This window comes from Sphaeramia orbicularis, chromosome 20, assembly GCF_902148855.1.
Source record: "Sphaeramia orbicularis chromosome 20, fSphaOr1.1, whole genome shotgun sequence".
Taxonomy (NCBI): Eukaryota; Metazoa; Chordata; class Actinopteri; order Kurtiformes; family Apogonidae; genus Sphaeramia; species Sphaeramia orbicularis.
This window is the reverse complement of record NC_043976.1, coordinates 19958835-20080730: the sequence shown is the minus strand read 5'-3', so window position 1 is coordinate 20080730 and position 121896 is coordinate 19958835. Positions and strand designations below refer to the sequence as shown.

Here is a 121896-nt window from a genome sequence, read left to right as displayed (position 1 = left end):
GTGCCCTCATGGGCTGCAAATCACAATCCAGTGATACTTTATGAGAGATTTGTCGGGTAATTTATACATTTTATCTGTTAACTTTACTTCAAAAACTCTCAATCATTTATGAGTGCAACTGGAAAGTGTTTTGTGAGAGATGTACTCAGGATGTAAGATGATTTCAAGTCATCCATATTTTACAGGTTGTTTAATTCAATTGTACTGATGAATGTTTTGCATTTTCCCATTTTTTCTCCCTAATTCTGGACTGTTTGTTGAATCATGAGTATGTGTCCGGTGGTACTTGCTTATGTCTGTGTGCATTTGCAGCAGGTGGCATGCCTGCAGTGTTTGCATGCATGCTTTGTATGATGTATTCAGCACAGATCTCGGCTTGCTGACTCGGTTGAGATTCCAACAAACACTCCGGGGAATAGTGACTTTGTTCTTGCTCCATTCAACAGGAGTGATTCTTCCTGGATCAGTCGATGTTGCTGAATGAGTCAGAGGAGCAGTGCTCATTAGCAAAAGGGCAGAAGTCACCTTGCTCGACTCCTGCTTGGGGCCTCTGTCACTTATCGCTCACAGAGTGTCAGTGTGTCAGCGGCATGCTAAATATCTGTGACTGACCAGATTTATGTCGCTGCTGCTGAGAGACAAAGGTGCTTCTAAACAGTCCTCCTGCTGCCATGTCCCCCAAAGTGACTCCTGTCAGCCGGTTTGCTTTGTTCTCCCCAACTTGTCTCCAACTGTCTGATCAATGCTGTGATTAAATGTTGGTCACGCATCATGCAACCCTTTGGCCTTACATGATGCAACATTCACTAATTGCAAGCTACATTCACCCAACTGCCCTCTGCTGTGGCATGACAGACGCCGAACAGCATCAGAATCCCAGGGGGACGATCCTGAGCTATAAATAATATGGATCACATACATCTATGCAGAGACCCTCAAGCATTGGTGTGCTCACTTTGAAATGTAAATGTAATCCCAGCTTTTTTTCTCATGCCCTAAAGTTTGTGGAAGTAAAACAATTTCAAAGAATTTCACAAGGGATCTCATATTTAGAATAATTGTGTTGTTTGTGTGTCATTTCTGTTGATCTGATCATTATTACAGCTTTAGCTGGTATGTCCTGGTTAATAATTAGGGCTTCACTGCAATAAGAGCTCATCCTATTTGTTTTAACAGGATGGACACAAATCTGGAGAAAATAAGTGACCTTTAGTTCAAGTTTGTGGGAACAAAAAGGAGCAATGAGTCATGTTATTACACATTCATGCGCTAAAGGATCAATATGTAAATTTCCCATGTGCTTGTGTGCTCAGGTGGAGCTAAAGGATGCTATGTTGCACAGTACTGCAGCAGTAAGGAGCAAAAGAGAAGCACTGAAGAACTGAACTGAGTGAAAATAAGGAGTTTCACAGAAAATCCGACTTGTCAGAGGTCAAAGTACATTATTTGTTTGTTTGTTTATTTGTTTGTTTGTTTGTTTGTTTGTTTACTTTTTTTTTTGGTCTTGTCCAGCATCATAACAGCAGAATGGTAGTATGGCTGCTTTTGTGCTGAACAAATTGGGAAACATCATAAAATATGAGGCTCCACTTGATATTGTACTGTCTTTTGAGTTTCGTTGAACCCCATTTTGATGTTGCACCTGACATGAAATGAAAGTACTTTAGTTGTTATATCAGTACTTTTCATTTTTCACATTTTCATCAGGCAACAGACTCGATAAATTCATTTTAATGCATTTTTGAGCAAAAATTTCAGGTATTTTTTTTGTTAGTTATTATTTTGTATCATTTCAAGCCTTTCCAACCTCTAGACTGATTTCAACCAAATGGACGGATCAATAACACATAGAATATACGATCCCTGAGTGCTTGTGTATCCCAGATTTAGTTTTTAATAAGAAGAAAAAAGACATGAGAAAACTAAATCGCCATGAAATAGAGAATGGACTGCAGAGACGGACTTCTGCTGCTGCGTTTTACTTCTTTTGTGTGTGTGTGTGTGTAGATGTGTGTGTGTGTGTGTGTGTGTGTACTTAATTGCACGTGAATTTTTTTTTTTTTCTCAAACAGCTGAGAGCTTTCATACAAGATGTACAGTGAAAAAGGATTTTATTTTTTCACAAGATTTTCATTTGTAAGAATTTGACATCGTATGACAACAACAATGATGGAGCTGGACCTGTAGTTTTCTAGCCACACTTTACAGTTAATAGAAAGAAAAAAATGATGAAGATAATGAAGTGACGTACAATGTGTGGAGCAGCATCAACAAACACTTCAGCTCTCTGAATAGTGAGGAGTTTGTGTAACATGAGCATCACATGAATCAAATACAGTTCACACCGTGTGAGTCTTTTTACCTGAACATTGGACATAAACCCAGGGGACCAGGGGACCAGGGGACCAGGGGACCAGGGGACCCGGGATCAGACACCCATGCTGCAGATGAGACTCCAGGTGATGATGAATCCTTTACTATTCCTGTCAAAGGGCCTGACGTAAAAATATTCAAAAATTTTATTGCAAGTGTCATAACTGTCACAAAAACACATCACTGTTGGAGTGAATAGTTTTGATGCAAACTATTCAGGGGGGAGTATGTCACACTTTCATGTTGTTTTTTCGTCAAGCCCCTGGTGCGTCAAAAAACTTTTACCTGTGTAAAGAAGGTACACAATGAGGAAGTTATGTCTACTTATTTTGTACTTTTACCAGAAATGTGTGCACACTTGCCACTTCTGACAAACATTAACAAAAGATCATCTACCACCACAACACGTACACATAATCGTGCACAAACGTACGTGAGCATGGGCAGATTCTACATATTTAACATTTAATTGCCTGTTAGTTGTATGTTTAAAGAGACGCTGACATATTACATTACCACAGTACAGAAATAGTCACAAATGACACTTCAAAGTGGTTAGGTTGCAAATACTGTGTTAGCACTAAATTGAATCAGAACTTCTGTCATTCATTCTTGACAGAACAGGAGGCTGTGACCCTCTATACCAGTGTTTTTCAACCTTGGGGTCGGGACCCCACATGGGGTCACCTGGAATTCGAAAGGGGTCGCCTGAAATTTATAATAATTGATAAAAAATAATTTTAAAAAATTACTAATAAAAAATATATGGTGAGTTGGGAGAGGCAATCACAATACATAAAAGACATGGCAAACTGTGAAGCTGAAACTGAAACACTGTGGTACTGTTTATCTTTCAAATGTTCATTGTGGTCGGTTTCAGATGCTGCAGCCCTTTCATAATTCATAGGTTGAGTTATTGTTACCTCCGCCAAGGAGGTTATGTTTTTGCCAGGGTTTGTTTGTTTGTCTGTTTGTTTGTTTGTTTGTTTGTTTGTCTGTCCGTTAGTGTGCAACATAACTCAAAAAGTTATGGACAGATTTGGATGAAATTTTCAGGGTTTGTTGGAAATGGGATAAGGAAGAAATGATTAAATTTTGGTGGTGATTGGGGGTGGGGGGGCCCACGGGGGGGCCACTGATCAGCCTTGGAGGAGGTCTGCACTCTCCGAGTGCTTCTAGTTTGTTCTGTATTAATTGTCAGCCTTGTAAATCCAAGCTTGACTGACTGTACATATCCTGACCAAGGACAATAAAATTCTCACTTTGTGCAATAATCTACACCTGGCTTTTCTGCCTCCGTCCATAATAATATACATTATATAGAATAAATGTCGTCTAAAATTAACATTTATTTGCAACATAGTATAGCAAACTATTACATGATCAAAAACAAATTAATTTTAGCAAAAAAAAAGAAGTCTCTGTTTTGAATGACAGAAATTTGTGATGTTAAAATGGGGTCACGAGCCAGAAAAGGTTGGAAACCACTGCTCTATACAAAGCTTTAATGTATGTCAAGGCTGCCTTTTCAGAAACCACTTTAATGTAATACCGGAGTACAAAGACGCAGAACCTGATGTAAAGAGCGCTAAACCTTTACCCCTGAGAAATGAAAAGACCTGTACATCAATGAACCTTAGCAGGGAGTTTTGGATCTCCACACACAAGGCAGATTTCCACCTCCTTCAACCTTCAAAGAAGGATTTTTATTCAGTAAACACAGTTTCAGACTGTGACAGCTTCTGAAGAATCTTTTTTTTTTTCCCAGGCAAAGTGTGATACTACTCCCTCTTAGGTTCTTGATATGATATGGTGTTTCTGTTATTTTGTCCACACCTGCTCTGGCTCTGAAGCTAGAAGAGGAGGGGGTTTTCACACAAGGATCACACGCTGTTCTCTTATTATTTTGGACTCAACAGGAAATGAAGAGAGCTGTTAAACTGGGCTGCTATCAAAATGGAAAATGTCACTGATTCCTGTGGGGGGGAAAAAACACATAAATTTGTGAATAAGTCCTTAATTTCCATTATATGCAGCCTGTGAGAGCATCACAAGGCCTCTCATGGGAATACCTCTCACATGCTCACACGTGCACTTTTCACTCTCCACTTTCCTCTAGCACCTGACAGTGAAAGCAAACATCAGCAATGCTGCGCTCGTTCTCAGGTTTATTTTGAGGTTATTTAGACATTTCTCTAAAGCACAGATTTACGGATGATTTACACTCATGGCTCTCATTTGATCGTTGCCTGCATAAATGGTGTCAATGGCAAGTAATGCAGAGTGACAGCCGCTAGGCCTCAACTGCATATGTACAAATAAAACAGGATGATTCAGTGCCACAGATGATTAAGAACAGATAGCGGATGTTGGATTCATTTTTGATTCTTTACATGCAGTTACAGGCAGGCAGAGGGGTGCAACAAAGCAGGATCTTGGTTGTAATTGTGTGAGTCGCCTCAGGGTATGTACAACCTACTTGTGGTTAGTTAGGCTCCTGTTCCTTCTGCCCTGTTTGAAAGTCATTGCCAACCCAACTCAAACTAAACTGCATCCACCCCAGGGCTCAGTGTTATATCACAGCTCAATCAGGCAGATGGCTGTTTGTGCTTAGTCTGATCTCTCAGAGGTTTATTTGTGTAAAGTATGCATTGTCGTGAGTATGATCAAGACACGTACCCATATACATACGTACACATGTAGTGGCATATTAAACAAACTTGTGCGCAGTGGATAGTAATGGGTTCCAGCTCGATGCAGGGCAAGAGATTGGTCCAAATCCCTTATCTAATTACTGTTTACATAACTGTGGCTAATGTAATTCATGCTCACCCATGTTGAGAGGGGTCAAGGAGCTTGGGGAAGCCCACCTGAGTTGACAACCGTCTGTGTGGGGGCTGGATGCACAGCCCACTGAACTGGACACATCAGGGGGATTTGGAGGAGGAAGAAAAAACACTCTAATTACAAAACGCACCTTGCAAACCTTGGTCACAGAGCAATTCAGTAATCAAATTGAAAGTTCCTCCATGGAAAACTTGTTGAGTGTTGCCTTTTAGCCATTTGCTCCCCAAAGTGACGTAGGATTAAAGTTTTATACATGTGATGATAAAACCTCTTTTCATTGAGATCAGTCTGTTCAAACTCATTATTTAAAGAGCGAAGCAAATGAATTAAAGAAACACTAATTGGATGTAAAAGCAGAGGTAACAATCACTAATATAAATGCAGGTACTGAACTTAATTTTCTTTATTTACAGTATTCTGCAGCAGAAACTCTAAAGTAATCACAACCTGCTGCCATTAGAGAGCACTCAGCGAATCTTAAAAGGAGCAGTGATTTACTTTCAAGGAATCTAAATTGGTCGGTCTCAACAGTGTAAGAGGCGACATGCGATGAGTAATTATTTTAATTTCAAGGAATAAAAGGATGATTTTCTCTATTAGTAGCAGAGAATACTGAAGTTTTATATAGAGCTATGAATAATGCACATGTTTGTTGTACGTTTTCACAATGTCAAGATTAACCGTGTAGTGACAATGACACATTTAATGGTATTATAATTAAATCTCTAAGAATAACCTATTCTGCTTTTCAACAGTTTTGTCTGTTACACATCACTGTGTTTTAACAGCTGAAGATGCACAGGGATAAAGTTGATATTATGATGATGTTTATCTTTATAAAGAGATCTTACTTAAATACTATTTAACTGTTCAGTCACTATTAAAATTCTCATTTATTATTATATTATGTTTTGTGATTTATTGGTTTTGTTTTTGTGTGTGTTTTTTTTTTTTTAAGACTGTACATTGACAATCAAGGCATTCTATTCTATTCTATTCTATTCTATTCTATTCTAGAGATTCTATTCTAGAGAGTCCATTCTAGAGATTTCATGGATTACAACATGTATTGTTGAAGGTGAAGTGTAAGATGGAAAACACACTGTATTGTGTGTTTGCAGATGCTTTTTTTGAACATGACAATGTGAAGCTTATAACAAAGAGGATTTCAGAGCTGAGGTAGGATGTGGTAAATAGCTTGAACTGTATACAGAGTTCATTTTGTTCAATGAACTAAACAGGTCAACTGTAAAATCAAATGTTATTCAGAAAAACAGAGTCAAAACCTGAGCTCTAAGACGCAGCATGTGTTCAAAATAAAACACACCATGGCTGCAGGTCATGACACATACGAGCCTGTACGGAACAAAACTGGACACTGATAATAGACTCGGTGCATCACCAGGAGGATATGGTCTGCCAAAGCAGACAGAGGATAAACTGCCGCACAATAAAGGAAGAAAAAGACAGATTTACTCTGAACCATATGTTGGCATCCAACAATGTGCCGCCATCATCTCAGAATCGGAGGCTGTGTGAAGACCACGCATATCCTCTGGGCTCCGACACAGCAGAGCTTAAACATTTCAGGATGCAAAGTCTTTCACAAGGTCAATATGCTTGGCAGCATAACAAGAGCTTGGCAGCTGTGATTGAGAGGATGTAACACAAACAAATTTTTTACCCTTTTGCAGAAAGAAACTGAGGGAAACTAACTACAGAGACAAAGGAGTGAAAGAGTCTTTACTTGAGTGGGAACGAAAAACTGGGGAGTAAAAGCAGTTACTTATGAATGATGGAGGCTGCAATATAAAATGAAGATTATGGTCCACTGTATTTTGTGTGTTCCACGTCTTTCATGCACAGACCTTTGTGTCCAGGTCTTTGATATATTAGGTATTATTTTTAACCTGCTCAGTCAAAACTTAGGCTCCTTATCAGTGTTCAGAAAGCTAAAGGTCACACAATACATGCCCAGGAATGTAATTTGCTATTTATTTCCATCAGACAGTCCAAATGAGTAACTATTTTTAAATACTTTGGATTAGATCAATGTTATTTATTCATGTAAGACTGTGAATGACTGTGACATTCACACATTACTGCCTCTTAAAGTAGAATGAACACAGGAGTCACTCTGAATGTATGTTAGCACTTGCTGTAGAGATGTAAGCTGTAAGTGTGGAAACACAAAAGCATTGTGATGTTTTGCCAAAGAAAAAGGACTAAGACACAATTTTTCCTTGACCTTTTATTTTCCACAGCATCAAGTTACAGCAAAGACCTGTAAATGACACTGAAAATCAAACTTTATGCATTTACAGATCATAGAACATTTTTGTTTTCACTGTTTGCTGCAACTAATCCTCTTAAAATGATAAAACAATAAAAGAAAAAAAGGAAAAAAAAGCCCCCCCAAAATGAAGTCTTTATTTCCCACTTTTCTAGTTATTCACATCATGAAACAGCTAAAAAAAAAAAAAAAAAAAAAGCTAGAAATAGAGCATAAACCAGCTGAACATGCTGATTGTCAACTCATCTTCTATGTGGCACATACTCTTTAGTTTTATTATACACAATTTTTACAAACATTTTACCATTAGTGTTAAATGAGGTAACTATAACAATGTATGCAGATGATTCTACCGTTTATTTGACAGCACCTGCATGTCTGGAGTTAAATATATCCCAACAGCAGGAATTGCAATCTGTGATTGAATGGATATGGAAAAATAAGTTGGTTCTTAATGTATCCAAAACAAATAGTATTATATTTGGCTCAACTCATTCTCTACTTCATCAACCTGAATTGAATCTCATCATAAACAAAATATCTGTGAAACAAGTTTAAGAAACAAAATTACTGGGAGTTATGCTAGATAACAAATAGTCTTGGACTAAACAGACTGATAATATGACAACCAAGATGGGAAATGCTGTTTCTGTGCTAAAAAGGTGTGCAGCTTTTATGTCACCTAGTTTTACTAAACTGGTGATTCAATCCTTAGTATTGTCAGTTTGGATTACTGTCCAGCAGTCTGGTCAAATACAACACTAGAAAATATTGAAAAGTTGCAAACTGCACAAAATAGAGCCGCTCGCACTGCATTGCAGTGTGGCTACAGAACAAATGTTACTGCAATGCATAACCACTTGAACTGGCTCTCTGTTAAAAAAAAGATTACTTTATTCAGTACTGGTTTTCTTTAGAAATAGTATTAGAACAAAAAAAAAACAAACATCCATCTTGTACAAAAATGTTTGTTTTAATTCAGATAGCTATGGAACCAGGCAGGCAACCAGAGATAATTTTACACTACCCAAATCAAGAACAAATGCAATGAAAAGAATGGTAATATACAAAGCTATGCAAGAATGGAACAAACCACCAGAACACATCACACAAGAAAACTGTAAAAGGAAATTTAAGAAATCAGTCAAGAAACGTCTATTGACCATAAATGATTGATACCTGGGTTAATTGAATATATGTACTATACATACTATACCGCTGCTGACCTAAAGGAGCTATCATGTCTGTATTTTTGTCTGTTGTTTATTTTTTGTATATTATGTAGTATGTGAAAATTGTTTTGTATGATTATACTGTATGTTATTCACACTGACTAGTTGTAAAGATTATTGTAAGGACCCCAGGAAGAATAGCTGCAGCTATGGTACAGCTAATGAGGATCCTAAATAAATAAATAATAAATAAAGAAATAAAGAAAGAAAGAAAGAAAGAAAGAAAGAAAGAAAGAAAGAAAGAAAGAAAGAAAGAAAGTACTTTATTTTCAGGGAATCATGTTGTGCCTTTTGCACTTTACACACAAAAACTAATCCATCATATACTGTCATTGTAATCCATGGATTTAAAGAATGAAACTGATTTCTGACAACCTATTTCAACTGTAACTAAATACATTGACTCACATATTGTTACCTAAACATGTATTAAATGGCTGATATTATAAGCACAGCGAAGAGCAGGAAATAACTGATTCAGCTGAAAAAAGATATTGTAAGAAACTATCTCTAACCAAAGAAACTTGGTAAATATTGAGATGAATATCTATGGGAAAAAAAAGAATACATTTGGATCAATATATTTAAATCTTGCAGTAATTAATCAGTAAATATATGATGTTTTTATTTGACCTAACCTGAGTAAAGCATAATGCCCCTTGAGAGAAAAATCTCAATAAATGAGGTAAACCTTTACATAAACAAAAACATTAAATCAAGTGTGACAAAACTGAACAAATATATCACATTAAACCCTGAGCCAAAGTCTTAGGAATCACAATAACACTCGGTAGTTTATTTAGTCTTGAATTCACCCAGTGAGTCAAAAGCATTAATTTATAGATTAATTCTTGGAACAAAATGTGAAAAACTAAGTGTGAGTTTCATATTTTAACCATTACTTTCCCCTAAAGTGAGCACTTCCAATTGAGATACCTGATAGTATCCATTAGTGCCAAATAAAGCAAAGTTCTGTCTTTTCACCTAATTTATAAAATATCCATATGGTCAAATAAGTGGTCCAACTAATACCATGTACATCAGAGGTGTGAAACTCATTTTAGTTCAGGGGCCACATGCAGCCCAATCTGATATCAATCGGGCCAGACCAGTAAAATAATAGCATAATAACCTAAAAATAATTAGAACTCCAACATTTTCTCTTTGTTTTAGTTCTATGAAATATAATAAAATCATGAAAATGTTTACATTTACAAACTATCCTTTCACAAAAAAGTGTGAATAACCTGAACAACCTGAAATTTCTTAAGAAAAATAAATGCAATTTTAACAATATTATGCTTCAAGTTATCATTTATACATGTGAATTTCAGATCCAAGTGGATCTACAAAGGCACAAAACATTTACTAACAGTCATTTTGTTGAACTGTTGGAGTTTTTAACTAAAATGAGTTTGACTGTTATTGCCTTCAGCGTAATTTTCGCACTTTGCATATTCTTGCAGGACCAGAGTGGAATCTTTGGCCTGTGTATTTGACATCCCTGATACATATTCTTCTCAACTGTTCCTAAAGGTGTTGTTGATCACATAAATATGACAAAGAAAGGAGAAACAGATGAGCAAAGACATCTACTGTGGTTAATTCTTCCACCTTGAGCAAAACATCAGAGTGCAGTGTCGACACCAACACTAGCAATGGCGGCTTCATTAGGTCCTCTGTTACGCTAAATGTTTGGACGACCTCCCCATCATCGCTGGATGAGGACGGTAAAGGACAGTGCAGTTCCTGGCACCTCTTCCCTTCTCCTCTCTGTCTGACAGCTGCCTCGCTACCATGTTCATCCCAACAAACGATGTCAGTCTTCAGTCGTCCAATCACTCATACTGATGAATTTACTAGATGACACCAGGAAGATCTTCCTCCTCTCAGTATCCCCACTCATGTATCTCTAATCAGGAGCGTCCCTTCTGTATATTCACACTCTACTTCTCTCTGGAGGGCTAAAGGCTGATAGTGAAAGGCTTCTGACACAAGAGTGCTCCAGATTAATGTGTGTATCTCTGTTGATTGATTCATTACATTAGTTTTATTTGACTGGGTCAATTGATTGATGCCAAGCTCTGGAAGCTTTTAAATTAAAGCCACTCAATTGAATTAATCACAAAGACCAAAGTTCAGCCTAGAGATGATTCTCTGAAGAAATTAATGCTTTAAACACACAACATATTTATTAAAGACATATCATTCATCCAAACAAGTCTAAACCTACTCTTTTTTTTCTGATTTGTGATTTCTACTTCTGTTGTTAAAAAAGTTTACCGTACTTGTGTGTATTCCTTTTTTTGTAGCCAACTCTCTAACAGTGTGAAACAGACTGTGGTGTTCTTGTCTATCTGAGATTTTTCCTGATGCTGCTGCTTTCTGACATCATTGTTTCAGGTTTTAATTTGGCCCTGTGCCACTGTATGATCTTTGCCTATGAGTGTTTTTTTTAGCCATCAGAGAAAAATTAAAGAGATGTGTTGGGCACCTCAGAACTTAGGAAACACTCATCTTCAGACCTTAACTAGAAGGAAAAACAAAACAAGAGATGAGTCATTCATTGTACTCAGGGGTAAAAAAAAAAAAAAAAAAAAAAAAGGGGGAGGAGGAGGAGGGGATCAGCTATGGGCAGAATATTTTAATTAGAAACTCTGTATCCTCATTATCTCCTATTGTGACAGAAACAAAAATCAATGCTTTTATATTCTCAGAAATTGCCCAAAAACATTTTGGTTGACATTATTTGCTGTTCCTAACACTATATGTAGCATGTCCCAGCCTACATGCATTGTCTGCTCATTAAACTATTTTAAGTACGTGCATCTTATCCTGTGAAACACAACTGATTTCACTGCATATTCACTGGTTTGCATTCTGATTAATGTGGTGTTGGACATCCATTATAATGGCTATGGGGCAAATGCCCAGCTCGGTCATCTGAAAGAGTTCTGGCTGTGTGTCCATGGCTTTAAGAGGGTGCAAGAAGCCCCTTGTTTGTACATACAGTCACACGGCATGGCATTCTTGGAAAATGGCAACGATCAGTCAATTCAATGAAGCCGTCACCTCTCGTAATGAGGATATCACGGCTCTGATAATGTATAGACAAAGGCTAGGAAGTGAAATAATTGATGTCAAACGTGCCTTTTTGAGAGTGGTGACTAAACCAGCAACTGTTGTGCTATGATGGATGTGCATTTCTGTTGCGATGCCATCTTTGCTATACTTGCACTGAATCATAACCTTCTCTGACTACTTTTATCTTAAAAAAAAGTTTGTAGCAGACATGCTTGGATGAAGGAGAAAAAAAGGCCCTTTCTCCACTACACTGACAGTTTTCTCTCATTAGCCCTGTACTTGACAGTAAATGCATCTTACATCTTCCAAAACTGACTCTATCTGTCCTTCAAAACAAAAGGGATCGAAGAGGAAGGTTGTCAAGATCTTTTCTGTAAGTTTTTACAATACTGTATGAAGAAAAAACAGGGTTATATAAGAGCAGGCATAACCATTCTAAATTGTATACTAGCAGCTCACTTGGTACGTTTAACTTGTTTTGAATCTTGCAGATAAAGAAACAAAGAGCCCTCGTATAAGTAAGTAACTGATAGCTGTGAGAGAGCGCAAAGTGACAGACATCTAGAGAGACAGGAAGAAAGCTGTTCAACCATTTGAGCCTTTATGCTTCTGATTGTTAGATGAAATGAGGGTAGCCATGTTGAAAGCCACGAGGAATTTTTAAGGTCATTGAAGCTCAGAGAGGGGCCAAAATAAAGACATGTTTCTGTTCTCCGGCTGTCTTCTGTCATGTTGTTTAACCACCTTCAGTGTCGATGCATATGATGCCCATCAATCATTTTGCACTGACTTCTGCAGTTGTCACTCATCACAGTTTACTGCAGCAAAAACAATAAAACATATTTATAGATTCATAGATATAAAACATACACTTCATATTGATAAATGTTAGATGTTATAAGTCCTTAAAACATTAGCTGTGAGACTTTGTGAGGAAGACACAATGAGTGTTATGTGTTCAGATTAAGAGTCCCCTATGAGCCAATTATGTTGTGAGTGTGTTATCAGAGAGCAAAGAAAACTGGGCTACAATTTTGGTGGAATGGCTCTGACCTAGATGTTTCTTGAGACTGCAATTTTTGTCACATTATGAACTGCTTAAATCTAACAGTCAAAGAGTGAGCACTGGCTGCCTTGTGCATTTCATAAAAAAAACAGTTTCTTGTCTGTCATGCATCTCTGAAATGAATTCAGTGCATATAGTAAATATTGTATAAAAAGTTTATTTTATAAAGTGTTTTCTATTCATGAAAAAACTCTAATGAAGGTCTGAATATGTTTACTATAGTAGTTTCTAAACCTGGACTTCACAATCTGCCCATTGCTGTGAACAATCACTAAAGGGAATGTAAATTGTAGCAGATTAAATATTGGCCTTCCTTCCACAACCTCCTGTGTGAGGAAATTGGCATCTACAGTAGAATGAGAACAGGCATTAAAGAAGACCCTGGTTTAACACCTTCAGTGCTACACATGCAAGATCCATATAGACAGAAAGACCCCTGGGGTTTTAGCTGCATTATGGACAGATTTACTTAGGCTAACACATTCTCATGCAGGCTTGCATGCAATCCATAAGGGAAGCTCAGGAGAGCCAGCTGTCTCACATTGAATTCTTAAATATGACATTTTCAAGAGCTTCAGATGAAGGTTACAGTTGATCATTTCCGTTATGAGGAGCTGAAACACGCATGAAAAGAAATTCAGCTTCCGCTCCCTTTTCAAAGCAGCTGAGCTGCACTGAAGAATGCTTAAACGTCAAGAAAACCAGGGGGGATACTGGCCAGCAGCTTCCTTCCTGCATAATTTATATATCGTTTTAGAATTACCTGCCCTGACTTAACACTACTAAATATTTATTTTTTTATATATCGAGTGGGGTGACTGTATGAATTCTTATCCAATTTTGTGGTCAACTGTGAAGCAGGAAAAGCTATTTCTGTAAAGTTTTCCATGTGCTCTCTCTAAAGATGAAAGGCCAAGCTGTCTGTTCGATCAGAGAGGTGTTTTTATAACAGGTTATATCACAGTACTATAAACCAGAAGGACACCTGAGCTGCAGCACTGAGGTCAGGCGGTGGTCTGGGTCAGGAGCCCTGGGTTCTGCAGTCCCCACAAGCAGTACCAGAATATCTGGTAATAGTTAATTAAACAGCCAGAGCACCTTTGTTTATTAAGATTAGTTGCTCAAAGTCGAGTAGAACACAGAAGTATTGAGTATAGATTCAATGCGCTGGGGAAAGCTGTCCAATAATTTAGCAAGGGACAGTTTGGAGAGAAGCACTTGTCCCTACAATTATAGCAGATCATTATCAGAAAGGCAAATGATCAATTAAAAGAATCAGTTACCATGGGGGATTTGTTTGCCGGTTGGTGCTTCTGTGATAAATTTTCACAGAAGCAGTTTGGAAACATCTGGTAAAATTAAATTTTAGTCTCAGTTCATGTACAAACATGTCTTCTTTGCTTGTCTACCTGTAGAAAGAGGTCAGAGTCACGGGTGTCAACATACAATTTCCTCAACCTAATCATTAAAGTTTTATCCAATCTAATCATCCAAGGGATTAAGTCTAATTGAGGAAACAGAGGGATAATAATTTTAGCCTGAATCTCTTCCGGTGTGGCGTCACAGGAGAGGATTTCTCTCCCAGTGATCCATTCAGGGACAGTGATTTGAAAATGAGGTGACATGAGTTGACCACAAGCAGTCACTTTCTCATCTGGCGGTGTTTTCTATTTGTGTCAGACAACATGTGTTTCTCATGATGGGACCTGACAACCTCCCCTGGAGCAGCACGGAGCATGAGGAGCAACAAAGTGAGGAGGTTAAGGGAAAAACAACTGCTCTGATGCTGTGATTCGCTGAAATCTGTTAAGGTGATAACATGTAAAGTTCTAGCTGGTACTCTGTGAGTACATCTGCAAAATTCAATTTCTGTGTCTCCTATCTCACAAATTGGCTGCTTCTTACTTGAGTGCACAGTATGTGTTAAGTCACTTTGACCTCTGCAAATATTGTATATGTGGAAATCATTTTTTGCAGGCTGCATGTCTGAATGAAATGGGTTTATTATTAAGGATTAATGGAACAGGTTTCACCACACTTTGAGTGGTGGCACCAAAAATGGGAAATCAATGCTTAACTGGAAAAGTTTCATAATCAGTTTCTAACTGTATTACACACACAGTCATTCATCTGTTATTTTATTGGATTGCACAAACGTTATGGTAAGTGATAAATGGAAAAAAGAAGTTACTTTTTGTCATCATCAGACTGCTTAGGATTCTAAAGGTTTGTCTCATGTTGGAGTGGCTTGGTGGTGGGCCCTGTGGAGTGAGGTGGCCAAGGCGCCCGGTAGCAGAGGTTGTGACGTATGTACATGCAGCAGCAATGAATCACTAGGAGACAATGCCCCTCTCTCAGCCTGAGCTGTTTGCAGATGCCCATTTACCAATGCACCACAGGTCAGCTGGGGAACTGCTCTGAAAACATTAGTATGGTGCATAATCCAGAGACAAAACAGGCCTGCAGATTGCATAAAAATGTACCTGTTCTCTCCATTTGAATCATCAAAACAATCTAATTTCCAGTATTTAAATTGCAAATTTAGTGAGAGCATCATAGCACTTTGATTGCATAATTATGTTAATTATTTAAACCTGAATATTAGTTTATTTTATAACTTTATTTGTATTCTGTAGACTCAAACATATTTCAGTCTGGTTCTGGAGACATTATTACAAGATTTTATTTAAAAGTAGAAGAAACAGCCGACATCTTCTTTCATGAGTTTACTCTTCTTTTTTTTTCTTATCAAACTCATAAACATCTGCAATCACTTTTACCAACTCAATGAAGTGAAAATGTCAGGTGTGGCACCTATAGGCCTATTCTGAAAGCACAGAGGTAGACACGCGTGCACAGGCGCGCACACTCACATATGACTCATCTCATCTAAACTAAAGCACTTTGTCAGAGGCGTCCATTCACATTACACCCCAGCAAGAACGCGCAGACTCAATCTCACTTTGGAGCGCGACATTTATAGTGAGGTTGGCTATATAAGTCCATTCAGCGTCTACTCTTTAAGTAACTATAGCTTATACTTGTTTCTTAACGGAGCGAAGGAGGGTGGCATCTCGCCAAACACCTGGTAACCCAAGCGGCAGTACTGGACCTCCTCTAAAGATTTAAGGTACGAAGCTTCTTGTCTTTTGTGCAGAATTTTCTTTATTTCTGAACGCCCTTTTTGGGCATGTTTCTTTTTTTTTTATGTTTCTCTGCGCGCCTTAAATCACTCCAAATGCGTCTCTCAAAACACATCTTGCATCATCCAGCGGAGTTTTTCCTCTAAGAAATTTTATTGCACATCTAAGCCTGATATTTTGTGCAAGTATTGCAAACGAGTGTAAGATAAGGAGGCTGCAAAACTTTCACACTCCAAAACAAAATCTCTTTTTACGCGCAAACATTCCACTTCATGGATACAAGACACACACGATTCCCTACTATTAATACTGCATGTGAAGATGTATCTAATGGTCTTTTGTAATAATAAATAAATTCTAACACTTTTACTTATAGTTTACAGTTTGTTACACTGTCTTCTGCTTCTTTCATGTGCGTAAAATCCTCATTGCGCAGCCGAATTTGCACCAGATTTAAGGAAAAATGAAAATGCAACGTGAAAATATTGAAGGTATTTGTTTTCTTTCCTCAGATTCCTGTTGAAATCCTGACATGAAGCTCAATTTATTTGGTACCACCGTGATTCTGCTAGTTGCCTTCTTACCGCGCTACGAATGTCGGGCTATTGAGAGCCCTGGCGGTGCCCTGCGCGTCCCAGCTCCCCAAACCCAGAACTCCCAGCAGCAGCAGGAGCAGCAGTCTGGTCCCATCTTGGAGCGGCTTGGAGAGGAGTATTTCATCCGACTGGGCAACGGGGACTCTAACTCTTTCCCATCATCGTCAATGTATCCCGGCGGATCACCTGCAATCTTCAACAGAGCACTGCAACTCCAGCTGACGAGGCGTCTTTTACAGGGGAAAGTTGGAAACATCAGGGCGCTCATAAGCGGCTTCGGTGACCGTGGGGACGAGTCGATGGAGAGGGGAAGGAGGTCCGAGGACCCGCCGATATCCCTGGATCTGACCTTCCACCTGCTCCGGGAGATGATGGAGATGTCCAGGGCGGAACAGCTGGCCCAACAAGCGCAAAATAACAGAAGAATGATGGAGCTCTTCGGGAAATGAAGACCTCAATCCAGTCCGCCAAAGATCTCCCTTTCATCTTTTTTCTTATTTCTCATTTTTACCATCAGCACAAAACATGCTCTGTACAATATAGTGCTGCTTTATCACTCTATTATTTATAGCTTTAACCTCAAACTATGGAGCGTAAACGGGCTTGGCTCATAATGATCCGATTGTACCTTACCATTTTAATGTTTGTGTCAAATCTGTAGAATCTCACCGTTCTTCATATTTGAGATGAAATACTTTTGGTTAAGTCATGAAATACTGCATTGAAAAAATTTAATTTTGTTATAGATTATGACTCACTGTATTTATGATATTTATGTTTGTTAATAAACTTATGTGCAACCAGTCATTTTTTGTTGTGCAAGAGAACGTCTTATATCTATATTTTTTAATAAAAAATTAAAAGCAATGCTTACACTTCTCTGTGGAAATCCTTACATATGGATTAATAAACCAACTAATCCCATTTAACTATTCCCCAATTTCTAATTTTGACCAATATGCTCCTCTACTAACAAATATGTGAAATCTCACAAAGGAGACTGATATGTTTTAGAGGTAAAGGTGGTTGGAGAGAACATAAATGGCCACTGTATCTTCAGTCTTGCCTACACAGATATTGATTCATAGGCAGTAGATGTCTTTCTGAATACAAATATGTTGTATGGTGTAACCATGGCATTGCTCTAGAGCCAAGTCGTGGGTTAACACTATGCCTTTTTTTCTCACATCCCCTCTGAAAAAGCCTTAATCCTCAAGAAGCTGGTCTCATTATACCAACAAGAGGAAACCACAGACAACTGAGAGATGCACCACTGATAGCTAATGAGTGTGAAAGACACTCTGTGCATTTGTTTGTATGTGCGTGCTTTGCTGATCCTTGACCCACGGTGTCAGGGTAAACTAAACAAGAGCTGTGGGTGTGAGTCATCCTATTCTGTTTAGCCCACTTAGCAACTTGGGGCTTAGAGCAGTATTGAGCACATTTGTAAAGGATCCAACTCACTGAAAGATGGTGCACAATAATGACCGTGGATGGGTCTCAGTGGTGGACTGCTTCAATAGTGGAACACAGCAAGGTGAGACCATCACAGGGCAGACTGTGGAAAAGTGGTGTTCCGAGGCTCGCTGCAGTCTCTGTTCAGTGAGTTGCATTCAGGAACAGAGGAATAACCAAACACAAGGGCTGAGAGCAACCGTGTGAATAAAGAGCACTAATGTTCTCTTCATTTGATTTTCATTTTATTTGAGATAAAAAATATGCAAAAAGGGAAAAAAGTGATAAATTTTTCCTGTGTATTTCATTTCAGACAGACATGAATAACAGTGACATCAGTAGTAATAGGAATAAACTAACACCTGCTAAGAGAAATGGCCAAGAAAGAGATCTAATGCCGGCTTCTTTTAAAAGAAAAATCAGAAAAAAATAAGTAAATTCCCTTTTCACATTCACTTCAGAAAACATATAAAACAGCAACATCTGTAACATTAAACTATCACATGTAAGTTTAGGTGTGTTATTCTGGTAACAACCATTATATTGTTGAAATTCTATTTTAACAACAGATTACTATACAATATAGCAAAAATCAGACTAAAATGCTTTTTTCATAATAGGAAAATACACTTCTTATGCAACAAAGTGTCTGACACATAATCCAGGATGCCTCTTAATGAAATTCCAAAATGTCGCAGCACCAGTTTTTAGTCTGCTACTCAACTAATAAAGTTGTATCAGTCATAAAAACATATACGATGGGGAGGACAACCTGAGGCCCTCTTGCCGTGTGTCCTAATGATGCTGTGAGCACTGACTTGATAAAGGTCAGCGACATAAAAAAATACATGAACAATTCAGACTATTGGGAATCATCAATAGACACGTATAGTCTGTCTGTCACTTAGTATGTCCAAAAACCGCACAATGATACATGTATTTAATCCAAAACAGAAGCAATAGGATTGGTTAGTATGCAGTGATGCATTCTAACACAATACAGTAAAACTGACAGAGTTGAACTGAAACTTTGCCTCCTTTAGATCTAACCCTGCAACTCTAGCTTTCCCTACAGCGCAGATCTAATTCTGGCTCACAGTTCCCTGATTTCAGAAAAAAGGTATTACAACTGACCTGAAATTAACATCTAGGAGCGTCACTCATACTGTTTCTGACGGCTAGGTTGAGGCAGCGCTCTTGGCTGTGCTGGTGGAGGCGTTGACTGCGGCCTGAGGCGGCGTCGCATGTACAGAGGAAGCTGTAACGGCGGCGCCTGCAGAACCAGTCTGGGCTCCCTCTGCCTCCTCGGCGTCTGCCTCTCCATCCTCATTGTCTTCATCATCATCATCATTGTCTGCACATAGAAGTAACAAAATAAAATTGAGGCAATTACAGGAGTCAAAAAAGAAGCAGAACAGAACAGAAAATGAGTGCCACTGTCTTCACCTTGGATGAAATCGATGGAGCGCAGGGCCTTGCTCTCTTTCCTGAAGTCCACTTTAAAATGATCCATGTTCTCGTAGCCACGTTCAACTTTATCCAAGTGCGCTGTACTGGATGCCTCTGCAATCCTGAGTGCAAAACACGTAGTTAGGATAAGAAATCAACTTCTACAGAGTTTAAATACTAACCAGTGACATTCAGCACATTCCATTACTAATTTTAGGAATAACTGCTCTTTTCCAAACTGACATCAACATGTATCTTAGGTGATCCAATTACAAGTACACGCCTCTAAGTATGTCAGCTCTATATATCCTGCTCTATTTACAAATAATCACATCCATAATTTACATGTGCAAGGGACAGATTTATTAAGCAGATCAAATTACCCTGAATCAAGAGTGCAGAAAACTGTGTACAGGCGCACATGATGAGGGAGTAAATATTCTACAATCGCAAAGGTACAACCTCTAATCTGGGGCATAGGTTTTATGCGTGTGTTTCTGTCTCTCTTAGGGAACAGCATACAAACCAAAGACAGTCAATGGAGGGATGTGTTTTCTGTGGAAGAACTGTAGTGGAGGAATGCAACCACTTATGATGCCAAAGAAGAAAGACTCAAAATTGTACATTTCTTTGTGGGTTTTTTGTATACACACCCATTAATGAACGGGACCATATGTGATCCAGACAAACTCTAAATGAGGTCTGAGTGACTGAATCTCAGCGTAGTGCTGGGGCCTCTCAAGTGTGTTCACACCTCTGTGATCGGATCACCCGAGACACATGTTAATGACGTGTGAACCGGGCTCATGATATTTATTTGTTATAATTAACACAATTACTTTCGACAACTCCCACGGAGATGGCATGATCATGCTGTACTGACAGTAACAGTAATTAACAAAAAGGCACAAAAATGTGTTTTAGTAGTGTTACATTTGTTAGTGTATCTGAAGATGCAAAAACGCTTCCAAAATCACAAGCACTTACTTTTGGAGGAGGGGCTTTGAGTTCTTTGAGAGACAAAGGAAAAAGAACTAAATTCCCATTCGATGAAAAAAAAAAAACACTGATACTCGTTTAAGCCTATATCTTGAAATCTGATTGGTTTTAACTCTGACCTGCAGGAAGACAGCCATCTCCTGCTCCTCCATGGTTTGGATCCCCATCTCCACTGTCTTACAGCTCTCCTCCAGGTGGTCTCCATACTTCCTGGTTAGTCCCCTGATGTAGTTAACCTTCTCTTCCTGTTCGGCTGTCACCTTCTGACTCAACTCCCTCTTCTTCTCCTCCAGAATTGTGTACAGCTGGTCGAACTTCTCACACACCACCGTCTTCTGCCTCCGACTATTCTCCTATATACGCATGAGAGAGAAAGAGTTCATAAATTGTGAAAGTAAATGCAAATTTATAATTTATCAGAATCATATGTGTGACCCATGTACATATACTGCACAGAGATGTACTGAAAAGGGACAGTTTAGAATATTCAAGACTGAAGATAACGCTCGTGTAAATGAGGTACTGTAGTGTGCTGTTACTTAGTGTTTACAGTCATGTGAATACTACAAACTACAAATGGTCCAGCTGGTTAGCCTGTCTTCCGCCCCTGTGGTAGTGCCATATGTGAGAGGGAGAACAGCAAAGCTCATTCAGCATGTCCATCCTGAGTGACGCCACTTAGGGTAATACATGGGGGATTGGACCCACTCCAGTTTCCTCTCTGCTACCTCCAACTGGGGCACGTGAACCATAGAAGAGCTGTCTGTTCTCTCCCCATCAATTACACTGCTTGTTTTGGATGTGACTGGGCCAGAGGAATAACAAAGTACGCTGCTAAGTGCACGTAGAAGCAACAGAAGAAAACAGACAAAAGAGAATAAGGACCGAGGCATCCAAAGCATTAATGGTCCTCTCTAAACCTCTCAGACAGATAAAAGCAAAGAGAGCGGCACTGGCAAGGACACGTTACATTTGTATGTCTGTGCAGGTGAGTGCAGGTGTACCAGTGTGTGCACGGAGCGAGGCTTGCTGCGTGAGTGAGCGGCCAAGCAGCGCAGCAGTCGGACACTGACCTCTATGGCACGACAGGCTTCCTCTAGCTGACTAATGATGCCTTGCATCCGGTCGTTGGTACCAACCATCATGGCAATCCCGTCACTCAGCTCCGTCTGGATGGCACAATAAATAAGATCATATGTACAAAAAATATCTATCTATCTATCTATCTATCTATCTATCTATCTATCTATCTATCTATCTATCTATCTATCTATCTATCTATCGATCGATCGATCGATCGATCGATCGATCGATCGATCGATCGATCGATCGATCGATCTATCTATCTATCTATCTATATGTCTGTCTGTCTGTCTGTCTGTCTATACAGCTTTAATGCTTCAATATGTATCCAACTATATGAACACAAAATGTACTGCAAAGGACATTTTATGCATCCCTCTTAGTGAAAGCTATAATTTTATCACACAACCATGAATTACCCCCAGTTTACTGTCTTTGTAACACTTCAAATGCAGTAACAATTCACATGTGCAACCACTGGTGAAAACTTTACCTTGAAAAACAAGTCAGTGTTTAAGTTGTTGATGCATATATAGTCGCAGAAAAAATTATTAGAGCACCCTTGTTTTCTTCAATTTCTTGTTCAGTTTAATGCCTGGTGCAACTAAAGGTACATTTGTTTGGACAAATACGATGATAACAACAAAAATAGCTCATAAGAGTTTAATTTTAGAGCTGATCTCTAGCCATTTTTCATGGTTTTCTTGATAATATCCAAAATCACTTATGCTCTTACATCAAAAGCTATGGCATTGTACTGCCAAAAATAGTGCTTTTAGACATTCCATGTTTTCTTTTCTGTCTGTTTTAGTCACATGATACACACAGGAGTTAGTACTTGATTACATAACCATTGTTTTTGATGACTTTTGATGGTCTAATAGTTTTTTCCATGACTATATTTATAATTAAATTCTGTTTTCCCAATGTTGCGGCTTGCAGAGTGAAATTGTTGCAGTTCTCATGCATACTTTTGACCACACATATTGTATGATTTTATTGCATGGGGAAATTAAAGTGTTTTTATATTCTATGCATGTACTCCTCATTGTGGAATAAGCCACAAACGTTTATAATGATCCAATCTACTGGAAATTCCCAGAGTCTTAAAAAATACTGATACAAATTCGGTCATAAATTTGGAATATTTCTATCTTAATTGAACTGTTCTAAATGTTATATTTTAAGATTTTTTCAGTCTTTTAAGGACAGTTTTCTCACCTTCTTGGTCTGATAAATGCTGCTGATAGGTGCCACTTCGCAGTCTTTGTGATCTCCAAATACCTTACACATAGAGCATGTGGGCACACCGTGGGTCACACAGTAAATATTGATCTTTTCTTCCTCATGGACTTCACACATTGGCGTTTCTTCCTTCTTCACCGGTTCAGGCTTTGTGCTGTGCAAAGAAAGCAGCAGTACTTTAGTGTCAGGACATACGCACCTGTCAGTGCTTGTTAATGTGACATGTGATGTCACTCTGATAATGTCACAGGTACACATCTCAGTAGATTATTGATGATCCATCAGCCTGGCCTTGACATGTGCATAGACTGCCAGAAAAGTAATCAATGTGTCACCATTATACAGTGTAGTATACAGGTGTGGGTGTACATTGGGTTTATTTTACTGGCAGGTCAACATATCCCACAGGAGTCATCAAACATTTTAATGAGTTGTCTAAAATATTCTAAATAAGCCCACATTCTACTACTCTATTATTGATCCTGGATGTCTATTTTTTTGTTTTGTGAATTACTACATAATTTAAATTAAAGCTGAGCATCCTGCAAGTATGAGCTGATGGGTAGTGGATCTTATGTCATACAGGCCTTTGGGTAATACAGTCAGCTACTCAGTGAAATAATCTGTATAGATGGATAACCATGACCATTTAACAACCAGTCATTCACTCCAGCTCTGACTCAACAGCCACTGGCAACAAGGCGGTTTCAGCAACTGCATCACTTGCTTAGCCCTTTCCCTTGTACGGCCTCTATTCACCACATTAAATGTTGAATCCAGTTTTCCTTTCTGAAGTATAAAAGTAAAGCTGTGGTGAAGTGTGACATTTTAGTTGAATTTTATTTTCTTTCACATGATATTGAATCGAGCAGCGTCACAGTCGAATAGTCTTTTTTGCTTAGGAAGGTTCCTTACTGAGAGAAATGACCTGAAAACTTCAAAGTGGCAGCCATGATAAGGGCCGGTCAAATTTAGTAAATGCTAAGAAAAGGTGATTCAGTGCTTCCTTTAGTATCTCCCTTGGTGTGGAATAGATAGACCATCCTTTTTGAAAGTAAAAGAGAAAATGCACACAATTCCTTGTGGCGGCAATACTGGTGCACCCAACCATTCATGAAAGCCAACAATTAACATTACAGAGAGGACGCTTTTTGCATCTTCTGCCACAACTCACTAATATGGTAATAGGTTTTGAACTCTCAACATTGTGTTAAACACTAAACACTGAAATGATCAAAGTGAATTAATTTGCATTCAATATTTCCTCATTGTGAATGCTGATGTATTACCGGCTTTTAAGAACATCGGTAATTAATTTTTGTAGCTACTTCAATCACAGACGCCTTATTAAAATAGTCAAAATGTTTCATTTCTTCAGCTGCATAAGAAATGCAACCAAAGTCAGCTAGTGGTGAACGGAATATGTTAAATTCACCATGGAAACTTAAAGTAGTAAATGCATAGGTCTGTAATACAGTTTTCCTGTGTTGCGTGGATTTATTTTTATACGGTAAGACCATTTGGAATTCTTCTAACTAGTATGAACTGACAGGAGGATGATGTTGGGTGACTGGTAACCTGAATTATTCTTTAAATTTTAACTCAAACCCTGATAATGAAGTCACGGTTTTCAACAGGTTGCCCACATTTAAAACCTGAAACACAGTAATGACACTTAGACTAAAAGTATCCAAGATGTACTTTCCATCCTGAGAACATTTTGCGTTCATCACAGCAGACCCATATAACATCCATTTAACGTGAGTGCAGTTGAATTCTCTCAGTGATGTTACTTTGCTTTTCTTAAGTCCTTCATGCTTCTCTATCTCAGCTTTCCTTTAACCCATGTTTTCCATCAAGTGTTTTTTTTTTTTTTTATTAGACCACAGTGCATGCACTTGTCTGATGTGCCTTACCTGCTCGACTCCTGCTGCTTGAACATATCAATAATATTCTCCACCAGCAGATTCCTCTGCAGCCCGTAAACGCCATGTCTGTCTAGCACAACCTCGTGCCTGCAGGAGGGACATCTGAAGCGGCCACCAGACGTCAAGGAGCCGCCCCTTGTTGGAAGATATGGGTTTGAAGCCTAAAAACAACAATCCAAATCCAATATTTCAGAAAGATGGAATGAGATTTTAGTCTGGGGATAAATCTTAGTATAATTATGTTATACTCAGAATTACATGACAAAACTATTAGAGAATGTTTGGATGACATTAACTCAACCAGAATCTATTATAAGAAAATTGTGAAACACCAACTGAGTGACATGTTTTGATGTAGGGACAGGAACACTTAAAAATAACTTCCAACTCTCATCAGTTCATTACAATAACAGTATCTCAAAGCATAGCAATAAAAAAGCAGATAAGAATGACAATCAGTCTGTTCAATTAAAAATGTCAATATTCTGTTTATGTTTGGTCCAAAAATTACTTGTGCTTTTAATGTCAAAATGTAGGTCAAGTAGCCTAAATACAAATATCAATGGTTTAAAATGACGTGGTAAAAACTGTAGATGCCACACTAAGCCAATACATTTCCCATAACACTGAAACAAAATGCGTCGATTATCAGATTCTTACCGTAAAAATATCATTTGCACATTTTCGGCAGAGGTTATGCTGGCAAGGAAGGATGACCACAGGCTTTGTAAACATTTCCAGGCATATAGGACATATCAGCTGTTTTTCCAAGTCTTCCATGGTGTTCATTTTGACGAACACCACTAGAGAACTGTTAAAATCTGAGAGGACAAAACAATTAAAGCTGGTAAAGTTGTTAAAAGATCCGTTCTGAATGCTAGCTGTACTGTATCCCCTGAGTCAGGCTGGAAAATGGGCCCTCTGCTCTTGTCCTAGTGGGTGTGGGCGCCTATCTTGTTGGTGTCAGTTCTGTTTTTAGCAGCAATTGCTGTCATGTCAAAGGGTGCCATTTTTACCTTGCCCATATTTGAAACTGAGCAGGGCAGAGTGTGCTGGACAGCTGTCTACCAGCCTCCACACCATCCACTCCTACCACACTGACTGTACTGTTTGTTTAAAGGGGGAATGGCCTATGGTGTTTACATCCCATCTGCATTAATTACCACAGGGTTGCCGAGCATTACATATTATGGGTGACAAAAAATCTGTTTCACTTCCGTATTTTCACTAACGACCGTGGTACCTCATGCACCACCATGCTTGATAATAATTACAATGTAGACAAAGAAAAACACACAGTATATAGCTAAATTATAAAGTAAATTACATCACATTAGGTGCTAGCTAATCATCCCGTGCTTTATGGTACAATTTAAAACAGTTAAGTTTTAAGTTCTTTTCCTATATAGTTCATATATTTTTAATTTTTTTTATTAAGGTCTTGCCTTGCGTCTCTAATGGTGGTTGTCTGTTGGGATGGGTCAGTGTGTTTTTTTGTTGTTACTGCTGTCATAACCAAATAATTTCCTACAAAGGATCAATAAAGTATCTATCTATCTATCTATCTATCTATCTATCTATCTATCTATCTATCTATCTATCTATCTATCTATCTATCTATCTATCTATCTATCATTTTAATTCAGTGTCTAATTAATTAGTAAGTGAGCATTTTTTCTACTTTTCTGCTTTATACTGTACTTGCTAACTATTTACACGGATTATTTTTGCCTATAGCTATCTACTTTGTCCATCTAAACAATTAGCCTTTTAATTAGTCACTGCTGCCACTAGCTAGCTATTGTGAACTGGTTTGCTAAACTGCTTAACAAATGCGTCAGTTTTTGAACTTGCACCCTCTGATTAACATTGTCGGTTACACTTTCATTAAGCAAATTTAAAATAACTGACTGCAACATACAAACTAATGAAAAAGAGTTCACTGGAGGATGCGGGCATCGAACCCGCTACCTCTCAAATAGTAATTAATTAAATAAATAAATAAATAAATAACTGAGGCGTCTGTCATGATGTCACCTTATTTTTAGATGAAAAAGGGAAGACAAATTATTAATTATTTTCAATATACTACATGCAAAGTAAATGTGTCTGTTGAATTATTACACACACATACACACATATACTTCTAAGGGTTAAGGCTTAAGGGAAAAGGAGCTCAGTGTCATTTAGTGGAAATACTACTTTTATCATCTCCATTTGTCGAATATGATAAAATGGCTGCCTTGTGGACAGCAGTAAAAACACTAATTCCAAGGCAAAAGCTCAGATTAACAGTCACATATAATACAATGTATGTAGTACAGTATAACTGAAGTGAGATCAAAAACTCTACTATCAAGGAAAAACGTATTTTGGAGGATGCGGGCATCGATCCCGCTACCTCTCGCATGCTAAGCGAGCGCTCTACCATTTGAGCTAATCCCCCGTACTCCAACGTAAAAGAAGACGTCGTCCTATGAAACGAAAGTAAAAGACTCACTTCTACAAGTTTAACATAATCATCTGTTAATATTTATGCCGATACTTGAGCATTGTTTTACCTTTGCATTCTGGTTGTACGTATCCTGAGTGCGAACAGCGTTAGCATACACACCCACAGACCATTAAAGAGCTCATTTTGGTCGATTCACTTCTGGGCTCTGCTACAAAAAAATCGAGTTTCTTAACCCTGAAATGAAGTAAAGTGGAAGTTTTTCTGTTTTACAAACCAGTTTAGATTAACGCGCTAACCTGTCTGCGACTCCGCTCCCTGCTGTAGTGATGGGAATTCCGGCTCTTTTTAGAGAACCGGCTCTTTTGGCTTGGCTCACTAAAAAGAGCCGGTTCTTTCGGTTCCCAAGTGGCTCTTAAGATTTTTTAGTGCTTAAAATAATTTATTACCAACAATAATGTAAAGTTATGCGCAATATGAATTACTAACGTAAAAAAAACATGCACTATATCAAATGTTTGTGTAAATGTAAGTACACCTTTAATTATACACTCTACAGAGTGATTAAAAATAAATTAGAAAGTACAATAAGAAACACTTAACTATTTACAAATGACCTTCACTAACTTTTCACTATTTTAAACTTTTAGCTTTCACAGCCATGCTGTAGATACTGCAGTAGCAGCAGCAGTCGTAGCAGACTCACTGGTACCTTCATTAATATCACGCTCACTTGCTTGTGTTTTTTCTTCCAGTTTCACTGATGGATGAACAGTTACCATGTGTCTGTGCAGGTTTGTTAGTGGAGCCAGCTCTAAATGAGATTTTTGTCTTGCACACTCTACATTCTGCCTTAGTTTGGTCAGTGTCGTTGAAATGTGTCAGGATTTTGCTGCGTTTCCTGTTGTCACTCATTTTCTCAACTTTTTTTTTTTTTTTACCTTTCCAGTCCGTTTGCGTTGAGGTCCCTGCTGTCTCTCTGTCTCTCTCTCTTGTCTCCCCCCTGTTCGTGCGCTTGCTGTGTGTATAACTCCGCCCCTCTCCCCTCTGGTGGGGGGTGGGGGACGAACGAACGAACGGGACAAAGCGGCTCCCAACCAGGATCCGGCTCCCGTCGTTCACGTCAAAGAGCCGGGTCTCAGACCGTTTCGTTCGACCGACACATCACTATCCTGCTGTTTGAAGGAGCTCTCTGATTGTCTGGTTCATTTCTTCATTAATCATAATCATATTATTTATAATCTTCATTAATAATATATTTATTTATGGATGATTCATGATCCACTCGGATTAGGGGAAGAAAAAGGTAAATAAAGTATCTAAGCAATTACCAAATTGCTGGCAGTATCTAATTATATAAATAAGGGCACAGCGATGAATTGCTCTTGCTTTAACACTTTATTTACACTCAGTGATGACAAAATCAGTCCATTTTCATTCTTATTGACGAGTGGACATATTCATAGCATAAATATTTGATATGTTTATTCACACAGCTGTCCGGTGATAGGAAATCTACAGGGTGTCCCATAAGTCTCCATACATAGGAAAAATAAACGTTTCTTGACATAAACCATTTTTATTCATATAATATGCTCTCTATGACTGCCATTTTGTCGGGAACACATTTCAATGCGTGTCCTCCACTGCTGAAGAACTATAAAGAAGAAATATAAAGAAATACATGTTAGAACCATATATGTATGGAATGTATTATGTCTCCTATGTATGGAGACTTATGGGACACCCTGTACATTTCAAGACGCATCCTGTAAACAAGAAAGGCTTGGAGGATGGGGGCATCGATCCCCCTACCTTTCTGTCTCCCGCCAACTTCGCTAAAGTAAAGTAAGCCCAAAGTAAGCACACACTGACCAGAAAGTAAGCCCACATTAGCCAATCACGTTTCTCCCGTGGGCGGAGCGTTCTACCATTTCAACTGATTCCCCTTCGCTCTCTCTCTGAACACCACTTATTTATAAACTTTAGCTATTCATAATAAAGAAGTTCCAATACTCTAAGAAGTGAATATTAATCGTGGGATTTTTTACTAGTCTTAGAAAAGAATAGCTAAAACACTGACGCACCAATCGATTCGTATTCTTGCTAGCTATCGCATTAGCCAGAACTAGCTTATGAGCGATACAATAACACATTTTAAGTCTTAATTACTGCTTTTCCCGAAGTGATTGAGCTTCATACTAAGACCTCTAACACTGCGTTAGCTAATTAACACAAATAAATAAATTTAAATCGGCTTGACGGTACTCTAATTAAAAGTATCGCTTAAATAACCACAAGAATGCTAATGCTAAGCTAAATTACGTAAGATACAACGCGACTCCAACTACTAGACCAAATCCTTCCAGGTTTGTGTACAACTTTACAAAATAGAGAAACTGTATTCTTAACAAAATGAATTGTTTGCTCGTGGACTTTCAGCTCCCTTCGATAGCTCAGTTGGTAGAGCGGAGGACTGTAGTGGTTGTCACAGACATCCTTAGGTCGCTGGTTCGAATCCGGCTCGAAGGAGAGATATTTTTGCGCTATACGCATCGTGGAAGGGAGTTAAAATACATCAGATGTTGATGTTATCGCAACATGTTATTGTTGCTTGAAAAAGACTTGGATTTTCTTAAGACTAAATACACCAATCTTTATTTTAGTGATTTATTTTCTTCAATGTAATCTACATCATTGTTGGCCACTGTAAAATGCAATTACTATTGGTTTAAAAAAAAAAGACAAAAGTTGTATGAAAACTGCTAAATACCTTTGCTGCTTTGCTTGCAGGATTTCAACTTCCTTTTATTTTGATATGACCAAAAACTGTTGGTATATTTCAGTATATGAGGTAAAAATTCTGACATTTAACACCTGTCCCCTTAAAAAGCAACAAATTAAGCATGTATTTTACTGACACAATTTCATGCTTTGAAAATATTGCAGTTTTATTGTCTAAACTATATTTTATATCGTTTAGTACTCTCTTCATTAAAGTTTTTTTGTTAATGAACAGACATTTTCTATTTGCGTGTCAAATGATAAGTGATCACACCTGCAGCCACTCAGGTGTTTAAAACTGATATTAAAGGTGATTGCATGCTTTCCGAATTATTGAAGTAGTGATGAAAACAAAAATTATCATGTGCTTTGACTAGGAAATGGCTCACGACTGTACTGCTAACACATTTGGATGGATGATGACTCAGAAAACATAATTACAAGTTCTGTGGATGACTGCAGCTTTTTTTTTTTTTTTTTTTTTTTTTTTGTGGATACATTTTAATGTATTCACCCTAAATGACATTTTGCTCTCGTTTTAATGCTCTTGGTAAATATTTTTCAATTAAATGTAAAGCACATACAGTGCATTCATGGTTAGTGTGCTAAATTGCATAGTTTTAATTCATTGCAACACCATATGTAGCTTCCAGTTTAATGAAAATAGATGTAGAGTCACTCATGTAGAAGCAAAGGTTTATGAATATAGACAGCCTTGTTTGGGTTCTTGTCAGGTAGAAAGCTTGGTTTCATGGGGGAAATAAGTCAAAGATTAACTTATTTTAACTCTAACCCTAACCCTTACACTGATCAGGAACAATTTCGTGTCAAGTGTCTTGCACAAGGACAATTCAATGTACAGTATAGACATAAGAAGCCAAAGATATTTTTTCTATATGGGTGCTTCTATGAAACTGGTCCCTAAAAACAGGACATGGGGACTAAAAATTCAAACCAGATGTAGACTAATGTTATGAGGCAAGTTTGGAAGCACTTTCAGTCTGTTTTAAAAATAAATATTTACTGAGATAAAAGATAAAATACTATTAAAAACTATTTTTCAGATGAAAGTTTTTTTTCTCTATATTTTTTTAATGCAAAAATCCACATGTAACACGGTAAAAAGGACATGAAAATTATGAGCTACTATTTTTTTTAATATCTCTTTATTCTCTCACAGGTACATTTTGTGAATCAAACTAATTATGCAAGGTGTTTCACAAAAATTACCGCTGTTGCAAAATCACTCATGATATATTTGTGTTTAAATGGGCAGGTTCTGCATGTAACACAAGTGGACACAATGGGTTACACGCAACACCAGGAATGAGACTGCCGATTCATGAAAAACCTGCATGTCTGGATTAGAAAAACCACTAGGATTGACAAATTTAACACAGTGTCTTTATTTATAGTGCTATATAAGACCATTTCAAGCCATGTTTTTCAAATAAAATGCACCTAGGTAGCTTTTCATGTCCTAATTTTGGTCCTATTTTTTGCCTCAATATTTTATTAAAAATTCATTAATTTTTGGATGGCTCAGAGCAAGAGCATAATTTTTTTGCATTTATCTGAGGTCATCATTAGGTACATCTTGGATGGAAATACATCTAAATTTCTCTTTTATTGCGCCAGGTACTAAAATGAACCCAGTTTCATTGAAGCACCCATATATAAGGCAACTCAGTCGATTGGATTTAATTTTTGTGTTGTTGTTTAGGTGTTTGTGTTGTAAGATCAGTGGCTGAAAAATATCTTAAATACCTACTGGACCACAGCTCTAGATCTTTAACATGTTGCCTTGCATGTCACTCAGGTTTTCCCTCTGACTCATACACTGTGAAATCTTCATTACACACTCACATTCATTCTGTTTATTATAATGAGGCCAAATGATACTGCACATACTGTTTATAACACAAGCACATCAAAGGTGGTGAGTCATATTTTAACATTGTTTCTGAAAATGACTCTAGTCTCTCTGTTTCATTAGGTGTCTGTAGAGACACACAGGAAAGCACTGCAGTAAAAACACTGTCATCTTGTATGAAGATAACACCTCAAAGGTAAGAGTTACATCTTGAAAAGTAAAGAGGAAAAGAAATCACATCTTCAGATCCAATGTGTAACTAGAAATAACTGCGACGGAGCAAAGATTGTATGACTTGTAATTTGTAAATTTGTGAAAATAAGAAACTGTACATTTATCATTTCTTGTCATTATATTCGACAAGTACACGCATATGTGCTTCACCTAATTTTTTTTTTTTGTGGTTTATATCCTTTTCCTGTCGTCTACTACAGATGATGTTTGCTCGTCATTTTGAGATACTGTGGGCATACCAGTTCATTCAGTTTTTATCAGGAGTCTTTAAAAAGGTTGAACTAGTATGATTACATATTCATTAACAACAAGCGACGACTGCTCAAATGCTAACCATTGAAATGACTCCAAAAATGACATTCAAATGAGCCCAATTAAGAAGACATTCTGGGTTGTGTCTTTATGAATCAAGTGAAGTCATCATTTTTAAGCTATTACAGTCTGACTCATAATATTGAATCTATTGAATATAGCTTTTAAAAAAATACAATTCAAGATTGACAAATTAGGAGCAGGGTGAAGATGAATGGAAAATGCTACTGCAAGGCCAAAAGCCACCATTTAATAGAGCACAGTGTGACCTGTGTGTCTGTTTTTCTCAGTGCTGGTACATGGTACTTTGAGTAGCCTATATAGTAAAAGGTCTGCAGATTCAATGAAGGCCACAGAACATGAAACAAGATATTACGCACACACACAAACCAGACACATAAAGGTCTACAAGCTCATAAGCAAGTGTATATGGGACCAGAACGAGGAGCAGAGCAAAGGGTGCCATCTGTTCTCTTGTATGAATATTTCAGATAGGTGGAAGTCATATTGTAGTCATACAGATGGGAAGCTGCCACTCGGAAAGGTCTCGCAAAGCATTTTGAGACAATCTTGTCTATTTCTAGTCCTGCATTTGTCCTAAAATTGACCTCCTGAAAAAAAAAAGCTGTTCACGTCAGAATAGCACTAAAGCACTAACTTCATAATCCTAAACCATTAAAAATACTGTCATGTTCTCACCTCTTCAGAGTAGCCTACCCACCATAAGTTTTACTCTCCATTGTACATTTTCATTTCTATATATTGTAATTACTTCCTTATCTATTTGTTTACTTCTTTGTATTTTATGCATTGTCTGTTTTATCTTGTTATACAGTGTCCTTAGGTGTCCTGAATGGTGCTTATAAATAAAATGTATAATAATAATAATAATAATAATTATTATTATTATTATTATTATTATTATTATTATTATTATTATTATTATTATTATTATTATTCTCATTATTATTATTATTATGTTTCTTCACATTTAGTCTTGTGAAGAAACTGATTTGTACAAACATAATTTTAAATACAGATTCCTCTTATTGTAGACTGGAAGTGATTTTATGAATGGTCTTTTTTCATTGTATTAGTGGTCTTTTCTATACACTTTCACTATTGTCTCATTTGGTCTACTAAGATGCAGTGCTTTTTTCCTACATTAGGACTCACTATAATTTGCCAGTTTTAAGATGCATTTATTTTTTTGCTAAAGCGAAGACAATCAGAAATGATAGATATAATAGATAGGAGCTGGTCAGATATTCAGTCGATGATTCACTGATTTAGGTGATTTAGGTGAAATAAAATAAATATTACTGATAGCCAGGATGACAGATCAAACCATTAATCAAGTATTATAAAAAAAAAATATAAAAGAAAAGGGCATGACGTCACTTATCATATTGGTAGTGATTGGGTTCAATAAGCAGTAGTCACGCAAAGGAAGACTATGACTATCTATATGCCCTGGAACTATATGAAACGTGTTAAACCACACCATGAAAGTATGAAGTATAAGATTGTACAAACATGGAGCAGAACTGCAATGAGAAAACCTCTGATAAGTCTTTGCATTTTCCTTAATCTTCATCGCTTGCTGAGATTAACTGCTGTGCAAGTGGGGTTACATAGATAGTGAATTTGCATGACATTTGCAACAATGAACCCTTATAGTTTTTTCATTTCCTCTGTCACGTATGACATATTCTCACTTTACGATAAGAAAGTATGACCTAAAACAACCAGATCTCCGCACAGTGTTTTATATAACACCCTCTCTCATATAATGACGTAAAAGAGACGTCAGTCTCTTAACAGGCACCACTGCAACTGATGGTCATGAGTAACTGGGATGCGTTCAGCATTCAAGAGCTTCTTTCTGCCTGGCTCACACCCTCTGCACAATGAGAAGTGCAGTCCACACAGTCTCCTTTAGAATACTGTGACTCAAAGAGAAGTGAAGCAAAGCAAGAGAATCACTGAGCTGTTTTGAGTGTGTGTTATACCTGTGGCAAACTAAAAGTACAGTAAACATTCAGAATGATGGAGGTGATATGAATGTTGTGACATTTACTTCAGGTTTCTAGATATTTTAAAGTCTTTGGACAAGTATAGAAGTTCAGAAAGTCACAGTACAGTCATTTGAATAGTATGTTGTCTGACTTAACATGGAACATACAGACAGGTGACAAACTAAAAACGAAAACCTGATAGGAGTGGTCTCTTCTATAGAGCATGGGGAGACACTCAATGCTTTCACAAATATAAAAAGGATGTGAATCACTTGTGATCTTTATTAGTTTTAATCATCAAAATGATGTGAATCATCTGCAGTGGGCCACAGATCTCAACCCCACTGAGTACCCCAGGGAGACTTTGGACCTATATGTTATACACCACTCTCCACTACCATCATCAAAACGACAACAGAAAGACTACTTTTTGTCTTCATATCTTCCTCCCTGTAGATGTATACAATCAAAGCCATGGAGCACCAAAGCTGTTCTGGCAATACATGGTGGACCAACACCTTAAGATGCTTAATCTTGATTTTTCCTCTAATTTGTCAATGTTCATCATAAACCTTAGGATCTGCTTGCACACATTGTGCATATCCAAGTAAAAAAAAAATACCAGCTTTTATCAAACTGTCTGTTTGCATTCACTGGCTGTGTCAGATTTTTAGCACATTGGTTTTTGGCAGGCATTGCACTCTGTAGTTTCCAATATTTGTTAGCTATGACAAGCATCAGTAGGTGGCTCTGAATCAACAAAACTACTAATTATGGCTGCACACTGCAAAGCTTCAGTAACAACTTGGCATTCATCATTTCATTTTATTTGTATACAAGTTGGAATCAATAAACAATCTCCATGTTAATGCAGATTAAAGAGCATCACACTATACACTCTACTGAGATGCTGGTATCTGGAAAAACTTACTGGCCTTTAACATAGTAAAAGGGTGCTATCTAGTGGTGGAAAAGGGGCAGGCTATGGCCAGTAGCCACACTACACTGCACACTGACGTCATTGCAGTCATCACAAAGTAGGGCTTGCATGGTAGTTGTTCCTATGTTTCATTTAAACATATGCTGTATCAAGATGAATAAAAAGTATCAAACTAAATAGGATGTTTCTACCTTATTATCACATATACAATGACATGAATACTGGTAATTCATATAAAGTACATAAATACAAGGTTACATTAAAAAGTAAGAAAACATAGCTGGTTTTGACACATTTATAGCCACATATTGCAGCTATCCTTAACAATATACATTTAATATAAATTCATTTAATCATCTCTGAAGTGATACCTGATGGTTATAAATCAAGTTAAAATCTTTTCATTTTGCGCCACAGCATCCTTGCAAGTGCTGTGTTTCACCACAAGGTGGCTCTCTATACACACTTTACTACATTTCCAGGCCTCTGCAGAGGTACAGTGCCTTTAGATTGATGATTATGATATTCTTTTTAATATCACTGGGTATTGTGATCTTTCAAAAAGGCAATTAAGTGGAAAGACACACAAGATCAAATATCAAAAATGTAGTACTTGAGTGTACTGAAGGACAATATTCAGTAGTCATTCAAAGAAGATATAGTTACAAATTATCACCTTCCTAAAATAGTTTCCTAAGTAATTCTTTCTTTCTTTCTTTCTTTCTTTCTTTCTTTCTTTCTTTCTTTCTTTCTTTCTTTCTTTCTTTCTTTCTTTCTTTCTTTCTTTCTTTCTTTCTTTCTTTCTTTCTTTCTTTCTTTCTTTCTTTCTTTCTTTCTTTCTTTCTTTCTTTTTTTTGGAAACACAAAAAAACTTAACCAAAAATTGAGTATTTGATGATTGGGTGAAAAAGTCAATTTTGTGGAAAAATGACATAGGCAGGTGATGATTTAGAAAGGTGATGATAATATACAGTATTTAATGGAAGAATCTATAATGATCTTTTTAATGTAAGCAAATAGTATTAGACATAGATTAAGTATGTTAAAGGTTCACACTGCAGTTAAAAATAGTAATAGATAATGACATCCGTGATGCCCACAGTGTCGTTAGAAGGTAACAGGTATATTAATTAGAGATACCGTGGTGGATTGCAGTCTCCCTCCGGAGAGTTCTCAGTAAAACTAGAGTCAGGCGGAGTGGAGCACTGGGGGCCTCACAGGCTCATTTTGCGCTTGTGACCCCAAGGGGAATCAGCAGGCATGCAGTTCGTCTTGTTTCTGTCGTCCCAATGCTCCCTGGGCTTCAACTGGAGTACTTAAACACACCTGTCATGTTCCAATGGTGCACATCTGTGTACGGGGTGTAGTTTGCTTCAGTGTGCATTAGCTGGGGAAGAAGTTAATTAGAAAATCCTCCAAAGTATCATTTAGCATTTTCCCAAATGTACACTTAGAGGAGAGAATGTAAAACATGTGCTGTCCTGTGCACTGATGATGTGCTATTGACGTAGTCATATGCCAGATCAGGCTGTTTCAGAGTTGTCTGGCAACAAGGTTTGTAAACTGTGAATACTGAACACTACACCCATGAGTGGCTGACCTTCATTGTTTTGATGACACCTGTTTTCAACAAACAATTTTAAAGCACAGAGCAGATGAAACATTTGAGATGAGATTACAATGTTTTAGGATGTTGCAAGTAAAGGCTGTGATGACCTGTACTTTGCAAGTAGCTGCATGTTTTCAGCATGTCTTGTCATGAATCTTTGGTCTGAACTGAGCCTAACAGCAATGATGTAACATGTCTGTCAGTCACATGTCAACTGTAATTGTTAATGTCAACCCAATTGTTGTATTTTCACCTTTTTCATCTATTAGGTGGAAAAAACTTTGTTTGGAAGTAAACTCAATGGGATGCCCTGGAGTCCAAGAGGTTAAGGTGCTGACTGTGAACTGCAGTGTCTGCAGTTCGCATCCTGCTGGGGACCTTTATTGTGTGTCATTCCCCATCTTTCTCTTCTGTCGTTTCCTGTCATCCCTCTACAATTGATATGTTACACTGGTGTTAAAATACAAAAAAAATAGAGCCCTTAACAAAGTGCGCTCACCAAATATTAATCTACTATTTAAAAAGCAGAATTCTGATTAAACTTTCAACTCGATTTTGCAGATGTTAGAGCTGCAGAGAGCACCACAGATATGATGATGTATCTGTGAGTAGGACAGGCTTTGAGTATAAGTAGAGAGTCACATTGTCCCTTCAAGTCAGCATGTGTAACTGAGCTTGTAGTTTCCCCTTTGCCATTAAAAAACAAGCTATCCTACATTTTTTAAGTAAATTTGAGGCTGAATTACTGTATAACACTACTGGGTTGGCTGCTTTACTGCTGTTTCCATTCTCGTAACTGTCTACAATATATTTTTTTATGTCTTGCAGTGTTGCTGTAGTTGCCTGGAAATGATGCAGGATCTCTTTGTGGGGGGTATGATAGTGGGGGATTGGATTTGGACCCACAGAAACGGGGAGAGAAGGATTATGCCTTCATTGGCATTGAGCCTGACTGTTGCCATGGTACATCCATTGTCCAGCAGCACATGGGCATGCCACAAAAACCTCCAGTGGAAATGTCCATGTGCTGGTCTGTGAGTGCCATATGTTTTATTTATTTATTTGTTTATTTATTTGAACCTCTCAGTTGCAGCATTAGGTCTTCTACACCTCATCATGCAAGAAATCAATATCCTGTGTTATCTCAGAGCTATAGTGTGCAAGAAAGATCGACTCAAACCGTGCCTGCAAACAACAAATTGATTATATCAGTCCTGTTTAAAATGCAATCTACATGTGTCATAAGTCACCACAAGCAGTCATATGGAGTCAACTGCTTCAGCTTAACAGAGCTGCAACATTTTTGCTGTATTTCTTAGTCTGTATTTCAAACTCTGGTGAGTCTCAGCTCCCAAGTAGTATGAGTCATGAGAGGAAGGTAATCACAGGCAATGATGTGGACCGCTGCAGGGCAAGCCCCGTTGTGGAGGAATACCCTTGAGAAAGTACACGCCGTCTGCAAACGACTGCTCATATAGGTCTTGGGATCGCCCCGGCCATTTAGCCAATCACAAAACACGTTCTAAACAATGCAGATAATTTTAACCAATCAGGGCCCGGGTTACAATAGCTACTTCTACGCTATTGGTTAATTTTAGACAAGGGCGTTTTTTGCTCGCTCCAACAGCACCATCTCTGGCAGGTGGTGTGCGCTTTAAAACCATACAGTAGGCTAATGTTTAGGACGATAGGTAGGTAGTTAAAGGGAAATAAACACACTTTACGTTAGCAATTTGCCATTTTAGGTTGATAGTTTTTCGTTACGTGCCATTACGCTTCTTGAAGACCCACCGGAATTGGAGTGAATGAGATGAACGTCGGGGTTCCCCTCTTTGAGCCAGACACTTTGTGCTTTACGGTCAGCGGTGAATTAGACAACCGCTCCTTCATCATGCAGCTCCTGAAAAAAGACGGAAAAGCCCTACATGTTGATTATATTTCGCCACCGGTGTAAGTCTGAATGAGAGAAAACCTCTGAGCCTCGGCCGACACGGTCTGACATCCTGGAGCTGCCTCACTTCATCCGCCGGTGTTGCATACAATATGATATGTTGATGACATTTTTTGGAAGTGGTCGTGCCTTTTGTTTTCATTTCGGGTTATGTGATATGCGGATCAGTAAACGCCATGAAACGCAAATGAGCGGACGTTTTTTTGCGCTTTGAAAATGAGGAAGCGTTTTCATAAAGACCCAGAAAATGGCAAGAAGGTCTCGTCGTCTGTGGGCCCGGATTTGAGTAAAATGAGAAGGAAAGGAGCAAATGCAACAGCAGCATGATTTTTTTCCTACAGAATGACACCAAAGGAGGTAAAACGGTGGAGGTAGATGAGACGCAGCATCAATGAAGGCGATCTGGACAAGTTTTGAGTCGCTCATAATGAACAGAAATACTTTGCAGCTCGATAGCAGATCGTTGTCACAATATTGAAAGAATTTTTTTTTTTTTTTTTCAGCTTTGAAAGATTTCACCCATTTTCGCATTGCATTTGTTATTTTTATTAGACAGTTTCCCCTTTTTTTCCGGCTCTTTTTTTTTTTTTTTCTTTTTGCTTGTTTTATATTTTTGATCTGGATCCAGCTCTGACTATTCAATGGAAGTATGTTATCAGCTGCCGGTTTTGCCTCTAGACAGGCCGGTTCCCAAGCATGTCCTCAGCCGGAGGGGAGCCATTAGTTTCAGCTCCAGCTCTTCTCTCTTTGGGGCTCCTGATCCGAGACAGCTGTCACAGGTAAAAAAAAAAAAAAAAAATAATAATAATAATAATATACTTGTCCTCATGTTTTATCATTTTGTCACAATAGCTTAGGCTCTGGAACTCTCTTAGGCCTTGAAACCAGCACCTTTTTAACAAATATATGACTAATCCACAGGAATCTTGCAGGTGGTTGTTGGATATCTAGGCCTTAACACACATAGTGCACACTCACTTACACAGGCGTACAACATTTTCTTATCTGTCAGACCTAAAGCACACACCAGCTAGCCATCTCCTAAAAGCATTTTGCATTTTATGCATGTTGCTCACAGATAAAGGCCCCCCTGACTTATACTTTAGCCAGCACTGGGGTGTGATGCCTCAAGTATACCAGTTTACTCTTGGGACTTGATACATTTGTCAGAGGGAACGTGCCACAGTGTTATTTATGTTAACATCCCTTGACACATTGACAGAAGATACATAAATCCTTGAGTCATACTTGAAGTTCCTTCTTGGAAATGTGCCTCTTGGTAAGCCTGCCTCTATATTTCAGCTCTGTGGTGAAAGAAAAGAAAAGGTAGGCCACAACAGTCTTCATGCTGTGGGGTCACATTCTGCTTGACTCTCGTGTACACACAAAAAGTGGCACAGCTGTACAATGCATCTCCAATGCATTAGCCAAGAATTGAGTCACCGTTGTGCATGTCTCAGATGGGGTACCATCCATTAAGCCTTTGTCCAGTACACTTGCTTAACTAACTGTAACCCACATGTGCCTTGCAACCAGAGTTCAGAGAATAGTTGCACACATCAAGTCATGAGGCAATAACTTCAGTCCCCTCTGTGTTACGCTTTTAGGAATAAGCTTCTAAACACTCTTCTTATTGCTTCAGTAGTTTGGCACAAAAGCAGTAAGGGTGTATTCTGATCTCTTTGAGTCATGTCCCGCTAGTTGCTCATGAACAGAAACTGCCACAGCACTGCATGGCATCTCCCAACACATTAACTAAGCATTAAGTCACTGTCTTTGACTGTGTGAGCGTTCTCTTCAATGGGCCGTCCATTAGTGCTTTGTGCCGGACACTGCTCCACATAACCACCCATGTGTGTCCGCTTTGAACCTGCTGCACATCACAGGCAGCTCCCTCAAAGACTAATGCATAGCCCTGGTTATCAAAAGGCTGTCTTACAGCCAATTCTCTGTGGTCTTATTACTAGATTTCATTAAAGGTAATTGTACGTAATCTAGGTACAAAAAATGTCTCTGAAAATCATTCCATCTTTCTTTCCACCCATTCACCTCACGCTTGCAGCCATTATTCTACTACTTCATCATCACTCTGTGGCTGTTGTTAGGTAAAGTTATAAAAACTGAAACAAGGGCCTGAGGTCCTGTTCCTGTGCCGTACATTGGCGGTGTTGTTCTGGAGCAGTCCAGTGTGACTGCCCTTGCAGCTTATTTCATAAGTTAGCCAGAGTTCATTTCCACCTGGCAGGTGTGAGATGTTCTATTAGTGTTCTTCTTTGTTGAGAATAAAGGGGTTATTTTCCAAAAGCAGCCCACCTTTTCAGTTTCATGCAGATCTGCATATCAATTTTTGTGGCAACATTAAGCCCCACATTTAATATTCACCTCAGACACATTTACATACACTATTTGCTTTGTGCAAAATTGTGTCAGTAAGGTATTCTGAGTTTCAACACAAAGACCTGTTGACACTGAAATGGTCATTTTTCAGACAATTTTGACAGATTTGGGTGATCACTTGTGCACATACAGGAGTGTCACTCAGTCATTTTCACAGAGCAGTTACACTTCTTCAAATATTGTGTTTTGAGCCCTATTTATGACCATAAATAGGGCATTTGTCCTTGGTGGCTACTGTGTTTTTGTGTGTGGTTCCACAGGCCTGTCGTTTGTGGAAGCAAGGCTGGACTTCCATTGCAGAAAGAGGCAGTTAGGCATGTGCAAGGGCTCTGTGGGCAGTGGTTTGGCTCGAAGCCAGACTCACAGATGGCCGAAGTCTCAGTCTCTTTTCTTTCACTGGCTATCTTGTTCCGCTCACTCACAAGCTCCCTCTCTTTCTTTCTCTTTCTCCCCCTCCCCTCCTCATGCAGATGAAGACATTTCCTCTTGTAAACAGAGGACGAAAGAGCAGAGTTGAAGAGACAACAGAGTCTCAGAAGAATATGTCACTCAGTGGTTGTGGAATGCTTATGATTGGGTGTAAATATGCTGTGGAAGAGGCGTTGAAAATGACAAAGGCATTAAATAAATGGGTTCATTTATCCATTACAATGCCTCTATTGTTTTTGTAACAATACATGTTGGGTGCTTGTTGATTAAATCCTAAAAGTGAAGTGGAAGAAAATGTGCTTAGATATTGGGATGCATGCTGGTCCCTTCTGGCTTCTCTGAGTGAAGAGTAAACATAGGACTTGGGAAAGATTAGATTGGTGCAGTATGAAAGGATCAGTATGAAAGGTATGGGACAATGAGAAGGACACTGCCAAGAATTGTGTGTTGTGCATCTAATGTCAAGTATTTGCACATAAAAATGGCATGTTAGTACTGCACATCATCTGAATGTTGTACATGAAGGGACTGAAACTAGTTTTCATTGCAGTGTTGATGGCTGTCATGATGTGGTCACATGGTTTCAATGAGGATGTGGAATTAATACAATACAAAGAATCCATTAGAGATATACGGTATCAGTAAACAGATGCAAAGTATTGATGTGTCTGAGCAGTCACATGGTTTTTACTATATCAGGAGGAAGGCAGCTCAGACTGGAAACTCTGATCTGCTGTGAGCTCAGTCCATCATATCAAAGTGAATGATATCATCAAGCATATGTGGGCCACTCTTCCAGATCAACTTCTTCTCATTTGTGATGTTTAGGCATGGTGGAAGATGATAGGCTTTTGTGTGCGTAAGAGCAGCAGATAGAGTACAGAGCATGATAAAGGAGAACTTGACTGCTTCTTTCTGAGGGAGTTAACTTTGTTGATTTTAACTGAACCGATAAGCATTTTTTTCTGCACAGTGCCATCGGATTGACGTCGTTTCAGGATGTGGTAAGAATGCTGAAGGAGCCGTTCAGACTCTGAGCCTAGTGTTTCACAACCTCTCACAAAAACTTTAACCCTTGTGTTGCCAAAATTTGGTTTTCTCAGAGGTTTGTGTGACTGTGCTGGCCTGAACTCAGCTGTTTGTTATAAGGCGAGGATGTATATTATTTTCTAAATAAACAGAAGTCAAACCTTATATCCTGTCCTCATTTAAACATACAGATTCTATGTTTCTCTACCAGTCTGTCTTTTTCTCAGTAAGGGGCCCACCTCGTCACATGACCATTCTGTTTTTGTGCTGCAGTGTCGAGTGCAATCGGCCGTGAGAATATGGCTCTACACATCAACACACTAACGGACACGGTGTCAGGGGCCAACTGCTCTGGCTGAATATTAATCATATTTACTGTAGCCCTATAGGCATTTGAGATGAGCTCAACGCAGGGAAGGAGAATGGATGTACTCTTGTTCATACTGTTCTACACAGTTGTTGTCCACAGGCATTGTGTGGTTTGAGACGGGGGTTTTGTTTTCCCTCTTCAGAAGGTTAAGACTTCCAATAAGCTGGCCAGAGAAGCAATTAGAGCCTGGGAATGATGTTTGAAATGAATGAAATTCTTGTGCAGGGTAGACAGCCTGTGAGAAAATGAAGCAAGTCTTCCCCTTCCCCTTCCCCTTCCCCCACTCCTTAACTCTTCTTCTGTAATAGAGCTTTGCTTAAAGCACATCTGTACTAGACCCCTTACAACACTCTGTGTAAAGAACCCTTAAATCATTTTATGACACTTTCAGCCGCCAATAAAAAAAGGGAAAAAAACATTAGTCGCAGATGCCGTTCTCTTTGGTGTCAACACTACTGTGTCATTCAACCGCAGAGGCTTATCCAAGTCATTGGGCCAATTCACCCCAGCCCTCTCTCAGAAAGTCACTGCAACTGGAGTGTGTCAGAGTGGACAGCATTCATATAAAACACTCTTACCGCTGGTAGACCCCATTTAGGATTATTGTGCATGCAGTGGCTCGTGCATGAATACATGCAGTACACACTTACTCCAAACCTGTCTGTGTTTATGGCCTAGTATTCAGTTAGTGGAATGTACCATCCCACACAGTAGGACAGTGCAAGAGGTCATAACTCTTAAGGAAGCTTTCAGTTTATGAAACCTTGCTGAGTCCAGCTGCTTTTATCTCGGGAATTTATGTGTATGTGCGCGCTGTTCTTGTGTGTGCATCACTTTGATTTCTGATATGTCAGTTGATAGGAATACTGCTTGCTTCCTCATTGTCTTGACCCCAGTTAACTTACTCTGTAATAGGTCTGACCTAAGTTGAAACAGAGTTTTAAAGCTAAATGACATCATAACGGCAGGTTTTTATGTGTCTGCTCAGAACAGGGAAGTGTGAGAATGCTGTTCTGTGCAGCAGACCGTTGAATACCATCGAAACGGTGTGCGACTACAATATCAATTCAATCACAATGCTATGACAAAAAGCATGTTTGAAATAGCTGTTTAAAGTCTTTCAACTTAGCCAGTGCTTTTTTACACTTCACAGACACACACACACAAAATGCATTAGTGTGTTTGCTTTGGGCAAACATCACCATAACAATAAAAGAGCAGTTAATGGGGACATAAAGTAGATATTTTACACACCTCTACTCATAGGTTTTCACTCACTTTCAAAAAGGCTGTCCAGGTTTACATTGTAGAACCTTTGTGATGTTAGCAGTCAGAATGGCAAACATTAACGCTCCCACAGACACCATGTGACCACGTGACCCCATGACCTTAGAAACCCGAGTTCTGTGACCCCAGCCAAAGTGTCTGAGCTGAGATAAGAAACAGGGCTGTATGTAAACGAGCTTACATGGAATGGCAGGGTGGACAATGAACAGACTGTTATGCTAGCAGTAAACTCCAAACAAAACTGAATGGGCTTATTTTCAGACTGCAGCAAAGAAACGTGACCTGACTGCAGCTCCAGGTGTTTTGTTAATGGCTTCCAAAATAAATAAAGGAGTTCCCATATGTTTGTAAAAAAAATAAGGTTTTACGGCCGATCTTTTTGTATCAGTAAATTGAAAATATCTGACTTGCAACCAGTCTCGTGATTAGTACATTTTTCTAAAGCAGATGTGTAAAAGCCTTGTTGAATTCAACTGTTTGGCCATAAATGTACATTTTTCCCGTATAAATATGGAGAGACATGGCATCTGCTAATCCACAGAAAAAACTAACAAACAAAATGTGATAAAATCAGCAAGGATAAGAGCACCACCTCTGGTTTAATTGGATGAATCATACATATAATTTCTATTTCTGAAATCAAATCCTCTTCCCCCTTAACAGTTGACATTTCCAACAAAAATTTTACATATTGGTGTCAAAACGGATCTGCTGTAGCTGTCCAGGATTTTACAAAGATGGCTGAAAACTTAGTGCTATAATAGTTCGATAAATTATTTCAGTGTATAATACCTATGTTTGAATTGAAAAGGAAAAAACTATAACAGTAAGTCACATTTGAGTGGACATTGTAATCCTAGCCTCCGCTGTATTTGGTGCCAAAGGCTATGGGTCATATACAAACTGGCAACTGGCATGGCTCAGGCCTGCAGCCAAAGGAAAAACCCCTTAAGCAGTAATTTCCCTAATGGCCACTAGGCTCAATTTCAGTCCCATACAAGAGTGGCTCAATTTAGTGTATTTGATTAACTGGATTTCATACATTACTCAACTTGACTTTAACCAGTCACCCCAAATTTGAGCAAGTGCTTTATTTCTTGGTTAAGCCATGGACTGAAATGTACACTTCATAATGTCCCCATTATATAAGCAGTTTATGATCATTTGGTAGATTACCATTAATATGGATATCTAAACTGTGTCACACCTGTCTGCAACACTCACCTTAAACAATACATCCATAGAACCACCTGAATTTCTTTCCATAAAAAAACTGACACAGGAAAAGTCCTTACTTAACTTGATTTCATGTTGGACATTTGGGATTTGCATGCATGCAGACGCAGTACATTTTTTATCACATTACAGATGACAGTTGGTCATTGTTCTCAGTGAGTAGCTCAAAGGCTCCCACAGCTATTCCATAGTAAAAGCCTTGCTTTTACTAGCCTCACAATAGCTGAAAAGCAGTTATTTCACTAATGTTTCACATAGTATAACTGTCCAAGTTAGATTGAAGATGAACCTCTGTCAGGATACATTCCTAAGGTTTCAACTTATTAAAATGTGTGACAGGTATGTGCAAAAAAAAACAGCACATGAGACACCATATATAATTTGATGTGTCCAGTGTTTAGAGTATCTCAAACATTTGCCCTCCAGTGTGTTGAATATCCCTGAGACTTACTCACCAAATGGAAAATCTGCCTGCACGGGTGTCACACTGGTTTCGTCTGTGTGATCGGGTGTTAGATGAGTTCATACTGAGTAAAAATGCCTGATGTTCAACTTGATTACCAGTATAAATGTCATTGCGATCCTATTTTGAGGTTATTTTAACACCCCGCCCAGTTCAGTGTTCAAGTCCTGACTTTGAGCCCCTCCACCTCTCTTTCCCTTATTTCCAATCACTCTTAGCTGTGAAGCATAAATGCCAAAAACGCTGATCATACAAAGGAGCCCAAGGTCATGGAAGACCAACTGTAACACAGAGGGTAGGGGTTTGTGTGTTGGCAGTGTCAGGCATGGCAGGGGTGTGTGTTGTGGGCTTTTCAAGGGTAAAACATGACTTTTGCCTTTGTTCACAGTGGGAATGTGACTTTGACAAAGTGTTTGCACTGCCTCCTCCTCCTTACCAGCTCTCATGGGAGCACATGCCAATGTCCACTTAAGTGCCAACTGGTGGCTAGCCTCTTATAAGTGTGTGTGCTGGCAGTAAGCTGTGGCCAAAAGGTTTGTTTGGAAAGTGTTGGCAGGGCTGGTCAACCCTCCATTCCCAGCCTTAGGGCTAGCATTATGCAGTTCCCACGAATGTTACAGTCGACACAAACCCACTCACACACACAAAGTACCCATGCATACACACGATCTATAATGCTCACACTAACCACCAGTGCTGTGTGTAAACACAGAGGCCTGTTGACACTAAAATACAGCTTTGCAGATTACCCACCCTGACTCAAACTGTTTGCTAGGCGGTAAAATATTAGCTTTGGATTGGCTGCTGTCATGAGCTTAGAGGAGAGATGGTGTCAGGTGTGTGTGAGGAGTCTACCACTAATCCTGAGGATATGAAGTAATGAGTATACAAGCATGTACATTTGTGTTTGCGCGTGTTTGTGTTTGACGGCTGTTATTAAATCTTCCCAGAATTTAGGCAGATGGTCTATGTCATCCTCATCACTATCCTGTGGTTTGTTTTTGATAGGTGTTTGGCCATAATACGACACTTTTTTAACCCATTTACCAGTTTTTCGATCCTTTTAAGAATGGAATACAGAGGTATATCAGTACAGCCTGGCAATGTATCCAGTATACTGTAGTAAATGATGCAGATATCAAGTACAATGTCACAAGTTTTTAATCTTCTGGCATGGACTCATTTTGGCATCTGTAGCTCTTTCCGTTTCAAAGACACATTCATTACAGTAAACATTAAATACAGAGTGTTGCATCATAAGTTGTGTTGCTTGGTTGGTGATTTAAGTCAACTTACAGTGATTAGAAGTGTGAATTTACACTACCCTCATGATTCTCTTACGATGTTTGCATCATGATGGATCTTCAGTTTTCTCATTCTTTAGAGTCAGTTAGCACAAGTCTCAAGGTATTTTAGTTGAACTTGCAGGATGTGTTTCACCACTGTAAAAGTACAAGTGAAGGCAAAGTATACCTATCTTTTTTTTTGTTCATATTACTCAATCTTATCAGTTTTCCAAATTTCATGTAAGACCTTTCATTCAGGTTAATGCAGTTCAAAGTCTTTCACACATGACTGATAAGCCAAAAATAACACGAAACAAATATAAACTATCTTAAAGTGAAATGGGAATTAACTATAGCTGTATAGTGTGAAAGAGAACAGAACTGGAGATCACTGGCTGAGGTCTTATAAGGGCTACCTATCTGGTGAAATCCTTTGTTGGTTGTGTCATCAGCTCATGAGCCCCTTAGTTTGCCCTTAATGTTTTAAAGTCTTTCCTACTAGACAGACGGCAGCCCATCAGTCAGTCAGCGAGCCACATGGAGAGTCATGCAGGCTCCCAGTGGAATGGGTAACCCTAGATGAGGATAGCCCCAGTGGGGACAGTGGAGACTGGGCCTGGAGGGAGGCCAGGATTTATGGAGTGCATAGAGAGGTGAGCCAACACCACAGAGTAGCCCACAGCGGCTGTCAATCCACAGCACAAAATACCTGCTACAGACGCCGCTGTGTTGTTGTGTTTCCGCTGCTACTGTCTCTGCAGCTGCCTCCTGGTCAGGGATACTGTTTGATGATGTTGCAAATACAAATAAAAATTCAAAGACCTGCAATATCATGGTACACTGAAGGTTTTGTTGCTCATCTGCACAAGTGCAGTGCATGTAGACCAAAGCTTCTCAGTTTGGTACCTCACATTAAGGTTACATGGTGCACAAATACAAAGTAGAATGCCAAATTTCACATGGAAACATACCAGCAGTTTTGTGTCAGATCATAAGAGAGTTTTACAGGAACACCCCAATACAATTCATTATCTAACAGTAGGTCAGTAATCCTCTGACTCCATTTGACTTTATTTTAATAGCATATAAACACAGAGTTACTGTTTGACAAATCTACAACTCTGATATTTTCAGTGTTTCTTCTTGGTGTAATTATTCATCCTCGTGTCATTTGATATGTTCTGTATGTGTATGTTAATGTAATCCCAAGGTTGACATGGAAAAGCATTACAAAAGCATTTACACACTTATCAGTACATAGGTTGGTAAATTTCAGTCAGGCTGTGACCGTGAGCAACAGTGATCACTACCTGAAAATGGTTGCAACAGTATGTAAGTCATTCACTGAGTTCCAACGTAATGGTATTCCTTTCAAAGTTGTTTAATTAGTTTACAATGTTACCTGAGAAGATAAATCCTGTTATTTACTTGTGAATGATTTATGAAGGCTTAGCACTTACACAAACCAGAACGGCAGCAGGAGACATCACCTCTGCTTGACTTGGAAATGCATGCTTTTTTCTCTGGTATAGCCACGAAAATAAAAAGTCTATTTACTTTGCAGAAGACTTTTCATTACCAAACACAGACCTAAACAGCTGCCATCAAAACATTTAAACACTTTAGGGAAAATGTAGTTTCTCAGCTTTTCACCATTATCAGATATGACTTCCAGAGGCTCTGTAGTGAACATGGAAACTGTCATTTTCAGCAACATTTATTCACCAATAAAACCCATGTAGTTTCACAAGTGACAGTGGCTTTACAGACACTTATTTTTACATTGAGTAAAAAGTCACATTGTCTGAATTTTTCTTCATTGTTACGGAGGGGGTTTTTTTTGTTGTTTTTTTTTATTAACAACTACATGATCATTAAATTAAACAGAGGAATTTTTTTTTTTTTTTTCAGAAAATGCAAAATACAGAGAAGTGTATAATAACTACTGATAAACTGCTTAAGTAAAGTTAGATGTAGAGAAAAATTTCGAAGTTGGTACAAAAATAGTTGTAGGTCAGAAAGTGCCAAAAAGTTCTTGTAAAATGGACATATTGAAAAATATAATGAAGTTTCATAGGTTGATGGATCATAGCTCTTGTGGTTGTCAGTTACATGAAACTCCATTCAAATTTATACAAATTCATTTCACTGACTGACGTAAGTCATTTTTGAATAAACACACATTATTGCGTTTGTGTGTGTGTGTGTGTGTGTATATATGTGTGTATATATATATATATATATATATATATGTATATATATATATATATATATATATATATATATATATATATATATATATATATACACACATATACACATACACACACACACACACACACACACACACACACACAGTATGTATAGAAGTTTCTGTATTTTGAATCCACATTTTCAACTATATTTTGAGGCAGACCTAAAAGTAGGGGATACTGAAACAGATGAAGTCTTGGGTGGGGTCTAGTGACCCAAAATATTTTCTATTTATGGGAAATTGCCTGTGTGTGTGTGTGCATATGTGTGTGTCTGCATAATGCATGTGTTTCTCACATGACTGATAGCAGTGCTCTAAGTGCCATATCAGGCAGATGATATGGAGTTGAAACCTGTTTATCAGTGTAACAGTTTGTATACACTCTCACACACACACGCACACACACACACACACACACACAGAAGATTAAAACCAACGGTAGCCACATCACACCACCCTCCACTGAGTAATCTCTGTCCACACTGTATGTACTGTATATATACTAAAAGAAAATTATCTCTAGTTTGTGTTCCTGAGGTGTGTAACAACCACTGCTGGGTGTGTTACCTTTCAGTAACTGTGTGTTGTTTTTGCAAGATAATTGTTTCGTTGTATTGATATGAACACTGGCCAGTCATTGATAATGTTTCCTGTTTGTCCAGAGACGAGGGGCCATCTCCTACGACAGCTCAGACCAAACAGCGCTGTACATTCGTATGCTAGGTAAGTATTTTCCCGTTGTCCCTGCATACACACAGACACACACACATACATGCGCTTTCAGTCAACAGTAGATTTATTGTATTTATGCCATGATTATGTCCATTTCTTAATACACAGTGGCTTAAATAGTGGTGAGATGGGAAATGGGATGGATCAGAAATATGGAGAGAGATTAATACGAGATGTGGATATACTGGAGTGCACGTGCAGAATACACTCAATCCCTGGCTTTTTAGTAATCTCTCGATCACAATAGACTTAGGTTGTTTGCGGTTGAAGAGTAAGGTTTCTTTTAAGTTTGACCTGAGCTGTTAAGAGCGTCACTTGAATCCCAACAAAAGGTTAAAGTTTAATTGAGCACGGTAGATTAAGTGTCTTTTTTTTTGCTTTTATGTACATGAGCCTGTCTGAACATGTAGTATATTCACTTCGGGCATGTTTGCATTTGTCTAGTGATGCCCCTATTCACTCTGCACAGATAAGCAGTTTAGAAAATGGATTGTAGGATGGAAGGCTCATTGCTCTGCCAGACAGATTGAGTCAAATGCATCTAGGAAGGAGCCAGATCATCCTTGGCCCTTCATCAATATAGTTATTGGATATAATGGGGGCGTGGGTGTGGACCCCTGGCATCGGCTTTCCATACACAGATGTGCCTTTGCGTGGAATTGCTTCTTCATCCATAAACTTGATGCTGTTGGCTGGATATAAGCAATAGCACAGCAGCAGTGTGTCTATGTTATCGTTGAGCATTAGATTGTAGATGTATAGTAAAGTGCTCAGTGTTGGTACAGAAGTATAGTGACTAAGAGGGGTGCATTAGAGGCATTTTATGGCTTACTGAAATCCTGTTTTATTGTAGCTTTCACATAATATTGATACACGTTGTTTCTTTTTCTGCTTGATAATGCTCACGAGTCAACTCCTGCCACGTGTCTAGTCACAGTAACAGCAATTTATCGAGCTGACTCAAGGAGGTTTAGCATTTTAATCATTTTACTCGGCTAAGTATGATGGCAGTCTGATACATCAGCACCATAAAGCATCTGTCTCTGTAGATTTTATATTAAATTGAGTGTGAGGAGAGGCACGCTAATGCAGACTCGTGTTTGCCTGGGCCAGGGTTCAGTCCGCCAAGTTAATGCTGATGTGCTTTCAGATAGCAGGACTCAAAGCTTTCGCCACATCAGTTATAATGACATGACCTACATCCACCCCAGAGCACCAGCACTAATGCACCACAGGGGAAACGTGGACCCTTTGACTCTTAGACACACTAATCACACAAGCACGCACACACATGTGCTAAGCCTCAGCACATGCAGCTACAGATGTGACAGATTTATGTATGTTATGAAGTATGTGGACCTACACACACTCTCACTGCCAAGGAATGCATGCATTGTGGTGTTTTTCTAAGTTTTGTTTATTAAAATGCCACTGATATGGTGCCACTCATCACACTGACATCAGAAAGTTTACAGTTTTGAACTAATGTTGCGCATTTTTAAACTCTGAACTTTCTGTAATTCTTAGTTTTTGGTATTTTGATAGGGGCTTGTGTAGTATTCAAACAGCTGTTTTCAAGTAAGTAACATGCTGGTTGGGGGGAACATACCTGTGTGACTGCTTTGACTTCAAATCTAATGCACATACAACACAATGGGAAGCCATGCTGGAAACATACCATTGCACTGTTTAGCAACTCGATCAAATTACTGCCATATAGAGTCTTGCCGTATATAGAGTGTTGCCTGGAACGACACACTCACATTTTACTGCATTGGTGTCATAGCGCCATCCTGTCACCTCACTATGCTCTCAATGCTCCCGACTGCAGTCTACAAGCAGGCCAGCCGTCGTCTGTTTAGTCCAAGTCTGGAGCACAAGCCTGTCCCTGTTCCTCTGCCTGACTACTAAAACAGTCATAGATGGACTATAGATCACTCTCAGTGACTCTCAGTACTAATAGTAGAGCAGACTGTCCTGACATGGCATTGCATGCTCAGCTGTTTGATCGACTTGTCTGTCCATTTGAATTTTCTCTTTTGGGATGTGGGAGTGTGTTTGTGTATAACTGTGCTCGCACATGGATATTATACAGCAGGGCTGGGTCAAATAATTTTTACAAAATCACATCTTTTGCTTGCTTTAGTTTGCCAGCAGTACAAAAACGGTGGGTTTTACCTCAGTGAGTGACTCAATAGAGAGATGAAGTTCTGCTCTACTTATAAGTTCTCTAAAAGGGCTTTTATTTTTTGAGAAAGGCAAAACCAAAATGTGATTGTTTACTACACACATTCTAAGCTAAAGTAAATGCTGTCCTACTGCTGTATTAGCTTTGAACTAATGTTTGTCTCTGTTAAAAAAAATGTCAAAAGTCTGTTTTTGACCTAATTTTACAATGTGGATATAAACTGTCATTTATAAGTTGTTTAGAAAGCTTAAAAAAAGACCTGAATACAGTGTTGTCTGATTATTGGTGCTAGAGCATAGAGTATCTTCAGAGGTACAGTACAGGCCAAAAGTTTGGACACACCTTCTCATTCTTTGCATTTTCTTTATTTTCATGACTATTTACATTGTAGATTCTCACTGAAGGCATCAAAACTATGAATGAACACATGTGGAATTATGTACTTAACAAAAAAGTGTGAAATAACTGAAAACATCTCTTATATTCTAGTTTCTTCAAAGTAGCCACCCTTAGCTCTGATGACTGTTTTGCACACTCTTGGCATTCTCTTGATGAGCTTCAAGAGGTAGTCACCTGAAATGGTTTCCTAACAGTCTTGAAGAAGTTCCCAGAGATGCTTAGCACTTGTTGGCCCTTTTGCCTTCACTCTGCGGTCCAGCTCACCCCAAACCATCTCGATTGGGTTCAGGTCCGGTGACTGTGGAGGCCAGGTCATCTGGCGCAGCACTCCATCACTCTCCTTCTTGTTCAAATATCCCTCACACAGCCTGGAGGTGTGTTTGGGGTCATTGTCCTGTTGAAACATAAATGATGGTCCAACTAAACGCAAACCGGATGGAATGGCATGTCACTTCAGGATGCTGTGGTAGCCATGCTGATTCAGGTTGCTTTCAATCTTGAATAAATCCCCAACAGCGTCACCAGCAAAGCACCCCCACACCATCACACCTCCCCCTCCATGCTTCACGGTGGGAACCAGGCATGTAGCATCCATCCGTTCACCTTTTCTGCGTCGCACAAAGACACGGCGGTTGGATCCAAAGATCTCAAATTTGGACTCATCAGACCAAAGCACAGATTTCCACTGGTCTAATGTCCATTCCTTGGGTTTCTTGGCCCAAATAAATCTCTTCTGTTTGTTGCCTCTCCTGAGCAGTGGTTTCCTAGCAGCTATTTGACCATGAAGGCCTGATTCACGCAGTCTCCTCTTAACAGTTGTTGTAGAGATGTGTCTGCTGCTAGAGCTCTGTGTGGTATTCATCTGGTCTCTAATCTGAGCTGCTGTTAATTTGCGATTTCTGAGGCTGGTGACTCAGATGAACTTATCTTCAGCATCAGAGGTGACTCTTGGTCTTCCTTTCCTGGGGCGGTCCTCATGTGAGCCAGTTTCGTTGTAGTGCTTGATGGTTTTTGCGACTGCACTTGGGGACACATTCAAAGTTTTTGAAATTTTCTAGACTGACTGACCTTCATTTCTTAAAGTAATGATGGCCACTCGTTTGTCTTTACTTAGCTGATTGGTTCTCGCCATAATATGCATTCTAACAGTTGTCCAATAGGGCTGTCAGCTGTGCATCAACCTAACTTCTGCACAACACAACTGATGGTCCCAACCCCATCAATAAGGCAAGAAATTCCACTAAGTAACCCTGACGAGGCACAGCTATGAAGTGAAAACCATTTCAGGTGACTACCTCTTGATGCTCATCAAGAGAATGCCAAGGGTGTGCAAGGCAGTCATCAGAGCTAAGGGTGGCTACTTTGAAGAAACTAGAATATAAGAGATGTTTTCAGTTATTTCACACTTTTTTGTTAAGTACATAATTCCACATGTGTTCATTCATAGTTTTGATGCCTTCAGTGAGAATCTACAATGTAAATAGTCATGAAAATAAAGAAAATGCAAAGAATGAGAAGGTGTGTCCAAACTTTTGGCCTGTACTGTATATATTGACAGAGTGTCAGGTGAATGTTTAAATTAAATAAAACAAAAGTGCGAGTGTATTTACTTTGTCACAATGCTCTGGTAAAGCACACCCCTGTGGCACTTAAGCAAGACAAATCTCAGTAAATAATATAAATTATTTGTAAATACTACTTGGCCGAGCACAGCTTTCTTTTCAAGCAGCATGACTCTTGAGGAATAAGTGCTGATTTCTTCTAGGAGATGTGAGAGTCAGAAGTCAGGTTGGATTTGAACCAGAACGAAGAAGCTCCCACCCCTACCTGTGCATCGACTTCCGAACTCTTCACAGTGAGTGTGACTCCCAGTAAATCACATCACTTCACACACCCATCATATCAGGAGATTATCAAACGGTAGCCCTGCAGAGTTTTTCTTGTCCAAGATTGATTGGCAGATGTTTGTGCACATTTTTTCACATGAAGATAAAGACCAAGGTGTGTCTTAATGTAAACCTTGTGCAAGGAATCTTATCGAAGTAAGTGATAACAAGTTAATACTTACTGAAAGCTTTTCACATGACATGAAGTTCCTACAATGAAGTATGTGTGTGTGTGTTGACATTTTGACCCAAAAGTAATCCAACCTCATGCTGACGTGTTTCCGGATCACAGCCACGGTTTATTCAGCCACAGTGCCTTTGTGTGCGTGTGTTTGTGTGTGTGCGTTTGTGAGACCACTGACAAAGCATGTCTGCTGTGTGATCCCAGACGAAAGGCTTATGAGTGGGCGGCTGTGTCAGCAGAGACTGTTTGTATATCGCCGTGTTGGTGTCAGATCCCCACTGAGCTTGTGTGACCCAAACGATTCTCTGATCCCAAGGAACTCAACAAAAACCTGTTTACTATTTACACGTTGTGTCTTCGTCTTTGAAAGTTACTTATGTTGTTTGACTCTTTGCGCAGCACGCCTGGGCTGTGGGTCATCGGCCAGCTCTGCCCCTGAAAGGAGGGTCCACAGGCTGCTCAGTTTCCAGAGGTACCTGCACTCATCCCGTCTGCTGCGTGGAATCCCCCAGCAGATCCCCCTCCACATCCTTGATGAAGACTACACTGGACAAGCCAGAGTACGACACCTGCCTGAATACAATAATAACATAACCACATAACGAACAGATGTATTATAAAGATGTACAAAGCAACTGCAACTCTGAGTTTGTTTCCTTTTTCTATTTAGTGCATGCTGGAAAAAGTCGGGAACTGGAATTTTGACATTTTCCTCTTCGATAAGCTCACAAATGGTAGGTGGAATACGATCTTAAACACAGCTTGCAAGTGGTTTGACACAAATTTAAGCATCAAACTGACCTTAGATTCAATGTATTACCAATGGTGCCATCTGTTGGATCCCTGTCACTGAAGATTTCATGTATAAATCATTTCTATCACTGTAAAGTACATTCTTATAATGATGCAATTTCATCCTTATTCATTAAAGGAGAAACACTAAATGTCTTTTTCTTTGTGCAGTGGAGTTCCTCAAACAGTTGAACAGTAAAGTCAGCATTTTGGTGACTGGCCTCGCTGAGCACCAGCTTTATATGCACTTTATTTCTCTGAATCTGCGCTCAGCGGTCATATAATAGCTGTTTTAAAAGCCGTCCATATTTCTTCAGAGCAGATCACAGTGCAGTCCAACAACAAGTTATGTTCTGTTTCATAAGAGGAACTTGGCTCTGAACAGGCCAGAATAAAACTATGGTCTTGATTATATTATGTTCAAACAGGAGACAAGAACCAGGCACTGTGGAGATAATCAAGTTGGGTTTATGGGTGCATAAATAAAGTAGATTACACAATTGAAAACTTTAATGCATTCAGTGGGATGTTTCAAAAGTACATAAATACAAAAAAAAATACCAGAAGGGAAGGGAAATCTGAGTGTTGTTCTGTTTGTCTCTTTTAGGGAACAGCCTGATCACCCTGAGCTTCCACCTACTGAACCAGTATGGCCTGGTGGAGCTCTTCCAGCTGGACATGGTCAAACTCTGGAGGTTCCTGGTCATGGTCCAAGAGGACTACCACAGTGACAACCCCTACCACAATGCTGTCCACGCTGCAGATGTCACACAGGCCATGTACTGCTACCTGCGGGAGCCCAAGGTGAGACACACTGACCAAACAACATGATTTATATCTTCTCTAAATCGTGCCAGTTTATAAAAGAGCCTTTGCATGGTTCAGGCTGAATTTAATAGTGTACGTGCTATGAAAAGTGGATTCATTTTTGTTTTTCTTTGCTCCTTAGCCAAGGACCATCTGCCCTTATAATTGCATAATTTCATACAGGCTCCTTCCAGCAGCTATCCATCCACTCACTGTTAATAAAAACTCCTGAATTCAATCATAGATTTTAACATGATCACAAATGTTTTCAAGTGTTCATAAAATGATATTGTGTTAAAATTATATACATGTCAGTATTTCACTACACTTCATCCTAAAAAATATTAATATTCTTTCTTCATTTTCTTGTGCTAATTTGTTTTGACTTCAGCTTGCAAAGTCTCTGACTTCGTATGACATTCTTCTGGGACTCCTAGCAGCTGCCACTCATGACCTGGGCCATCCCGGGGTCAACCAGCCTTTTCTCATCAAGACTGACCACTACCTAGCTTCACTCTACAGGGTAAGATGACATGCAGTCAGTCATCTTCCTGCTAGACCAGGCTTACTCATGAAAGATATGGTGTGATTTGTGACATTCATGTATCATCATCGATGTGCAGAATACCTCAGTTCTGGAAAACCACCACTGGAAATCAGCAGTGGGCCTGCTCAGAGAGACTGGGCTGTTTTCCCACCTGCCTGCTGAGGACAGGTCAGTATGACACTGAAATATTATTGCTAAGAGCACTAAGAACATCCTGCACGTCACATTAGATAGTGTCCACTGAAAGGTTCGATGCAGTTTTTGACTTGAAAATGGGATCATACATGAATCATTGTTAAAAAGTCTTCTTCTTTTGACTGTACGACCCTTTAGCTTGAACATGGAGAGGGATTTAGGCTCTTTAATCCTGGCCACGGACATCAGCAGACAGAACGAGTACCTGTCCAGGTTTCGTATCCACCTGGACCAGCAAAACCTCTGTTTGAGCAATGCCAGCCACCGCCATTTCATCCTACAGGTCCGTCACATCTTCTGCTGCAAAAATGCAATGTCTGTGTCATTGCAAATGTGCACTCTTACTTAGTTTTTCTCCCCTACAGATGGCCCTGAAGTGTGCGGACATCTGTAACCCCTGCAGACCCTGGGAGCTGAGCAAACAGTGGAGTGAAAAAGTGACTGCGGAGTTCTTCCAGCAAGGTTCACTTTTTTATACTGCTATAGTTGTTGATATACTCTGCCTTTTTTTCTCCATCATGTCTTTGAGCAAATGGAGGGGGGAGAGGGGGTTACTTTCAGTACAGATTACAGAATGCAGGCTAGTAAATGTCATTTGTAACAGATTCCATAATACGACTCAATGTGAGTATCGTATTTTAAACATTTTGGATTAGTTTACCATTGTGAAGAACATCCCATTTTTCCTTGACCTTCAATTTTCCACAGCATTGAGTCAGAGTGAAAATCAGTCAACAAAATACAGTTGCATAGTAGAACCAATGACATTTTGACTGAAGACACAAGATCTCTATCTCTTAGTGTAAACATGTCATGGCCTTGGGGTCTTCAAGGGGAGGCCAGAGTCTGTTCTGTTTGAATGGAGTCCTCTGAGAGAAGTGACTCAATTCCCGTATTAAACAACTATTTAGTGAAAACAGTTGGTTCCATAACAATCAGATGACCTTTGTGGTGATCTTTAATGTTTTATCCATAAACTAGCAAATTACAATACCACCCAATAGAATCTCACAATAACTAAATCATTGTTTGGTTAAACAAGTGGCAGTTTGAGGTGCTTTGACAGATGAGGCTCATTTACAGCAGCTCTACAGTCTGTCATGAAGGCAAACCACAGAACAAATGCACATAGACTTTTATATCGCTTTTCAAAACCAAAGGTAAAAATAACCAAACTCACCACTCTGACGTACCACACAACCAGCTGTCATGAACATTCAGCGGCGTCGGGGAGCTGATAAAATGGCCTTGAAGTCATTACCCCCAGTTTTCCGGTTGCCTCATCAACAATGACACAGGCTAAATGGAATCTTTTATTATTAGTCAGAATATCTCAGAAAATCTGATATTACAATTGTTTCTCATAGGAAAATCACTCAGTTATCTGGTTTCTCATGTAGTCAAAGTGCCTACATGAGAAAGTAGATAACTGATGATTGTACATGCCTAAATTAATAAATACACCAATAGATCTGGATCGCTGGCTGATCAAAAAATGGGTTGAGGTACAACTCATACTCAACTCACACACCAACACTCGTCTATAGGTAATTAAGATGGAATCTAATGAAATGAAACCAGCTCCACATGTATTCTATGTACAGTTTATGTGACATGTCATGATGCTCCTGCAGGGGATATTGAAAAGAAGCACAAACTTGAAGTCAGCCCACTCTGTGACAGAGAGAGGAACACCGTTGGAAACATTCAAATAGGCGAGTATAAAGACCTCACCTCTCATGTCCAGCTCCTATGTAAAACTTAATAGCCCTCATCTTTATCTGTCGCTTCTCCCACTTCAGGCTTCATGACGTACGTAGCAGAGCCGCTGTTTGCAGAGTGGGCCCGCTTCTCCGACACCCGTCTGTCTCAGACCATGCTGGGCCACATGGGGCTGAACAAGGCCAGCTGGGGCAGCCTGCAGCAGGAACAAACCTCTGTCTCTGAGGAGGCGGAGCCCAGAGCCACCGGCACTGACACCGAAGACACAGCTGTCCCAAAACACGGCAACACAGCTACAACGGCAGGAGGAACCAGCCCCAAAGAAATACCTCAGGGAAGCAGAGAATCCTGACACTCCTTGTGTGCCCTTTCACCTCAAACTCCTGACCCCTGACCCCGGCCTGAAGGCCTTACCACACACTGGGGGCCAGGTGGGGCTCGGCATCCAGGGATGGAGTAGAGCCTGCCGCTCTGCTGCTGCCTCACCTGATCCCGACACCTTTGTTTATGTTTTGTTGCTTTTGCCTCTCATCTTGATAAACCACTGATTTTATTTAATTTATTTAATTTTTAATTCTTCTTTTTTGGCATATAGCAATACATAGATACCTCATTTGGCTACTGCTGTATTTTCTTTTATTTGCTTTATTTTATTTATTTGTCCACTGTTTTTGGCATTACTGACTGAACACACCACTTTTTTGGTCGGTGAACCTTAAGGGGAAAGCAGTATAAGAACTGAAATCAAATTTTTCTGGTATTTTGAAGTGCCATTTGAAAACAAAGATTTGAAGAATGATCTGAACTGAACTGACTGAGAAAACTGGAGTATTCACACATGAGACCCTCCCTAAGACTTTACAGTAATGCCATGTTGCATTTGTATTGAAGATTCTTCCTCATGTAAAAAGAAAAAAAAAATGTGACAAGCCCGGTCCTTTTGCTGCCTCTACGAAGACTGTTTACGCATCACCTTGTTTGTTTTCTCTTTCCTTTGAACTGAAGTGAATCATGTCTGCTCCACGGTTTGCCTTCGAAGCACAGATGTGAAGAACCACTTGTCTGAACTGTCATCCCACTGTTTAAGCCATGAGCAGAACCTTATTCAAACACACCAGATGCCATAAGTTACTCCACCTGTGCTACTATGTTTTTGCACTCCCAGATAACGGCGGTGTTGGGTGTGCAGCTTCATTTTCATCTCCAAGACGCCCTGTGAAGGTATAGAAATGAGTCCTCACTGATGTTTTTGAATCTCCTAGTGCTGGTTGAACTTGGGGAAGCTTCCCTCCCACACTGGAGATCAGTCACTCACTGCATATGCATCTCACCAGGAACTCCACTCCACGCAACTCAACTCGCTCAGGGTTTTGCCAGTCTCTTATTAAGAAGGAGAGGGGGGGTTGCCTGCGGGCGATGCAGGGTGGTTGTTTTTTTTTTTTTTTTCCTGGCTCGGATCTACTGAAGGAGACTCTCCCTCTCTGCAGAATGTCTCTCACAGCCACATGCAACCTAAAGGACTGCTTGATTGATGCCTTATAACTATGCACAAACTATGCTAAGTGACCAAACCAACTCCTGTTCCCATCAAGTGCATGGTGTGCTTGTCTTTGAATGCACTGTCCAATCCCTTTGCCTTTTTGTTGTAAGGAACACCTCCAGCTGTCCTTTTTTTGTACGGAAACAAAATGGTCGAGTGACTTTGAACATTCCATTTCTTTGTTTGGTTTGTCTTCTTTGATTCTGTATAGTGGCACAAATTGTGTTTGTGTTTAAACATTTTGAAACATAACAGGTGCTTTTCTTACTTTAGCTGATTTGTATTTTGCTGTAAGTGCTGTAAGACTGTTGATAAAACTGTTTACAATTTGTTGCGACAGCCATTTTTGGGAAGACTTAAGTGTCGAGCCAGATTTTGTAAAGGCTTTGCTGTATTGACCTTTTTGATACATGCCTGTTGCAGTTACAGTTTGAACAATAAAACCTGTTGACAAATGTTTGTCTTCCATTAGTCTGGTCAACAGTAATGGAGGTTAACTCGATAATGTCTCCTTCACTCAGGTCGAGTCATACTTTAATCTATGTGGAGTAGTTTTCCTTCACTGTTGACCCTCTGACTTAGAGTTCACCTTTCTCAACCAACACTCAACTACACAAATTAGGACAACTACAAACTTTTATTTATAGATTTAACAGTCAATACAACCGCACACATACAATTTTTATTTCTACAAAATGTTGAATAAGTTTAAACCACATTCCCTTGTTTAAAGGTTATATTGAGGCGACTTAGAGCAGCAACTAACTGGCATAAATAGTGAAGGTGTCTTTGCAATCAACCACTGGATAAAATACAACCTGAATCTAAGAATTCCAAATTAATGCAGCAGAATGTGATACTGTTTTTAAAACAATGAAAAAATTTGAATGTACCTTTGGAATATTAACGGGGTTGTTTACAAAAATAAATTATGTTCCCAATACAAATTAATCATAATGCACATTGAGTAAAAACGGAAAGCTTTAAGTGTTTTCTTCTCTCAAAAAGGTAATTAAGTAACAAGACATCATGCATCTGTAGTGTCATGGTAAAAAAGTCAGTTTTCCTCGCTAGTTAAGAATTATTCTCCCAGTGAAATAAAAAAACTGACAGGCACAAGATGTCACATTTGGCAGTAAAAGGCAGAATCTCGCAGAGCATCACTGGAATGTCTTTGGCTCTTAAAGGATTACAGTAAGGACATAAATAGGTGTTAACTGACAAAAGCTGGGAGTCCTGGCAAGACTAGCGACAAGTTCTCAGACCTCACACTAAAACTAGAATTAATACAGATCAATGGCAAATAAATCTTAGACATTATTACCTGTGGTAAGAACATGATTATCTACTTACACCACAACATAAATAATATAACAATCATAAATTAGACTCCAAGTCATCATTCACACAGCAGAGGAAAATATCCTCAGGGCATGAACATGTTCCTTTTCTTCTGTCAGAGGAACCTTTGAGCTTTATTTCCTCCATAAAAGGTAAAACAGTTAAAACTATCCTATGTGCAACAGGTTTAACACCAGACAAACACTGTGATGACTGAATGATCGAACTAAAAACACTGAAGTCTTCTGTAGTGTTACTGGAATGTGTATTCACCTTAGTCACTTTCATGGTGATTGACAGAAATTATTCTCCTAAACAGAAAAAACACTCAGCTGAACAAAAATAATCCTGTTTGTAAAACAGAAAGTTAATATAAGTTATGAAAGTGCAAAAACATGGTCAGATGATCATCAAATGCAACACTATGAGATGACTGATACTGGAAGCAGCCTGTTGTCCACATCAGGCAGAATCCCTCGTCCTTCCACAGAAACAACTGACATAAAAGGTTGAAAAGGCACTTAAAAGTGTCCACAGCACATCTGGACCTCCACTTCAGTCGCCTGTTCACAGCAGCTTTCGTTTTCCAGTTGGCTTCAACATGTGCTGCCCAAACTGTAAGTATAAAGATGATTAAAAGTAAACTGGATAGCCTAGCTGTAAATCAAGAATCTGCCAACGTCACTTAAGTATTAACATTTCTTACCAAAGGGGTGTCCGTTTTAGGTTTCACTTCTGGAACATCAAGTCTAAAGTCATCATTTTCTTCTTGTCCACTGCTGTGCCGATACCGATGGGCAAACTTGCGTTTGAGGGCCTCAGCAATAAGAGCTGCTGCATCTGCAGGCTCGCTGGCTTTTGTTTTAGCATCACCTTCCCCTGCACGACTGCAAACGCCAACAGTCCATAAGGTTAGTTAGTTGTATTTATAATGTAAAAGAATTATTTGGGGTCTAAGTAGTCAAAGCAGGAGCTCATTTGTCAGTCTTGTGATATGAGCTGAACTTTAAAAAGCAGCAAAAATGGATTGACTCAAGGAAAGGATCTAAACAGGGAGGTGAGCAGATACAGATTCAATATTATTTGCATAAAAATTCACTTGAAGTAGAAACCTACCTTTTAACAGAGCGCAGTTTGACTTTGTTCATGTCTTTGAGGACATCAAGCATGCTGGGGACTTCTGGTGGTTTGGAATCCAGAATTGTTTGACTGTCTGTCTTCTTCCCTCTGCGCTCCTTTATTAAGTCAATCGCTGAAAATGTACGCTGGAGGCTCAGGGGTGGTGGAGGAAGAGGGGGTGGTGGTGGTGGTGGTGGTGGGGGAAGTAGTGTACCACAGGGTGGTGGTGGAGGGGGAGGTGCACCCGTGATAGCAGCTGAGGTGAAATAAAGAAATCAAATATCTTACATAGCTACATCATAGTAGTGAGATAGTTATAATAGCTATTACATGAAAATCTGCTGCCATCTAGTGGAGAAACAAGATTATTGCAGAAGGAAAAATAAAATATTTACACAACGCTGAGTGAGATAAGTCTGTTTTCGACATACCTGGCTCTGCATTTTTCTCCTGAGCCAAGACAATTTGTGCAATCTGAGCTCTGAGTTTGGCAAGTTCTGTCTCCAGTGCACTAATCTTTTGAATAGCCTCATCATTGGCAATTGTTGGCCCCTGGGGGTCTGGAGCCCCCTGATTCAGACTTGGCAGTGACCTCTGGCGGGTTAAGGGTTTTCTCTGAGGTTGGTGAGCTCGGAACACAAGTCCTGCTGGCACTCCTGACCTGTTTCAGTGAGTATAAAATATGCCCGTTTAGTGGGTACAAAAACAAAAACACCATATAGATCAATTCTTAAATAGTGACCACACGTCTTCTTCACCTGGGTCTGCCAAAGTAGTCATCGTCATCCTCCTCTTCATCCTTATCAATCCATCCAATGTCAGCCAGAGAGGCTACCAAACCGTTCTGCCTCCTGGCACCAATCAGGATGCCAGCATCCTCACTATATGGATAGAGCTTTGATACAAGGAAAGCATGTTCAACAGTTAGATCAACAACTTAAGAAAACTTGACAGAGGCACACCTCAGCATTACACTGCTTTTCAGTGAATTAGACTACCTCAAAACAGCTCAAGAATTAAAAAGAAAAAAAAAGCCAGCTGCAACCCCAAATTAGAGGAGAATGGGTTGAAGTGGTGGAGAAAATACACATGACTCTGGCAAAAGTTATTTCTAATTTTACTTTGATTTGTACTTGTTTTTGTGATGTAGAGCTGAACAATATGGCCAACAAATTCAACCAATTTTTTTCAAATATCCATTTTTAGTAAATGGTTTTCTAGCTACATGAACTGAAGAAAAAATTTGATTAAGAAATACTCTTTCTTGACTAAAACTATATGCTACACATGACTGGAGAAACCCAGTCACAGTTATTATATCACTAGAACAGTTATATTCTAATTTTTTGTTGTGCGAGAAAGGTCTGCAGAGGAATAATCTCAATTGTGATTTAGTCATTTTTCATCATTTTCAAAAAGCAAAACCTTCATTAATTGAATTAATTCCTTACATTGCCCAGCCCCACTATGAAGACAATGTTTAATGTAATGTCTGGTTAACTTCATTTTGTTTATAGGCCTGCAAGTTCAGAGGAGACAGAATGATCTGCGTGTTGTTAATGAAAGGCTCAGGCAGGTTATTAGTAGCTCAGTCTTAAATCAGCTAAAGGATATAGTTTGCTGAACAAACTGACCTAAAGCAGACAGACTGCATTCCTCCTCATAGCGAGGGAGGGTAGCTGGAGACAGAAGAAAAGAAGACAAGAGAAAGCAAGGTGTTGAAGGAGACAGAAAGGAAAAGAACAGTAATTTTGATCAATAATCTGCTTTCAACAAATGTAAGAAGATGATTTGAACAAATATTTTAAAACAAAGCTCCTGAAATATCATCCATGATCTGGTGAAGTGTTTTTGCCTAAATGCATCCATGCACTCTGTTTATGGTTCTTACAAGCAAAGAATCATAATAAATAGCTGAAGAGGGTGTGTTTCACATGGCAGTGAACCCAACAGTCAGCAGAGACAGGCAGAAAGACACAAGAGAAGACAGTGCTGGAATATATGTGGTCAAGCCAGAGAACCACAATCCATATTACAACACACATTACAAGACAAAGCATGTCATATCTTACACAATCTGAGTAATAGAGCTCTACAAGTGGACAAGTTTGACACTCAAATGATTCAACAAAATAAAACCAACCCTTGTAGGCATCACTCACCTGAAAATGGACCCTGGGGCAGGGCTTCAGAGGTAGAGTGGATGCTATTCTCCTAACAATGCTTCTAGAGGACCCATAGGGCTTGGCTGATCCAAAAGCCTGTGTGGAAAACGACAACATTTAAATCACAGACCTGAGCATAAACTATGTGAATGGTTTAAAAATCTGTTATTTTGGTTTAATTAACTTTCATAGTGTAGAAATAGAACCAGATATGTTCACTTGTCCATGGATGTGGAATGTAACAAAGTATACAAAGTACAAATGAGATACTTGAGAGTATTTCCATTTTATTAAACTTAATCTATTTCATTAAATTTAAAAAAGCAAAAATGTCATTTTTTACTCCACTGTTTATGTCTAACAGTTTTAGTTACTTTTCAGATTAAAGTTTTTCATTCCTTTCCTGTCCAGTAAAACCTATCCATCACCAAATTTATTAATGGTAAGACTGAGAAAAAAAATTGTGTTCGTTGATGGATACCAAAAACACTTCTTTGAAACACACAGAAATGAGGCAGAAAAATACACGATCACAAGCTAAAAAAAGAGCCTATTTTCCTGAGGTCATGCTAAGTATTTTGAGGACAGTGATGCAACATACATACATACATACATTCTTGGTAGTTCCTCTCAGTTCAACTGTACTGGTTTAGCTCTTTTGAAAACGTTTCGACTCTTACCCAAGAGACTTCTTCACTTCTTCAGACTTCTTCAGTTCAGAACTGAAGAAGTCTCTTGGATGAGAGACAAAATGTTTTCAAAAAAGCTAAAGCAGTCCAGTTAAACCAAGAAGAACTACCATGAAGAATGATGACCTGGGCAAATGAGAACCTACACAGACATACTTACAATGATGCACTACTGCCTTTTTTCTACCCAAATGGATATAAAGTACTTCCAATGCCCTCACTGCAAATACTGCATTTTACATACAATAATAATAGAATAATAGTAGAAATCAAGGAACATTTTACTGTACAGTGACTACTATGACTTTTCCATATTTGAAGTACATTTTGCTTTCAATATTTTTCACACAGAAAAGTTTTAGATGGAGAAAGTTTTGTTATATTGGGCAGTTCTAACAGCGTGCAAAAGACAATACTTTTTCCACTAGTGTGTGACTACGGCGACCTCTCATGTGAGAGACAGACCTTAGGATGGTTATTAGATCAACAAATTTATCTGGTCAGGAATCATCACAGTCTATCACCTACCAGGTCCATTTCGATCCGTGCATACTCTTTACTCATTTCTGCCGCTGTGTTTCTAAAGGGCAAATGGAAACATGCCTGGACACTGAGGGCATCATCACCAAATGGTCATCTGGAGAAAACATGGAAGAAAAGCAAAGCACTGAGTCATCCTCGTCACGCTAAAATCCACATTAGATGTCATTATAATAAATGTACAGCTGATGTATTGTAGTCATGGATGCTTGAGCGACATATAGCAACTAAGTTTTATGCTAACCGTCGCAGCTGTTGATTCTTCACATGAGCAGGTCTTAGGACAGAACAAGAAGTGTACGTGTCTCAGACGCAACGTATCACATACAGAAGTTATTTGATTTTGATATTTGTGACATGTAGTGAATACTTGCTTGTTTTCACAGGGTTGCCTAATCGTAACTTTAGCGGACAATGCAGCTAACTGATGCTAACATAGCGGCGGTTAGCCAACTTCTGCCAACCTCAACAAATTTCTTAGGATATGCGTAGGAAGAGACCAAGTTAATATATTAGTGGCGTGTGCCAGCCAGCTACATATCACCTCTACATAATTATTTGAAGATCAGACCTATGGCAAAATCGAAAATAAAAGCTTACCGAAAATGTCGCTGTCTTAAAACTTTCTCAGTTTTTCCACCTTGTCAAGCTGACGGACAACCTGGAGGAGGTGACTAATTCCTGGGATACGTTTTGGACCAATTGGATTACAGGACTTTCATCCGGTAGGTTGTGACTATTGGGTGTTCCCATTGGTTAATTATATTGAGTGACATAATATTTAGCCAATTGAAATTGATAATTATAATATAACTTTATTATGATTGCGTTTATTTCCAGTCGATCAAAGTACAGTGTCCAATCATTTACCACCAACTCTGTAGATGCTTGTTACATACGCCAGCACGCCCCGGTGGTACTATGTTGCATTTTAACGGTATTATCCGTACAGGAATCTGGGATGTCCCAATGGTCAAAACAGCTGTACCCAATGATGTGCCACAAAACCCAAACACTGTGCACAGCTGCTAGCTCAAGAAGCATAGTAAAGAAAGAGGCCCGGGCCTGTCGTGCCGGAGAGTATTTTGTAAAGGTGGAGTTGGTATTTAGGCATTTTCCGTCACTTTGTTTGTCCATCTTTCGCAACTGATTTCCCCTGAGGTTGTCCTCATGGTTTGATTGAAAACTGACCAAAAGGTATGCTGTGATTGTCAAGTAACCGGAGCTAGCTTAGCTTAGCTGCCGAGTCGCCGCTGTAGCACAGGGCGTGATTCGAGGTGAGGCTGGGGGTCGCAGAAAGCGTCTTTGACAGAAACAACAGTTTGTCACTAACCCTTATGAAAAATATGTGCGAGTGTGTTTGCTTTAATACTACATGACAGTAAATGAAATGGTTGTACTTCAACTTGACGTACCGGTGCGAAGCATGCTTAGCTGTTTGTTCTATCAGGTGATAACCTATCATATCAGTAAATCCAATAACCTTTAAGAGCACCACACTTACCAGCCACATAGTGTTTCAAAAACATTTTAAAGGTTATGTTGATATAGTTGAATCATACGACACATTCAGACCAAAAACCCTCTCCAAAACGTGGCCTCTGACAAGGGCAAAGTGAGACAATAGGTGTCCCTTCATTTCTCAAATTTGTAATTATTTTTGAAATTATAATCAAATGTTCTAACAAGTTGAGTTGGATCTTCTATATATATATATATATATATATATATATATATATATATTAATTTGATTTTTTTTTTTTTTTACAAAGACTAAGTATTGTAAAATATTACTTTTCTGAGAATGACTGTTGCATTCCTGCTTTGTACGTAATAAGTTGCCTGATTGGCTGTTTTCTTCTTTTCAGTAAAGTGAGGTGATTGTTTTGATGAGTGTGGTGTCAAGACCAGAGGCACCATGAGTGCAGAGGTGGATGCACTAACTGTGGTGAATCAGCTGCGAGACCTTGCTGCAGATCCCCTCAACCGAAGAGCCATAGTTGAAGATCATGGCTGTTTGCCAGGTCTCATCCTGTTTCTAGATCATCCAAACCCACAGGTTGTCTACTCTGCACTACTGGTATGTAGCACTCAAGAATTTTGTTTTTTTCTGCACAGTTATTACAGATACAGTATAAAGGTCTTCAGATAGGAAAAATGTAAACATGCAATACACACTGCGAGTGCAAAGTAGCAGCACACATTGAGACAAACTAATTATGTAAACTTGTTGTTTACAGCAGCTTGTCTTGTGCTTGGTTTAATAATCTTACAGGATCCTCGGCGCTACTGTGTATTAGTTGTAATGTGACCCCCCCTACTGCTCACAAGTGTTAAAGCAGGCTTTGCTTAGCATCTTAAGGCCACTTTTCGCACCACCGTGTCCCAGGCACAAGCAGACATGTGGTCATATTAAAACAAAAAAGACGTTTAAAGCACAGTATACTGGTGACATCTATTGTTTGTTTTGTTACTAAACTCAGCAGTCTTTGTACAGCAAACATTTCCAGTATTTCCACAATTTTGTGCAGATCTTGTATTGTGAGTATGTATCAAAGTGGCTTTATGTAACCTTTGGTCCTTGTTGCTACCCTGTGAAGCGTAAACACTGAGGGTTAGTGCTTGTGTGTTCATGTTTTAGTTATGTAATATTTCCATTTGCACAGTTCCATTTTAACAGCTCTCTTTCTCTTATGACATCACAAGGGACTTGTCATGTGTTAGCAGAGAATGGATCATAGTTATCCATGTCCTTTCAGGCCGTGCGCTACCTGGCAGAATGTCGAGCCAACAGAGAGAAGATGAAGGGCGAACTGGGCATGATGCTGAGTTTGCAGAATGTCATGCAGAAGCAAGTCCCTGTCACAACTACATCACACACACACACATACACACAGACACACATGGTTCACTTACTATATGTAAAACCTTTCTTTTGTATTGTAGAAACTGTGCCTGCATTTTTTTCTGACAGGATGCTGTCAGGAAAAATGTAATTAAAGCTGAATTAAGGGGAGATAAACAGATCTGTTACTGGTTCTGCATGTCAAAGCACTTAATTCTTCATGCCACTCCTCTAAAATTTTTGATGAGGTCAGTTGTGTTTTTTTACTAGGGCACTTTCATATTTACTTTTTTTTTTGCAGTTAGCAGTTAAATTTGCAGATAGAGCTGATTTTGCACACATGGCTTTGAAGAGGTGTCACGCTCCAGAAAAGGCTTTCCTGAGGGTCTGTGGCTGTCTGGCTAAGTGACTGCTGTTCATCATTAGCACTTTGATAGAAAGAGATTGTTGTTCAAGTGGCTGACTGTAGCTGGGCTCCATGATTTTTGGCCCCCGCCCCCTTGCGGCAGAGCTAGCCCTGGGGTAACACAGTCACTTCAGCTAGGCTAGAGTGGCAGCTAGAGGAGCCCTGCAGTAACAGCAGCAGCAGATTTCCCTGCTCACAGTGGCGTCAATCTGACTTTGGGTAGAGGTTGATCATTGCTGGACATGGTGGGAACCCATGGCTAGGGGGGGGGAATGTCTAGCATAGTTGAACAAGGTGTTAAAAAAATTTATTTTCCTTCAGGTCATTAAAATTAAAGCACAGAAGATAATATCACTTCCTATTTTCTTGACAACTAAAGCAAATATAGGAATGCATTTCCTGCATGCTGATAGTTTTCTGAGAACTAGTGGAGGGTTGTGTTGTACAGTGATGGAGAGCACCAGGCTCCCAGAGGGCTGCAGTGCCACACAGCTTATGTCGTATGTGGTTACTGTAAGAGGAGTGATGACTCTGACATGTACAGCTATAAAGCCCACAGGTGTTTTCATCTCTAGATCTCTGACAAAATATCAATCCTGGCACTGTACCTCTAATCCAACAGACCTTTGTGTCTCTTCTTTAAGGATAATGTATACGTTTGTGTGCAGGAATAGTGTAAAGCAAAGAATAGATCTAATTATCATGAGTCTAAAAGTTATGGATGGCAGTCTTCCCTTTGACTAGAATAAATGTTGGGGGGGAGACGGACATCTTTCAATAACATGTGCGTCAGTGCAACAGATAATTTTATGATCATCTGGACAGATCATCTGAATGTCCTACTATGGAGTTTCTCACTAAATAGAAACACACTTAATGGCTTAAAAAACACCATGTCTAACTTCCATGATTGCTGTCATTCCTATCATTTATTTTTACTCTCTGTCACATCAAAGGAGTACATCCCCAGGAGAGACCAAACTTCTTGCCTCTGAGATCTATGAGATTCTGCAGTCAGCTGGAAAAGAAGAGGCCGAACAAGCCGAGGCAGATGCAGCCTCCTGTCGGCGTAAAGCTCAGTTCTTCCTGGGCTCCAATAACAAGAGGGCCAAAACCGTGGTGCTGCACATCGATGGACTTGATGACTCTGTAAGTGTTCACACGACTCAGAAGAAGCATGAATCGGGCTCAGATATGCACCGAAAAAGTTCACTGTGTTGACAGTTCATCTTTGGTTGTCTGTCTGGCACCGAGTAGGGGGTGGATGGGTCAGGTTGAAAATGTCAGCTATTGAACAGCAGGACATTGAGATTGAACCTGAATGCTGCTCTGCAGGAAGCTTGCACCTAGCCAGATTGCATTACAATAGATAGACAGCCTCTGGTGGGCAGCATCCTTACCACCTCTTCAGAAACATACAAGGCAGCTGGAAGCCCTAGTCATGTGTTTTTTAGGTTGAAAGTATACAAATATTTATATCCTGCCTTCAGCTCTCGGCCTCAAAAAGGATTTATACAGATTGACTGGTTTCTCAGACTCATGTTTACCAGCAAGGTACGCCCATCTACTCATACCTTTCCCGCACTTCCTGTCTCTTGTCAGACTCGCAGGAGCCTTTGTGAGGAGGCCTTGCTGAAGATCCGAGGGGTCATCAGCTTCACCTTCCAGATGGCTGTCAAGAGATGTGTTGTCAGGATTCGCTCTGACCTTAAAGCTGAGGTACTTGTTTGTACAGACACAGAATACCTCCTGCAAGAAGTAGCCTAAAGATAAGCAGTATTTCCATCAGTATCTGATAACCAGTGTGGTGCTTGTTTTGGTCAGTACCTATTTCTCACATATCAAATTGATATAATGTATTGGGTTTCACTTAATTAAATGTCTTAAATAAGCTGCTATAGAAAAGATGTAAAGGAAAACCAGTGACAATGCTTTTTGGAAAAGATTAGTGTTTTTGCATTTATTGCCTTAGCGTTGTTTTATTGAGTTAATCCACAAATATGTTTCTGTTTCCAAATAAAACCAAATTTTATCTACCAAGTTGGCATAAAAAACATTGCTAATATGCTTTTTTTGTGCAAACAACAGATATAATGTCAACAGATTATGTACATCCAACACATTAATGTCGACACTAAAGAACCAGCCACTTTATTAACCTTTCCATTGGCTGGAGCTTCTTTAGATTAGGTTGAAGTCTATTGTCCACAAAGTGGGAATGAAAGGAGTATATTTTACATGCCAACTTTTAACCACATACTGTATATTTGCAATTGCACATCTTTACATAAGACATAATGTAAATAATGTAATGCTGTATCATTCTGACAGACAAAGTTGTTTGTACTTTTTTTTTTCCTTTCAGGCTTTGGGCACAGCAATCAAATCCACCAAAGTAATGATAGCTCAGCAGGTGGTGAAGACAGAGGATGGAGATGAGGTAAGAACGGATGAGAGATGGGCAGTAGATATAGAGTAAGAATAAGATTGTATTTTATATGTAAGTCACATGAATGTTTTTGCCTTATTTGAGTCAGTAGTTCATTTAGTGTGCACACTGTATGTTGTGTGTAAGTCTGTGCAAGGAGTGCCCCCCCCCCGTCTGTGGCTGACAGTTATTCACACTGACATTATTAGCTGGTCACATCCTGCCTTAGCCCGTAGGCCACCTGCTTTTTGCCAAACACATGATCAGTCCCATTTCCACTTTTTTCTGTACATGCAAGATTTCACTACATTATGAACTTTCCTACTTTTCAACCAAATACAGATTTTGTAAATTATTCATTTGATATCTACCACATGAGTAGGAAATGCAAATGTGTGTGACCCCAGTGAATATCAGAAGAGGTTTCATTAGTGGTTATATTTCAAGTCTCCAGCAGGGGTCAGACCTGGATAATTCATGTGTCTAGACTGTGGGCTGTGATATTGTGGTTCACTTTCACTGTGAAGAAAAAGAGAAAAACCTGATTTGTCCCTTGGGTTTAAAAGTTGTTTACTGTAAATAATATATTTTCCTGTCTTTGTGCAGCTCATGGTTCCATTCCAGGAGGACTCGGCGGTGCTGGTGGAGGAGAACACAGACATCCCAGACTACCTGCCTGAAGAGGAGAGTCCGTCCCAGGAGCAGGACAAGGCTGTGACCCGTGTAGGTTCTATCACAGACGGCATGGGCTGGCTCAGCACAGCTGCCAACTTCCTGTCTCGTTCCTTTTACTGGTGACCACTTCTTGTGTTCGCTGCTCCCCATTATTCCCCAGAGTACCATCCAGCTACAGCCTTAGTGTCTCAGAGCCTCTGCCCAGACTAAGCCCTGCCTCACGGTCCCACACTACACTAGACTCCCCTCTGCGCCGCACACAAAGCCCTTCTGTGTGTGCAACAAGTGCTAGACTGCCAAGTGGAAACTGCAATAACTTTAACTTGTGTATATATTGAGCTACAGATCTCACCACTGGCTGTATGTGCACAACTATATTCTAGTTGCATATGTATCTCTCAAGACATAGCCAGAGGACTTTGAATCAGCCGAAACCAAATAGCAATCTGCAAATTTTTGTATTGCTGTGTTGACAGAGGCTGATGATGCATATTTTTTTAAATTGGGAGACCCTTTTTCTGCATGAGTTCGCTTCTCCCCTGTTGTCTATTACCAATCACTGTTCCTATACTTTATATTTTTTGTTCTATATTTTCCTAAATAAGCTGATCATATTTTTTGTTCCCTCTCTTGAGGTTCTTTTCCTTTTATAGCATGCTACAAGTCTTTTGTGCCAATCTTGCCTGATGCCTACATCTGTAATTTCCTTTTTTTGCGTGTGCCTTTTTTCCATTTACCTGTAATATATTATTTATTCATCAGTTTAACTCAATTTCCGAGCATGTCACATGTGACGTTTGTGCTTCCCAGGTGACCATTCACAACATTAGCAGGCCTCTCAGCTCATAGCCCAGTGACAGAGGGCAGTTCTGTAGAATTACACACCAGCAAGACGCTGCAGTCCATACAGCCACAGACTCACATGCAGCACCATTGGACTGTTTGCTCACAAGGGGAATAGCCCCCTTCATTTTATTTAGACATTTCCATCCTAAACTCATCTGTTGACACTACAGTGCAGGAAATATTTCTGTGAGTTCTTGTTGTGGTGACAAATGGACTAACAGCTCCTTGTGGGAATTGCACAGAATTTAGGCTACCTCTACTTTCAGCCTATCTATCTCACTATCTCACATCAGCATCATCATCTGTAGTTTTAACCCAATATTTCATCAGCATGAGGAGAACAGACCTAAATGCCTGCTTGTCCAATACGCCCCAGTGTTACAAGGAATCACTTTTTTTAAGTGTTGTAGCCGCACCTGTTCAGTTTAGTATCTCAGTTAAGCCAGCAGTGTCCTTAAAGCAGAGATCATGTTGGTGCATGCTTACTAATGCTGCCATATGAGCAGTAGTGGTATCCTCCCAGCAGGCGTGTGGTCATGTACATTTTGTAAATGGTGCCTGATACCTAACAATCTCAGACCTTACACATGAAGAAAAATTATGTTCTGTTTTCATAACGCTCGTTTGCGTCTTTAGGTCTCAAAATCTGAATGAAAAGGATGTAGCAGCTAATGCTAGCACCCTTACTAAATTGTTTTTTCCTGATTCTGTGGCCCATACAATCCCGTGTCTCACTTCACTTCAGGTTTAATTATTATCTCATGTGATTTGAGTAAGTATCATTAATGATCATCATATACAATGCTGACTGGGCAGCATTTTTTGTTTTGGTGGTGCGGAGACGTCACAGTATGTTGAAGTCAAATGGAGAGGGGGGAGTGGCACAGAATGAACTGGATAACCTGAATGACTGATGGTGGTTCTCTGAAAAAGCAATAATACTTTTTTTTTTTTTCATGAAATGTAGGAAAATAATTCAGCATTAGCCTCCAAAACAAGTCATAAATACATGTGTAGATAATCAGTATTAAACTTAGGAATTTATTCTTCTTTTTCTCACTTTACACAAAAATTAATCTCTTAAATTGCATCTTGCAGTGTCATTTTAATGTGTTCGGCTCAGATTACAAATTAAGAATACTTGAACGTTGTTTCTTAGACCTGTCATTATGTGTTAATGAAAGTGTAAATTCCCCTTTAAGGTTAGATTTATCATGTATGTAAGATGGACATGTCCGCAAAATGTAACTTCATGTGTACAGACTTCATGTATCATCAAATGTAATATAATGTAATGCAGACTGTAGATTCCCGTACACTGTTAATGCAAATAATGATAAACATAAAATCAAAAAGTCTCTGAAGCCTCATGTGTTTTGTTTTGTTTTTTTTACAGGGGATAATAGCAGTTTGACATATCATTTCCCAGTATGATATTCTCAGGGTACTTTTTATGGCACATGCAGTGTTCACACTACTGTTCCAGACCTTACTTTGTCAAATTCAATTGCTTAGGGCAGCAGTGGTTCATAGCTGAGCGAGGGAGGAAATTCTGTTTTCTTTACTGGTGCAGAAGTGAGGTGCCCCAGGGCAGTCCTGTGGCCTGCCCACCACCTCCCCCATGCAGCCTCAGTGCTGGTAGTGAGGCAGAGGCAGCAGCCAACCCCAGCTGGAGGCCCTGGAGCCACTGCTGATGCTGCTGCTGAGGCTCCAACGAGACGCTGTGCCAAGCTGTGGAGGCGCCTTCACTCACTGCAGGATCATCTGGATGGAAAGTGACCACAGAGCATGTTAAATAACTTTATGGCTTAAACAGTGTTGAATTTGGTGAAATGATTTTTAAAATAGCTGTTTATTTTTTCTGGGATAGGAGTCTTTCATCCCAATTCTGACCTTGTCTAATTCAGCCACGGCTCTCAGTTGCATGACTGTAATGAATAATTTAACCATCATCCCAGAAACATATTCAATATCTACTGACTGGGAACCCTAAAACTTAAGCCAGTAAACAAAGGGTTATATATACAACAGCTTTCAAAACCTGAATTATAAAGTGTGTTACAGGAGAAACGTACCAAAGCAGATCACGGATCATTCATGGTGAAGACGACACTCAAGAATTCAAGAAACGATTAGAGGATACAATCACTATAGCAAAATCGTCACTTCTCCAAAAATTATTAGTTATGTAATAATGTCATCCTTACTTTGATTTAAGGAAAGTTGATCTATAGATAAAGTAATATATACATTTATCGGCTACAAATAGTCTGAAACAAAATATATTTTTCTTTCATCCAAATCTCAGTTTTTAACCCCCTCAAGTACAGTTTTCAACAAATTTTTTGCTTCACATTTATATTCTATCTGTGATTGCAGCATCATTCAGTTTTAAATCCCTTCATGTCATCAAGTCGTCACTTTGACAAACAATGTAAGTGAAATAATCTTTCAGTCTTTTAAGTCAACACTTAAATTTTGTCTTTCTTTACGTAAGAAAATAGAGACATCAGTCTCAATATGAGCTGGTCAAAATAAACACTAAATAATATTTAATGTAAAATGAATGGAGCTTACATAGAACTATAAACAACACACATTATAGACTGTTGTAGATTACAATGTGGTTCTTGGTATTTGACAAAATAATAGTGTGAGAATATGAAACCGTCATGACTGAGTTCATTAAATATTTCCATTTATTAAAACTGCAAAGCACAGTTGATGGGATTGGACGCTTATGACGGGTGTTTCCCAAGATCCTCATGTATGTACAATAGAAAAAGTCTGTCAATTAAATGAAGTCTTAAGAAACAAACTGAACAAACTTGTGAAATATGACAGAACATCTCTGTAGTGTATTAAGATAAAGACAACTTTTTAAAAAATCCATTTAGACAGTCTGAACAAATATCACTTCATCGTAAGTGCTAAACTGTACGGATGAGTCTACAGTATACAGTACAGGAGGCCTTGGTTTCTCACATATCACCACTAGAGTGAGACAATAAGCCTGACAAAGAGGAGAAATGAAAGTATGAGGTCCAGAGTATAATCTAGACACAATCTGAGAAAACACTTGTTTGTAATTAGATGACCAAAGATTTGAAAGGCTATGGGAGCCTTGCTGAAACAGCATTTCCATCTGGCAGCTTTGAGCTTGAACAGGAGTCATTATCATTAACATACTGCAACCATTATCATGCTTTGTTCACTTCAGCCTTTAATATCTGTGAACCTGAAGGGACTTAAGGCAACCTTGAGATTGTTTTTAGTGGATAATATAGTTTGCTCCTTTTCTCCACAGGGCCTTAGCACAAATGTAAAAGCAGTAAGAGTGCACTGAAGGTATTATCTTTGTTCAGTCTCTGTTTCCATGCAGGTTAAATTATTTTCTCCAGGGCTGCATATGCTGCCATGTAATGGTATTAGTCCAAGTAAGAGTTTTACCACATAAAGAGATATCCTCCAGAGAGCACAAAGTGGCACTCACCTCTGACTTACAAATTAGAGCCACCTATAATTCCACTTTCCTCCCTGGGTTCTTTGGATAAGCCACCTCGTATTATCCTCTCCTCTCATCCCCTCATCAGATAAAACACAATCCAACTGTCATGTGCACAGTCCTCGCTCCCGTGGCCATATCAGCCCAGTTGCATATACTATATGCATTAATGTGTTGTCGGTATCACCCTCCCACCTGTGTGTATTTGCATGGTTAATCTGCGCACTGTGGAGAGGGCCTGATGGAGGGGAGATAGGTGCGTGTTACAGCCCCGTGGGCTCTTGAGGAATTTTATTGGAGGTTTAGCTCCCAGTCAATGGGATCAGCCGTAAATCCCGCTCAGAGTGTGGCAGGAAATGATGTGACTCCGGCAATTTATGTCAAATAACTTTTGAGGATGTGTGAGCGTAGCGATCAGCGCTACCGGTGCAGCGATAACTCTTGTGCAGGGGGCTCCTGTGAAGATTTAATTGAGACATTTTTCTTTATCTGCTGCGAAGCGCCGGAGCCCAGTTGTTGTGTAACGAGATGTAATGTCTCTGTTTATACGGGGGTCAACATCCAGGATGAGGGAAGGTCACGGACTGACTGTTTGAGCATCCAATTTGCTCACATAATACCCGCACTGCAACGAGCTGGGTAAAGACACAAAGTATTAAGTTACACAGTCCACATATCACACAGACATGACGCCTGGTGGTGAGAAGTTAATGCATCTGTGTGATCCCACATGGAGGTCTGCCAACCCTTTATAAGTTTAAGGAGAAGAAAAGTGAGTCTACATCTCTGGAACAAGGAAAACACATTCATCTTCATGCTTGGACTAGTGTAAGAACATCCTAAAATGGGCTGTAACTGGTGTTTTTATTGCGGATGTCTATAGAAGGCCTCATATATATATATATATATATATATATATATTTTTTTTTTTAATAGATCAGTAATACCCCGGTAGCACCTCTTTTGGGTTGTCACTTTGCAGCTCACTTCAGGTGCATATAAAGCATTTTTCATCCATTAATAAATGCTTGTTTGTTTCCTTACTTTCCAGCCCATCTGGCTCACAGTTATGAATTTTAAGAAGTGTGCACTATTAATATGTTGTTGATTTTGGTCCAGATTGTCTGCAGCCCTTTTCCATTAGGTAAGTGGTCAAACAGTTCAGCAGATCCAAGAGATTTTTCACAACCTGGCAGCCCAAATGTTGTCATCCTATAAAACTTCAGCCAGTTATTTAAACATTAATAAACAATTCCCACCTCTATCTGTTGTGTAAATGATGCCAAGTCTCTGTACTTACAAGCAAATTCGCAGTGTTAAAGCACATCAGTTCTTCTCTGCATCAGTTTGTTTTAATGTAAAGCCTGTGTGAAAATTAAGATAAACCAAATATAATAATAATATAATTAAATCCATGCATTTTGTTTTGCAAAGAAAATCACTTCTAACTATAATATTAATAAATATACTCCAGAAAAATTTAACATTCCATATTATACTATAATGCAAAGAAAAATACTGGAATACTGCACCACAATAATCAGAAAAGCATAGTTATTTTTTGCAAGATGCATGCAAATAACAACACATTCTCATGTTTTTCTCCAAGTGTTTTCAGATGCATATTCCGTGTATTATAAATGCACATGCGTCCTCCTGCTGCAGTTTGCATGGGGGCCTTGATGAGATGCATGCACACACAGGCAGCTCGTAATTGTGGCCATAGCTCATTATTGTCCCCGGGACGAGTCGGATCCGCCGGGGGGAGTCTCGTCCTCTGACACTGCCACGTCCGCCCGGCGACAACCACTCCAGGCACTGATTGGTGGGATGAAATATTGCCGGCGAAAATTAAAAGGTCCCAGTGTCAAAATAATTCATGATATGCATATCTTCCCAGCTTGATGAAATCGCTGATATCTGGATTAGGCAGATAATAAAAGCGATCAGGCCACAGTTAAACAGTTTGAGCAGCGGTGGGGTGGTGTGTGTGTGTGTGTGTGTGTGTGGGTGGGGGGGGGGGGGGGGGGCATCTTCTTTATGTGTCAAGGGAGGTGCATGGCAGGGTCAGGATACAACAAGTGTGTAAGTGTGTGTGCGCAGGTACAGGCCTGGTCATCCGCTGTCAGATTGTGTGTGCTGTAGTTCACCACACATCCCGGACCTGTGATTTGAATATCCGCTGTAATTGTCCCAAAACGGCTCATCATGGATCTGCCTGCTGCCATTAGGGCCCAACAATATGGTGTGACATTCAAATTCCCCTCAATGACAGGTTATTAGGAGCCCCAAGCAGCCGGCACATAATTAAGCACCGTAACGTTGACCTGTAATATGAAGTGATGGCTCAGTCATAGTGGGCACAAATGAAATAGGTGCTTTGTTAAAACACAGGAGGACTGGGCCACACACGGAACAAAGTGATCTTAAAAGGAAGACAGCTGTCAGTGAGAGGCAATTTAACAATTCAGCTCAAACTAGAGGCATATAACACAGACTATGGTTTTATAAGACTGGGAAAAGTGCTTGCCAGCTGCCATGGCAACTGCTGTCACAGATTAGAGAATGTCATAACAGTCATCAGTACAATCCAATGCATTCATATCAGCAGTAATGATGATCTTTTTTTTTTTTTTTTTTTTGACATTTTGTTCTTCCATGTTGGCTCATGTTATAGCTTTACTTATAGTCCATTTTTATCCGCAGTGATGTTGAGAAGTGTGATAAAAATCTTTCGGTCCAAAATGAGGTAAAAAAAAAAAAAAAAAAACTGAGAAAAAAAATTATGTGTGACTTTCGTTTGTGACACTCAAAGCCTATTATACAATTTAAGACATGCTGTCTAAAGCCCCCGCTTTCCCCTTTAGAACAAGTGGACGTTGTGATGAGCAATGGACCCATCTGTTGTGCCCTCTCCTCCAACTGGTGTGTGAATATGATGTAGTCTGTAGGTGCCACTTCCAAGTTTGGATATAATACCAGTGGTACCTGGAAAAAATTCCACAAAGTTGCATGTGCAGTGAAGCTACAGCATCCTATCATATACAGTGTAACTCCAAAGCCGTTTTAATGCTGCTAAGATTATGTTTTATATGGGCTGTTGAATTTTGTAGAACAATAACAAGTGCACAAGTTTTATGACCCAGTTCTGCTTCTTTAATTGGACCCAAAGCTCACCTTCAGATACAAACACGTCTTCATGTTAAACTGTAGGCCAGGGGCCTGTGTAATGGTGGGTTTGTGGCAGGGCTGCTGAACAGAAGGTCTGCACTTCCCTCCCTCCCTTCCTCCCTCCATCTCTCTGTCTTCCTCTCTCTATCTCTCTGCTAGCCCTCCCTCACCCCCCCCTTTCATAACGGTGGCAGATGGCTGCAGATGAATCCCTCATAATCATGTCAGGACTGCTCCTCCGATCCCAATTCATCTCTTTAAACACATTTCATCAGACGGAGAATTACACAAAGATAAAGGCGGCCAGCAGACAACAAAAGCACACAAAGATTGTCCTTGCAAACAAGTGTTCCTAGTCCCTAACACCACTTAATCATTTGTGCTCCTGTTATTGCTCCTCACCCCCTGTGCAATCAACTCTACCCTATTTTCCTCTTCTGTCTCTCACTCTTTTACTCGATCTCTTTATTTATGTTTTTCTCGACCGTTAATTGTCTCCATCCCCAGCTAGTGTCTGTCCTTATTAAGCATAAATCTTTCTAACAAGCTTTGCTCTCATCACTGTGGCTGTCGTTTTAAAAAGACAGGTGTGTAAAATGCTCTCCTCTCCTCATTGAGTCCCTGTTTCAATGCTTGCCCTTTTTGGAGGGGTGATAATGTGCCACAAAGTGAATTGTGATTTTCTTTTTTTTCCTCCCCGTGCCTCCCCTGCTGTGACCCTGTGTCACCCATCCGCATGATGCCGTTAATTGTGGATCAGGTGAAGTTTGTCTCACCTCATTTCAGGGCCATGCTCTGCTAGGGCCATTCTCCCCACTCAAAGGCCACATAATTTCACAGCCTCCTACTTCTCATTAATCCCTCCTGAGTGGCTGCTCTCTGAGTTCCAGATCACAGATTTGTTTTGCTCCTGTTTTCTGACTCACTGCCCTTCCTGCCCCACCCCTCTCCTCTGCCTTCATATTAACCCCTTTAGTGAGACCCCTCCCAGCTCTTCAGCGTGCTCCTCATCTCTAGTGTAATTTCACAATCCTTTACATTTGCAAACATTCATCACATAATAGTTCTCATTCTCTCCAACATTTTTTCCCTTTACAACTATAGCCTTCTTTTTGAAAGCCTCTAATGCCAGCATCGCCTCTCCTTCCAAAACATCTCTACACCTGTTGTATTATAATTTCAGCTGCAAAAAGCTGCCATGCTCAGACTGATAACTACCAAGTGACAAATTGAGCAACACAATAGGAACTGAAGAGCGCTATGCTGGTGTGTTTTCTGTGTCTGCACATGTGCATGTCTGATCAGCACAACAGTCAGACTTCTTCATTCCTTCCTGCTAAACTTTTTTTTGTCGATTCATAAATTATTCATGAGAAAAAGCTGAAGATCTCTCATTAACATAAAATAACAATTTGCTAATTTATGGAAACTCCTAATTACTTGCCTTATTTGCCATGACCATATTAAATATTCATAAAAATGTGATTATTTCTTTGATTTGACTGTCGTTCAGTTTAATCTACTATTTTTGCTCAACAATAGCGGCATGCCAGCTTGCGTTGTGTACACCAACCACAACAGAAACCCAGGAGGAAACAATGAACAATGTTGTGCATTCATAGAAGGAGACTTTAATTTCAACGACTCTTTACTTTCCATACAACTCTACTTTACATTATCCATATGCTAATTTCATGGCTTTGTGGTTGGAGAGGATTTGTGAATCCCTTTCTAATGTGGAAAGGTCTCTATCTGCTGATATCACAGGTCATGGTGTGTAATGAAACAGATGTCGTCCACAAACACAATCCATCCTGATGTGGAATTAAATGTTATTTTTTATCATTTAAATGCTCCACATCTGGGAATAAATTTCCCACTGAGACGTTTTCACTTACGGAAAAAGCTAACATTTACCGAACTGAATAAGAAACACCAGGCTATGTAGTGTGGGAGCATATTGAATGTATAAAACATATTGTAAAATGTTCTGAAGAGACACCGAAATGTTAAGGAAGAAGAAAAACTCGGGTACATCATTGTGCGGCTGCAGCTTCATTTCATTGCAAGTCAAAATCAGAATGCATTCATTCATTTGGCTTCCATCCAGAACTAATCATTTCATTTTCTGTTCTGTAGCCTGGAAGGCGCCTTTCACTCCAGTTCATTTCGATTACTCGAAATTGAAAAAGACTAAGACAGGGAATGGAGGAAAAGATGAGTCTATCTTTGAATATCTCCTCTTGTCTTAGCCACAAACAGTTGTCAGAGCAAGTCTCAGCCAAGTTCTTGGGAGAAAGCGGAGTCTTGTATCCCATCTGGGACGACTAGATGAGGTCTCTTGCTGTCATCACGTCTGTTGTCAAGGCTACATTTAACCCCAAATTTATGACTTTGTTATATCAGAATTAATTACAGATATTTCCCCCAAAGTGAGTGACGTTGACGAAAATGGTAAGCAGAGGCAATTTAGCTCTATTTGTGGATTAATTTGGGCCCACCTGTGATGCTTGGTGTGCTAAGTAGGTACATCAGTTTTAATTACAGACCTCGCAGAGTGGGTTTAGTTAAATTACAGTATTAATTATCACATTTACCAGATATCAGAGTGACAAACGGTTGTGGAGAAGCACTTCCCTCAAACCTCCTGTTTCTCCAGACGATGGCTTTGCATCTGTCCTTCAAGCAACCTTCAGACATGTGATGAAAGCAAAAGTCTTTGTTTCTTTGATAAATATGAAGGACAAGTATCACCTACAGATGAAATATGTCAGTACTGAGCTCAAAAATTAAACATGATCTGTTTTGATATTTTATGCTCAGTCACAGGTTCAACACTGATGAAAAGTTTTGTTGCCATTTGGTAAAATAAGCCCAAATACTATGAAAATCAAGTATCACCTCTCAGGTACCACTGTTACAAAAGGAAAATAAGTCGCCTTTGTCCACATCATTACCCTCTTCATTCAGTCAGCTACATTAATCTCTTCAAGGATAATATGATTCACGCTTGACTACCACTTGACTGGTCGTCATCTGAAAGAGAAAATAGCAACCTTTGACCCATGGGATCCATTCAGATAGAAGACATACAGAACAATGAGTGATCACTTTAAAACATTAGTCTTCACCATGCTTATATGAGGTGTTCATGCAGTCTGGTTTTACAACGCGGTTCTAGACCCATGAGCAGAGGAAGAATTTCACACAGAATAAATGTAATCATTGAAAAGGTGAATAGATTTTACATGACCAACCAGAAGGGAAATAAAAGTTCTTAAATGTAACCAAATTGTCATGACTTAAGATAACACTTCTGCTAATTCTTTAAGTTAGAATAACAGTTATTGAATATAAGCTCTAATGGGACTGAAAAAACACCAACATTTATGGAAGTATTTCTTATTACAAGCCCCAAAAATTAGCTAAAATTTGTATAATATTGTGTAACTTACAGTTCTGCAAAGAAGTCTTAGTCCACCCTTAGGTTTGTTGTTTTATCAAAGTTATAAGGAACACACAAATGCAATCCTCAGTCTCTGCATTAGGATACAATCAGGATGTTCAGGAAATAGATCTAACATTAGACACAACAAATGTTTCAGAATAAATCAGCTTCTACAAACCCAAGTATCAGGTACTTAGTGAGGTCTCCCTTTACACTTAACATGTCTTTAACGCTTTTGTTCTGACAATGTGAAATTTATTGCAAACCTTGTCTTTTACATTAGGTTTCATCCAACATTGTCCAATGTTTCTTACGAAGTTGCTACTTTTTTGTTCTTTGTTTTGTGTTTTTGATATTGAGTACATATTTTCTGTATTTTCTTGTTATATCTGGAAAAGAGAATGGAAAAAATATGTACATGCTATTGCCATATGCTATTTGCAACAATGACAAAGTTAAATGTGGCTCAAGACATTTGCACGATGCTGTAGATGTTGCTCAAGCATTATCACTCTTTCTCTACTTGGATATTCAGCATTTAGCTTATCTCAGGTTCTATCAGCCGTAATATCCTGGTCAGATATATTTTCTTAAAAAGATCCCTCTTTTATTATATAATGTGATATATTGTCTGTTTGGATCCTTGGGGAAATGCTCTTTAATTTTGTCTGTCATGTCAAAATGACAATAAACTTGATTTGATTTGATTGATTTGATAACTCATATATATTTTTCATTTTCCAGCATTAAAGCTTTTTACTTTTCTTGGAAATCCTTTTTTTTCCATAGTGTACAAGCAAACAAATAAATGAAGATATTCTATATTGCAAGATAAAGGAGATAGTAAATCCCACAGTTGCTGTCAAAGCTAAGAGACGCACCCAGAGATGTACAAAGGTCCAATGCAGAGCTGAAATGTTTCCAGTGCTGGAACTGGAGAGAGAAGGTCCTCATTTAGCCCTTGGCTGATGTTCTCTCCCACCAAAGCACTATATTAATCATAATCACACAACACCATTAGACTATGTCATTCTATTAAAGAAATCACATTATCATACATTTCATTAATTAAACTCAAACCCGGTCCATCCACTCTGAGGAACAACCCATCCAAGAGGGTATAGGTGGGTGAGGACGGAGGAGGGCGGGGGAGGAAAGTGGCAGAGGGCAGGATACTTCTTTGCCACTCCACTCACCATCTCTCCAAAGTGAAATCAAGGGGACAGATTTGCATGTCACCGCCTCCCGGTGTGGGGTCGGGCTGCTGGCTGAGACAATAGCAGCTGATGATAGTGGTGGAAATCTGGAAGGCGAAAAGAAATCCTTCTGACAAGTGTCTGCATGATGGGGGAAAGCAAGCAGAGGAGAGGGCATAAGGAGGAGAAGAGGAAGGATGGACTCCCTCCTTAAATGTTAATCACTGGCTGGGTCACAGGGTGAGACTGGATGGCATGATGAGGATACAGAAGCAGCGATGAATCCTCCCTGACACAGACACACTTTAAGTGGCTGTGAGGAGACACAAGTGGTATTGAGGCCTCGTAGAAAGGAAATGTGAGCTTCTTCATGTTTTGAAAGTAGCACAACCCTTATTTATTAATATTATTTTCTGAAATTTGTCATGTATAGATATAATATGTGAACATGCACATATAGATACAGGTAACAGCAGTAAAAGAGGAGCCGAGGTCAAACTTTTCAACTAATTTTACATTTAAACACTTACAGTGCGGCGCAAAATCCTGAGACCAAATTTAGTTAAGTAAGCATATTTTTTGCAGGATTGTAACAAGCAAACATTTATTTCTTTGGGGTTTTGTTTTTTAGATTCGACAAAAAACATATAAAGTATATGTGCAGTATTTAAAATGCACAAAAAGAGGACAAAATAAAATATTCATGGCTACTACAGGCAAGATCAGTTTATAACATGATATCTGGTTGTACTTCTTAAACTCCACTGTATTAATGTTTTTCTCCGTCACATTGTGGAATATTACACCTGGCCTCATTCAGAGTTTCCTTTTTTACACTTAGCATGTCTTATTATTTTCTATGTCCTGATGATCCCACACGGCTTTAACAATGTTAATATATTTTCAATGTTTTTTTGTTTGTTTTGTTACATTTTTTTACTGTGTTTTGATATAGTCTGAGAAATGCACATGTGCAGGTTTTATAACCTTGATATATCAACAAACCTAAGGGCAGACTTTTGCACACTTGTGTACTTGTATGTGTGTAGCATACAGACATGTGTGCTAAGCCATTCTTTAGGGAATCAGAGATTAAATTGAATAACAATGGTACCACAATACAGATATTCTTTGATACATTGCAAGACAATATCTATGATACATCTTGATGTCTGTATAAGTGAAAAAGAAAAAATGCCACTGAGGTGGGAGGAAAGCGGGAGTTATTTATTTAGTGAGTGCTTTGTGATGAAATATATTACAACTGAGATGAAATCAATCACAAAAATATTTTACAAATGGATTCTCATAAGTCAAGTTACAGCTCAACACCTGTATATTTTATTAAAAATATTCATTGTGGTTCCAGTGCTATACAATGTATTCACATATTCTCCCCTACTATTGTGCCACAAAAGTGTCTGTTACTGTTTTTCCCATTCTTCCATAGTTTTCCTAACATTTTATCTCCTCTGGATTTATATCTAGAGAACCCACTCTTTTTTTTTTTTTTTTTTTACTCTCCATCTGCCGGTGCCTCTCCCTCTCTCTGTCTCTCTGGGTCTGATTAGCATGTGTAGTGTATGTTCCGTCACGCTGTAGTGTTGACCTGTGCTGTCATCTCCCTGATTACCTCCCTGATTCACTTTCCTTGTTTAGTAATGTGCAATCAATCATAATCAATTAGCCAAAATGTTGAATCATTAAAACCATTATCATTAATTAAAATAATTAACACTTTCTGCCAATGCTTCATTACCAGTGTTGTGTAACGTGTCTGCCACACACCAGACTTTTCTGCTTTTTTCTTTGAGAAGTCAGATTTCTGGAGTTCTTTGTGAATCTCTGCTGATGAAATGTGCATGTAAGCAATCACTAATTGCTTTACTTTTGATAATAATTGTAAATCTTTTCTAATAGGCATAATGATCCAGAAATATATGATAAACTCAGACAAAAGTTTTATGTTGTGTAACACTACAGCACAAAATATTTCCTTTCAAAAAGATTTGCAAAAGTCTGAACATCAAGTTGTCCAAAAAGGTCCCTAACAGAAAACAAGTAGCTCCTCTGGACTTAAAGTGAAGTGCTTTCTCCGTGTCTGTGGGTTTCTGCATCCTTCTCTGCTGCACTGCTTTCTTTCTCTCACGGTTGACCAGAAACTGTCTTCTCTCCCACCTCAGACCTCCCAAAGCCTGTTCTGTAAAGGACAGACCAGAGATGAGACGGGGAACCTTAATGATGTGTAAACATCCAGGGAGAGCCTGAGCGCTCGTCTAAAAAGCCCTGAGGGGGAAAAGAGGCAGACAGACATGCAGCTCACTTAGTCCAGCACACTGCCTCGACCCGAGTGGTAATTCCAGACGATTGTCAGCCCGCCTCTCTGCTCTGCGCCTGTTGAAACCTGGAATAGACCTGTCATTCTCTAAACCTCAATAATTGCTCATGTCAAAATTTCCTTGAAAGTGGGTTGGAGGCCCTGAGGGTGTGAAGGGTACAACTGAGTGTATGTGTGCATAAGAGATGTGTGAGTCTGTCTGTTTTTCCAGCCCAGCCCATTGGGCAACGAAGGGTCTCCTCGCTCGCCTGCCCCGACACTGTGGAGGAGCATCGCTCACTGCCACCTGGGGAAAGCAGGCGTCTCATTGGGGTCATGCCACCCCAGAGGAATGTGAGTCAAAAGGAAATGGGCCTGAACATTGCACAGTATCCCCAGTCTGAGCTCCATTAAGCCAGGCATCCTCACTGTGGGATGGATGTCCATTATTAAGCAGGGCACAAGGACTATCCACTGAGCCCATAGACACACTGCTTCATGTTCTCCATCACTGTATCAGCACATGCTAAGGCAAGACAAGAGAGTAATAAGCCTTGTTAAATTAAAAAGTGGGACTTTTCATGTTGCATGAAAACCGTATTTTAATCGCAAAAAGCCCCCCTTTACTCAACAACTTTAGTGTTTCCCCATGAACTCACACAGAATAATGAACTAAAGGCACGCACTTGCAGGCATTTGTGACATCACAGACATTTTGGAGCCAAGTGTGTTTATTATATTCAACTTTTACAATTTTTGCAAAGCCTGAAGCCATCATTACTCACACATGAAAGATTAACTTTTAAGAGAGCAGGAAACATCTTGTATCCAAAGAACTAAATCTACATATTAAAAGGAATTGTTTGAACAACTTTAATGAGGTCACTAAACTTTTTTTTTGCCAATATTATATCACAGTTAAATTCATCTTCTTCATCCTCTGCTCACCTCCTCACCCCACCATTAAAAGCCAAGCACCGAACCTGAGGGGACAGAGCTTCCTCTACCGCTGCCCCAACCCTCTGGAACTCTCTCCCACCTATCATCCGAAATTGCTCCGACCTCAACACCTTCACATCCCTTTTAAAAACTCACTTATTTAAGATTGCATTTAATGTTTAACTGTTTTATATTTATATACCTGCTTTCTGCACCTGCTTTTATCTGTTTTTAATGTGTTTGATTTCTGTTTTTATCTGCTGTATGTAAAGTGTCTTTGAGTTCCATGAAAAGCGGTATACAAAATAAAAAATGTATTATCTTCAGTACTGAGTATTGTTACCGTTATAGATACACACGTGGTATTGCAAAAATAACAAACACATATCCATAAGTTCTAAACAAGCGTCATCAGTTCTGTGTTGTACGTGTTAACATTGCTTGTTGAACCAGTATCACCATCAGTGGAGTTGTCTGTTTGTCTGAGCTTTATCCCTGTTAGCTCTTCCGATGCCTGTAGCACCTCCTGGCATGAAGGGGTGTCCTGCAGAGAAGAACCACAGAAAACAGGCTGCAAGACAGGAGGGGTCTCAGAGCATGTGGTATCCCTCTCTCTCCCCACCTAAAGGCCCCTCCAGTCCTTCACTGGAGCCCATCATGCCCACCTGATTGCATTATTTCACAAATGGTCTTCAGGAATGAACGTAATTTGCCTCATTAAAAGCTATGAAGTGTGACAGGAAGCAAGTGAAAATGTTTTGGTTTTAACAAAGGCAACATACAGTGTATGGTACATTTTGGTGTCATTGTCACATTTGAAACTGAAAGACAGAGGTTACAATCAGATAAAACACAATGTTGTTTAGTTGTACTGTAACGTTGTACATCACATTTGATGAATTAGAATCACAAGAACAAGTGTTCATAAAAAGACAAAAAGATGTCCCACTTAGCTGCTGTCCCGGTTGCCTGTTTATGACGAAGGGCTCTCTTTGGTGTGAGAGCGAAAGAGACAGGCTGGGCTGGCTGTCATGTCATAAAGGATGCAGTCAGAGAGAGCAGACATGATTTCATGGCTAATGATTCCCACACTAATATCAGTGTGGGCTGCAGAGGGGATAACCAAGTTGAGCTGTCTTAGCTCAAATGATTCAATTAGGCCAGCTGTCCCTATTTGTCATGGCTCAACTGGCTTTTAGATTACCTTTCCAGAGTGCATACGTGCCTCTGCATTGAACTTACCAGCTCAACAGTTTCAGAAAAAAAAAAAAAAAACGACAGAGGAAGGGGGAAGAAAGGAAGAGAGCCAGTGGAGAGGAAGAAATGAAACAAAGAATGCAGTAATAACCGTATTATACACTTAAATGCTAAGTCCAATTACAAAGATAAATGTGGCTTTTGTTTTGTACTGAATCCTTGTGGTGAAATCCGAGGAGAATCCAACGACGTGCTTGAGCGACTCAAGAGATGCTAAATGTGGAAATCAGTAAAAGATCACTTAAGAGACAAAAGAAGAGACAATGTGAAGGTCAAGAGTTAAACAGACAGTAAAAAACAAGGAAAAATCTAGAAAGTGAATAAAAAACTGGTCATCGTTCCATTAAATATATATATATAAAAAAAAAAAATATATATATATATATATATATATATATATATATATATATATATATATATATATATATATATATACACACAAGGAATGTATGTCCAGACACGATGTTTCACCTTTTCCTCTCTGATTATTCTTAGCTGAGGCTCAATTATCTGTGTGAAATATAAAATTCAAAGAAGCATTAGAGTCATTAGTGTTGATTGAGTTGATGACTCCGAGGGCGATGTCTTCTTCCTTTCACTTTAATGTAGTTAAACATAAATTTGTGTCAACTAACCTCATCAGATTTAATTAACACAATTGTCAGTTTTGGGTCATGCTGTAGGAGACAGAGCCCTGCATACTAAAACAGTAAAATATCAGGTTTATTAATGTTAATTAGCTATGTTAGCACTATTAAAGCTGTCAATTTTGCATTAATATAGCACCTATAAAGCAAGGCAAATGTATCTCTGCACTTAAGAGAGTGTAATGTGCGGCAAAGCCCGATTAGACATGTCTCCTAAACAACATCCCATTAAAACCTAGAAAATAGCATGCTTTGTGGATAGTGTGCTCAATGCTTAGGCAACCATGAAAACACAAATGATGTTTCATTTTTCACTTCTTCGCGGTTAAACAACACATTACTGCAGCGCACAGAAATCAGCATCAGTACGAGAAATAAAAGGTTGTATGCTCATGGGAGACACTGAGCAGCTTAATGGGAGAGGATTCACTGAAGATGCTGTGTGTGTGTGTGTGTGTGTGTGTGTGTGTGTGTGTGTGTGTGTGTGTGTGTGTGTGTGTGTGTTACTATACTGCTTATGGTCTGATAATAATGGAGATAGAGTGATGTTTGATTACAGATTTACTATATACAGTAAATGTAGCGGTGCAGTTTCTCAATAATGAAACTAAAACAAATACTGTCAGACCAGTCAAAAGAGTAAAGCAATGACTTATGTCAGCTGGTGCTATTTAACTGAATGCTATATGAATTTTTCCAAGGTAGTGCAAGTAGTGAAATTTATTCAGTAAAAAGAACACAAAATACACCCTGAGAAGCTTTTATTGCCAGTTAGGTGTATTGTTTTTGAGATCATTATTCAGAGCTGCATTAAACATGGGAAAAACAGTTTCATGCCATCTTTCAATCAATTGGACTTGGTTATGGTTGTACTTCCTTGCATCTTTTTGCAACCTTTTAATTTTATGGATTGAGTATCTACAATATTTCTCTCATGTTAGGAAGATAAAACAACAATAAAAATGTCTCCTTTTTTTCAACTTTAAAAAAAAAATGACTTATTGAATAGTCTAAAGAAGAAAATGACAAGTTTCCAAACATCAGTCTCAGTATTTTATATTAAGATTATTTTCAAAGTTCAAGGTTCAAGGTTCACTTTATAGTTTCCCGTGAGAGAAATTTGGCTTAGACAAGGGAAAAAATAAGCTGCACTACAACACATAAAACAGAACACACACTACGAAAAACACATAAAACATGTGACTTATAATAAATAAGTTCAATAAGTTCTAAATATGGAGGTAAGAAAAAAACTAAAATCCACACACACACCCCATACATACAGGGTGGGGAAGCAAAATTTACAATATTTTGAGGCAGGGATCGAAAGACAGTGTATGACCAATTAGTTTATTGAAAGTCATGAGAATTTATTTGCCACAAGAAAATTTACATAATAGAAAATGTTTTATTCTGTGTGTCCTCCTTCTTTCTTAATAACTGCCTTCACATGCTTCCTGAAACTTGTGTGGAACAAGTGTTCCTCAAATATTCGGGTGACAACTTCTCCCATTCTTCTTTAATAGTATCTTCCAGACTTTCTCGTAATAGTTTTGCTCATAGTCATTCTCTTCTTTACATTATAAACAGTCTTTATGGACACTCCAACTATTTTTGAAATCTCCTTTGGTGTGACGAGTGCATTCAGCAAATCACACACTCTTTGACGTTTGCTTTCCTGATTACTCATATGGGCAAAAGTTTCTGAAAAGGTATGGATAATAGTGTTAGGTATGATTATGACATCAATATATGTTTGGTTTCAAAACAATTGACGTAGTGCCTGCTGAGAAAAAACAACTAAATGTTCATTGTAAATGTTGCTTCCCCACCCTGTACATCCCTTTGTACTCCTTATTGAAGGAGTTTTTCCTATTTCCCTGAGATCACATTAAATTATGAAACAACTCGCACACACTTGTATTCGCAGACAAATGCAGATCTGTTAGCCGAGTCACTTTATCTCCTCTTGTGCTGAACTGAGCGCTGTGGAGAAGGAGGGCAGCCTCATCTCTGAGCTGTCAAAGCTCTGACTGGGATCAGCCTTATTACAATGATTGAGAGAACAGGCCACTGCAGCAAAAAATACCATCCAAAGGGACTACAAAGGCCACATTCATACAACTGCGTACACACATTTGTCTTCATTAAACCAATTCTCTTCTGTTTTGTCAGTTTTGCTACCAAACAGTTACACAGTTATACAGCCAGTGAAGAGATAAAAGCACCAGATATTACCTAGAGGTCAAAAGAAGTGATATATAGAAATGTTGGCCTGTCTTGTTTGTTCGGAGGATCTCCGGGGTTGGGTGCTGGTGTTTTTGACCCTTTTAACATTAACAGTGGGATGATGGTGACATTTATGTAATGAATTAATAGCTGATTGATGGCTGAAGGAATTAATCCTGAACATGGTTTACCCTTTAAAAATAACACACATATTTTAGGCAAAATAAAATGATAAATTTTCCTCCTGACCTTTAAAGATAAGTGTACAAGGACAGAAAGATGTTTCAGAAATGAATAATTTTTTATTAATTTAGCATATGTTTCAACATGCTATTTTGCTGTTGAGATCTTTACCACTCAGGCCAAATAGTGACTAATACCCAGACTTGACAGACGCAGGAATACAGAACGTCATTACTGCATTATCTTTAGAGATGGAGCGAGGTGTCAATGACACTTCTGCTGCATGCAGGCAGCAGCTGAGCTGTGAGATGTCCTGGCACACAGCACAGTCTTTCTGGCCAGAGCTTTTGTAGCCAAACACCCATAATCTTTACCTTTTAATTATAGGAAAATTCATCAGTTAGTTACAGTCTACAAAAAGGTTTGATGTTGCGAATGGACTTGTGTTATCTTATATGGAGTCTTTGATATTTTAAGCTTTAATCTAAGCAGAACATATGGACCATTTACAGAAATGAAGATACAAGATTAATGTTGTGGCCAAAAGTATAGGTGGAAAAAAAAAAAGAAATTAAGTGGACTGCAAAGTAAACACCAGTTGTGTGTGTTTTATTTTGCTAATATAAGATCAGAGCTTTGCAGTTCATTTAGCAAAATAATGGACAATCTGATCATGTTTTCTTTGAGGAGGAGAAGACAGAGATTAATATACAGTGTGAATGTGTCTTCTGATTTATGTTTATGCACACTATCTGCTCTCCCAGGATCCATCCACTCCCACAGTGTTCTGTCCCACTGGAGAGCTGGAGACAGAGGGCTCAGAAAACCTCTTCACCTGCTCCTTTCACCCCTCCCTCTCTACTCCACGTATACCTGCAAAACCGAGCTGCACTGCATCATGGGTGCAGCTGAGGCCATGCCAAAACCCAATTTGGAACGTGTCCAGCACTTCATTGGAAAGTAATGGTTTTCACTGAACTGAGTTATGACCAGCTGTTTGCAGACAGTCTGTGACATACTGATGGAGCAGAACACCGTATGTTGCTTTCCAAATCAAATGATACAAGGAGTGTGACAGTGTGGAGAAACATCTGTCATTAGCAATTTTCAGCACGCTCCACTAATTCTGGACAAAATATGCCTAATGAAGTTACTGCAGGAAACTTCAAATATTGTCAGTGCAACAAGGCCATAAGAAGCCGGTGCTCACCAAGGCCTGTAATCTGATTCATTTGTTGTGAGAAAAATACAGAAGGAGGAGGGTAATTGTTTTTGATCATGATGTTTTAAATGCAAATCACAAATGTTCTTCTTTAATCCAAGAACAAAAACCCAAGAAATCAAGGACGAGTGGGTGGATGGCTCTTCTTTATTGATGTCCCCTCCCTTGTAGTGGTGCTTCATAAATGGAGTTTCCGTATGGAGGGACACAAAGCTTTGATAGGCCTGGTTATCGATGTTCACTCACCCTACACATGAAACTCATAATGCTGTCTTATTTCCCGTCATCTGAGGAAACTTCTCTGTTCACAGTACAGAGAATAAAATTGGCTCTCTTTCCAAACTGTCTCACAGGTTGTTTTCTAAAGTGAACTGAAAATCTTTAAATTAAATTAGTCTAAAATTGAATCCATAACAAAATAACTTCAGCAAATAAGTACAGATTTTAATTTACTCTTTTTCTTGACACACTTTGGTGACAAAACACTAAACAGGATTGTCTCCTCATGGTCTTTATGGTTTAATATTGAGTTGAAATGTAGACTATAAGTCTAGCACTAACAATATTCATTTGGCCACTCTGTGTTTGTAATTTGCCAGTTTCCTAGAATTATCCTCAATTTATTCATACTCTGCTGTGAGGATGAGAGGGTTTGTGACAGGCAGCTCTGTTGAAAGTGGTCTTCTCCTCCAGAACAGTTGTTGTAGTGAGAAGTGTTAGAGACGGGTGGGCGTCTGGACCCAAGTATGCTGCTCAAACACGAGGCCTGTGTCTATCTGGCAGCCATCTCCTGGCGGCAGAAGGGCCATAAACCCGCCTGTGTTAATTCTGCCGTAATTATCATGGGTGCCACATGTTATGCAGGATGTCCTACCACTGCAGATCCACTCAAAAGTTTACAGTGAAATCCTTCCACACTGCTGCTTAAAGCTGTGGCAGACGAGCGGATGCAGAGGGTGACAGTTGGCCATTGTGATTAGAAAGAGCTGCTCCTGGAGCCCTGCCCCACATCTCATTTCCTGTCGTGGCCCTTTGTAATGATGTGTTTTATGCGGTGCATGTTGGTGAATAACTGGCTGCACTGAGATGACAATAATCACCCATAATGCCCCTAGGGAGGGGGTGGCCTCTCTCAGGGACAACATTAGTCATAAATATGCAAAACGGCTGCTGTCTTTACTGTGTGCTGTTTCACAAACCTGCTTTGTCTCCGCTCAAGGTTGCTCTAGCTGTATAGTTCAGGGTATGTTATTATGTATTTAACCAGGAAGAAGTCAGAGGGAGATTCCTTAACCCAGAAAGACCCAGTAATACTTTTGTGGCAGCTCCCAAATGATTTTTTCCTCTTTATTTAACCTTTCTTAAGCGATTTATCAGCATTTATTGTAGTATTATCTTCTTTATTTTTGTGTTTTTTCAGTCAAAATCAGGTATTTTCCGACATTTAATTCACTGATCATGTAGATGCTCAAAAAAGCTGAAATTAGCATTGAGGGTTCTTATATCAAAAACAGAAAAAAAGTAAAGAAAAAAAAAAAAAAAAAAAAAAGTGACTTTTTCAGTCAAATATACCATTAACTGAACATAAAACGTGTGTCCATCTGCCGTCATTGATCCAACTCCATGGGTTTTAGAAGATGGCGGTGTTTCCACATTCACTACGGAGCCTCTGAATATCCAAATGGGTCATATCTGATGACCATGAAAAGATGAAAAACTGCATTTTACACCAATTATTTACACTTATTTATAGGTTTATTGGTTCAGAAGTTATTAAACATTTTACATCAGTAAATAATTTTGGTCGATGGTGGATGTTTGGGTCCTCATGAGTTAAGGAAGATCTTGTAAGATCTTGTAATCTTGTAAGGGTTTGAAGGAAAGTAGTCATACATTTAAAAGCAAATTGATTAGTGTTGCGTTGCTGTGAGATAATACAAATACTATGAAATTTATACCAGAATGCACCACAATATACATACATGATAATAATATTTTTGGTTGATGAACTTAACATTTACTTAATAATAAAGCCTTTGAATAACCAACGTTTTTCATCATCTTGAGCCTTTGTCATCCTCTTGCTTTTACAGCTGGTAAGTGGTCCTCTTCACTGCCTCATCTCGAGTCTCTGTCTCCCCAGAGCGGCACTGCCTAGAGCCACAAGCCTCCTCTCTCAGCCGGCTCAGGCCGTGCCTTGGCAGGACTAAGGGTTTAGCACCCTGAGACGTCACACACTCTCTCTCAGTCAGTGTGGAAGGCTTTATGTCTGTCCCATCTTGACCTTCTCAGTCTTCTGTGCTCCTGTCATCCATCTGTCAGAAAATGCTTTCTTCCTGTTGTCCTGTGATTCTGACAAGATCACCCACATGCTCCCCTCGTGTCGCCTGTTCACAGGGAGACAAACTGCACACATAGCCTTTGTTTGTTACGTTACAGCAAACTGGATATCAGCTTTTTTTTTTGTATTTTAGCACACAGACACATAATCAAACTGTACGGGGTCTTGGCTGAACAATAATAGCGTGCACTGTGTTATCAGTGATAGTAAAATCCCATCCTTTGTCTTAGTCTCTGTGTAATCAGTGTTAACACACCGTCCTGTTTCTGGGCTCTAAAGCAGGGAGAGCAGGGCAGTGACATCTAGACATGTCTGTCAGGTTAGTGGATGTCTCCTTGCCTAAATCAGCTGACGTTGATTTGCGAACATAATGCCTGATTATAGGATGGCTGACAGATAAATTTTATTAAAATTAAGGCACAATTAAACATTTCATCTCTGCTAATTACTGGCTGTAGATTTGGCAAGATGACCATGTGCTGTAGGAAATCAGCAACCATAACACATTTTAATGGGGCACAGCTGTCTTACAGCTTGGTAATATTTGCACAGTGCACCAGAACTGTAATTTATGAGACAGAAAGAGAGAGCAAATCTGCACTGGATTGAGTGCCAGAATAGATTTTGAATTTATATTCTTTAATGAAGTTTGGATTTGTTGCTGGGGGTTGTTCCTTATTGCAGATCGATGTACACTCTGTGTTGCTGAAGTGCTGAGGAGTCACAGTTAATTATTTGTATGTGCCATTTTTGTATTTGTTCACTATAAACTCATGTTAATGTTGTGTCTGCAAAAACAACATGTTGTAAAAACAACAATTCAAAGAGGAAGGTAGACGGTTCTTGAATGTGCATGCTTTACAGGCACTGGCCAGACTTGATGGGTTCACGCTAAAGTAATCAGCCCCAGTATCCACTTGTGCCAGGGAATAAGCCTGGGAAATTCACCAAAATGTGGGAACAGCTTGGGAACAGATTGATGCAGAAGGGTGAAAAAGGCTGAGAGTGAGTGTATGTGTGTGCTATAATGGATGTGTATGTGTGTATGTGCTCTCAGAGCTAATTCCAAGGCAAACAAGAGGAAGCTTCCTCTAAGTAACTCAGCTCTGGTGAGCTCCGATGGTATGTCTCCAGTGGGGTCTAGCATTGCTTTTTCAATTATATAGAAGTTTGGCCATCAAATCCTCTCTAAAACAGTTTTTGCATTTTGAAGGAATGTAATTTTTATTGTTTTCACATTGACTGGATCAAATTTGTAAGAAAATCGGTGTTAAGAAATGTTTCATATGTGAATTTCCACTTCAGTAGCACCTAAAGATCAGAACTAATGTGTGAAGAGGTCTGTTGAAGTGTTTTTGCTTTAGCATTACTGTTAAATTTCTGTATGTTTATTTGGGAGGAAGCATCTGTACATAATACATCTGTATATAAGTCCATATACAAAATTAGTACAAGACATTGTTCAACAGGATACTTCTACATGACCTTTCTGACCAAAGAATTTTCATCAGTTAAGGTTGACTTTTGATCCATCGTATAAATATTATCCTGATTCTGTTTCACCAATGCTTCACTGGACCAGGCAGAAAATGCAAAAGACTGGGTTGGATTGTGCTGGCACGCTGCAGGCTGTGTTTGGTTGGAGCCCACCGAGGTTAATTTAACTGCTGCTTTCTGGGTGACACCTTCAGTCTGTGACAGGCCTGGAAGGGCTGGAAGCTTGTGGCACTTTCCATGATATCCCACAGATTTGCACTTGGGTCCAGTTCAGGTGCTGTTCAGTACAGTACACCCCCTGAAGGCCCTGTTGACCTTCTTTCATGAGCGATTATTTTCATGTTTAGAGTGGTGACATTATGGTGTCATGTGGTAATTTAGGTATTCAGACACACCGTGATGAGCTTGTGTCAAGTACTGCCTACAACCTACAGAGTGAGGAAGGCATCATTTCCCTTTAGATAAATGCTGAGAAAGTGGCTACATGAATGTTTTGGTTTTTGTCCAGAATACTTTAAAGGTTCACCATTTGAAACCAGACTGTCATCCATTACAGTGGATGTGCAGGTTGCCATGTCTGAGTTTGACCAAAGTGATGGTGCAGTCTGCGGTCACAAAGCGTTTCAGCTTTGCCCAGAGCTGAAATGTGACCACAGGCTGGCGTACAGTATGTCACTTTGTGCACCGTACTGAAGACTGACGAGGGGGCTCACCCTTGCAGATAGCCGGCTGTTGTCCTAAAAGTGCAGCACATTGCTGTAATGCCTCAGGACAGAAAATTCAGGGACAGGAAAGGACAATAGAGTGCAGAGTTTGTGCTCCAACAACTCATTTGTTTTTGAGAAACAGCGATTTTGTTGGTTTCTGTAATTTATGCAAAAGCATTATTTTGATATTTTTCAGCTGATACGCTACAGTGAAGATTCTGAGACATTATTTATGCAAGGGAGTGTTTCTTCACTCATTAGGTCAGCTATGCGCTTGAATAGTGCATCTTTGCTGAGGGAATCCAAACATTAGATTAGATGTAATTGAGAGAAATGAAGCCATGCTTCAAGCATTTAAGCCTTTTGCATTAAAGTGTGCACTGAAATGCTCTTTGTTAATCTCTGATCAAGTGGGATATTACCTCTCATGAAGAGCTTAGCAAATGCTCATTAGGCATTACACCGTAAATGACTGAATAATTATGAATTCCATTTTAGCTCCATTTAAAACAACAGAGTTTATCAAACACACTGAATGGCATTAAAGTGAATGAACTTTGTAATTCTAAAGGAGCATGACAAATGTGTGGTGACGTTACACATGTCAGTTTTTAATCCTGAACATACTCTTCACCCTCCTGGTCATGCAGTACATATGTCAGGGATAGGGACAACAGCCTCCTGCCAATGTCTCATACCAGGCTGAATCTGCTTGAATCAGACTCATGCATGAATGGACATTTGTGCACACAGGCTCTATTGCACAGTATATTGCTGTAATCATTTTATTATTGTTTGCACACTACTTTTCAGAGGACTTTATTACTGTTAAACATTTGGCTCATGTGGTCACACAGCCTTTACCATGATAGTGCAGGATTCTGTGAAAGTGAAACATTGACAGCATGTTAGTGCACCATTATGACATAGCTCAAATCTCAATATCTATTACATAGCAGTGTGTTACCAAGATGATGAATGTCACCTACACATATCTCCACAGCATTTTGCCACATGCCATATTTTCCCATTATTCAGGATTAGAAAACAGGTGTTAGTGTGTGTGTATCTGTGTGTATATGCAGAGGCATTAACACAACTATCACATGCCCTGAGTAGAGCTGTGTTAGTTTTTTTGACAAGTGGTCCTGTGTGCTATGTATATGTGTGTGTTATCGTAGGCCAGTGACAGCTGAAGAAGAGGACTGTATTTGTGGAGGAACAGCATGGCTGTAGAGAGGAGTGGAGATCCTGAGGGAGGCCTAATGGTTCCACTCCTTCCTGCACAGAGATAAAGACTCATAATAAGCGTGTATGCTCACCATCTGGCCCTGTGCATGTGGCCCTTATGGAGGCGAAAGCAGCGCAATCTGTAAACGATCAGGAGCCATGGCGCTCCCCCTAGAGAGGCCGCCATGCAATCAAGGTGACAGATGGCAGCACCACTGCTGTGGCCTCATGGAGGAGATCAAAATCACCTTCAATAAACTCTGACTGGAATGGGCACAGGCCCCTCAAAAAGTCAGTTTGTCAGTCAAACTGTGGCAGCTTGCTGAAACAGGGGGAACACACAGCGGTCCATCCGTCCACCGCCTGATTTCCATATTTTCCGTCTGACTGAGCCTGAACTGTGATCTTTCTCCAGTTGTCCTCTCGACTCGTGCCGGCGTGGGCGAGCTGGCTGCCAGGACTAGCAATGCTACTGGGGGAAAATTGAGAACATGATGCTGCTAATGTGGGGCAATAGGGGCGGATGGTGGTAGAGAGACATTAAATAAGAAACTGGTGCTCTCTTTTTGATTTGACAGGACCCCTATGATTTTCCAGCATTTGTTTATTTAATTACACATGCACAGAGGCATACATGCACATGCACACGCACACACATGCATGCACGCACGCACACACACAGACACACACACACACACACACACACATACACACACGCAAACTAACATCACTGTATATACCACAACTCCATCACTATAAGCAATTGTACTGCATTTCTAGCCTATGATATTTTTTTAACATCTGATAGAGCAGCATGGTCCGGCCTCCGCACTGTGTCTGTATCTGAGTGTTTGTGTCCTGTGCATGCAGACAGAAATGCTTGGGAATGCTATTTCACACATCCCCTTCATCTGATGCGCAGCTTCTGTCAGTGATGTGAGAAAAACAGCCTGACTCTCCAAGCTTTTTTTTTTGCACCAGTGCAAAAGTTCAAAATTGAAACGCCATCTGTTCAATAAAACTAATCTAGGCAGGGAGAACTGCTTCCAAGGCTGTGCTGATTGGATGCATGTCTTGTCTTTGAACCCCATGCCACAAGGTTTAGATTCAACCAAGGATATTGTCATTTGCAAAACAAGCACATTTATACTTATGTAGGAAAAAATGAACTCAAATATATTTCCTAGATTTTCAACTTGTGTTTAATACAACCACAGAAGTATTTGATGATACTAATCACACTTCTGTGTCGAGAGTTCCTGTGCTGTTAATTCTGATTAAGGCACTTTTATAGGACATTGTATATGTGTGTTCACCCTCTCAGCCGTCTTCACTCTTTAGTTCTAATGAAATGAGAGGCCGTAAGTACTTTCAGAGAAAATCAATTGTCCTTTTTTCTGCTGCACCCTCTAAGCACTCACTTAGTTAATTGCCACACTTATTTGATTAATTGCACAAGTTCCATTGTTGTCTCTCTTTCCCTCCCATGTTTTATAGAGGGGTCCTAGACTACCCTTAATCATCCACTTTTAAACATTTTTACAAATGTTAAATATGTGCACTTTAACTAATAATTATATCAATTACACTAATTAGTATCATAAGTTGAATTAAAAACAGTAAAGTGGCTTTTAGGTTTCATATATCTAGTGCACCGTCTTTTGACTCCAGTCTTAAATCTGTGACCTGCTGCGATATACTGCAAGGACATTAGGGCTGTGGTCATCTCACTTAAGGTCAAAATAATAGCTCTTAAAATTCACCCAAATTGAATTACCTTTATTTGGCTGGGCAATATTTTACTTTTAAGACCAAACACTGTTGCACTGAATATTTATGATTTTCAACCATTACTTTGGTGTTGAAGACAGTTTTTTATAGTCTATAATTTATTTTCATCTTTAAGTAAGTAAGTAAGTAAACTTTATGTCTATAGAACTTTTAATAGATAAAATCACAAAGCGGTTTGCAATAAAAGAGCAGAGTTGTGTAAAACATAAATTAAATAACACAACATTAAAATGCATCACATTGAAATAATGTAAAATTAAAAACATTTAAATAACAAAGCTGTTCAGTTATTCTAAGATTCTTGGTAAGTTTACTGTTTTTAATTATAAAATTCCATTTTTATTTTTATTTTTTTAATGTCTACTTCTCTATAGTGGTTGTTGATTAAATAAATATTATTGTATGTGTCTCATCCTATTAAATGGTGTGATTGCATCATAATTATGATATTTTCCCAGATGAATGTATGGTCACAGGAAGCAACATCCTGTATTGTCTTCTTCAGGTGTATTTGTGGGCGGGGCTTATCAGGATCCGACAGGTATGCTAATGTGTCAGGCCTATTCGTTGTCTGAAGGAAACTATGAGTTCCTGTGAGAAATAAAACATTGCAACCTCCATGGAAATATAATTCGTGGTGAACTTCTCATCTTAAATATTGACATAACCAGCAGAAGGAGTCCTGCCTGAAAACACCAGCCTCCGGTAAGACTCAAGGAAACATGTGCTTTCATCCGCTAACACACAGACTAGACGTTTAAAAGCGCCAAAACCAAATAAAATCACATAACCTGACATGTCCAGGCATGTCCAGCTTTGAACAGTTCAATGATATAATCAGTAGTGCATTAAAAAAAACAAAAAAACAATACAAAACATTGCAGAAATATTAACACTGTATTGTCCTGCAAATAGCAAACTAATATTGGTATAAGAAATAGTGGAGAAGTATCAATATTAGTCATTTTAAAATATTTAAAATACCAAAACAGTAACAGTACCTATTTCATAGTAAAAGGTTAATACAATATATATGCACTGTTGCCCATAAAGTTAGAATAAAATATTTTTGCCTGTTCCCATTAAATGATTGTGACTTTGTGATTTACACTTGGTAGATAAAGTGTAACTGTAACTCATTGTGTCATCACTGTCCCTGGTTAAATGGTGATTATTGATGGTATAAACAGGAAAAAAAAAAGAAAGAATTATTCTAACTTTACGGGCAACAGTGTATTTATTACTGCAAGTATTGAGGTATTGTATTCATCTTTAAGGTTAATAATACATAATGGTGCATCTTATTTAAATCATTGGACAGAATGCAGATTAGCATCATCAATATATCAGTTTGTTATAATATGAATTGTAAGACTAACTTCAGTCATTATCAGTGTATTGAAGTATAAACTACATTTGTGCTTGATAGTTTTGTAGCTTCACTGGGCAAAAATTCCACAATTTACATCAAATTCATTGTGATTCAAGTTGTCTCAGAGAATATGAGAAGCCATCGATGTAGATTTTAGCCAGTTACAACCATTTTCAGACAGGATTTACAGCTGTAGTTATTGATTTAAAAAAGAAAAAAAAAAGTAAAATAAACTTTATTGTCCCTTGGGGAAAATTCATCTTGGGCACAGTGCTACATATCAATGCTTCACAGACAAGATAAAAAACATCATCACGTGGACACATTAAAACAAAGACAGCTAGTCTGCCATATAAAACAGACATGGACTACACATGACAATCACAACACAGAACATATAAAGATGCCTAAAGTGCAGAGAGAAAAAAAAAGTACGAAGTGCTAAAGTGCTGTGTGTTTATTGCACGTTGCTCTATTGCACTAGTTCTTAACATTGTTCAGAAGATTGTTCTGAAGAGATTTTTGTTGCTGGTTTCATGACTGGCTGGTTATACAGATTATCCATGGATTTATATTCTCTCATACCTATAATCTTCATTGGTGTTTTGCTGATTAGTGGTCAGATTATATCAGATACAGCCTGGACATAACTTTACTGCTCTACTCCATGTCTTGGCAATGCGGAGAAGCAGTTTGGACTCAGAGAGGAGAGAGTTGCAGAAGAAAGGTGCATGATAATATTAAAATTTGGGAAATTTTCCTCCTTGATTTTGGTTCCTGGAGTTTAAAGCACAGTACATGAATAAACTTCCCACCACTAGTTTAGTGGTGTATTGGGCAGGAGAGTAGCTGGTTGACTAGTATGGTTTCATTGTTGGTAAATTGCCTCTCTTGAACAGATTCCCACACACTGATACACTGGTGGCTGCAAAGCTGGCATCCAGTGTGCTGACTGGGAGCAACTTCAGTGTTTGGTGCACATTTTTGACAGGAAGAGCCACCAATCCTGTGATTTTGGAAGAGCTAGTATCACTACAGAGGTATTTTATTTTTCAGGCAGTGATCTCAATAAATGGCGCTGTATGTCACGCCAGTTCTGAAGGCATTTGGCATGCTATATGTATGCATTTTCAACCTTTCGTGTGTTATTCAGCGCCATTTGATCGCATGTCAATTTACACCAAGATCTCCAGTTCCCATAATCCTAACCCCTAACCCTAACACTCAGTGCATGGTATTTGACGCATCAATTTAGGTTGGACAGGGGGCAAATAACGGTGTGAACATACACGCGGAAAGCTTATAATGCGTACAGATAACACGCCAATTAAAAGTGGCATGTTATATTTACGCAAGCCATGATATCACGTTGTTTCAGGCCTAAACCTAAAATACACACAGTACATTTAATTAGTATGGATTGCTATAAACTAAATAAAGGAATTAAATCAAGGACCAATACTTTATGAAGGAGATTAAAATTTAAAAAATGACTGTACAATAGATGTCAGTGTTTAGTTTTTCATAGGTATGAACTGAATTTATTCACTGTGAATGAGTTCATTCTGATCACTGTAAATGTATGAGGCAACTAAAAGGAGTGACAAAAAATAGAAACCTTACTGTTGTTTTCACCACTGAACACAGCTCTAAAGTAAAAGAATGGAGTTTGTTAGCATGTTATGTTATGTTATGTTATGTTATGTTATGTTATGTTATGTTATGTTATGCTATGTTATGTTATGTTATGTTATGTTTGCTGCTGTTTGCTGATCCAGAGTTCAGACTAAACTGTGACAGTTCTGACTTTGTTTGGACGACTCTGAACCCATATTTAGTGTAGCTATTGATAACACAAACTGTATGTAAACTGGAGGTGATCTGAGGTTTTACTGTGGCTGTTTTATGTCTACAAACAGAGTGGGTACTGCTGTAATATAAGCTATCATCTGATGAAGCACATGGAGATTATAATACACTTGATGATACCATAATGCAAATGTGTGTAAACAGAGAGCTCCAAACTTTATTCAGTGAATGGATCAGTCCGTGATAGTATTGATTTGTTGGTGGAGTTGGTAGCTGTGTGTGTTCTGGTAAAACTTAGGGACAGGTGTAATGTTCTGTTCATTTTATATTCCTTTGGGCTTCTTAAATTCTTGGTGGGTCAAATTGTTCTTAGGTGAAAAAATGTGTTCGCAGGTTTGAACCCAGATGAACTAAATGTTCCCTTTAAGACTTAATGACAGAAATGTGAAGAAGGGCAATTGGCTTGATCCTGAGTGGAAATTTTGGCTTTGGGGTCTTATATGATTGGATTAAATCATCCTGATTCATGTGTGAGCTCACACAGATCCCATTGCTTTGTCAGATGAGGATTTTAATTTGAGCCACACCTGATGGATGCTTGTAATTTATGCTGATTAGAAATAAAGCATCATATTTTCCTTTATCTCCCCCACCCTCCTGAACAGAGGAAGATTTTTCCAGAAGGGTATAAGGAGAGCAGTTGATTAGTCGTAATGTGACCGCAGTACCCCCCGGCTGAAATTTATGTCCTCCATTTGAACTGTGGCTGCATGTGATGTATACATCAGGTTTGTTAATGAAATATGTCGCCAGGAGGGAGTCAGTGGCTCCAGTCGTTCAGCGCCTTGACACATAATTGTGTGAAATATAACCTTTCAAACTTCAACTCAGCACTACTTTAATTGTAATATTATTATATCCTAATCCTACACCCAAACACAATTCCCTTTCTTTAAGGACTGTTGCTTTCTGGATCTCGATAAATTATATATAATTAAACCTTGTAATCAGGGCTGTGCATATAATCATATACACTTATTATAAATAGAGTATATTACAGCTGTAGTGATTAATCAGTTACTTGTTGATGACTAAATTAATCAACTATTTTGATTAAGAGATAATCCTAATAATAATAATAATAATAATAATAATAATAATAATAATAACAAAGAGAAAATTCTCTAATTCCAGCTCCTCAAGTATGAATATTTATGCTTGTTTGACAGTAACTTGAATATTTTGTGTTGTAGACAAAAAAAGACATTTGAGATCAACATCCTGGGATTTGGAAATACCATTTTCTTGAGCTGCAAGTTGAATTATGTGACTTAACATTGATGAAACATCAATAATACACATACAAATTCACAAATATATAAAAATTTGCCTTTTATTAGTAAAAACAACACAACCTCCTGCTCTTACTTTAAAATCTTTTTCATCCTTCGCACCACAGTGACTAAACTGAGCTGATCATTTAGAAGACTATGACTTAGTTGTGAAATGTATATGGAAGAACCAACATTATCAATAATCAGAAGTGTTCAGTTCACCTGTCCCTCAGTCAGATTCTGCCAAACTAAGGAATGCCATTTTAATAATTTTATGAAGTCAAATAATCAACCCATTTTAATTCCTTTAGGCAATTAGTGACGTCATTGTTAACTTCCCTCCACCTAAACCATAATAATAATAATAGTCTAGTGAAAAAATTAACCAGCCAAGGAGTGGGTGAAGCACAGTTGCGCTGTTCAGTTTATTAAAAACACTGTAAACACTTTTTCATACTTAGAATATGCAGCAATTGGTTAAGATTAGTTGATTCTTTACAAAGGTTTCGTCAGTCGACTCAGCCACCTTTGAAAAATCAATTTATCAATTATTTGCACATATCACTAGATGGAAAACAGTTCAAGGTGGTTCTACATGGAACCTTTTAGGTGGGAAAAGTCTCTAGTTGTTTTTAACCATAACAGTGAGCGTACATACATGAACGTATTGGGTTGTTTGTGAGGAGGCGCTTGAAGAGACAGGATCTACAAGGAAGTGTTTCAGGAAGGGGGTGAAAAGAGGTATACAGTATAGGAAAATGAATGGGTTTATGAGCATTGCAGTATGTAAATCTATTCCAGTAGACTCTCAAAGCCAAACTAAGAATCTGAAAATTAGCAAAATAGGTCCACTTGAATTGAATTGCTCTTTGCTGTATGACGGCAAGAAAAAGCAGCAATATTTTAACCCATAAAGACCCAGTGCTACTTTTGTGAATATAGAGAAAAAGATTTTTTCTCTATATTTAACCTTTTTTAAGTGATTTATCACCATTTATTGTAATATTTTCTTGCTTGTTTTGCATATTTTTCAGTCTAAATAATTTTTCCTATAATAAATTCACGGATCACATAGATGTTCCGGAAAGCTCAGATTAAAGCTGAAGGTTATTATAGCAGAAAAAGAGAAAACTGAAGAAAAAGTGACTTTTTCAGCAAAGAGAAGTTGAAAAGATGACAAACTGGATTTTACACCAATTATTTACATGTAATCATAGGATTAGTGGATCAACAGGAATTAAACAGTTTAGATCAGTAGATAGTTTTGGTCACCAGTGGCTTTTGGGTTTTTAAAGGTTAAATATGGTGAACACTTACGTGGATAGTGACTTTTATGTGGGCCTTTCTTACGTGGTAAAAACAAATCAAAAACTCAAACTATCCCTTTCAGAGCCTCATGGTTCTATACAAGTGTCCCTGAACTACTCCTGTCTCACATCCACACCTGCACATTCAGACATTGATTACAGCCTCTTTCTAGCTTTGAAACAGTTTCTAGAATCATGTGGTGGGTGGAGCTAGACTCAGAGGGTAAAGTTAGCTACACTTTAATTGATTAATCGAGAACATAAATGACAAATTGTTCAGCAATGAAAAAACCTCCAAGTTGCATTTCTGTATATTAATCTAAATGTAATATAGATTTATAGAATTCACAGAAAATGGCTGTTGTGATATGACATGATGTACATACACTATACTGCCAAAAGTATCCGCTCACCTGCCTTGACTAGTATATGAATTTAAGTGACATCCCATTCTTAATCCATGGGGTTTAATATGACGTCGGTCCACCCTTTGCAGCTATAACAGCTTCAACTCTTCTGGGAAAGCTTTCCACAAGGTTTAGGAGTGTGCTCATGGGAATTTCTTACCATTCCTCCAGAAGCACATTTGTGAGATAACACACTAATGTTGGATGAAAAGGCCTGGTTCTCAGTGTCTGCTCTAATTCATCCCAAAGGTTCTATCGAGTTGAGGTCAGGATTTTGTGCAGGCCAGTCAAGTTAATCCACACTAAACTCTCTCATCCACGCTTTGAGCACTGGTGCACAGTCATGTTGGAACAGGAAGGGGTCATCCCCAAACTGTTCCAACTAAGTCGGGAGTATGGAATTGGCCAAAATCTCTTGCTTTAGCATACCAAAAGATTTTGGACAAATGGTCAACAATTCCCATAAACACACTCCTAAACCTTGTGGAAAACTTCCCCAGAAGAGTTGAAGCTGTTATAACTGAAAAGGGTGGACCAATGTCATATTAAACCCTATGGATTAAGAATGGTCACTTAATCCATAAAGACCCAGTGCTATTTTTGTGGCAGTTCCCAAATAATTTTTTTCTCTAGATTTACCCTTTCTTAATGATTAATTTACTGATCATGTAGATGTTCATTAAAGCTCAGAGTAAAGGTAAGGGTTCAAAATCAGAGAAAACTCAAGAAAAAGGGACTTTTTTGGCAAAGATATCAGTAACTGGACATAAAAATAAGTGTCTCCATCCACTGTCATTGATCCAACTCCATGGGTTTTAGTGGTGAATCAATGTTGTAGAAGGTGACAGTGTTTCCATGGTAACTACGGAGCCTCTGAAAGTCCAAATAGGTCACATCTGATGACCATGAAAAGATGACAAACTGCATTTTACACCAAATATTTACATGTTTTGGTAAGATTAGTGGATTAGAAGTTATTAAACATTTCAGATCAGTACATGGTTTTGGTCACCGGTGGAGGTTTGGGTCTTTATGGGTTAAGTTCATATGCACTCAGGTGAGCAAATACTTCTGGCAATATAGTGTATCACCTTGGCCTATACACAGTATAATGATGCAGTGAGTGGTACGATTAAATTATTCTGTAGATGTATTTGATTATTAGTTTGATTGTTTTGGAGTTGTTTGTTGATGTTGGTGTAGTCCATTTTGCACACTTTTGTTGCTGAAGAAACTCTGACCTCTACAAAGAAATCTGTGTATAGGATGTTAGTTGATGTAGGGAATGGAGAAAGAAAGACCAAGTTGCAATTTTTTTTAAGATGCATAACAATCTGTTCTCACATTGGGATGAAAAAAGCTCAATGTTAATACATGTACATTGATTTACCCATGTTACACATAAATATTGTCTCATGTTACTGTTAGTGACTGAACACTGATTAAGGTCACATTAGTAGTGGTCATTAAGTATGAGCACCTGCTGAGTGTGTGTGTGTGTAGGACAGTGTGAATAGAACAGAGTGAGTTGAGTGCAGTAACATGTGGAGCCGTATATGCTGCTGTCCTCTTCATCCTTGTGTGTGTATGACTGACAGGTGTCACTCCTGTCATAGGCTGTTGTGGGTGAGATGTGCTGGGACATGGGGAGATGAAGGGGAGGGATGGTGAGGGAGTCTGTCATTTCATTCAGGCTTTTCTCTTTTTGACACGCATCCTCACCCCCGTATTGTCTATCAGCATCAGCAGATGACTGACAAAGAAACTGCTCAGCTGCAGACAGGTCCACATCAGGAGTGTGTGTGTCTTTGTACTGTATATGCTCAGTGCGAACCATAAAATAATGCAATGCCACCACTTTGCTCGATCAGCATATCCTCCCAGTGATTATTAGACTGCAGTGTTAGCATACCACACAGTCTGACTGAGCCTGCTGCCTCTTCATCGCCCTCTCCCCTTTACACTCTCTAACTTGACTCTGGCCATCAAATTCTGACTGCTTTCCAAAAACTTGATTTCACAAATGGAAAAACAGCATCTGCTTTCCTACAGCTTCACATATGGCGACCATAGCTGCTCATATGAACTGAAGCAGGTAAGCAGGGTAGGGGGGCTGGACCCTGGAGACCCTGAACAGAGGGCCTGGCCCTTGAGACTCTGATAGGCCATGGTGTCCCAGGCCAGATGAACCTGCATATGAAATGAGGCCACAGAGAGAACTGAGAGCCACGAACATGACAAGTTTAGGAGTTAGAAATGGTTTTCTCATAGTGGCACAGATTTTTAGATGTTACCTCAAGATAATATCAAAACATAGAATATGTCTGTATTGAATCACGATTATTATTATGGTATTTTAAACAGTTTTAAACTATTCTAAGCAGAAGGGCATAATAGTACTTATTACTTTTGCCATTGACATAAATTGTTCTTGTATGGTCTGAGCTGAAACAATATGCTGACATCTGGTGTCAAATACCGTCCAAATGGAATCACATTAATAGATAAATACCCTTGTTATCTTTGAATATGTCAACCTTTTCACCTGTAAACTATGGCGCTCAGCTGAATGAAGACAGATCCTGATGGAAAAATGTCATCGCCATGAACATTAATTTGTCAAAATATTTAACATAGTTGCATTAAGTGTGACAAAATCCTTCTAGTGTATATTGTTTAAAATAGAATTTTTGTTTCACATACAGAAAAAAATGCTTGGATTTCATTTGTGCAAAAACATGTGACGCAGGCAGGGAATGTTGTTTTTGACTCCCGCATTGCAACATGTGATAGCATGTGGTCAAATGTGATTACATGTGGGCCACATGGGCTTCAGATGAGATTTGCAACTGCTTAACACTATGAAAAAGCTCTAAAATGACATGAATTTCACATGTAAAAACCACACACTTGTTCTTCTTTGTAAGGGCAGTTCAATTTCTGTCCATTTTAATGGCCTTAATTCCTATAAATACTGTTTATTTAATGACTTGTAAAATCAGTGGTGTGAACAAAAATCGAGGTTAAAACTGAGGTTATCAAAAGAAAGCATTTCATATGCACATTATCAGTAGGTGGTACATACTTGTGAGGTTAGTTAATGTCCGATTATCTCTCAGCTGTGCTGCTGCGTCCTCAACTACAGCTCTTTGTGGACTTGTTCGTAGACTGTCCCCCTCTCCTCTCCCTTCCTCCCCTCTCTTTGATTGCTCTCCTGGCGGTGTTATCGGTGATCACAGCGTGACAGACCCTCCTTAGGGAGCCAGGAGCACCATTTACAGCTCTTTTGGTGTCAGTGCCTCCTGTCGGCTCTAATTTCCACCTCACCGCTGTACCTCCCGCACTTGTTCGTACTCGGGATGCATACCTCTATAATAAACTATGCAGAAGGGGAGAGGTTTCAAACTGAGTCTTGGCAGAATAGGCCAATATTAAAACTTTTATTCACTCCCTTCTTTCTTTTTAACAAGCACAAATACACGTGCTCACACACAAACAAATTAGAAATCATTTTGTTAAATCATTACCAATATCAGCCTGTGGGCAACCCTGAGTAGAAATGTGTAATGATTGCTAATTGCCTTGTTAGTATGAAAACAAAGCAGGGTTTTTTTCTGTGCTGAAGGGCTAAATTACCAGGAAACAAACAAGTGGAGGGGAACATGTGAATAAGGATGTTTTTACATGAGCATCTGTGGATACAGCTGCCGCTCGCTCTGACCATCCTGCCTTCTCCTCTCTGTTTCTCTCAAGCTCAAACAAACAAATCCAAACAAGACAGCAGCCTCATGTGCCTGTTTTGGGCAAGTGTTATAATCTGCAGACCCCGCTGTGACACCAGTTCATGTGTTTTCTTTTCCATTTTTTTTAGTTTATGAGCTCAAGTTTGTTATTGTTCAGGTCTAAAAATCTGAAATGGAACTAAAGCTACAGCTTCATGGCGAGATGGTTACAAATTCCACCCATATGCTGGAGAGAATGCACACTTCCCTTACATATCTGTTACACCATCTCTCCCTTTTGTCTCCAGAAAAATCTGTTTACCTCTGCAGTCACCTGCTACTGTGGGAGCCAGAATGAGATTCAGGGGCCTTTTGTCCCAATCAACTTTTGCTATCAAGCTAAATGCTCCCTGGAGACGGGGCTTATTACATGACACAATCCTCACAGTAGATAAATGGCTGCTCATGTCATGAGACAGACCCCACTTGTGGGAGGGGTGGACGGGGGCAACGAGACGGACAGCTTGGGACCCAAGAGATGAAAGGAGCCCACAGGCTTATTGACGTTTTAATCAAAAATAGTTAGTCCAGAATCAGTCTGTTTGCGGGCACGAATGCAGGAAGGCTTTTCATTGGTGCCCATGCAGAATATGCAAGGATTGAAATGCAGACCTTGCTGACATACAATTTACCTGCTGTCAGTCTGTATGGCCCGTTTCATCATGAGTGCTTGTTGTGATGCCCCTTCCATGACAGACATACACCCCCTTTTTCCCTCAGTTTTTTCAGCATGGACTCGATGTTAAAAAGAAATGTGAGTTTGGGTGATGAGTCCAGGTTGAAATGGGTCAGAGGTCACTTCTGTTAGCGAGTTATCAGGCATTAGATAGAGCCCGTCAACACCATGTCACAGACTCTGAGGACAGTGGGTCTGATTTGTGTTGGATTGGACTGGGGAAGAGTGAGCAGGCACTTGAAAAAAATGATAATTGTGTAGATGTGAAACAGGACACAGGTGTTCTCTGTTATTGGGCTGATTAGACCTGTGTGGGGACTTCATGTACCAGTAATAATGTTGGAAATTGTCTCAATCTAACAAGTGCAACATGCTATTCTGTTTCCGTATGCAGTCCTATATGCGCTCTATAGTACGTTTGTTTTTGTTAGTGTGTTATTTACTGCCTAGGTGTTTAAATATCCTGTATTATGAATATGGATGGGCATTTTAATTACTTTTGAAGTGAAAAAATCAAGCCCGTTTAAGTCGATTAGTCATGATGTTGTTAACATGTGTCCTCCAGCCAACCAAAATTACAATAATAATCTTACCTTGTATATGTCCTATACTGCCTGTACATATTCTTATATGTTGTAAATATTTCTCATCTGTAGTATAGAGTTAGGTTTTTGTATATTTCAGTACTTTTTAGTAGTACTTTTGTACAATATGTATATTTGATATTTTATCCTGTAGATTTGCACATTGTCTACATTTTTAAAAAATATTTTGTGTGATTAAGTGTTTTTTTTTTGCTGCTAAACAGAACAAAGCTACTAAACAGGTTTTAATTTTTCCTGACAGTGACAATAAAGATCTATTCTATTCTATTCTATTCTATTCTATTCTATTCTATTCTATTCTATTCTATTCTATTCTATTCTATTCTATTCTATTCATAAAAATAGTAAATCACCAGGCAAAGAGTGAGTGAACCACAAGTACACACTTTATACAGTTTTTCAGACAGGCAGATACAGTGCCATAAACATTACCTCCACATCTCTATAAAGTAAAACATAAATCAAACCAGCAAAAAAAAAAAAGAAGGTGGCTATGGTTACCGCTTTTACCAACTGATGAACTGATTAATTGTACACATCCCTAATTAAGCAGGAATTATACACTTCTTGTGGTATGAGTTTTTAGTCATTTCAGATTTTTACTGTTTGTACTTTTCATCTACAACACATTAATAAAGACAGCGTATATAGCAGAAGTGCAGTAATTGTAATTTAGATTTTTAAGTCTGCATAACACTAACACTGTTCATGGTATGGTCATAAAACCTGACTGCAAAATGACTTTTATATTTTCTCTAAAACTGCACCAGGTTACATAACAGAGTTTCTCATACAAATAAAATCCAACTCAATGAATTGCAGTACATCCCACTTTATCTAACATTGTAAAGCTATGTCAACTGTGTAGCGGTAGCAGATGAGCGATTACTCAGGGCTCAACTCAGCAGCCTGGCACCACTGCTGCAGAGATGTGACGTTCATTTCACTTGGCATGTCACCTAATAATGTTTGTTCTTTGTGTCTTCTTCACTCTCTCCGTGTAGAACTTCGGTGCTGATGATGTTTCTGTGTGGCCGTGAGGTTACTGCCTGTGTTGCTATGTGTATGATGTGAACCATGATTTGGCTTGGACCGATCAGACAGTCACTTGTTATCACCAGTTAAACTAATGCTGCATTCCAGGCAACCTGTAACTCGTGTTTTTCCAAACTTCTACCAGTGAAAATGCACTGGAAGGGCAGTCAAACCTGTGACTTCCCACCCGTGAACTTGTGCTAAATCGATGTACTCCCAGTTCCGAGCTCTGGCATCACATCGTGTGTGAAACAACAATGGCGGCCCCTATGGATGTGGTGTTTATGCTGAATTGTTTATTAAAACAAGGTATTGCTCTAACGTCATTTATCTGCACATGTTCTGCATAATCTGCGGCTACTCTAGTTTTAGCTAGTTTTCAGTCCATTGAGGATGAGAATAAATTAATACCAAATACGTATCCAAATATACAAATAACATAAAAAGTATAACAGTTTCTCTTACGTTATGCGCCATTTTTACTCCGCTGTTTCCTTACCTGAACATAAACCCTGTATAGTCGCCATGCTGGTTTGTTTACATCTAACTACCACAATTTTTTATGCTCAGGCAGTTTGGCGTGACTTGCCTGGAACGTTACAAAGTCAGGAGTCGTGGTTTGAAGTCGTGACTTACGTGCTCAAAAACCTGCCTGGACCGCAGTATAAAAACCAGCTGATTCCAGACACCAGAATAATCTCATATATAGCTTCAACTAATTTATTTTTTTACTTCCAGTGTGAAGTCCCTATATAGCATTTAAATATGTGCCGCCTTTGCTTTCTGCATCTGTGCCATATAGAGGTGTCAAAATAACAAAAAATAAGTGAATAAAAATAAAACACAATATAAACAAAAGAGCATAATATTTTTCTCTTTCACACAATATATATTGTCATATTGCACAGCCCTAGGAGACACATACATTGTCTGCAAAAACCCACTCAGTCCTGGAGGTGGAGGTGGAGAATACGTTCATCTTACAGACTCCATGTTTTAAAGTAGCTACACCGCCACTTCTGCTAATACTTGTTAATGTGGTATAGATATGTGTGTCATAACTGTTGAAATAAATCAATAAAACAAATTTATTTTTGATAGACTTCATGTTTTCTTAACTTAGTCCTTGTCCGCACTAGAATGGATATTGTTCTAAACTGGTATTTTTGTGTAGAATTTCTTCCAAATTCTGTCCACATGGAACTCATTTTACCAAATATTTCACACTAGGTGCAAAAATCACTACAAATGCTTGGATTCCTGCCATTAAAAACAGGTACATACTGTATATAGTAGGTTAATTCTCCTGTCAGTGTCTCTGAAGGTCAGAGCTGATGAGGATCTGGAGTTGGTCCTGAGTGCCTTCAATGGCAGCTCACTGCTTCTAATGTGTGCTATATGCTAGTGCTAATAACAGGTACTGTGTGTGTATTAGGATGGGTAAAATACAGTCATCTTAGAGTTAGGGATAATAAAGTGAGTTAATACTTTTTTTTTTTAAGTGTGCATGTATTCATCTATCACCTGTGTCCATGCTGACCAGTGTTGTGCAAGTTACTTCTAAACTAATACATTACAGATTGCTAGTTATTTAAATGTAACCCCCCCCCCCCCCCACACACACACACACACACACACACACACATACACATGTTCAAACAGGGGGTGCAGCACTGAGGATGAATCCACAATAGATAAAGAATTCTACTTACAGTCATGGAAAAAATTATTAGACCATGAAAAGTCAACAACAATGGTTATGCAATCAAGTACTATTCCTGTGTGTATCATGTGACTAAAACAGACAGAAAAGAAAACATGGAATGCCTAAAAGCACTGTTTTTGTCGGTACAATGCCATAGCTATTGATGTAAGAACTTAAGTGATTTTGGTTATTATCAAGAAAACCATGGAAAATGGCTAGATATCAGCTCTGAAATTAAACTGTTATGTACTATTTTTGTTGTTATCATTATATTTGTCCAAACAAATGTACCTTTAGTTGTATCAGGCATTAAAATGAACAAGAAATTGAAGAAAACAAGGGTGGTTCAATAATTTTTTTCTCAACTGTAGTCTTAGAAACATTAGCTTACCTTGTCATTTCTCATCACAGGGATCACGTTAACTAGCTTCTTGAAAGCAGAGTTAGAGTTAGTAATGAGCATTTGTCCATGTGGCCAGTGTACTGTCTTCTGCTGTCTTCACCCATTGGCTGAACACCAACAGGAAATAGAACTTTCTAGCTGCATTTTTGATTCTGTAAGGTCTTGTGGTCTTGCTGTTATTTTGTTTTTTTGTATTTGTTTGATTACATTATGGGCAAAAAGTGTAGTGTAACACAAGCACTATTGAACATGTACAGAGTAAAATATTACTGAAAATGGATTAGTAATGCCTTACACCACTGTGTTACAGCAAAAAGTAATCTGTTACTGTAATGCATTACTTTTGTAACATGTTACTCCCAACACAGCAAACTACTGCATGGAGTGCATGACCTTTACAGCTGCATGTCTTATATTTGATGTTTCCAGTGCATGTTCAGTATAAAACAAAGCAGGAATGCATGTATTTGAATGTGATGCCATTGGACAACATTGGTAAACATTTCATTTCACTTCATTTAAGTGATCTAAAATATTGTTTACATGTGGCTAAGAAGCACCAGACATAGAGAAAAATGTTAATCTTGTAAAATATCAGTATTAATGTGTCCAGGGCACAATTTGTGTTGCTGATATGTATCGTGTAGCATTCATTGTTTTGTTTTTCTTTCAAAGTGTTCATCCTTAAGAGCAAACTTGAACAGTAGCATATTTACATGACAGATTTTACAAAATATGAAATATGCAGGATGATGACAATTGTGACGTTAGCTATATTTCTCTTAGGATGATGGAAATATATGTATAATTCAGTAAAGTGTATTTTTACTCTGTATACTGTATCACAGTATGAAATATGAATCATAACATTGTAGTGTTGACCGAGCAGATCCCCCTTTGTGGCTGGCTGTGCAGGATAGGTTACCTCAGCTTACCTCTGTCACATTCTATTTCTCCCTGAGGACTTGAATATTTAGAGAATGTTATAGACTGAGAAACTCAAACATTAGTATCTGCATTAAATTATTCATTTTACATGCTTTAATGTGACTCAGAGAATGCTTTGAACAATTTTCCACCTTAAGAACTAAACGGCTAATTGTTAAACACACTCCACTGGGTTTTAAAGATGTTGTCACAGACTTTTCATCAAACATTAACGTGTGGTACCAGTGATTTCATGCAGTTTTCTCTTAACATCTCCCTTTTAATGATACACTGAAAAAAAAAAAACATTAAAACTAATCATAAATTACAAAACGATGATTGGAGGAGGGAGAAAGGGTTATGCTCCCCGACCGGTCATAAGTTGATCATCTTAAGCTCTAAGCTGCAGGTAGGCAACGACAGCTGCTTAATTTGGTTTTGTCACCGGGGTGACTTAATCCTGTAACGGGCCCCAGTGACAGCGGCCTCACAGACGGCTGAGAGACAGAACAGCACTCTGGTTGCCCGTTTACAGATGCAGCAATAGAAACCAAGGTCACTTTAATTAACTGCCAAATTACAATTTAAACGATAATACTAATCACTCACTTTTGCCGTGATGTAGTAAGAAGCTAGTGGCTGTCACGTTAATTTAAGGCTGCGGGGGAAAATGGACATTTCCACCTCTGCCTCACAGTAGGCTCTCTGTCTGGGCTGTATTCATCTGCTCTGTGTGCTGCCACTTTTGCAGATCAAGTACGGGGTGACCTAACTGTTTCATACCGCTTTTCCTTACTTTACTCTCCATCACAACATTGCCTGCTAGTGTCAGTTTCTCTAATTCCCTCCTCCTCCTTCATTTCCTCTTCTCTCTCTCTCTCTCTCTCTCTCTCTCTCTCTAAAGGATTTCAATTAGATGCGACTGATGCCTTTCTCTGTTTCTGTTCCCTGTACTTAGGCTGAAGAGACAAAAGGGCCTCATTGTCACAGATTGTCTCTGTTAAGTACCTGGAATTGAAATGAATGACACAGAAATCCATAGGAACTCTCAAACCTAATAATAAATCCTTTGTTATTGATGTAGATAAATATAAACTGGCCATTAAAGATTATTTTTGACACATTAATCTAAGGTTGTGGGTATTTATCTGAATGTCTGGCAGTTATTATAATGACCACAAATGAAAATATATTCTTTTAGTGCATCACGAGAACCTCTATATGACTTTGATTCCTGAAGTCATAACCTTTTTTAGTGCTGGGCTCTTGTCATGGAGCCTACTTGGATGCTGTAGAGACTAGGTAAGCTCCAGACCATGGGATATTTATTCAAGCCAACCTCCACCCCATTACAGTTACTGCCCATCTGCCACTGCTGCCACTCGGAGTCCTCCTAAAGGTTACTCATTTACATACAGAGGGTGGAGTGGGGGGGCAGGCGTCCACTAATAACAGAGCTTCAATCAATCAATGATTCATGATTAGTCCCGTGTAAAATCTCAGCAGTTGGTTAAAAGTCCGCCTCGTGCCACTTTTCCGATGAGGCATTGGAATGGCACAAAAACTCACTGAAAACAACTCAATGGAAAAAATAATAATTTTTCAGATAAATTATGACGGGGGGCCTGAAATTGATTTATTGTTGTGATCGTTAGCCATATGGCACAGACCGTTTCCCCCCTCCTAACATTCAAAAATGTGCGATTACAGGGCCAGGTCAGTGCAACCTTTACCTTTGCACAAATGAATCTCAGTCAAATCAGAGAGGAAGGACATTGAAGACATAGGCTTTCCTATAATCCCTTAAATCTATATTTGTAATAAAACAGCAAAGATGTTAATTAAACTCCATCTCAAGAGCTTTACATCTTTTCAGTATGTATATATTTTTTCTTTTTAATTCTAGAAACAAAAAGCACCTTTTTTTTTTTTTTTTTTTAAGTTGTTTTAAATGTTGAAATGCTCAGTTTTTCTTCACCATTGTAAAGACCCATTTGTGTTGACTTAAAGATTCATTTAAAGGCAAAGTATGTAACACTTTCCATAACAATACACCAACACTTAGAATAATAATCTCTCTCAATCATCACTTCTGAACTTCTGTCAGTATGTGGTGATGGACTCACCAGTGGAGACTCCACAATCTGCCTGTATTTTATATTTCCCTCTTTTTTTTTTTTTTGCTGTGTTTTCAGTGTTGCTATGCAGTGATTATGAAAATTAAGCAATGCTGGTTTTACGACTGTCTCCTCTGTATACTTCAGGGGCAAATCTGCCTGTGAGACAAAATTCAGGACAATCATATGACTTTGAACCTATTGTCCTACAACAGACACAGCACAAATGAGGAACGCTTGTTTGTATGATTACACAATATTACACAAAACCGGTCCATAATAAAGTAAACACAGAACTTACTTAAACAGAATATAATGATAATACACTGACATATGGATTTATTTCCAGTTCAATCATTTAACCACAATCAGTGTTTATGAGTACAGCCCATAACATTGAATTAATTCAAGTAATTAACGTTTTGACTTCTGAAAATTGTGAACAATTTCTAAATAACAGCCATGAGATGATGCTGAAGCCTCCAGACACAACATGTACGCTCCTTTTGTTGAAATATTTTTGGCAAGAGGAAAGATTAGACAACCATCTTCATGTTTCCCTTCTAACTGGAGGGATCAATGGAACAACCTTACATGATACTTTATTAATGGAAATCCAGAAATGTACCCTCTTGAGTCCATACCACTCCTTCATATTGTGCAAGCAATTATACCAAAAGTTAAAGCTTGAGCAAGAAATATCCTGTTTATAATTATTTGCATGTGACCTGCCAACATTTACATTATCATCTCTGTCTCATAGTAATTGCCTGGTCTGCCGATTGGCTCAGGGCAGTGTTGTATTAGATTCTAATCTCCAACACTGTTTCCTGACACAAACTTGATGTGTCACAGTGATTGGCATGGAGGAGATGACATGACAGAGCTGGTTTTGGGGGACTGACAGATAGTTGGCAGGTTAAGGCTCCCCTGTTGGGTTCTGCGCTGCCTCAGGACAGTCACCTGTCAACTCAGGTGAAGGCTCGTCATAGCTGATGACTGGGAGCAGCAGAGTGGATATAATGGGATGAGCAGACTGACACAGACGTAGCGCAGGACTCCCTTTGTCTGTGGGCGAAAGAAGAGATCTTGATTTAGTCAAGTGTGCCGCTATGCTGAATAAAGAGCGTAGGAGTTTCACTGCTGTTAGAGTTTATGTGGGATACACACCCAAAAGTGTTGCACAACACTTAATCTAACAGCCATATAGTTGCTGTGGTAGACATCTCTTTGATTTGTATCAGTACAGTTAAAATATTTACCTTTAGAATATAGTATTTGAGTCACTTTAGGTCAACTTACATCAGTTCTGCAAATTTGCATCTGTTTAAAAAACTCTGGTAGTTGTTTTCTTTGGCCTCAGTAGGTCTTTGTACAACACTGTTGCCCATAAAGCTGGAATGAGATATTTTTACCTCTTCTTATAAAACGACGCTGACATTGTGATTTATATTTCATAAAGTGTAACTGGGACCTGGTTTGTAATTATTGACCCTGGTTAAAGGTGATGTGTATAAATAGGAATAGGAACAGTGTATCTGTCCCTAAATGTCACACTGAGCTTAGGAAAATGGTGTTTCCGTATGCTGCTCCTTTCACTTGGTATCAGTTGAAAAATGACCTTTAACTTAGGGCACTGATCTCATTATGTACATTAAGGTAATGTTAAAAAAAAGCCACATTTAATTGTAGATATTTTATCTTCATACTCATACTGTATTTATTTTTTGTCTGAGTTTGTTATTAATATATGTTGAATTACGTTTGATGTTTTATGATTCTGTAATGAATTTTTTGCTATAGTTGATATATCTGGTCGCAGCCGAGTCAGAACACTTTGTAAAATTGATCCTTAGTGAATCTTCTCCTGGGTAAATAATACTTAACTATTTTGCATATATGAACATGAGGAAGAGGATCTCATTGTTCGTCCTTTCACCTGTCCTTCCTCTTTATACTCCATGAAGAGCCTCTGTAGTGTGCACAGCCCCCTCAGAGCTCATCAAGACAACATTAAGACCATCAACTGGCAAAACAAAGGTCAGGGCCTGTGTACTTTTCGAGCATTTATGTGCATGTCTGTGGTTTTCACGGGCTAGGGGTCTGGAGGCATCGGGGTGTGTCGATCCGATCCCTGTTGCTGTTTTGTTCAGTTTCCTCAAAAGAACGTCCTGCCAAGCACTGAGGGAGCATGTGTCCATCAAAGTCAGCCTGATATGAGGCGTGAGGGCTGAGGCCTGCTCAAGAGATGGAAGGGTGGGACTGACTCATACAGAAGCTCAGGAATCAGCACGTCAATCTCAGCACAGCACACTGCCACAGTGAATCAACACATACTCACTCCAAAGAAACTTTGAACAACTGGATCACATTTAGATACAATATGGACAAATAAGAATGTAGGAACTACTGTATGTGTAGTTTCTGTATTCAAGTGACTGTTGTTTATTAAGGCAAATTGAATTTAATGTAACTTGTATTATCTACAGATCAACACAACATCTACATATGTCAGTATCGGTATCATTAAATTCTAGAAAACACAGAATAGAATACATTAAATAGTAAAAAGTTTCAATCATTTACTCTTTTTTTACAGTATTCAGAAGGAGATTGTAAAGAAGAAAAATAGTGAAAAGTAAAATGATTTTCTTTTTGTTGAACTGAGACCTTATTGGATTCTTGAGTAGAGAATAGTTGATGAGAACCATCATAGGAGCACTGGAATTTTTTCTCATACAGACAAATACACCAGCTAGTGCTTATCTTTCTCCGGGCCACATATTCTGTAGTACCAGGCCTCTATATCTCTCTGTCATATCATCTGCTCAGTCCCCGAGGCCCCGAGCGTCCATCAGTAAGGCCTGTCAGTTATGAGGTCCGATCTGTATTCATAACTTCTGTCAAAGCAGCATCACCCAGTCTGTCCTCCGAGCATCTGTGAAGAGCAGCAGGACCAGCAGCGGTGTTCACT

The 121896-nt window shown here is 39.0% G+C and overlaps 5 protein-coding genes and 2 non-coding genes across 10 annotated transcripts; 4 read left to right on the top strand and 3 right to left on the bottom strand.

Moving 5' to 3' along the window:
• The first annotated feature begins 15807 nt into the window (after positions 1-15807).
• Positions 15808-17441, top strand: crhb (corticotropin releasing hormone b). Its single transcript, XM_030123832.1, has 2 exons — positions 15808-16025; positions 16551-17441. Exon 2 carries the CDS (start codon positions 16571-16573, stop codon positions 17081-17083), a length of 513 nt encoding a protein of 170 aa, XP_029979692.1. The 5' UTR covers positions 15808-16025; positions 16551-16570; the 3' UTR covers positions 17084-17441.
• Positions 17442-18323: 882 nt separating this feature from the next.
• On the bottom strand, positions 18324-25862 carry trim55b (tripartite motif containing 55b). Its single transcript, XM_030123519.1, has 8 exons — positions 25454-25862; positions 24782-24954; positions 22842-23019; positions 21611-21706; positions 20657-20890; positions 20526-20548; positions 19536-19660; positions 18324-19443 (listed from the first exon to the last, which is right to left on the bottom strand). The coding sequence occupies exons 1-8, from the start codon at positions 25580-25582 to the stop codon at positions 19268-19270; spliced, it is 1134 nt and encodes a 377-aa protein (XP_029979379.1). The 5' UTR covers positions 25583-25862; the 3' UTR covers positions 18324-19267.
• Positions 25863-27166: 1304 nt separating this feature from the next.
• On the bottom strand, positions 27167-27239 carry trnaa-agc (transfer RNA alanine (anticodon AGC)). Its single transcript has one exon. It is a non-coding gene; the product is annotated as a tRNA-Ala (tRNA).
• Positions 27240-29690: 2451 nt separating this feature from the next.
• trnay-gua (transfer RNA tyrosine (anticodon GUA)) lies at positions 29691-29777 on the top strand. Its single transcript is given in 2 exon segments — positions 29691-29727; positions 29742-29777. It is a non-coding gene; the product is annotated as a tRNA-Tyr (tRNA).
• Positions 29778-38669: 8892 nt separating this feature from the next.
• pde7a (phosphodiesterase 7A) lies at positions 38670-61166 on the top strand. 2 transcript variants are annotated; one of them, XM_030122756.1, is made up of 12 exons: positions 38670-39745; positions 50380-50440; positions 54805-54891; positions 55506-55666; positions 55777-55840; positions 56506-56702; positions 57097-57228; positions 57329-57420; positions 57586-57730; positions 57813-57909; positions 59082-59162; positions 59250-61166. In XM_030122756.1, exons 1-12 carry the CDS (start codon positions 39608-39610, stop codon positions 59519-59521), a joined length of 1527 nt encoding a protein of 508 aa, XP_029978616.1. In that variant the 5' UTR covers positions 38670-39607; the 3' UTR covers positions 59522-61166. The 2 variants fall into 2 exon arrangements, with proteins under 2 accessions (XP_029978616.1, XP_029978615.1); XM_030122755.1 differs by having other exon boundaries at positions 54802-54891.
• A 161-nt stretch (positions 61167-61327) lies between these two features.
• On the bottom strand, positions 61328-67247 carry mtfr1 (mitochondrial fission regulator 1). The gene is made up of 8 exons (XM_030122757.1): positions 67164-67247; positions 66552-66660; positions 65332-65430; positions 63928-64064; positions 63601-63830; positions 63167-63425; positions 62757-62937; positions 61328-62665 (listed from the first exon to the last, which is right to left on the bottom strand). The coding sequence occupies exons 2-8, from the start codon at positions 66585-66587 to the stop codon at positions 62618-62620; spliced, it is 990 nt and encodes a 329-aa protein (XP_029978617.1). The 5' UTR covers positions 66588-66660; positions 67164-67247; the 3' UTR covers positions 61328-62617.
• A 324-nt stretch (positions 67248-67571) lies between these two features.
• armc1 (armadillo repeat containing 1) lies at positions 67572-75121 on the top strand. Of its 3 annotated transcripts, none has more exons than XM_030122761.1 (7): positions 67572-67760; positions 68436-68643; positions 69323-69414; positions 70771-70963; positions 71417-71533; positions 72180-72254; positions 72849-75121. In XM_030122761.1, the coding sequence occupies exons 2-7, from the start codon at positions 68482-68484 to the stop codon at positions 73038-73040; spliced, it is 831 nt and encodes a 276-aa protein (XP_029978621.1). In that variant the 5' UTR covers positions 67572-67760; positions 68436-68481; the 3' UTR covers positions 73041-75121. The 3 variants fall into 3 exon arrangements, with proteins under 3 accessions (XP_029978621.1, XP_029978619.1, XP_029978620.1); XM_030122759.1 differs by having other exon boundaries at positions 68432-68643; XM_030122760.1 differs by having other exon boundaries at positions 67572-67840; positions 68432-68643.
• Positions 75122-121896: the final 46775 nt, after the last annotated feature.

Coding starts and splice junctions, on each gene's coding strand:
- crhb (XM_030123832.1), top strand. CDS start 16,571: ATGAAGCTCAATTTATTTGGTACCACCGTGATTCTGCTAGTTGCCTTC.
- mtfr1 (XM_030122757.1), bottom strand. CDS start 66,587: ATGAGTAAAGAGTATGCACGGATCGAAATGGACCTG. Junction 62,938..63,166: donor AAACTGCGCTCTGTTAAAAG/GTAGGTTTCTAC, acceptor TGGCGTTTGCAG/TCGTGCAGGGGAAGGTGATG. Junction 62,666..62,756: donor CTAAAACGGACACCCCTTTG/GTAAGAAATGTT, acceptor TTATACTTACAG/TTTGGGCAGCACATGTTGAA.
- armc1 (XM_030122761.1), top strand. CDS start 68,482: ATGAGTGCAGAGGTGGATGCACTAACTGTGGTGAATCAGCTGCGAGAC. Junction 69,415..70,770: donor TTGCAGAATGTCATGCAGAA/GCAAGTCCCTGT, acceptor GTCACATCAAAG/GAGTACATCCCCAGGAGAGA. Junction 72,255..72,848: donor AGACAGAGGATGGAGATGAG/GTAAGAACGGAT, acceptor GTCTTTGTGCAG/CTCATGGTTCCATTCCAGGA.
- pde7a (XM_030122755.1), top strand. CDS start 39,608: ATGGAAGTATGTTATCAGCTGCCGGTTTTGCCTCTAGACAGGCCGGTT. Junction 57,229..57,328: donor ACCTAGCTTCACTCTACAGG/GTAAGATGACAT, acceptor ATCGATGTGCAG/AATACCTCAGTTCTGGAAAA. Junction 57,421..57,585: donor CACCTGCCTGCTGAGGACAG/GTCAGTATGACA, acceptor ACGACCCTTTAG/CTTGAACATGGAGAGGGATT.
- trim55b (XM_030123519.1), bottom strand. CDS start 25,582: ATGAACACCATGGAAGACTTGGAAAAACAGCTGATATGTCCTATATGC. Junction 23,020..24,781: donor AAGCAGCAGGAGTCGAGCAG/GTAAGGCACATC, acceptor TTCTTTGCACAG/CACAAAGCCTGAACCGGTGA. Junction 19,661..20,525: donor TCAAAGCCCCTCCTCCAAAA/GTAAGTGCTTGT, acceptor TTTTGCACTCAG/GATTGCAGAGGCATCCAGTA.